Source organism: Schistocerca gregaria, chromosome X (assembly GCF_023897955.1).
Source record: "Schistocerca gregaria isolate iqSchGreg1 chromosome X, iqSchGreg1.2, whole genome shotgun sequence".
NCBI lineage: Eukaryota > Metazoa > Arthropoda > Insecta > Orthoptera > Acrididae > Schistocerca > Schistocerca gregaria.
Genome location: NC_064931.1, coordinates 428489956 through 428634134, shown reverse-complemented (window position 1 = coordinate 428634134; position 144179 = coordinate 428489956). Strand labels below are relative to the sequence as shown.

General features: G+C 41.5%; 1 protein-coding gene across 1 annotated transcript; it reads right to left on the bottom strand.

The window, feature by feature from the left end:
• Window positions 1-54587: 54587 nt before the first annotated feature.
• LOC126297441 (uncharacterized) lies at window positions 54588-112588 on the bottom strand. The gene is made up of 3 exons (XM_049988288.1): window positions 112510-112588; window positions 60018-60136; window positions 54588-56056 (listed from the first exon to the last, which is right to left on the bottom strand). Exons 1-3 carry the CDS (start codon window positions 112533-112535, stop codon window positions 55668-55670), a joined length of 534 nt encoding a protein of 177 aa, XP_049844245.1. The 5' UTR covers window positions 112536-112588; the 3' UTR covers window positions 54588-55667.
• Between the last annotated feature and the right edge of the window lie 31591 nt (window positions 112589-144179).

Genomic DNA, 144179 nt, shown 5'->3' with positions numbered 1-144179 from the left:
ACTGTCTCTACTGAGGAAACGCAGTTTCGTGATTGTGATCGTCGTGACACCTTCGTCGAACCATATATTGCGCGTTTTGGCGTTACGCCACTTGGAGCGCTAGTAGACAACGTCATTCACTTTGCATTCCTCATATGTTTAGTTTAACACAGCGCTAGTTATGATTTTTTGCATGATGGGCAAAAAGTGTTTCGAGAATTTATTCTTGTTGTCAAGTTCAGTATTGACATATGTATTTTTTGTGATGTTACACAAACAAAAAATGTGAGTATAGTATGTATGTGTGTGGTTTGCGACGTCAGGTAGGAGGCACTGTACCTGATAACCTCAAATAGACGACTACAACGCAAGAGATGCAGACTAACACGTATTCAAACCCACACGAAATAGTTATGTACATATGTGCACTTGACAATGAGAAAAAATTCTCGAAACGCATTGTGCTAAGCATGAAAAAATATGTCAATAGTGCAGTATTTTTATTATGTAAATAATAAGTGACAGCTACAGGCTTTCAAAAACAACGATCATGATGTATGTAATTGAGCCAAACGGTCCTACTTCCCAAACAATTGTCAGTTCCAGTTACATCAGCGGTTTTCATCAGATAATAAATCTTTATTAGATAATAAACAAGACACTGACAAGACTTTTGATGCTTGTTATGTACCTATATCATACAGCAAGTGCGAAAATGCAAAGGAGTAACCAATACGTAACTTTTATAGCTTAAAACGTTATTTCCCACATTTGTATTTTCCTGCGTTTTACACCATCTTTTTTGAAGTCCCATGAAAAGTGTAAAAGCGGGGTTTCACTAATTTAAGCACTCAACAAATTTTGTGCCTGGTAGTGGTATTTGTAAAACCTTTTCATATTTTTTAAGCAGTCACAGCTGGTGAACAGTCAATATGGCTTCAGATACTCAGTTGTAATATTGATCAACAATTTGAGATGGCTTGCAATGTTTCCATGTTTGAGAGACCTCCAGATTTTCAACATGCTGTGGTTTAGTCTCTTAGATTACTCTTTGGGGAGGATAGTAGAATGTAATTCAAGCAATCACAGCAGGATCAAATGTATTAGCAAGGAGCAAGGATACCAACAATAATTGATCTGTGATTCTATTTTGTTGCATAAATACATTTAACCCCTCATTACTCACGATTATTGTTGGGGATGAATTAAGTGAAGGTGCAGTGATATATGTAAATGACTCCCTGGAAGTAGTTTCAGCTGGCTCAAGGACAGCTTTGAAGATGATTGTAAGTACAGTCCTTGACTGAATGATGTAGCTGGGCGGGGGGGGGGGGGGGGGGGGGGGCGGCGGCGGCATCAGTAGCAGTGAACAAGATGCGACAGGTTGTGCTAAAAGGTACATTTTCCACTAAAAGAAACAAGAAACTGAGGTTGGGAGGCAATTCTATCTGCAGTTGGGTAGTGTGCAGATATGTGGGGTAAAGCTAGACAAAAAAAAAGTTGTGTCCCATCAGCACATGACCAATGCAGCCCCAAGAGTGTGTGACATGATGCGTGGTTAAAACAACAGGAGGTACAACCTACATACTGGCAGCGCTGGTTGTAATGTGGTAGACCATGAAATATGATAGTGAAGTGATTAGTGCCAGAAATGATGCAAATTTTGATACACAGGTTGTAACTAGAACAAATATTTCGTAAATTACTGATAACATTGTCATTCTCAACTTCAGTAATATGAGAGTTCACAATTGCCATTATGTTTGAAAAAGACATCAGAATCTGAATTTTACTGGATCATTGTATACACACATAAATCATTGATTGACAGGAGATATGTCAGTATCAACAAAATGACTTAGATACATATAATGTGAGAGCCATGTGTCCTAGCCACTAGACTATACCAGACACACAAAGCTGATCTTACAACCCAACCCAGCTATCACAGAGGTTTTTTGTTCTTAACTCTTGCCATGGCACTTTTTTTCTGCTGCCCTTCAAACTGCTACCCTTTGTTTAATTTTCAAACCAATCTACCTCAAGGTGAGCATGTAATATCGGTTTGGAAAGCTGGATGCTTACCAAGAAACGAAGAGAAAAACTGAATGTTTTTTAAAGAAAAGTGATCAGAAAAATTTGGGGACCTCTGTTGGAGAATGTCACATGGAGAGTTTGAAAGAACACAGAAATTTATCAATTAATGAAGCAACCCACTATCGTCCAGAATTTGAAAATGCAATGGGCAGGGCATGTGGCTAGAATGGAAACCAACAGAATTCCTAAGAAGGCATTTGAGGGCACTCGCCAAGCAACAAGACTACTGGGCTGACCTTGCGCACAGTGGCAAGATGACATAGAGAAAAACGTTACAGCATTAGGAGTCCCGGCAGGGTGGAGAGAGACAGAAGAAGATAGAAGCAGATCATTGATGCAGAGGATTGTCTACAGGGTCTGTGATCACTTAAAAGAATAATAAGAAGTAATGGTACATTCAAAAGCCTTCATAAGGTCAGAGAATATTCTTGTGACTTTTTGGGATTTGTCCAGAGATATGCAAATTTTCTCAACAAATTTTTTAATACCACGTATTGTACTCTTCCCTTTCTGGAAGCCAAACTGATTTCATGTGGTGATGTTAGGTTTTAATATGAAATTTTACATTTGGTTTGTAACAACTTTTTTTAAAAATCCTTTTGAGGATAATGGAAGAAGAAGAAGAAGAAGAATTATTAATAGCTGGTAGTTTCCTACATCTTCCTTTGAGCATTTCTTGAATAGTGGTTGTACTATTGCATACTTTAGAGCATCTGAGATGCATCTGTTTCAAACTGCTGGTTTTTCAGATAGGGGTCCTGATATTTTAACAGAAACTGTTTTTATTACAATAGTGGGCTCTTCATCCCATCCAGATCAATTTTTTTATTTTTGAGGTATAATATTACTTTTTTCTACATCTTTAGCTGTAACTTATTTAAATTTAGTTAGAACTTCCCCGGTATCCTGACTGAAAGTGAAGAGTTGGACATTATCTAGGTAACCACTTCCATCAACACCTGATTATGATATATTTACAAAAACTCACTGAGGTATTCTGATATTTCTGGAGGATTTACAATGGATTTGTCACCTATATTAATTCTGGAGATTTGTGGACTGCCAGCTATGACACCAAGTTTAGATTTTGCAACTGCATTTGGTTTATTTGTACAGTTCGGAAAGAATTTTTTGTTTGCCATTTCTTTTGCTGCCTTTACCACCCTTCAAAATATGGTTTTATACCTTTTCTGCTAAATTTACATTTATACCCTCTTATGTACCAGCAGTTCCTCATTTAAGTTTTCTTGTAACTTATTTATGACTGACTGTAAGGGGTAAAGATCAGAAAATCATTGCAAATTATTTTTTATCATCAAATGAATAATTTGTCAGTCTGTTTACCCTCTCTTGTGAATTCTATGAAGTTTAGCTTGAAACCAAGTGCTTGAATCAGAGCAATAAATTCTGTTGATTCACTAGATTCATGTATTATGTTTATGTTAATGTTACTGTTACTACTTAAGGCAACTTGTCACCCACATACTTCACATTTAGTTTTTCTTACTGTTTATAATCTTGCACATGCCAATAAACATCTTTCTGGTAAGCTTATTTCTAGGCATCAAATCATCATCATTTTTTGTACAACTAATCTCATAGAAAATTCTAGAATGTTGGACTAACATGTTCTTTTTATAGCATTCCCAAATTATTTATTTCAAAAACAACTCTTGTATAATGTCAGTTACCATACCATAATTATTTGAATAAGATAGTATAAAAACCTGTATTTTAATTAAAATAGAAATTAGAACTTCTGTGATTGTTTTAAATAGACATTTTACTAAATTTCTTATTAAAAATACATACCTGTCAAAATTTGGTTCACACAAATTATGCCAACACATTTTTAGGAACAGAATTGTGTAACTGGTTTCTTGCAAAGCTATAAAAGTTAATTTAACAATGAAAATAATCAATTATTGATAATATAATGTAAATCAAAAGATTAAAAAAAATCTACACACCAAGAAGTGGCAGGAGAACACACACACGAAAGGGCTTAACTTTTACTAGCTTTTGTAGCCAATGGCTCCTTCTTCTGGCAGAAGGGTTGAAGGGGAAGGAAGAGGGGTGAAGTAAAAGGACAGGAGAGGTTTAGGGAAAGGGGTACAGTTCAGAAAAGTCACCCAGAACCCTGGGTCAGGGGAGACTTACTTGTGGGATGAGAAGGAAAGAGTGATTGATGGGAACTTACCAAATGGGATCCCATCCAGTAAGTCTCACCTGACCTGGTATTCTGTACCTCTTTCCCTAAACCTCACCAGTCCTTTTCCTTCACCCCTGTTCTTTCCCCTTCAACTCTTCTGCCAGATGAAGGCGCCACTGGTTCTGAAAGCTTGTGAAAGTTAAGCCCTTTTGTGTGTTTGTTACTCTGCTGCCACTTGGTTAGTATATTTTTTATCTATCCATTTACATTATATAAAAGTTAATTGTTACTCTGTTCATCAATCTGGTTAATTCTGCCATATCAAAATTGTCTTTGTTACCTGTTATAAATAATCAGACATCTGAACCTTAGTTAGTAAGCTACTTAGTAAAATTGGGTTATTATGGGAGTTGACTAATGTCAGTTCACTTGAAAGTTAGAACAGCAAGCAGAACAAGTTTGTTTGTCAAAATTGGTGTATTTATGAATAAATATAATCCAGAGTGAAAACTGATCAGATATCAGTGTACATTTTTGAAATGGATTGCATATACAATATCCTGAATGCATGAAGAACCTGTGTTGTGTGTATTGAAGCAAAGCAAGCTTATTGCCCGTAATATGAAACAAGGGCTAAACCTAAGTAATTATCTGATACCAATTATGTCAGTATTTGTAAAAAAAACTCCTTGAACTAATTAGAAGCTAAACACAAAATTTAAATTTAATCATCAGTTTATCACACCATTCTGTAGTAGATTGTTACATGGCAACCAGTGCATAACACAATGCTACAGGGTGTTTCAAAAATGACCGGTATATTTGAAACGGCAATAAAAACTAAACGAGCAGCAATAGAAATACACCGTTTGTTGCAATATGCTTGGGACAACAGGACATTTTCAGGCGGACAAACTTTCGAAATTACAGTAGTTACAATTTTCAACAACAGATGGCGCTGCAAGTGATGTGAAAGATATAGAAGACAACGCAGTCTGTGGGTGCGCCATTCTGTACGTCGTCTTTCTGCTGTAAGCATGTGCTGTTCACAACGTGCAAGTGTGCTGTGGACAACATGGTTTATTCCTTAGAACAGAGGATTTTTCTGTTGTTGGAATTCCACCGCCTAGAACACAGTGTTGTTGCAATAAGACGAAGTTTTCAATGGAGGTTTAATGTAACCAAAGGACCGAAAAGCGATACAATAAAGGATCTGTTTGAAAAATTTCAACAGACTGGGAACGTGACGGATGAACATGCTGGAAAGGTAGGGCGACCGCGTACGGCAACCACAGAGGGCAACGCGCAGCTGGTGCAGCAGGTGATCCAACAGCGGCCTCGGGTTTCCATTTGCCGTGTTGCAGCTGCGGTCCAAATGATGCCAACGTCCATGTATCGTCTCATGCGCCAGAGTTTACACCTCTATCCATACAAAATTCAAACGCAGCAACCCCTCAGCGCCGCTACCATTGCTGCACGAGAGACATTCGCTAACGATATAGTGCACAGGATTGATGACGGCGATATGCATGTGGGCAGCATTTGGTTTACTGACGAAGCTTATTTTTACCTGGACGGCTTCGTCAATAAACAGAACTGGTGCATATGGGGAACCGAAAAGCCCCATGTTGCAGTCCCATCGTCCCTGCATCCTCGAAAAGTACTGGTCTGGGCCGCCATTTCTTCCAAAGGAATCATTGGCCAATTTTTCAAATCCGAAACGATTACTGCATCACGCTATCTGGACATTCTTCGTGAATTTGTGGTGGTACAAACTGCCTTAGACGACACTGCGAACACCTCGTGGTTTATGCAAGATGGTGCCCGGCCACATCGCACGGCCGACGTCTTTAATTTCCTGAATGAATATTTTGATGATCGTGTGATTGCTTTGGGCTATCCGAAACATACAGGAGACGGCGTGGATTGGCCTCCCTATTCGCCAGACATGAACCCCTGTGACTTCTTTCTGTGGGGACACTTGAAAGACCAGGTGTACCGCCAGAATCCAGAAACAGTTGAACAGCTGAAGCAGTACATCTCATTTGCATGTGAAGTCATTCCGCCAGACACGTTGTCAAAGGTTTTGGGTAATTTCATTCAGAGACTACGCCATATTATTGCTACGCATGGTGGATATGTGGAAAATATCGTACTATAGAGTTTCCCAGACCGCAGCGCCATCTGTTGTTGACAATTGTAACTACTGTAATTTCGAAAGTTTGTCTGCCTGAAAATGTACTGTTGTCCCAAGCATATTGCAACAAACGGTGTATTTCTATCGGTGCTCGTTTAGTTTGTATTGCCGTTTGAAATATACCGGTCATTTTTGAAACACCCTGTGTATTTATGGGCATCAGTAGCTTCATTGCCAGTGTGTTGGCGCACCAGCCTTGCTATGCTCGATATAGTGTTATCTTATTCAGGGCACAGAGAGTTGTGCTAATAAGGCTTACCAGAATACTTGGAACCACTCCAGTAGAGTCACTGCTTGTGATTTTAAGTATATTCCCAGTATATATTACTGACAGAGATGTGGCACACTCATACTGGATCAAGATAGGCAAGCTGGACAAGATCCATGTGCCAACCACTAATGAATTTGCAGTAACATCTACTGGTATTTGGGTATCTGACCAAATGACTCAGACTTATCTAGGGAATCTTCCAAAACATCTGACAAATGCTAAAACTATGCCCTATTCACCCAATCTAGTCATGGTTTGTCAGTTCACTGGATACAGCCTTTATTCACAGCATCTATCTAGAAGGAGATACCAGTAGGGAGGAGTATGTGCTTGCAGAATGGCTGATTCCCCAGAACACTTTGTGTTTGAGTGTTCATTACTCAAATTATAAAAACCAGAAATGATGCTACACAACCTATTAAAAGTATGTGTTAAAGATTTGAGTTGTGGGAAATTGTGAACAGCATGGTAAATGCCATTTCCTTATAACTGTACAATAAATACTTCTACAAGCATCAAAGAAACCCAAAAAAACAGGCTTAAAGCACACATAGTGTCTCTAAAAGTGCAATTAATGCAAGTGATGGAGGAATGTATGAAGTACTACGTGCAGCAGATTCAGTGGATTGGAGTAGACTGTCACCTTTGTCAACATCACACACATTATCATGAGCATTTCTTGTGTCCACTGTTGATATTAATAGTGAGAAGCAATTTTTATGTGTTACAGTTGCATCATTTATTTCGAAAACACAAGCAGCATAGATTACATGGCAATTAAAATTATGCATAGAAATAACGAACAATCAGTTGCATGAAAGAAATTCAATTTCCTTAATAGGTTTCAGGCACTTAGTGCCCTTCTTCAGAAGGTTATAACTATTGCATTCTTTGTTATTGTAGTTTGCTTTTGAAATCATTTCAGAATTCCATTGACATGGTGTAAATACCAATGGCAGTAAACATAGTTGTACTAACAATAGCTCTACATTTACAACTACATATGTACTCCACAGCCTCCTCTACAGTGCATGGTAGAGGATACCACATACCATTACTAATCATTTCCTTTCCTGTGCCATCTGCAAATAGAGTGAGATAAAAATGACCTTCTAAAAGCCTCTGTAAGAGCCCTAATTTCTCTTCTCACATCTTATCTTTATTGTTCCTATGCAAAATGTATGTTGAAGGCAGTAAAATCCTTCTTCATTTGGCCTCCATTGCTGTTTCCCTAAATTTCTGCAATAATGCTTTGTGAAAATACTGTTGTCACCACTCTATGGATTCACGTTTGAGTTCACAAAGTATCTGTAATGCTTGCATACTGATTGCACACTCCAGTAACATATCTAGCAGCATGCCACTGAATCTGGTAGGTATCTGAAACATTTGAATAGTACTCAAAAGTGGGTCATGCTAGCATCCGGTATTCAGTCACCTTTATAGACAAGCTACACTTTCACAAAACTTTGTGAATAAAATGAAACTGAGCATTAGCTTCCCTACTACTAACCTGATGTGCTTATTCCATTTCATATGCAATGTTATGTCTAGAAATGTAATTGGTATCTGTGTCAAGCAGTACACTACTAGTGGTGTATTCAGATATTTTAGGTTTGTTTTTCCTACTCATCTGCATTAACTCACATTTTTCTGATTTTAGAGCAAGAGGTCATTCATCGCCAACTATAAATTTTGTCTAAGCCATCTTGAATACCCCTGCAGTCACTCAACCATGAAACATTCCTGTACAGCACAGCATCATTACAAAACTGCTGTAAATCCCAGCTCACCTAGTCCATCAGTTCATTTATGCACATAGAAAATAAGAGCAGTCCTATCACAATTCCCTGGAGCACTCCCAATGAGACTCTTGCCCCTGATGAACACTCACTGTTGAGGACAACATTATGTTTTCTAATATTTGTGAAGTCTTTGAGCCACTCTCATATCTGGGAACATAAACTTTACACTTGGACCCTCGTCAGCAGTCTGCAGTGATGCACCATGTCAAATGCTTTCCAGAAATATAGGAGTATATAATGTGCCCATTTTGCTCCATCCATGGTGTGTAGGATATCATGTGAGAAAAGGGGGAGCTGTGTTTTGCATGTGTGATGTTTTCCAAACTTTGATCCATCTTTTTCATAAGTATAAATTGCTAAGCACTCAAAAACATGTACAACATTTTTGATGTAATGTTTTTGACTGTGAAAAAGAAACTAATATTCGAAACACCAATTTGTGGATAGAAGCTTTTCCATCTCAAGTAAATTTACTATATTTGAACTTGAACAAGAATTATGCACCAGACTACTGTTAAGGATACTGGTCTGTAATTCTGTGGGTCTGGTTTCTTACCTTTCTTATATACAGGAGCCACCTATGCTTTTTTTTCCATTTGCTTGCGACTTTGGGCTCAACAAGAGATTGTTGATAAATGCAAATTAAGTAAGGGACCAATGCTGCAGAGTACTCTTTGTAAAAATGAATAGGGATTCCATTTGGACCTCGTGACTTATTTTTTCAACTCTTTCAGTTGTTTTTCTATACTATGGATGCATTTTACTATGTCCTTCATACAGTACTCTGTATGACAGTCAAACATTGGTATGTCTGTATGAACATGTCACTGCTATGAACACAAGGAGAAGGCACCAGCTTGGGTGTTAGCAGTTCTGAAGTTTTTATCAAGATACTCACATAACCAGTAGGCTGATGGTGAAAATAAGATTAGCTTTTTCTTCTTTTGCCCTCTCTTCATAATCCAGTTAATTTTGTATTTTTTAGTATGATTTTTAGATCTTGGTTTCTGGTTATAAATTGTCAGTTCATAGTATTATAAGGTCTTTTCTTGTTTTTAAAAGTATTGTTGACTGTAAATTGATTAAACTAAGGTTATACATTTTTCAAAGATTACAACCTGTTGTAGACAAGAAGGGAACAGGTTCTATAAATATAGCAATAAACATAAAAATACATTCATGGTAATGGAAAATGTTACACCTTGAACCCCTTCACTGAATACTACCAAAGTGATACTCAAGTACGAGGTGTAATAAAAAAGTAATGGATTTTTTTAATCCCGTGGGCTTTACACATCCAGTTTCAAAACATTTTCTTTATCTTGTTGGTACACATGTTGCAGACGACTATTTACATTTTCAGCTGTTTCAAATATTAGTTTCTTTTTGACAATCAAAAACATTATATCAAAAATGTTGTACATGTTTTTGAGTGCTTAGCAATTTATACTTATGAAAAAGATGGATTAAAGTATTTGCATTACAATTTGCTTGAAAAATGGAATAAAGTGCAGCACTGTATTCAAAATGTTGATTGTGGCTTTTGGTGAATCTACTATGAATTAGAAAATAATTTATAAGTGGCATAAATGTTTCAAAGAGACCCAAGAAAACACTGAAGATAACTGTCCTGGATGCCCAGCACTTCAATTACTATGACAATGTGGAAAAGGTAAACAAAATGGTTCTGGAAAATTGACATATCATTATCTGATAGATTGCTGATTATATCAGCATATCCTTTGGTTCGTTCCAGGCAGTTTTTTTAAAATATATTTTTAGTTTTTTATTGGCATGAAACATGCCTGCTCCAAAATTGTTGAATTTCAACCAAAAACAACATTGTGTAGACATCATTCAGGAATTGCTGAATGAAGTCAACAATGATCCAGAACTTCCAAAGAAGGCTATAACAGGTGATAAAATAAGGGTATGATGTCAAAACCAAGACCCTGTCATCCCAGTGGTAACCATAAAAAAAAAGTGGCCAAGTTTGATCACACTTTCAGCGAAGAAAAAAAAAAAAACAACCTGTTCTTAAATATTAAGACTGGTGAGAGTGCATGATGTCTACTGTGTTTGTATAATATCACTGAAATTTTCAGGTGGAGATCGCAGCACAGTATGCCCAGATGATGTGAATATGGAGCGTATTGGCATCCTTCAGTCATTGAGAAAGGTCAGATAATTGACATCAGTGGTATGGGAGCATCATACCAACAGATTGTTCAGATAGCTAGCTGTCATGCAATGACTGGAAAATGAGTTCTGACAAGATGGAGTCAAGACAACGGTAAGGCACAAGGGGTTTGGATGGGTCCTGAAAGACCACACCATGTGAAGACTGTAGGATTGTTTGACTGACTGGTAAATAGATCAATGAGAACAGCTGAAATCTGGGCAGAAGTTACATGTAGAATGTCACCACAAACCTTCATGACAGATTGTTGAGAGCTCGGTTGAGATTTTGAGTTATGATATGATATTTACCAGTTATACTATATTTCAGTCAACAGAGACCTGCATGGTGCAGATCCAGAGTGAAATGGGACTTGATTGGTATTCTGTGGCGTTTAGTGAAGAGTTTCACTTCTGTTTATGGAAGCCAGATTGACACCAATGTGTCTGCAGACAACTTGGTGAAAAGCCACAGGTAGCAGCAGTTCTCAAGACCCATACCTCTCCAACAACTTGAATTATCCTGTGAGGAGCGTGTTGTATATGATAACTCTTACCTTGTACAGATAGCTAATTGTCGTGCAATGACTGTAAAATGAGACCTGACAAGATGGATTCAAGACAACAGTTGTTTAAGGAAGGCCAAATGCTCATCAATATATGGGAAGGATGGTAATTCCTGTTGTCATACACTTCATTACCAGGATAACAAATGGCATACTCATATTCCTGCAGGGTACTGTAAGACCCTATACTCCATTCACACTACAAACATCTTGAGGAATGTACAGAATCTTGATTGACTTTCCCAGTCCCTGATTTTTCATCCCTAGAATATGTCTGGATTGTGCTGAGACACGTATACTTTTGTATCAGTCTCCAGCTAGCTATATTAATGAATTGACACTGCATGTGTTTCAGGCATTGCGAGAAATTCTTTTATATTACATTGAGAGGATGTCTGATTCTATGCCACAATAAAGACTAGACTGTATTTATGCTCATGAGGGAAACATATCATACTGATATTCCTGATGGGCATTGGTTTCAAATGTAATTTAACAACCATCTCCACAAAGTTTGATAAGTAAGAGACATCATTGCCATCAGTGTATATCAGTAAATACACCTTTTTACACTGATTCCAACAATATTACTCAATTACTACACTGGTGCATGCATAATTAGTGAAACAATTACACTACATATATTACAGAGATACATACATGCACTGATAACAATAAAAATTGTGGGAAATTAAATAAATAATTGGAAAATATTACATTAAACTGACAGGGGAGAAATTAGTTTTAATGGTTGTCAGCTGAGATAGAGGACCTAATTTGATGCACCATTTTTATCAACTAAATATTTGTCTGTCTTTAAATTAGTTTCAGCTGTCAGCTTAGTGTGTTGCTCATCATTAGATATGTTCTGGTGGCTCTATCAAATGCTACATAGGGTTTTATTTATTAATTAAATATTTCAGAGTGCTGTGCAACCAAAAAAGAGGAAAAGGGAACTACTTTTACCTTCACCTTCAATTACACAGTGTAGTTTAATGATTATTAACTCTCAGTGAGAGTTTTACCTTTTGTGATGTAATGTAAAAATTATAAAAACAACAGTTCCACTCATTTTGTATCAGTCCTGAATTCTGCAAGAAGGAAGTATCCACATCTCTTCTCTCTCAGCAGTACTGTATGTGTGGGACAGAACTTCCTTCCTCAGCTCCTAGCACTCAAATATATATTTGTGTAAATAATTAAATACAGTAATGGCATCAGCAAGATGGTATAAAGATACTTTTCTTCTGTGTAGAACTAGGGTGTAGGAGAGAGCATGCTCGATGCATAAGGGTTGGTAGCTTTTTCCATGTTTTCAGAAATAAGTTTCTTATTGTGTATTTCTTTGGAGCCCAATAAGTCTCTCTTTGAGACTCTTGTAGTGTTCAAATAAATATGGCAGAAATTGTTCAGCTCTATTTCAATTATTATAAGTTTTTCAGCCAATATGACGTGTTATGAATCTTAGACAAACAAATAATATTTGAAGATATTTCAGTGAGAGTCTTGCAGTTTACTCCCTTTATAGAAGCTCTACATTTCTGCAGGATCTACCCTATGAATCCTTGGTAACTATCCTTCACTGGGAAGAGAAATTTAAATGTACTTAAGGAAAAACGCTGTAACCGAGAGCTAAAACACAACATTACAGTAAGTATTGCCAAATCCTTCGGTCCTATATCAAAAAAGAAAAAAAAAACCACATGTGGTATACACAAATATAAGTCACTCAGAGGGAATAATAAATCAATTTGCAGCATTATTAAGATGAAAACAGCAATGTAAACAAAACTGTATGCCTACAGAGTAGCAATGGCAGAAATGATGACACACTGAAGTTATTTGTTATCAGTTTCAGTGATTATTTCCTCACAGAGGCAGTAAACATTTTGCCTATTAACAAACTACCAGATATTAACTATTGTCATTAGTTTAATAAACACAGATCCTAAGGAGACAAGAAAACTATTTTGTCAGTAATAATAATGGCAAAACCTCGATGGAAAAATACGTAAAATAAGGGAAAGGCAACAATTTACCTCCAGAGGACTGGTGCATGGTGCACAGAAACATGTGATAGAGACAGTTAACTTTAACTTTGGGCTCTTGCTCTCTTTTTAATAGGAATACACGCACTTAAACACCAACACACACACACACGAAATGTACATGCTCATGGTAGCAGCGACACTGATTATTATTCAATATCGATTATTGAATGCTGTGGCATGGATAGGTGTAGCAGGGCAGTGTGAGGCAGGTCATTCACCAAATTGCTCAGAAGCTGCATAACAAGATGAAAGCAGTTTAGAGAGAGTGAGAGTGAGTGACTGTGTGTGTGTGTGTGTATGTGTGTGTGTGTGTGTGTGTGTGTGAGAGAGAGAGAGAGAGAGAGAGAGAGAGAGAGAGAGAGAGAGAGAGAGAGAGAGAGAGAGATGGGTAGGGGTGGACAGAAGAAAAAAGTAAGGTGAGGCTGTGGGAAAAAAGTTAGCAGTGAGGGATTGGTAAGAGTGCAGGAGATGCTGCAGAGACAACTGCCACCTGCATATTTAAGAGAAAATTGTGCTGCAAGAGGTGTCCAAATGGCCCATGTAGTGAGACAGCTGTTGAAGTCATTGTGCTGTGCAGCATGTTTGACAACTGGATGGTTAAGTTAACGGTTTGCCACTTTTGTCATACCCACATAGAAAGTTGTACAGTAATTACAGCATAGCTGACATATAACATGGTTGCTTTCACTTATGGCCTTACCTTTTGTTGGGTAGACAATGCCTGTGACTGTAATGCAGTAGGAGGTGGTTGTTGAAAGTGTAGGACAGATCTTTGACCTTTGCTGACCTCAGCAGAATGACCAATGGGGTGGAGGATTGAAGTATAGATGGACAAGGATATTTTGTAAGCTGTGTGGTGTCAGGACACAACTTTGTGGGATGTGGGTAGGTTTTTGGGTAGGATATCCCTCATCTCAGGGGACAATGAGAGCTTGTCAAAGTCCCAGTTAAGGATGTTTTTGAGCTTTTTAAGGATAGGGTGACAGTAGGTGATTAGAGGAGTGCTGGTCAGTGGCAGTTGAACAGGGTTACTGGTGTCAGAGGAGGAGATGGCATAGGAGATCTGACTATGAATGAGTTGGATATGATACTGTCTGCTGATAAAAGCTGTTTTACAGTTAGCAGTATACTTTGACAACTTCTGCTTTCCAATGCAGTTGCAGCATCCCTTGGTGGCCAAACTGCATGGAAGAGACTTTTTGGCATGGAATGGGTGACAACAGTCAAAGTGAAGCTACTGTTGGTGTTGATGTGCTTGACATGAATGGACATATTTATGGAGCCATCTGGAATGTGGAGATTGACATCTAGAAAGGGGCTCACTGAGCTGAGAAGGACCAGATGAAGCAGATTTGGAAATATGTGTTAAGGTTATGGAGGAAGGAGCACTAGTTTTCAATGCCTTGTGTCCAGATCATGAGAACATCATCAGTGAATCTGAACCAGACATCCTCCAGGTTGCTCATAACTAAGTTGCCATAGGAAGCTGCCATGCACCCATGGTAGTACCATGGATTTGTTTATAGATCTTGCAGTGAAATAATTATGGGTCAGAATGCAGTTTTCAAGGAGGATTAGAAAAGAGTTGACAAGATTGCTATCAGGAAGACGTTGGGAATGGTTGTGTATTCCATGGTTGCAAGTTCATGGGCATAGGGAATGTTGGTATATAATGTCATCACATCCAAAGTGACCAACAGGGAGTCTTGTGGTAACGGGACAGAAACTATGGAAAGATGGTGAAGGAAGTGAGCAGTGTTTTGAATGTAGGTTGAGTGATTACAGGCAATGATTTGGATGTGTTGGCCTACAAAGGCAGAGGTTCATTCAGTTGGAGAATATTACCCAAGCACAATGGTATGACCAGTGGGGAGACATGTGTGGATGGGTTTGTGTGGGAGTAGGTAATAGTTAGCATTCTGGGGGTTGCTAGTATGAGGAGATAAATAGATTCAGCAGTCAGATTTTGGGATAGACCTGAGGCCTTGAGAAGCTGCCAGAGATCTTAATGGATTTCTGGGATGGGATCATGGTCATAAGGTTTATATGCAGAAGTGTCAGAAAGTTTGCAGAGCCCCTCAGCCACATAGTCTCTCTGATTTATGAACACTGAGGTGGTGCTTTTGTCTGCAGGAAGGATGATAAAGTCTGAATTTGTTTTCAGATTATGGATAATTTTGTGTTCCATAGGAGTGATGAACTCACTGGGGAGAGATTTAGGAAAGAAAGATGATGCCAGGTTAGAAGTGTGGAATCCCTAAAAAATATCCAGAGGATGACTTGGTGAAAGGGAAGGAGGGTCACCATTGATGGGATGTTGGAACTAAGAATTTTTAACATGTTGCAGCCTTGTCAGCAACTGTGATAAATTAGTTGGAACTGTTTTAAACAAGGTTCTCTGTGGAGTTTTGGTTGATTGTCATCAGTGGGATGAGTGTCGAAGAAATATTTCCACTGCAGAGCATAGATAAAAAAATGTCCTTTACAAGTCCAGCACAATTGAATTAAGGTTTGGGGCTAAGGGTGAGGCTATTAGAAAGTACTGAGACTTCTGCAGGAGTCAGAGTTTTGGCGGAAAGTTTGACAACAGTATTAAGTGATGGATGTTTAGGAGTAATCTGTTTCACAGAGAGTGGACGAAGTTTTGGGGGATACGGAAGGCAGATTAAGTCAGCAAGTCATGACTGGGGAGCTAGGAAAGGTTTAAGAGGATCAGATTGGTGAGCTCTTTCTTAGTTGTAGGTAATTCCATGCTGGCAGGAGTAGCTGGGATAGGTTGCACAAACGATGCTGGAATTTTGTTCCAACTGAAGGCCATGAGTCTTTAAATCTCTAATTCAAATTGTGAATGGCTTGGCTAGTTGGCGCCATGTTATTCTTCCCATCAACATAAAGCAGTACTTTTGCCAATCTGGTTTACTAGTGTACTTCATCATGCTGGCTACTCTATGCTCTGTGCTCACTGGTGGTTTACCATGTCCTTGACTCTCCATTGCGGCAGTCAGGTCACGGTACAAAATGTAAATGTCGTGGTGTCATTCTATTCTTATTTATCCAGGACGACGATAGTTCAAATCCATCTCTGGCCATCTTGATTTAGGTTTTCTGTGATTTCCCTAAATCATTTCAGGCAAATGCCAGGATGGTTCCTTTGAAAGGGCATGGCCGATTTCCTACCCAATTCTTGCCTAATCTGAGCGTGTGCTCCATCTCCAATGACCTCGTTGTCGATGGGACATTAAACTCTCCTCCTCCTCCATTATCCATACAGTTTTCCTTTGTACCGTTTGGTGTCACTTTGGCATTGCTTTATGTTTTACTGTCTAGCCCAAATGCTGTTTTCTGAAAATTTTATATGGTACTTCTTTTTTGTTTTCTCGTGTGTGTGTAAAAACTGTTTTTAGCTTGAGTCTGTTTATTTTATGTTTCACACCTGATGATGAGCACGTAATAGCCCAAGACTGGCCATGGTCTAAGCTATGTTAAAACTGAAAATATATTTTCGACTTCTACTCTAATACTTGATTGTGTCTGTTCCCCTGTCAGGACTATCTGAAGTAACTAACTATCAACTCATATGAGTGGCCACCACCAAACCATGGCAAACCACAAACTTGACCATCCAGTTGCCGAATCTGCTGCACATCACAACTCTAATGATTTCAACTGCTACTTCACTACACAGGCCCTTTGGAAACTCCCTTCCAGGACAGGTTTCTCTGAACTGTGCAGGTGGGAGTTGTCTTTTCAGCATATACTGCCTCTTCCGACTCCCATGGCATAAAACTCCACTAATTTATTTCCCACTGCCTCACCTCATCTTTCCCCTTCTATCTTATGTCCATACAACTCCTTTACCATTGAATCATATACTGCTTTCTCCCACCACTCTTTCTCCACCCCCTCCCTCCCCAAATGCATACACATTTATCTCTCTCTCTCTCTCTCTCTCTCTCTCTCTCTCTCTCTCTCTCTCTCTCTCTCTCTCTCTCTCTCTCTCCCCCCCCCCTCTCCCCTCTCCCCTCTCCCCCTCCATCCCTCCCTCCCTTTTCCCCCCTCTCCACCTTTTTTTAACAGTCTTCTCCCTTACTCTCTCCTCTACCTGTCTCCCCTTTCACCACCACTTTCCTCTCCTTTCATTTCCTCTATAACCCTTCCTTTCTCTACCCCTTATAATATTCTGTACCCCCTGAACTCCTTTCATCCTGTTGTGCATCTGCTAAGTTATCTAGCAAAAAACCTGCCTAACACTTCCCTGGTACCCCTCCTTGCCTTGCGCAACCGTCTCTACATGCTTCCCACCTCCATCTACCCAGGCAAATACTTTCAATAATCAACATACAATAATCACTCCCACTGCTACCACATGAGAGAGAGAGAGAGAGAGAGAGAGAGAGAGAGAGAGAGAGATGCCTCTATAAAAACAGCAAGAACTCTAAAGTAAGTGTTAACTGTTTTCTGCCACATTTATCTGTACATGATGCACCAATCCGGCGCTATTGGTAAATGGTTGCCTTTTGCTTATTTTACATATTTTATCAGTAAGAATGACAATTCTTCTAGCTATGGTGGTGTTCCTTGTACAACTTTTAAATCTTGTGTTAACTTGATATGGCAATCCTTGCACTATTTTTCAATCTGCCAATCACACAAAGATGATTTCCTGGCAGACTTAAACTGATATAAACTACAATACTTTCACACTTGAGTTTTAAATGTAAAGTTATTAGTCATTAGTAGCTACAAAAGGAGCAGTTTCACAGCATATGGTATGCCACCAAATCAGTGCAACAAAAGGGAACATGTCACTAATGTAGACTAGGCTAGCGAAGAAATGTTCTGCAAAAACAATACTAGAAGCAAATCTGTAACTGTGTTTGGTGGTCTTTCTCAAGGAACCAGTTAAAGTGGGCCAAACCCTACCAGAATATACCTAGAAACAATGAAAACTTGCAGATAATGAACAAATACACACAAAGAACAGATTTTAAATTGAAGCTCAATGGCACTGTAATGATGACTCTGAATTCACAACTAGAACAGATAAATGCAGTGCACAGTCATTATAATTCTGAAATAGAATCATTAATACCAGCTTGTAATGTAAAACTGATGTACAACCCTTCAGCAAATAAACTTATGTAACTCTAATACTGCCCAGAAAAGTGAAACTGTAGTGTTCTTATGGTAGATGAAAACTAACGTATGGAGAATTAGAATTAAGTAGACAAATAACAATGAATTAGTAACAGATAACAGTAGAAAAAGTATGAAACATGGTGGTGTGTTTGTGTACATTAATAAAACTGAGTAAGTTATTAAATTATAGATGTAACTGAGCTCTGAACAGAATCTAACTTTGAAACTGCTGCTCTACTGTCTACAAAAGTGGAAAATTTAGCTGTCCCTGTATACTACCCTTGTTCAAAGGTGGTCTCAAGATACTAGTAGTCCTGCTTCTCAAGAATAAATATTGCAGAGTGATAATGTTTGTTGACATTAATATCATCAATATTACGTTTAAACTTAGAAATGTAAGCTATTTACTTAAAACATTAGAATTGAAAAATTTTTACTGTATAAATGATAAACCTAACAGGCTGTACACATGTCTGGATGATATTAACTACAAATTTCAGTTCAGCAGAATGGAGTCTACGTCTACATCTACATCCATACTCCGCAAGTCACCTGACGGTGTGTGGCGGAGGGTACCTTGAGTACCTCTATCGGTTCTCCCTTTTATTCCAATCTCGTATTGTTCATGGAAAGAAGGATTGTTGGTATGCCTCTGTGTGGGCTCTAATCTCTCTGATTTTATCCTCATCATCTCTTCGTGAGATATACATAGGAGGGAGCAATATACTGCCTGACTTCTCTGTGAAGGTATTTTCTCGAAACTTCAACAAAAGCCCGTACCGAGCTACTGAGCCTCTCTCTTGCAGAGCACTGTAGTTTACCTATCATCTCCGTAATGCTTTTGTGGTTACTAAATGATCCTGTAATGAAGCGCGCTGCTCTCCATCGGATCTTTTGTATCTCTTCTATCAACCCTATCTGGTACGGATCCCACACTGCTGAGCAGTATTCAAGGAGCAGGCGAACAAGCGTACTGTAACCTACTTCCTTTGTTTTCGGATTGCATTTCCTCAGGATTCTTCCAATGAATCTCAGTCTGGCATCTGCTTTACTGATGATCAACTTTATATGATCATTCCATTTTAAATCACTCCTAAAGCATACTCCAAGATAATTTATGGCATTAACTGCTTCCAGTTTCTGACCTGCTATATCGTAGCTAAATGATAAAGGATCTTTCTTTCTATGTATTCGCAGCACGTTACACTTGTCTACATTGAGATTCAATTGCTGTTCCCTGCACCATGCATCAATTCGCTGCAGATCCTCCTGCATTTCAGTACAATTTTCCATTGTTACAACCTCTCGATATACCACAGCATCATCCGCAAAAAGCCTCAGTGAACTTCCGATGTCATCCACAAGGTCATTTATGTATATTGTGAATAGCAACGGTCCTACGACACTCCCCTATGGCACACCTGAAATCACTCTTACTTCGGAAGACTTTTCTCCATTAAGAATGACATGCTGAGTTCTGTTATCTGGGAACTCTTCAATCTAATCACACAATTGGTCTGATAGTACATATGCTCTTGCTTTGTTCATTAAACGACTGTGGGGAACTGTATCGAACGCCTTGCGGAAGTCAAGAAACACGGCATCTACCTGTGAACCCATGTCTATGGCCCTCTGAGTCTTGTGGACAAATAGCATGAGCTGGGTTTCACACGACCATCTTTTTCGAAACCCATGCTGATTCCTACAGAGTAGATTTCTAGTCTCCAGAAAAGCCATTATACTCAAACATAATATGTGTTCCAAAATTCTACAACTGATCGACGTTAGAGATATAGGTCTATAGTTCAGCACATCTGTTCAACGTCCCTTCTTGAAAACAGGGATGATCTGTGCCCTTTTCCAATCCTTTGGAACGCTACGCTCTTCTAGAGACCTACGATACACCACTGCAAGAAGGGGGGCAAGTTCATTCGCGTACTCTGTGTAAAATCGAACTGGTATCCCACCAGGTCCAGCGGCCTTTCCTCTTTTGAGCGATTTTAATTGTTTCTCTATCCCTATGTTGTCTATTTCAATATCTACCATTTTGTCATCTGTGCGACAATCTAGAGAAGGAACTACAGTGCAGTCTTCCTCTGTGAAACAGCTTTGGAAAAAGACATTTAGTACTTCGGCCTTTAGTCTGTCATCCTCTGTTTCAGTACCATTTCGGTCACAGAGTGTCTGGACATTTTGTTTTGATCCACCTACCGCTTTGACATAAGACCAAAATGTCTTAGGATTTTCTGCCAAGTCATTACATAGAACTTTACTTTCGAATTCATTGACTGCCTCTCGCATAGCCCTCCTCACACTACATTTCGCTTCGTGTAATTTTTGTTTGTCTGCAAGGCTTTGGCTATGTTTATGTTTGCTGTGAAGTTCCCTTTGCTTCTGCAGCAGTTTTCTAATTCAGTTGTTGTACCACGGTAGCTCTTTTCCATCTCTTACGATCTTGCTTAGCACATACTCATCTAATGCATATTGTACGATGGTTTTGAACTTTATCCACTGATCCTCAACACTATGTGTACTTGAGACAAAACTTTTGTGTTGGGCCTTCAGGTACTCTGAAATCTGCTTTTTGTCACTTTTTCTAAACAGAAAAATCTTCCTACCTTTTTTTAATATTTCTATTTATGGCTGAAATCATTGATGCAGTAACCGCTTTATGATCGCTGATTCCCTGTTCTGCGTTAACCGTTTCAAATAGCTCGGGTCTGTTTGTCACCAGAAGGTCTAATATATTATCGCCACGAGTCGTTTCTCTGTTGAACTGCTCAAGGTAGTTTTCAGATAAAGCACTTAAAAAAATTTCACTGGATTCTTTGTCCCTGCCACCCATTATGAACGTTTGAGTCTCCCAGTCTATATCCGGCAAATTAAAATCTCCACCCAGAACTATAACATGGTGGGGAAATCTACTAAAAATATTGTCCAAATTATCCTTCAGGTGCTCAGCCACAACAGCTGCTGAGCCAGGGGGCCTATAGAGACATCCAATTACCATGTCTGAGCCTGCTTTAACCGTGACCTTCACCCAAATTATTTCTCATTTCGGATTTCCGTCAATTTCCTTCGATACTATTGCACTTCTTATCGCTATAAACACACCTCCCCCTTCACTGTCCAGCCTGTCTCTGCGGTATACATTCCAATGTGAGTTTAGTATTTCATTACTGTTTTCGTCTGGTGTCAGCCAACTTTCTGTCCTTACTACCATATGGGCATTGTGACAGTTTATTAATGAGAGCAGTTCTGGGACCTTTCTATAGACGCTCCTGCAGTTTACTATTAGCACATTGATATTGTTATTCCCTGTTGCATTTTGCCTACTTCTGCCTTGCCGCGTCTCAGGAGGCGTCTTGTCGGGCCTAGGGAGGGAATTCTGTAACCTAAAAAAACCCACATGTGCACTCCACATGTACTCTGCTACCCTTGTAGCTGCTTCCTGCGTGTAGTGCACACCTGACCTATTCAGGGAGACCCTACATTTCTCCACCCAATAGCGGAGGTCGAGAAATTTGCACTCCAGATCTCCACAGAATCGTCTGAGCCTCTGGTTTAAGACTTCTACTCGGCTCCAAACCAGAGGACCGCGATTGGTTCTGGGAACAATACTACAAATAGTTAGCTCAGATTCCACCCCGCAAATGAGGCTTTCCGCCTTCACCAACTCCGCCAACCACCTGTACAAACTGAGGATGACCTCAGAACCCAGACAGCAGGAGTCATTGGTGCCGACATGAGCAAAAATTTGCAGTCGGGTGTACCCAGTGCTCTCTATTGCCGCGAGCAGGGCCTCCTCCAAATCTCGGATGAGACCACCCGGCAAGCAGACAGAGTGAACACTGGCCTTCTTCCCCAACCTTTCCGCTATTTCTAGTACAATTAAACTAGGTATTTTTGACTATTAAGGGCTGCAGCTCAGAATTCCCCTAGATAACAAAGTAGATGCAAGTCAGACAAGAGTAATCAGATGCATTAAGCAACAGAATCTATACAAACTAAAAAGCTAGATACAGCTTAATGTACTGGAATGAACTAACTGCACGCAAGTGGAAGCTAATGAGTCAGTCAAAAATTTATAGATATACTGACTGAAATCTATGAAGAAAAATCCCATAAACATTATGTTGACTAACGGTACATGGCTTATTTATTAAGTACAATACCCTTATTTCACAAAAAACAAGTAATATACTCCAAATAAAGTCCAAAAATTGTCAACCATGAGCTGTAAGTGAGAATCTGGCTGACACAGTAAACCTCACAAAATCCAAGTCCATCACAGTGGTTATCATATAAATAACAGCCAGATCACAGGGCCTTAGCATTGATTGAGAACAACACACAGCTGAATTTATTCTGAGCTGGAAAAAGCTGAGTAGTACCATGTGATCCTACATGTAGGTAGGAGGCATGTTGCTAGCTTGTAGCGACATTCTTGTTGTAAAAGTGGTGATTTATGTGCTACGGACCCTACAATAGTGATCATAAGTATTAATATCTGAGCTACTGGATACAGCATCTCTCCCCCATGAGATGGCATGTAGGGACAGTCAGTACTGACCCAACTTACACTCGCTCCAAAGATGGAAAAGGGATGGAAGGGGGGGGGGGGGGGGTGCACTTCCTCCATCTCAATGTTTCTGTCCACTGATGCTGGCTACTGAAGGGCTGCTGCTGACTCTGTAATCCCACTAGCTAATGTTGTCACTGGGAGTAGCACCATATTAGTACTGTTTTTGCAATGAAAGGTCAATGGGTCCATCTTGTCAATGGAGACTTGTTTCTCGCTGTGGAGAGCGTACAGGAACCAATCCATGGAAACTTCAGAGAACTGGCACCTGCATGGTTCTTGCTGCTGCAACTATAGAGGATGCAGTGGAGGAGGTTGAGCCATCCAAAGCATAGGTTGTAGGTGGTATGATATAGAAAGTCCTGGAAGGTTGCCTAGACCAAAGCTGATGCTGGTGGCATGATATAGAAAGTCCTGGAAGGTTGCCTAGACCAAAGCTGATGCTGGTGGCAACACCACTGGCAGACATATGCTCATACTTCTACATCTAAATACGTACTCTGCAAACCACTGAAAGTACATGACAGATGGTAAGTCCCCATTGTACCAGTTATTAGGGCTTTTTATCATTCCGTTCATGTTTGGTGTACAGGAAGAATGACTGTTAAAATGCCTCTGTGCATGATATAATTAATCTAATTTTGTTCTTGAAGTCTGTATGGGAGCAATATGAAGGAGGTTGTATATTCCTAGAGGCATCATTTAAAGCCAGTTCTTGAATCTTTGTAAGAAGGCTTTCTTGGGATAGTTCACATCTGTCTTCAGCAGTTTGTCTGTTCAGTTCCTTCAGTGTCTCTGTGACACTCTCTCCTGGGCTCAACCCAAACAAAACTGTGATGATTTGTGGTGCCCTTCTCTGCATACATTCAATATCCTTTGTGAGTCCTATTTGGTATGGGTTCCTCATAAGTGGGCAATTTTCTATGATGGGTTGCATAAGTGATTTGTAAGCAATCTCCTTTGTAGGCTAAATAGATTTTCCTAGTATTCTACCAAAAAACGAAGACTCCTATCTGCTTTACCTACAAATGAACGTATGGGGTCATTCCATTTCATGTCCCTACAAAGTATTACACCCAGGTATTTGTATGAAATAAACGATTCCAACTGTGACTCACAGATATTATAGTCATAGGCTGTTGCATGTTATTTTGTTTTGTGAAGCACCAATTTTACATTTCTTAACACTGAAAGAAAGTCACCAATCTTTGCACTACTTTGAAATCTTACTGAGATCTGACTGAACATTTGTTCATTCCTTTGAAACTCTACTGTAGACTACTGCATCACCTGCAAAAAGGCTGAAGTTACTATTAATATTGTTCACAAGATCATTAACATACAACACAAACAGCAAGGGACCTAAAACACTTTCCTGGGGCCCATCCAGAGCTACATCTATTGAAGACACTCTTTTGAAAGAAACTTGTTGCATCCTTCATACCACATAATCATCAATTCACTCACAGTTTTCACTTGATACCTCCTACATTTATACTTTTGATAGTAATCATAGATGTGGTACTAAATCAAATGCTTTTCAGAAACTGAGAATTACTATGTCTACATTATAGAGACATCATTCATGGGTCCTGGGTGCTAGTTGTTGGTACCCATCCTGGCTGCTGGACAAGTATTTGCACCCACACTATGGTGGCCATGTGGAACCCCCAGAGGCATAGATAATTTTTTCTTCTGGGGTGGGGGGGGGGGGGGGTGGTTCAGTTCTGTTCATATACAAAATGTTCATTCCGGCCAGTACCCCAGAATAATTGCAACTGAACTGTCATAAACTGTTTCAACATTTAGAATTGGAACACAAGTTGTATCTGCTGAAAATTCTGATACAAATGAATGTAAGTGAAGGCACTGCAGTAGAAAAAAGAAGTGGTGCTTATTGATGCTGATGTAAATCACTCCATAAATCACTAGTACTTGGCACCTTTAGGCCACATGCTATGCCACAGTCCATTTCAAATGCTTTCTTTCTCAGCATAGTTGCCCATATATTGTTTACTATTTGAAGTTAGCCAGCATTGCTTAAGCTATTTCTGACAAATAGCAGAGCTCCTTTTTGAGCTGTTTGCTCCATGATGTTCCTAAAAAGAGGCAATGAACATGTGAAATATTCTGTGTTTAACTGTTTTGACAATGTACACCATAAATGTTGTGTGTTACGGGAAAATAATGAAAGTAGTCTAAGTAAGCTGATTTTCTAGATCATGTGTTTTCTAACATGTAATCAGAAACATGACAACTTACATAGAGTGAAATGTTTAAAAATTCCACAGACTGACTTTGGTAATCCTCTAGAACAGGAATTCCCAGACTTTTTGCCAATGCATACCACATGGTATTTTTAGAAATTGAGTGTACAACTATAGCCTGTTCACTTTATAGTGAATCCTGGTGTAGGGGAGGGGGCATTGTGGGTGTGAAAGGTTGAGCAATGACTGCTGCAGGGGTAAGGAACGGTACAGGAGGAACAGTTCTTGGCATATTGCTCAGTGCTGACAACATGTGTGGTTTTTGAACTATGCCAATCAACTTCTGTGCATGGTAGAAATGTGACACACACAAGTAATGATGTTTTGGGGAAGCACTTTTTTGCATAGTTGTTCGTGCTCATATGTGGTACTTGTTGTTGTTGTTGTGGTCTCCAGTCCTGAAACTGGTTTGATGCAGCTCTCCATGCTGCTCTATCCTGTGCAAGCTTCTTTATCTCCCAGTACCTACATCCTTCTGAATCTGCTTAGTGTAGTCATCTCTTGGTCTCCCTCTACGATTTTTACCCTCCACGCTGCCCTCCAATACTAAATTGGTGATCGCTTGATGCCTCAGAACATGTCCTACCAACCGATCCCTTCTTCTGGTCAAGTTGTGCCACAAACTTCTCTTCTCCCCAATCCGATTCAATACTTCCTCATTAGTTATGTGATCTACCCATCTAATCTTCAGCATTCTTCTGTAGCACCACATTTCGAAAGCTTCTATTCCCTACTTTTCCAAACTGTTTATCGTCCTTCCATTATCCTCGTTTTGCTTTTGTTGATTTTGTGCATTTCCCTAGGATTCTTCCAATGAATCTCATTCTGGCATCTGCTTTACTGACAATTAATTTTATATGGTCATTCCATTTTAAGTCACTCTTAATGCCTACTCCCAGATAATTTATGGAATTAACTGCTTCCAGTTTCTGACCTGCTCTATTGTAGCTAAGTGATAATGGATCTTTCTTTCTATATATTCACAGCACATTACACTTGTCTATATTGAGATTCAATTGCCATTCCCTGCACCATGTGTCAATTCATTGCAGATCCTCCTGCATTTCAGTACAATTTTCCATTGTTACAACTTCTCGATATACTACAGCATCATCCACAGAAAGCCTCAGTGAACTTTCAATGTTATCCATAAGGTCATTTATATATATTGTGAATAGGAATGGTCCCCTATGACACACCTGAAATCACTCTTACTTCAGAAGACTTCTCTCCATTGAGAATGACATGCTGAGTTCTGTTGTCTAGGAACTCTTCAATCCAATCACACAATTGGTCTGATAGTACATATGCTCTTACTTTGTTCATTAAACGACTGTGTCGAACTGTATGAAACGCCTTGTGGAAGTCAAGAAACACAGCATCTACCTGGGAATCCATGTCTATGACCCTCTGAGTCTCGTGGATGAATAGCGCGAGCTGGCTTTCACATGATCATCTTTTTTGAAATCCATGCTGATTCCTACAGAGTAGATTTCTAGTTTCCAGAAAAGTCATTATACTCAAACATAATACGTGTTCCAAAATTCTACAACTGATCTGCACATCTGTTCGATGTCCTTTCTTGAAAACGGGGATGACCTGTGCCCTTTTCCAATCTTTTGGAATGCTGTGCTCCTCAAAATGTGTAATTATCTCTTGAACTAAATCTTTCATGGGAGCTAGTTCATTGTCTTCCAAAAAGTTTTGTGGCTTTAAATGAAAGAGTGCGATTGCTTTGGCGCTGTTCACATGTAAGTCCCTGTATTTTCTTCATAAAATTGAAAGGTTTCTCTATTTAATGGGAAGTAGTGGACATACAACATACCATTCCCCTTTCTTTCACATTTGCTTCGAGCAATTGACCCACACCACACTTAAATGTTTGCGTCAAGTAACTTAGGAGCTTCTTACTTTGTACAATGTGTCCAAACCATAGAGCTTGTCCAACTTATCTTGAGGTAAAGCCCTCAATAAGGCTTAGAATTGATCAATAGAATTTGGAAATTTTTGTGACACTTGCAACTGTGCTTGCCAATCTACACCTGCTGGCAGTAATTGTAAGAGGCACTTCACTAGCCATTATGCAGTGAACTGCTCAACCTTGAGCTGTTTCAATAATTTAGCTTCATTTCATATTCATAGCTACAAGTAAGTACTAGATGTGAACATGAATATAGCCCTAAGATGCATTCATGAAACATTGTTACTTCCTTGCATCACTTCCATCACAGCAATGGCCGCATTGCAACGCGATCTGGAAATGTCAACATTGCGGTAGATTGCCTCCCATAAAATTCCACTGAACAAGCTATATTGCTATTAGCTTATGGCAAAAAAAAAAAAGTCCACCATGCTGGATTTATGTGATTTTGCCATATTCCACAGTTTTAGATTTCCTTAACCATTTTTTCAATTTGATATGGTCTGCAGCTGCAATTAATTTTTTGAAAGATTTCATGATGCCTTCAGCTGCCATTCTTTTTATTAATTACCACACTGAAAATTATAGAATCATTGTCCAACCAGGCAAAGGATACAATCATATTTCAAATAAAAAGAACCACAGATGAAGGCATCATGAAATCTTTCAAAAAAAATTCCTTCACCATGTTATCAGTGCTTTGCTGTTTTCTGGATGGATGCAACTGGAAAATACTCTCAAAATTTTGTCTTCTATTTTAAGGCATAATTGGTAGGTGTGGCATATCAGGGAGGGTCAGCAGCCCTTTAGGACTGTTACCAAAATGAAATATGAATCAAAAGCAAAATTGTATATTAGGTTTACCAGACTATAGCATCGCTTATCTGTGGCTTCCCCCTGCACCTTGTGGGCATGGTAATTACATCTCTGTAACTGAGTAATGAAATGCTTTTCATTTGGTTACAAACACTATTCTATACATTACAATATACTGCAACTCCCTTTTTGCTATCAGTGTGACAATTTTTTTTAAAAGTTCCACCAACTATAATCATATTTGTCGTTTAACTCTCATGTAAACAAACACAGCCTCAGTGACTGGTCAGTAACCATAGGACACAGCCCACTATGTATTGTTATGCCACTGGAAATAGGCCCAACTTATGTATTAGACAATGGGAACCTTAGGTAGGAATATCAACAGCATAGGAAAAGGTATATTGCTACTTACTGTAAAGAGGACATATTAAGTTGCTGACAGGCACAATTAAAAGACCCTTACACATAAGCTTTCAGCCTCACCCCTCATCATGGAAAGAGAGACATACACCATTCATTCATACAAGGAAGAACACCACATGCAAACATGTGGCAGCTTGGGCCCAAATTCAACTATGACATGGGATGGAAGCAGCAATCTGGAGGGGGTGGCGAAGGGGAAGGGATAGAAGCGTACAGGTGGGTGGATAAAGGGGCACTGTCTGGAAGAGTGTTCAGGGATTAGAATACCAAGAGGTGCAGCATGAGCAGGCTGGGGAGAAGGGAGATGAGAAAAACACAACAAAAAAGGGGAGGAGTTATCAATGGGGACAGTTGAAAATGTGTGCCTCAACTGGGCTTTGAGCCAGGGATCTCCTGCTTGCATGGCAGATGCTCTATCTGACTGAGCCATCGAGGGCATAGAGGATAGTGAAACTGCAGGGACTTATCTCTGGCATGCTCCCTGTGAGACTCATGTTTCCAACTTACTGTCCACATACTACATTTGTAGTGTCCCTGCTCACTATACTCATTACTCCTTACTAACTTTATCCTAACACACAACTACTTCTCCTTTTATGGGAAGGTATACAAACAAATCTGCAGCACAGCCACAGGCACCTGCATGGCATCCTCCTATGCCAACCTGTTCATGGGACATCTAGAGAAGACCTTCCTAGCCTCCCAGAATGCTAAACCCCTAGTCTGGTTCAGGTTCATTGATGATATCTTCATGATATGGACTCAGGGTCAAGCCACCCTATCTTCATTCTAGCCCAATGTCACACCTTCTCTCCCATCCACTTGACCTGGTCCTCCTCAACCCCACATGCCACCTTCCTAAACGTTTGTTGAATCCTGTGGATCAATGTGACAACAAGATGCAGCATAAGTGTCAAAGTCTGTATCAGGACCAATCAGAGGACATGAAAGTGCGTCCGCATTACCATGTTGAGCTGTCGGACAACACACAACCTTGTCCTGGTATTGAGACAACAATAAAGCCCATCTTTACAATTTTTGGGCAGTTCATACAGGAACTGGCTTGATCGGATGGAACAAGGATTGCAACGGCTTGTGATCCTTTACTAAGTAGAATTTTCTGCCATATAAATAGTGGTGGTATTTGGTGACATCATGCACAATAGCCAATGCCTCTTTCTCTATTTGTGAATAGTTACACTGAGCTTTGGACAACACTTTTGATGTGAAAGCAATAGGCCTGTCTTTACCACCAATTCTGTATAAAAGCACTATACCGATTCCATAAGAGGAAGTGTCAACTTGCAACACTTCTGGTTTATCAGGATTAAAGTGCAGCAAACATCGATCACTGAGCAATGCATCTTTAAGTTTCTGAAAAGCTTCTTGTCACTCATCTGTCCAAACAAAGGGAATGCTCTTGTGATGCAAGGGATGCAATGGAGCTGCAATTTGAGCAGCATTGGGAATGAACTGAATATAATAATTCATCTTCCCTAAAACTGACTGTAATTCTGTGACACAGAAAGGAACTGGCAGATCGCTTATGGCTAACAAATGTGACTGAAGAGGACATACACTTTGACTGTTCATGACGTGGCCAAGATACTGCAACTCAGGTTCAAAAAAATCACACTCATCCAGCCTACACTTTAGTCCCACATCAATAACACATGAAACAAAGCATGCAAATTTGCCACGTGTTCTTCAGTTGTATGATCTGCTATGACTATATCGTCCAAATAGTTTGAACAGTTTGGTATGTGAGCAATCAGCTGTTCCAAATATTGTTGGAAAATCGTGGGTGCAGGAGCACTGACAAAAGGCAAATGCAAATATTTAAATAAGCCCTAATGATTGTTCACAACACACCCTTTTTGCGATTCATCAGCTAGTGGTATTTGAAGATATGTGTCACACAAATCAATTTCTGGAAAGTAAAGACCAGGATCTAACCTGTCATAAGATCCTCTGGGTGTGCAATGGATAAGTATCAATTACAGTTTGTGGGTTGGCTGTAGACTCAAATTCAACACAGAGGTGAATGTGACCTGAAGGTTTGGGGAGCAAAACCAGTGGATTTGCCCATTGACTAGGTTGTATGGGTGCAATAGCTCCACCATCTTGCAATTCTTTAAGTTCAACAGCAAATTTGTCCCGTAATGCAATGGGAACAGTTATGGCCTGGCAAAATTTTGGCTGAGCATTGTCTTTCATAGTAATGTGTGCAACAAAATTGTTAGTCTTGCCTAAACCTCCAGAATTTTAAATCCAAACGAATCAAGGCCAAATATGTTCTCACAATTGTGTAATTGTTGTACAGTGAAAGTTACAGTACGCATATACGAGTGATACAGGGCAGGCAAAGTACATTTTCTGAGAACGGGCATTGTCCATTGTAAGCTGTCAGGTGTGTGCTAGTTTTAGACAAGGGTGAAAAGCCTAACGGTTCATATGTGTTAAGATTCTGCAGTGTAACAGAGGCACCCTGTCCAACTGAAATTTCACACATTTTCCACCAACATGCAAATGAACAAAAAGTTTGTTGGACTGGCGTAGCACTCAAGAAACTGTTGGCTTGATAGTTTTGCTAATGCCCATGAAGCAATTCCGCCGGTGATCATCCATCTCGTGGATATGAAGGATAGGAGGTGAGAAACAGTTGTAGTGTGAAGTTCGGCCATCTGCTGTGTGAAGGTTCTGACAAAAAGTCCTGCTTCGCCGTTTGACTGTGGATGGAATGGTGTACTAGTTAAATGCTGTATGCCATTTCATTTGCAGAATGTTTCAAATTCATTTGACATGAACTGAGAGCCATTGTCCAATACTATGACCTCAGGCAAACCTTCGAGACAAAAGATAGACCAGTACAAATTAGGTACGAGTCCTTTAATTGCAAGAAAGGGTCAGAATAAACTTATCGTGAGTGGGTAACAGATTTGCAGGGTACGAAGAGGAAATGGCAACACATATTAAGAAGAACCCAGTGCCTGATGGCCACAGATTTTCTTTTCTGTTTCGCTGGCACCTTAATTCTACATTTTATTTTCCATTTAAGGGGTGTTTACTTGCTTTAACAGTTTTTATAATATTGTTTTTGCTAATCGGTGTTTTCAGATAGGTGTTGCAGAAATTTTCTTTTCTTGTGTGCTTATTTTTATTGCTTGCCTTGTCTGTTTCTTGTGTTAGCCTCTCCCACCCTGTGCTTAGGTGCCACAGCTGCAATCGTTACATGCAATGCAGCTAACATAGATGTTTCAGTTTCAGGTACAGCAAACAGCTATACTGCTAAACACAGTACTGCAGCTACTGGCGAACCAATCTAATAATGCAGCGCAAACTACACCTACTGTAGCTCCTAGTGACATATTGCCTTTTTCCCCAGTTTAATGAACAACAAGAGGAATGGCTCAAGTGGTTGCAACAGTTTGAAGCCCACCTAATTGCTCACAACATACCAGGCACTGTGAACTCCATTATCTTTTGCCAACAGTAGGAAGTGCAGTGTTTCCCCTCATTCAGTAATTATTCCCTCATGCAACTCTGTGTGAAGTTTCCTACAACCAGGTTACAGATTCGCTAACTAACTATTATGACCAACAAGTGAATGTGGTAGAGGCTACGCAGGATACAACAACATTAACCTCCTCCTCTCTGATGGCTCCATCCACACCTCCATCTACATTAAACCCACCAACCACCAACAGTATCGGCATTTTTCGTAAAACTGACTGTAATTCTGTGCCATTGTGAGGAACTGGCAGATCATGCATGGCTAACAAATGTGACTGAAGAGGGCCCTTTCACACCAAAACATCCCTCTCCTACCAGCTGGCCACTTGGGTAGTGCATATCTGCAGTGACAAAAAAATCCCTGGCCCACTCCACTGAGGGTCTCACCAACGCCTTCACAGACAGGCACTATCCCCCAGACCTAATCCATGAACAGATCTCCCATGCTATTTCCCCTCACACCCCTAATCCTTCCACCACCCCCCAGAACCGGCCATAAAGGAGCACCCCTTTTGTCACCCATTACCACCCCGGACTAGAACAAGTGAATGACATCCTTCGCCAGGGATTTGATTAACTAGCATCTTGCCATGAAATGAGAGAGATCCTATCAGAGATCCTTCCAATCCCTCCTAAAGTGGTGTTCCATCACCCACCCAACCTCCACAACATCCTAGTCCATCCCCATACCACTTCCAATCCCAAGCCCGTGCCACAGGTACAATACCTGGCCAATCAACCCACGCAGCAGTTCCTACTCCAGTCCTGTCACAGGTTTATCTTACCCCTTCAGGGGCTGGGCCACCTGTGAAAGCAGCCATGTCATTTACTAGTTCTGACGCAATCATTGCACAGCTTTTCATATTGGTATGAATTCCAACAATCTACCCACCAGGATGAACAGCCACTGCCAAACTGTGGCCAAGGCCAAAGTGGACCACCCTGTGGTACAACGCACAACATGTAGCTGAATATTACATGCTTGACTTCAATGGCTGCTTCAGCGCTTGAGCCATCTAGATCCTCACCTCCACCACCAGCTTTTCTGAATTGTGCTAATGGGAGTTAACCTTACAACGCATTCTGTGCTCCTGTAATTTTACCCGGACTCAACCAACAGTAACATACTGTCTCTACACCCCCCATCCTACCAACTAACCTCTTTTTTTGGTTCATTTTCCCCACCTCCCTACTCCACAACCTACCGATGCTGCACATGTTGGTATTCTAGCCCCTGCACACTCCTCCAGTCAGTGCCCTTCTATCCACCCACCCATGCACTCCTATCCCTTCCCCTTTCCTGCCCCCACTTGAATTTGGGTTGAATGGCATCTCTCTCTCTCTCTCTCTCTCTCTCTCTCTCTCTCTCTCTCTCAGATCTATATGAGACAACAAGTGCCTGGTGCAATTGTTAATTTGGTTACTGCTGCTGCAGTGGCCGGTTATCAAGATTTAAGTGAGTCTGAACGTGGTGTTACAGCTGGTGCATGAGCAATGGGACACAACATCTCTGAGGTAGTGATGAAGTGGGGATATTCCCATAATACCATTTCATGAATGTACTTTGAATATCAGGAATCTGGTAAAACATCAAATCTCTGGCATCATTGCGGTCGGAAAAAGATCCATCGATAATGGGACCATTGATGACTGAAGAGAACTGTCCAACGTGACAGAAGTGCAACTCTTCCACAAATTGCTGCAGATTTCAATACTGGGCGATCAACAAGTGTCATCGTGTGAAACATTCAACAAAACATCATCGCATGGGCCAAAGGACTTCTTGTGTACTCTTCATGGCTGCACAACACAAAGCTTTACACCTCGGCTGGGCCCGTCAACACCAACACCAACACCCCCTCCCGTATTATCAATAGTCTTTCGTTTAGAGATGAATGAAAACAACTTTAAATTAACGATCCAATTTGAATTTCCACTGTACCCAGACACTTAATAGTGGATTTACTCCCTTTGTTGAACACACTATAGCCTGATTAAAACTACTTGGTAACTGACATTTCACACATTGGAGCTGCCTTCCTCCAAGAGCAATCAATGTCACGTCCAAACTGTTCGCTGTTGACAAGCTAGTGCTTCAGCTGTGAAGAAAAGAGGCAGACCCATGATTTGGGATACAAACACATCACGAAAGAAAAGAGGCCAAGGAATTGCCTTTAAAGGACTATTGTGACATCTGTTGTGCAATGTGTGGGAATACATTCACCCTGTTTACATGCATTTCCAAAACCAGATTTTGTAAGCCGATGTCCCAGTTCCGCTTTTGGTTGGTCACGTAAACACTTCAAAATTGATTCTGGAAATCTGCTTTTATAATGCTGTTTCCCAGTTCCACAATCGATTTTTGTGCCCATGTAAACAGCTCGGAAAGTCTAGTTATTTTTACACCTTTGCGTATCTACCGAACGGCAGCTGTCAGTCCATAGCTGGCAGCTAGCAGGCAGCATTGCAACAGTGTACTGTCAGTTGGTAGCTGGCATGGCAACAGTTTAGCCACAGCTGACAACTTCAACTACTATTTGGACACTATATCGTGGCAGTCAGCCTCGACTGTAAACAAATTAGGAAAACAAACAGACTCTTTTATTTCTATATAAGAAGGCAAAGCATTTCACAGAATGTAAGAATTTTTTTTTCTTAAAGGAAACAATTCTGGCAGAGGAGGTTTACCTTTTACAAGGTGGCACGTGAAAAGTCCTCATTTGTTTGCACTCGCAGCCAGTTGCCACAATATAGTGTCAGAGTAATAGAAAGTAATTGTAATTGAAGTATGGGCAGGCCATATTTTTAACTGAGAGGATGGAATATATTATACAGAAAAGAAATTAGCTTTGGAGATCATTTTGATTTTCGTAACAAAAACATCAATGCCAACAGAATTCAATTAATAATTATTTTGTAAATGATAGAAGACAGAAACAAAATTCCTATAGAGCTATAGTTCAGGTACATTCACTGAGCATCTATGAAGAAAAATGCTTTCTTCTTTACTATAGATGAGTTTGTAGGAATAATAATGGAATCCTAATGTGATGGTTGAGGGTGCTTCTGCTGACACAATTTTGAAAAGTTGGGTTCAGTTCTTGACAACTGGAGATGGATTTTTAATTCTGGATCTAGACAGCTTCGGTACTTAGTTTTGTGGGCAGCATAGATTGAAAATCCAGATTCACACATTTATGTTGTGGCAAACGGAAGTAGTACATGTTTTGCCTTTTCAACAAGGGGGTAGTATTTCTTGTTATCCAAAAGTGTGAGTAACCGTCAATGTCAAAACTTGATTTCAAGGTAGGGTCTGCGGCAATTTCTATCAACAACTCATATTCATTTGATGACAGAATGTTCGGCTTTTTGGATACAGTGAATGGGTTGACTACTCATTTGTATTTCTGCAGCTTCTCATCTTCAGCTGTAGGGAAATAATGCTCCAACAATGACATCAAGCTTCGGAGATGTTCCAGGATTTGGATAAACAAATTCTTTCCAAGCGCCAATGTTTTGTTTTTCAAAAACTCCTTGAGAAGAGGAAAACACTCAATCTCCCCCTCCTCAACACTCTCTGTCCAAAAATTGATTTTCCTCTTGAATGCTTGAACTTTGTCGATAGCAGTGACCTTTGTTTCACTTTACCCTTGGAGTGAAATATTCATTTCATTCATTTTGGAGAAAATATCAGACAAATAGGCAATTATACACTGCCAATTTTTGTCATTAATAAGGTCTGCTAATTTGGTGTTATGCTCCAAAAGGAAAGCTAAGACTTCCAATCTTAATTCGTACAACTGAGAGAGTGCATTCCCACATGAGAGCCCCCTCACTTCTGTGTATTGTGAAAAGTCTTGACTTCAACGGCCTTGATTTTATGTAGTTAATGATTTGAATGGATTCATCTAAAACTTTCTTGAATGAAAGAGGCATTTGTTTTGTGGCTAAAGCGTATGTGTGGAGAGCACAATGACTACTGCTGCAATTCTTGCCGTTTTCTTTTATTTTAGTTATTGCTCAGACTGTAGTGACCCATCATAGCTTTTGCACCATCTGTGCACACATCTATGCAATTAGACCATGAAACTTTGTTAGTCTTTAAAAAATAATCCAATAGATGGAATATTTCAGCACCTGTTGTGTTGGCAGGTAGTGGTCTGCACAATAAGAAGTCCTCCTCAAAACATCCAGAATATTCATAATGGACAAAAGCCAATAAAATCACTAATCCTGCAACATCACTGGATTCATCTACCTGCAGATAAAATTAACTGTGTTGGATGCAAGAAACAAGTGTCTTTCACATCATTTTACATGTCAGCAATGCACCTCGACAGTATTGTTTGATAATCGCACCAAAGATACAAGATTTACTACCTTTTTGTCTAGCATGCAAGAAACATTATCATTATCACACAGCTTTATGAGATTTTCTGCAATGGTATGAGCTTTGCCTATTTTTGTCACTCAATAACTAATCAAGAATGAAGCTTTTAATGAATTTTCATTAATTGTTTTTGCATTAGTTTCCATGCGATGCTGAGAAGGAGCTAGTTCAGCACTCTTCCTTTTGAAAAAATTGATGTCTTTAGCCTGGAAGTCCAGGTGAGTACCTTCAAAATGACGATGCAATTTAACTGGAACCATTGAACTGTTCAGGACTCATGCACAAATTACACACTGAGCTTTACCCTCCTTTCTCTCCATAAAGCCCATTTCTAAATAGCTTTCATTGTACTTACGCTTCTTGGTTATTCCACTTCCACAAGATATTGCAACCAATGGAGTACTTGCAGCATTTTCACATAATAAATCTGGCTGTGGAGCTTCTTGTGATTGTTCTTCCTTTGGTCGTCCTCCCTCCTCATTCATTTCAACTGGAAACTTCCCTTGTTGTGAAGGTGATGGAGAAACTGTACCCTTCTTCAATGATCCTGACTTGCGTGACTGATCCATGTTAGAAGTAATAAACTGGTCAAAAATTGACTTATGAAATAGGTACTGCACTGACAAAGCAAGGTTAACATTTAATGATGCCTGGGGCCACATACATGCCAGCGAGCACTGTGATTGGTCCACAAAGCTTGCTCCGTGCATGCGTAAAAGGTTTCAGCGCATCAAGCGCCATGAGCTGGCGCACAAACAACTCCCGTATTGTTGTGAAACAGTCGATCAGAGAAGCCACATTCTCTGGCACTAAATTGTGTATGCGTTCTGACTTAGGAACTGCAAAGGCTGCTTGGGAATACGACCTGAAGTAAAAGTACACATGTTTTTCACATGAAAAAAAGTGATGATTTTGACAATTTTGTTCAATAATTTTACTCATTATTTTACACAATTTGGTGAAAGGTGGCCACGGACCCCCTAGAAGGAGCCGGCGGACTCCTAAGGGGTCTGCAGATCACACGTTGGGAAGCCCTGATGTAGGTCATGTGCAGTTGGAGTGATATGGGACCCCTGATAAGTCTAGATACGACTCTGATGGGTGACATGTACGTAAGCATCCTGTCTGACCACCTGCATCCCTTCATGTCCATTGTGCGTTCTGATAGACTTGGGCAATCCAAGCAGGACAATGCGACACCCCACATTTTGAGAATTGTTACAGAGTGGCTCCAGGAACACTCTTCTGAGTTAAAACACTTCCACTGGCCACCAGATTCTCCAGACATGAACATTATTGAGCATATTTTGGATTACTTGAAACATGCTGTTCAGAAGAGATTTCCACCCCTTGTACTATTATGGATTTATGGACAGCCCTGCAGGATTCATGGTGTCAATCTCCCCCAGCATTTTATCAGACATTAGTCAAGTCCATGCCACACTGTGTTGTGGCACTTCTGCATGCTCGCAATGTTGGGCAGGTGTACTAGTTTCTTTGTCTCTTCAGTGTATTAGGCATATTCATGGTTGTTCACAGAATTTTTTTGAGGAAAAGGGATCAAACATTCAGAATTTTTTTATAACGCTAAGTTGGACAGTTTTGAGGCAAGCCAAGGCATAGAGGCTAAACTCAATACATGGCACAAAAACATATATCACATAGAACTGACATTTATCCACTTACTAAATGAATAAATAATCTGTACCTCTGCCCCCTATTGTCCCCCTTTGCAGATGCCTATGCAGATACTGTTATTACATCGCTACAAAAAAAAAAAAAAATAAAAAAAAAAAAAAAAAAAAAAAATTGTAGTGATTTCAGACGCCATAGTCTGCTCTGTAGAAAAGGAGGAGGGGGGGGGGGGTGTAACACCTCCATTTATTATGCCGACCTGATCTGATCGAATAGCAGCCCAATATTTATTATTAACATGACCATGAACCTAATGGAGCTGGTAATCGGAATTGACTGCTATGGAAGTTGTTACTTTCCAGTTCGTTCTGTTCAATACTATAATACTGAATGTCTGGTAATAAGGAACACCAACACAGTTTTACTAATTACGAACCTATATTCTTCTCAAAACACAAAAAAGGAGACAGCCACTGCCTTCGTGATACATATCTAATTACGGCTAATCCCAGCACAGGCTTTCTTCATTTTCCATTATCGTCACACGCTAATCCATCACTGCATCCAACAAACACACACACACACACACACACACACACACACACACACACACACACACACACACACACACACACACACACACACTCTCTCTCTCTCTCTCTCTCTCTCTCTCTCTCTCTCTCTCTCTCTCGTTCGCCCTGTCGACCTGTGCTGAGTGCAAAGTTATAGTAAGGGCCTGATGCCACTTCAGGCATGCATGTGCACTGATAATCAGCAGCTATTGTACTAATTACACATGGAAGTAACAAGGTTATGTGAAAGCATATAGTAGAGTTGTTCTTATTTAGACACACATGTTACACTGTTTATTTTTCAGTTGACACACACAACATGAGTTTGCTGTGCTACTACAATGCTACCACTGTTAAATCACTAGAGTTGGCAACAGTAAAAACTGAAAGACAGTTGTCACAAAGTTTACCAACAAATAGAGAGCCAAAGTGCAACTTGGCATTGCAATTTGATAGACATGGTGGCACTTCTTGCTGCAACCAAACTTTGCAATTTAACACTCATTGCAGTCATTGTAAGTGTACAACAGGCAAAATTTAGTCTCATAAGCTCTAGGTTTTCTTTCAAATTGTGGGCCATTTACTCAACCTCTTCATTGGACTGAGGGTGGGAAGGAGCAATACAGATGTGCTGAATTCCATTTTGGTCTCAAAAATTCATAAACTTGGATGTCCATGAGCATTGCATGGGAAGGCCCAAAATGGTGAAAATGTGTGTTAATACCTTGACTGTTGTTTCTGCTTTTGTTGTATACATTCACATTACACAGGGGAACTTAGAAATAGCATTTAGCACTAAAAGCTAGATAAGATTCTAAAAAGGTCCTGCGAATTCAACATTTACACTTTCCAAAAGATCAGATGATTGGGTCCACAGGAAATGGATCTTAGGAGGACCAGCCTGGTGAGGTGCACATTTTGAACATGCATGTATAAAGGCATTCAATTTCTTTGTGCACTGTTAGTGGCTGACGTCTCCATTCAAGTGATATTCTGGTGTACTGCATGAAGTAGTGAAATCACTTTGCTACATACTGTAGGTGGAACTACTATCCAGTGGAATTCATCTGCCATACCAAGGAGTAGCATGCCATCTCAGACTGTCAGACACTGCCTCATGAAAAAGAAGTTCCCAATATTGGGGTAGCCCATGCAGGCCAGTCTAATCTCATCCACTCTAGAACCTGCCAAAGGGGTGGATCCTTTTTTTGTTTTGCTGATTACTGATTGGTAATCAAGAAATCTTCCACAGAGTGGCATGTATCTGAACCAGCTTGGTGCCTATACAAGGCATTTGCATTGGCATGATCACTGGTAGGTTTGCGTAGAGTATGATAATTGTAAGCTGAAAGGAAGAGGGCCCAATGCTTACTGTTTTATCTTGTAGTGACATCTGATGACTGAAAAAAACACCAACACTGGCTTGTGGTTTGACACTAAATGAAAACTTACCTCATGTATATTTCTATGGAACTTTCAAACATCATAGATACAACCAATGCCTACTTTTTTGTCTGACTGTAGTTTTGCTGAGCTGAGTTCAGAGTACTTGACACAAATGCACTGGGATATTTACACCCATCTCATTCACAGTGATAATAAAACTGTACTGATATCATACTAAGACACATCTGCAGCTAGAGTTAATGGTTTTCCTGGAATCCTGAATAGTGTGGGACTAAGTAAGGTGTTCTCTAGAGTACCTATTTAAGGGTGCAGAATGCCTTACCACACTCTGAAACCATATAAATTTAGCTCCCTTGTCTCTCAGATCAGTTAGTAACTGATCATTCCCAAGAATAACTGCAGTTCTTTGAGACTGTGAAGAGGAGGCATGCTGCCAAGGGCTCGTAAGTGCTGATAAGTAGGTGGAATACCTTTCTTACTGACTAAAAACCAAGATAGTCCACCAACTGTTGAAAGAACTAACCATCTTAAGATTATATGGATGTGTGGTGTCCGTTCTTTCATGCACGTGGTTTCAATGGGCAAAAAACCCACCACTTTCAGTGTGGATGCAAAATTACATCTGACCTCTTGCAGAAATCTCAAAGCAGCAAGTGTGGAGGACATGGATAGGGACTGGATGAGTGGTGGTAGGTAGGAATGGGGGTTGGCCTAAAGTTGTGCCAAGATAGTCCACGCATTGTGATAAACACTGTGTCTGGATGGTGTGGTGGTTAACACAACTGCCTAGTAAGCAGGAGATCCCACATTCAAATCACAGCCCAGCACACATTTTCACTCATTGCCCCTGATTCCACATAATGTTCCATTGCAGATGACATCAGTAGTCCCTTTCCTTTCCATTCCTTCCCTTTCCTTTCTTCCCCTTCCACCTTCAATTTACATAACATTAAGATTGTTTTTTGGGCCCTCCTGTAATGCTGTAAGTTGATTGTGAAGATTCTGTAAACATTCATGTGTATTCACTCCCATAACAATTATGTCATCCAGATAACTGCAACAAGCCAGAACTTTGCACATTAGCTATTCTAAACAGCATTGAAAAGTAGTGAAATTCAAAACTGTTCAAATGTGTGTGAAATCTTATGGGACTTAACTGCTAATGTCATCAGTCCCTAAGCTTACACACTACTTAACCTAAATTATCCTAACGACAAACACACACACACACCCATGCCCGAGGGAGGACTTGAACCTCCACTGGGACCAGTTGCACAGTCCATGACTGCAGTAGCACCTTAGACCGCTCAGCTAATCCCGCGCAGCTAAAAGTAGTGAAATCACTGGAAATTACAAAAGGTAGACTCAAGTATTGGTACAAACTGAATGGTGTGTTCTAAGCTAGAAGCTGTCTGGGCTGTGGTTGCAGGGTGAGTTGCAGATGATCATCAGACAAATTAGTTGTAGTGAAGCATTCATCTTCTAATCAAGGAATGTGAAATGTATCCACACAACTTGGGCATTTACTGCTTTGAAGTCCCCATACACATTAAGTAGGCCATTGCCTTTCTAAAAACAGCTAATGGAGATGTTTGGAACCTGGACAAAATGGCTGTGATGACATTTAGTTCCTTTAGGTGGTCAATTTCTGTCTTGGCCACATCACACAAAAAGTAAGGTATTGGCCAGGCTTGGGAATGATGGTTTCCCAGTGTGCATGTGATGGTTCATGTTCTTTTCATAGGCTAGTACTGTAGAAAAGGGATTGGAAAGCTTAATATACAGTTTATCAACATATTAAATGGAATCTCAATGCAAACTACATGAATTTTTCCATTAACTGATAAACTGAGTTGGTTGAAAGTATCTGTATTGTCAGCATATGGTGAACTGATAACCAATAAAGAAATTCATTTCACTACAAACTTATACAAAACTTCAGCCTGGAAAGTTCCTTTCATTTGTAGTTCATGAGCATTATACATATACAGGGCCATCCATTGAGAGTGACCAGGCCAAATATCTCACAAAATAAGCATCAAACGAAAAAACTACAAAGTACGAAACTCGTCTAGCTTGAAGGGGGAAACAGATGGCACTTCCATAGGTCAAATGGATATCAACTACATTTTTAAAAAATAGGAACCCCCATTTTTTATTACATATTCATGTAGTACGTAAAGAAATATGAATGTTTTAGTTGGACCACTTTTTTTGCTTTGTGATAGATGGCGCTGTAATAGTCACAAACATATAAGTATGTGGTATCACATAACATTCCACCAGTGCGGATGGTATTTGCTTCGTGATACATTACCCGTAATAAAATGGATCATTTACCAATTGCAGAAAAGTTCGATATTGTGTTGATGTATGGCTATTGTGATCAAAATGCCCAACGGTTGTGTGCTATGTATGCTGCTCAGTATCCTGGATGACATCATCCAAGTGTCTGGGCCGTTCGCCACATAGTTACATTATTTAAGGAAACAGGAAGTGTTCAGCCACATATGAAATGTCAGCCATGACCTGCAACAAATGATGATGCCCAAGTAGGTGTTTTAGCTGCTGTCACAGTTAATACACACATCAGTAGCAGACAAATTGCACGAGAACCGGGAGTCTCAAAAACGTTGGTGTTGAGAATGCTACATCAACATCGATTGCATCCGTACCATATTTCTATGCACCAGGAATTTCTTGGCGATGACTTTGAACATTGTGTACAGTTCTGCCAGTGGGTACAAGAGAAATTACAGGACGATGACAGATTTTTTGCACGCTTTCTATTTAGTAATGAAGCGACATTCACCAACAGTGGTAACGTAAACTGGCATAATATGCACTATTGGGCAACAGAAAATCCACGATGGCTGTGACAAGTGGAACATCAGTGACCTTGGCAGGTTAATGTATAGTGCGGCATTATGGGAGGAAGGATAATTGGCCCCAATTTTATCGATGGCAATCTAAATGGTGCAGTGTATGCTGATTTCCTATGTAATTTTCTACCGATGTTACTACAATATGTTTCACTTCATGACAGAATGGCAATGTACTTTCAACATGATGGATGTCTGGCACATAGCTCGCATGCGGTTGAAGTGGTACTGAATAGCATATTTCATGACAGGTGGATTGGTTGCTGAAGCATCATACCATGGTCCGCACGTTCACCGGATCTGATGTCCCTGGATTTCTTTCTGTGGGGAAAGTTGAAGGATTGTCAATACATGTGCGAACTTTATGGAAGGTGAACTACTCGCTGTTGAGAGGAATGTCGTTACACATATTTCCAAATGCATTGAGGTTGACAGACATCATTTTGAGCATTTATTGCATTAATGTGGTATGCACAGGTAATCACACTGTAACAGCATGCATTCTCAGAAATGATAAGTTCACAAACGTACGGGTATCACATTGGAACAACCAAAATAAAATTTTCAAATGTCCAACGTTCCGCATTTAATTTAAAAAACCTACCTGTTACCAACTGTTCATCTAGAATTGTGAGCCATATGTTTGTGACTATTACAGTACCATCTATCGCAAAGTGAAAAAGTGGTCCAACCAAAACATTCATATTTCTTTACATACTACATGAATATGTAATAAAAATGGGGGTTCCTATTTTTAAAAATGCAGTTGATATCCATTTGACCTATGGCAGTGCCATCTAGTGGGTCAACCGTAGCGCCATCTGGTTTCCCCCTTCAAGCTAGACAAGTTTCGTTCTTTGTAGTTTTTTCGTTTGGTGCTTATTTTGCAATCAATGGACCACCCTGTATATTGGCACTATGAAAGATTACCTACCTGCGTAAAGTAGTCTTGTACCTCATTAGAGAAAATTTATTGGATTGTCATAGAACTGGCTTTATGGGAAATATTCTAATATGGTATACCACACAGTTTTTAATTAATGTGACTTGTTCCACATTTATTGTCACTATTAGCAATATGATGGCCAGTTTTAGTTCTCGCATTACATGTTTTTCACAGGCAGATACTTTCAACATCGTGTTAATCAGTGTGACAGCTGCAGATTATCTACTGTACACTTTCATGTATGAAGTCCCACAGTTGACTATCAGAGTTGCCTTTCAATTACACTGTCATTGAAAATGATAAACTTTATAGAAATAAATACATGTCCATGTTGTTGATACAAAAATAGCGAGACACAGCTGGCATGCAACTTACTCCCAGACTGACTCAAAGAACTTGATAACAAGTAGTACAAGATACTACAAAGTTGATGATTGTGTGAATGTGGGGAGCAAAATATCATCGAGGTATTAATTGTGTACAAGCTTGCTCATGACTTTCACATAGATGTTGCTTGTGTGCTTTTGGAACACAGACAAGAGTTTTGGGCTGGTGGGGATATTTATATATTTTTAGATTTAGGAAACTATATATTTGTCCACAAAATTACTTCGTTGAAATTTAATTAAGTAGAGGAGCTATATGTTCAGACAATAATTTGTTTTACAAGATAGGTAGTTACCTAATAAATTTAAAAGGTTTACAGAACTACTTTGTATTACTATGTTGTGAATTATCTGTTTATGAGTACAACTGCCATATTTGAAATTGTGATTAATTATGCATTTTCTTAACTAGTGTTTTAATTCATTGATTAAGGGTGTTGTATGGTCCAGAAAATTTAGGGCAACAAAAGTGTAGTGTCAAACTTGGGAATTAAACAGATATAATGATCCAAAAGTCAACAGCAATTGTAGGTAGATGCAGACGTCAATAATAATTATCCGATAAGTTCATTAATTTAGAAACTTAAAACATGTTACTGTAAGATTCAAGTCATAGATCCCAGGTGCAATATATATATCCATACATTCAACATGACTGACTGTATCAGACAAAATTCCCCATTCTGCCCTGTAATAAAATGATCAGTCATTAATATCTTTTCATGATAATGGTTTTTAGAAAAACTAAATGCACTGTTTAATCAGCATACGCTGAGGTGACAAAAGTCATGGGTTATCTCCTAATAATGTGCTGAACCTCCTGTGCCCAATGTAGTGCAGCAACTCAATGTTGGGTGAACCTGACAAATCATTGCAAGCCCCCTGCAGAAATACTGAGCCATGCTGTCTCCATAATTATGAAAGTGTTGCTAGTGCAGGATACTGTGCATAAACTGCCCCCTCAATATGTCTCATAAGTGTTCAATGGGAATCATATTGAGTGATCTGGGTGGCAAATAGATTTGCTCAAATTGTCCAGAATGTTCTTCAAACCTCCTAGTGGCCCGCTGGAAATTCAAACATTGTTTGGGGCTATGAAGTCCATGAATGGCTGCAAGTGGACTCTAAGTAGCCAAACATAACCATTTCCAGTCAATGATACATATGAATACAGCCCCAACATTATGGAGCCACTACCAGCTTGGAAAGTGCCCTGCTGACAACTTGTCTCCATGGCTTCATGGAGCCTGTGCCACATTTGAACCCTATCATCAGCTCTTAGCAAGTGAAATTGGGACTCATCTGGCTAGGCCAGAGTTTTCTAATCATTTAGGATCCAGTCACCTAGGGTCATCTATGGTCAAAAGCCCAGGACAGGCACTGCAGGCAATGTCATGCTGTTAGAAAAGGCTCTTGCATCGACCATCTGCTGCTAAAGCCCATTAATGCCAGATTTTGCCACACTGTCCTGACGGATATGTTCGTTGTACATGCCACATCGATTTCTGGGGTTATTTCACCCAGAGTTGCTTGTATGTCAGCACTGACAACTCGATCAAACACTGTTGCTCTCGGTCGCTAAGGAAGGCCATCGGCCACTGCCTTGTCCTTGGTGAGAGGGTAATGCATAAAATCTGGTATATTTGGCACACTCTTTACACTGTGGATCTCAGAATATTCAATTCCCTAACAATCTGTAAAATGGAATGTCCCATATGTCTAGCTACAATTACCATTCCATATTCAAAGTCTGGTAATTCCTGTCATGCGTCCATAATCATGTCGCCAACCATTTTACACGAACCACCTGAGCACAAGTGACAGCTCTTTTATACCTTGTCTACATGATACTACCCCTCATTGCACATTATCATAGCTTTCTTAGAAAAGAAACAGAGATCCATGTACTTGTGCAAAGCACTGAAAGAAATAATCCTTATAGGTACTGAAAGCTGACTAAAGTTGTAGATAAATTCTGCTGAAGTTTTTACCAAGGACCAGTGGCAGTTTGTTGAGTTTTTCCATGGGTGTTCACTGAAAGATGGTTTACAAAGTTCCTAATAACTAACATAAAAAGCTAATAATATATAAAAATACGCTTAATGTATGATGAATGTTTGTATGAAAAATTCAATTCTCCACTGATTAAGAGCAGAGACTCTGTTACTGAAGCATTCATTGAAGTCTATGGCACTGTGTATGAAACCTTTCTCATTGGAGAGCACTATTACTGCTATTAGCCACTCCTGAGACACAGTATTTTGCAGAACAGCTTTTATTCTCTAAGATCACTGTGCCTTAGATGATGTCACCAACATGGTAACTATCACTTTGAGGAGTTTGATCATTTCACTGAAAGGCCTCTGCCAATTATTTTTGAACAAGAAGTGGAAAAGCACCTGTGAGAGTTCCAAACTCATTCCTCATGTATAGTATCTGAAATTCTGTTCTCAGCTTATTACAGTCAAGGAAGTAATATATTTTGCAAGACCTCTGCAGCAACATTTGTGGAAATTGACTTGAATACAAGACAAACTTTTCAGAATTAAATAAATTTGCAGCAAAAAGGTGCCCTGTAAAGTGAAAGTGTTCAGCAACCTGAGTGATAATTTTATCTCTACTTTTTTTGCAACAACAATTTTTGGAATTAATTTCTCAGTCACTTCGCAGGATGCAGCAGCTTTCTGGATGTGGAAATCCTGTCAATGATGCTACCTTGGAATCAGTTTCGAAACGTCTGACCCCTTGTTGTACAGTCAATGGGTCAACTACTCATTTTTCATAATCGACTGTAAAATATAGCAATGTGTGCCACATTATGATTTAATACGGACAAGCAAAACTGAAATTCTGGGTGCCTTAATTTCATACAGTGCCCTGCAGCTTGAGTAATTCTAGTGGTTTGTCAAGATGTATGCTCAGTTTTCTCCAGGAATTCTACAAGTGACTGACTTTTCATACGTAACTTGCACAGTTCTGGGTTGAAAATTCCATGTTGTGTTGGAAATATGAGTTACTCCCTTGCTCACTATGTCAATTCACACAGGATTTTGCACATGCGTTGATCTGAGCTCATGAAGCTGACTGCCAGTTTCAGTCATGACTGTAGATGTGGATGGGGAGCAATAATTATCCTCCAGATAGGCAGGCAAATGGGAGATTTTAAATTTAAAATCTTCATGCGTTGTAACGATCTCTCAGATGCGAATATTTTGATGGGGATGAACCACCACTGCTAATGGTCTAAGAGAGACAGACTAAATTCAGTTAAACAGACTAAATTCAATTGGTAGTGTTGGTAGTGGTATATTTGTTGCAGTTAAAAGTAGTTGATCTTGTGGTGAGACTGACGTAGGTAGCTGCTAAGAGTTAGTAGGCATACATGTTGCACTCAATAACATGAATTAAATTAATTATTGGTTCCTTTTACCATCGCCCACACTGACAGCTTGCAGATTCTTAAAAGTGTATGGAAATTTACATCTCATTTTGAACAGGTATGCAACTAATACATTTCTAGATGGTTGGTTGGTTGGTTTGTTTGTTTGTTTGATTTGTTTTAGGGTGCAAAAAACAACTGGGTAATATGCACCCAAGTCAGAACTATAGAACACAATCCCAATGGGCAGAATATGAGACAGCTAAAAAAGGCACGTGAAAAAAGGGCTAAAAAATGGCATACAAAAACGGAGGTCCAAAATTAAAAATTAAATGGCCTTCATCATATTGCTTTGGTGGATAAAACATAAAACGTGGTCAACAGCCCACACGTCATTTGCTAAAATGGCTGATAAATCAGATGGCAAACCCAAACTGGAATGTAAATTGGTAAAAAAAAGGGGGATTCCAGCAGGAAGTGGCGCACAGTTCAAATTTGGGCGCAATGCATACAACGTGATGGGGCAGCGCCACTGAGCAAATAACAATGGCTGAAAAGAGAGTGCCCAATATGCAGCCAAGTTAAAATTATCTCCTCCTGGTGGGAGGGCTGAGAGGAGGTCGTTCAAGGCACAGGGACAGGCTTAATAAGTCGAAGCTTATTCCTGTGAAGGGAGGACCATTGGCGATGCCAAAGGGGCATCACCTCCTGACAGACGGCAACGCAGAGATCATCAGAGGGAATATAGGTACTCACAGGCTGAGGTACGAGGACTGCAGCCTTGACAGCAGCATCAGCAGCCTTGTTTCCTGGCAGACCGACATGACCAGGAACTCACAGAAACATGAGACTGGCTCCACTAAGAGTGAGCAAGTGACCATTTTCCTGGACCTGCTGCACCAAGGGATGGGCAGTGTACAGTGCACATAGACTTTCAAGGGCAATGAGTGAGTCTGAGCAGAGAACAAATTGTAAAGGCTGTGTCGCCGGATGTATTCCGTGGATTAATACAGGGTGAAGAGCTCAGCTGTAAATACTGAGCAGTGTGCCGGAAGCCGATATCGAGAGACACAACTGCCAATGACGAAGGCACACCCGACCCCATGGTCAGTCAAAGAGCCATCGGTGTATACAAAGGTACCATCACTAAGTTCCATGCAAAGGTTGTGAAACTGAAGGTGTTAGACCGAGGCTGGAGTAGTGTCCTTAGGAAGTGAATGAAGGCCAAGGTTAACATAGGCCACTTCACACCCACTTGGAAAGTTGCAGGTAGCGTGGAGTTAAGCCGCTGTAGCAAATGGCGAAAGAGGACTCCAGGAGGTAACAGAGAAGAGGGGCAAGCCCCATACTGATTATCAAAGGAGGAGGCATAGGAGGGGTGGCCATGCATGGCAGACAAATGGCATCCATACTTGCTGAGGAGAAAGTCACGGCAGCAGGACAGTGGTAACTCAGCAGCTTCGGCATACCGACTCTCAACTGGGCTGGTGTGAAAGGTGCCTGTGGCCAAATGGATGCCATGATTATGGATAGTGTTGAGACAGTGTATAAGGGATGGGTGTGCAGATGCATAAAAAAGCACCCATAGTCGAGTTTTGAGTGGACAAGGGACCAGCACAAATGGAGGAGGGTGGTTCAATAGACACTTCAAGAAATACCATAGAGGGCACATAGGAGATTGAAGGACTGTATACAGAAGGCTGCCAGGTAAGAGACATGGGAGGACCAAGAGACCTTCCTATCAAGCATGAGCCACAGTAATTTCATAGTGTCAATGACCAGAAAGGCAACAGGCGCAAGATGTAGAGATGGTGAGAGGAATCATTTGCACCATCAGAAATTCATTCAGACGGTTTTGTCAGTGGAAAAGCGAAAGCCATTGGCGATGCTCCAGGAGTGAAGATGATCAAGACAGTGCTGCAGATGTTGCTCAGTGAGACATGTCTTTGGAGAACTGCAATTGACGGCAAAATCATTGACAAAAAGGGAGCCAGAGACACATGGCGGGAGACAGGCCATCGTAAAGTTAATGGCGATAGCAAAGAGGATGACATTCAGGACAGAACCCTGAGGCACACCATTTTCCTGAATAAAGGTATCCGACAAGGCAGAACCTTCACGCACCTTGAAGACTTGGTATTGTAAAAATGCCTGAAGAAAACAAGGTAGGCGCCCACGGAAGCCCCACGTGTAAAGAATACCAAGGTTACCAGTTCTCCAGCAGGTGTCATAAGCCTTCTCCAAATCTAAAACCATGACCACAGTCTGGGATATTCACAGAAAACCATTCACGGCATGGGTGGACAAAGTAACGAGATGGTCAACTGCGGAACGCCGCACTCTAAATCCACACTGTGCATTTGTGAGTAAATTGCAAGACTCTAGCATCCACACCAGCCAGGCATGAATCGTACATTCCATCATCTTGCAAACGTAGCTGGTAAGAGATGGAGCAGTAGCTAGAAGGAAGGTTTTTGTCCTTACCAGGTTTGGGTATGGGTATGGGTATGATGGTGGCTTCACGCCAATGTCCAGGAAATGAGTCCTCAGCCCAGGTGCAGTTGTATGTGTTAAGCAGAAAGTGCATGCTCGCAAGAGAGAGGTGCTGCAACATCTGAATGTGGATAGCATCTGGCTCTGGGATGGAGGACCGGGATGAACTGAGAGCATGGCACTGTAGCACTCACCATTCAGAGAAGAGAAGGGTATTGCCTGAGCCTCCTCCACTCATTTCCGATGGATGAAGGCAGGGTGATTGTGGGAAGAGCTTGAAACTTCCTCAAAATGACGGCCCAAGGTGGTGGAGATAGCAACAGGATCTACAATGACTTCAGTACCTACTGTCAGGCTGGAAATGGGGGAATGGATCTTGGTTCCAGAGAGCCATCAGAGGTTGGCCCACATGACAGAGGAAGGTGAAGAACTGTTAAAAGAACTAGTGAATGAAATCCAACCAGCTCTTTTGCTATCCCGAAGAACTCAACGACACTTTGCACGCATCTGTTTATAATGAATGCAGTTTTCTAGCGTAGAATGGTGGTTAAAAACATGGAGAGCACATCTCCATGTGCGAATTGTGCCGTGGCATGCCTCAGTCAACCAAGGGACTGGGGCACAACTTGGTAAAGAGGAAGTGCGAGGAATGGAACATTCTACAGCAGCAATGATAACGTCAGTGAGATAGTCCAACTGGGGAAATCTTGTTCTGCAAAGGTCACCAGGGAGAAGTAAAGCTGCCTGTCAGCCTTAGTAAGCTGTCATTTGGGCATGTATGTGGATGGGGTAGGAGTCAGCAGCTGGAGAGCACACAGGAAATGGTCGCTCGAGTTGGTGTCTGAAAGAACAGACCAGTCAAGATGATGGGCAAGCTGGAGTGTGAGGAGTCAGAAAGGAAAAGTGGGTGCTCCAGTGTTAAGGCAGAAGAGGTTGAGTTGGTTAAGAAGGTCATCCAAAAGGGCACCTCTCTGGCAGGTCCTGGGAGAATCCCAAAGGGGATTATGCGCATTAAAGTCACAGAGTAGCAAAAATGAGAGAGGTGGCTTCCCAATAAGCTGAAGGAAGTCTGCCCTGGTGACCTCAAAGGACGGAGGTACATAAATGGTACAGAGGGAGAAAGTCAGGTGGGGAAGGAAAAGTCGAATGGCAACAGCTTGAAGACGGGTAGTCAGGGAGATGGGTCGGCTATGAAGGTCATCCTGTATGAGCAGCACGACAACCCCATGAGATGGAATGCCGACATCAGGGGGGAAGGTGAAAACCAATCGGTAAGTAACGTGAAAGCTCAAAGCTGTCTTGAGGGCACAATTTTGTTTCCTGAAGGCAGAGTACAAGGAGATGCTGCGATGCTAGAAGAAGCCATAAATCCTCTTTGTGGGCCCAAAGACTGAACATTACATTGGAGGACAGTCATGAGGAGGAAGAGATGTAGGGGTGTCAACTCGGAGGCTGCTAAGGGACATACGGTGTAGCGTCGCTACTACAGGGCACAGAAGGGGATTCTGCTCGATGGGATCCTCAGAAGCATTGGCGTGCTTGTGTGGTCAGCCTGTGGAGTTGAATGCTGAAAAATGGTTGGTGGTACACACCAGTGAGATAGACGCCGGCTGGGCTAAGTGACCACGTGGAGACACCGTTCAGCTAGATCTTAGAGTTGGTGAAGGAGAAGACCGTTTGTCTTTAGCAGACTTCTTCGAGCCCTTCTGGTTAGAGGAAGACTTGTGTGTTGTTTGGCTGGAGGGATGGAGGAAGTCTTCTCGGGAGTACTCCTTCTGTCCTTTAATGCCTGCCAGTTGTGTAGTGGGTTGTTTCGCCCCTTTAGGCGAGAGTTTGACGGATTGTTGCACAGCGGGATGGGGGGGGGGGGGGGGGACACAGTGATGCTGCCTTGACACTGGGTGACTTCACAACCTCAGAGCCAAATTTGAGGTTGCATGTCTGCGTGGCCATGTCCTTTGTGAGGTGAGGGGTAACAAGAACAGTACTGTAGGTACCAGCTGGGAGAACACATGGTTTGCAACTAGCCAGTAACTTGTGAGCTACTGGGTTATGAAATTTTTCCTTTGCCCAAATCTCTTGAACAGCCTGCTCATCTAGATATGTGGAACAATCCTGGGAGGAGGCAGCATGGTCCCCATTGCAGTTGATACAATGGGGAGAAGGAGCCAAATATTCGCCCTCGTGTGCATCCCTGCCACATGTTACACATTTGGCTGGGTGTCGACAAGATGTTCAAGTGTGGTTGAAATGATTACATCAGGTTTGGAATGTATGGCCAGACTGTGGTGATTTTATAGCCTGCTTTGATCTTTAAGAGAAGCATCACTATCAAAGGTGAGAAAAACCGTTGAACAGTCAGGTGTAAATTACACCACGGGAAGAATTCAATGATCTATGGGCCTCGACACAAACAGGGTAACTGTGGAGAAGCAAGGCAGCAAACAGTTGTGCTCGAGAATCAGAAGTGGTCTCCAAAAGCAAAGTGCCATTCCATAAATGAGAGCAGGATTTCACAGGGGGGGGTGTGTGTGTGTGTGTGTGTGTGTGTGTGTGTGTGTGTGTGTGTGTGGGGGGGGGGGGGGGGTGGTTTGTTCATTGTGCCTGTCTGCCGGCGCTTTCCCGCTTGGTAAGTCTTGGAATCTTTGTTTTTAATATATTTTTCCCATGTGGAAGTTTCTTTCTATTTTATTTATATATACTTCAAAAATTGTTGCCATATGTGGGCATGCACACCAATTCTCTTCCCATGTTTCAAATATTGTTAATATCTGTGTGTGAATTAGTACCATCTTTTAAGGGAAACATTATGTAATCACATCATGCATGAAATTCTGAGGCTTCTGCTAATATCTTACACGATGCTGTTAGTACGTAACATGAAGAATAGCGTGAATGTGATGTTTCCCTGATGCCACCAAGACCATGTCACCACTTTCGAGAACCAAAAGGTGAGGTTATGTTGAAGCACTCTGTAATAGGCTCTGGAAAATATTTGTTTGCGGGGCTCAAGGCTACAATGTTTGTACCAACTTGTGTATAGTTGCACTTCTCTATACAGGCTCTGTAAGCTGGTACTCCAGTCAATCATATCATTTCTCCCTTAGCCACTAAATTATTAGTATCAGCCGACTTCACAATAAAAGGGAGCTAGAAATTCCCATTACATTTTATCGCAATGGCAGAATGACAATAGTTTAAGTACCAGTAGCACTTTGGAGCTAATTGTCCATATTATTCCAAAATGTTCATATGATTCTTAGTATTTCTGGTACTAACTTAGTCTCAATGATGCACTGCTTCTTGACTTGGACTAAACACCCACACATGCACTGGAGAGAGTGCTGCTGCAGTGTGGAGTTTAATGAAGGGAGAACAGTGTGTCATGCCATCAGATACAGGGAGAGGGAGCAGCCCTTTACCTTTCTCCATTTGCAATTCACTATGGTTGGATAGAATGATATAAAGTAAGTATGAATTTTATTAGTCGGTACCACACACACTGGTGAAGGAGTAGTTACACACTGTACTTTACTATGTGAATACAAGCTGGAGATATTCAAAAGTGGCTCAGATATTTTGGAAAGAAAACAATTTTCTTCATAATTAATGACATATTAACATAACTTGTAAATTGCTAGAGTCAATGTGAAGGTGAGTAAAAACAATGATACCTGTGATCTAGCTTTTGCAAGCTGTGGTGTTTCTTTGATGAAGAGGTAACCTAAGGAAGATCAGAAGATAACGAAGAAACTGCAGGTAGCATCCTGACTGTAAAAGAGACTGATATCAATCAGTGTTCAGTTATTCCATTTTAGATTTTGTGCCATTTCTACAGCACACCACAAGAATGCAATCATGTCCATCAGCTTAAGACAATCCCTTGTCAAATCTGACAAAGTGTCCTGCTTTATTATAATACTGGTTTTCATTGACAGCCACAGACTCAGAGAAATAAGGAAATAGCTTGTGTTCTTATGTGCAAAATGGAAGTACTGCTATGTATATTTTCTAGGCTTTCTTCAACTCATTCTCTACAGCCAGTAAATAGTAATTGTTTAATTGAATATCAGTTGTAGTTGAATTACACAATCTAAATGTGACAACATGATCACACACTATCTCAGCATCAAATAACCACAACACACTATGGAACAGTTTTACTAATTCATCACATGTTATACCTGATGTTGCCATATATGTTTGACTAATTGATGTACATTATTGTCTCCTGCCAAGATGGTAACCAGTACAAAAACTCTTAGAGAATAAAATAATTACAGCTGTTGAAGATTTTTTACATATTTGGTTCTTTTATATTGCTAAAGGCTAATACGGTAATAGTTGAAGAATGAAGACTGGATAGTGAGATATCTGTACTGACAGATAATCAGAAGAACAATTTAAGAACGGACTATAGAAGAGTACACACCAAACAGGTGGACTGATACACTAAAAGTTATCATGGAAATGGATGGCGTGGAAATGGAGAGAGTAGGAAGAAGGGAATGCTGCTCATTAAACTTATTTGACACTATTCCAAGTGTTCCAACAATCGTCATTTAATGAAAAACCATCACATAAAATTTTATGTACAAATTTTCCATGCAAGTACAAAGTAAAAGTTCTCAGGAAATTAAATAAGTGAAGGCATTTATCATGCAGTGAAGTGCTACATAATTTAGTACTTTCTTCATACTTCACTTTGGCACAGTTATACAGGTCGTCAAATAAAATATTTTATGAATCACAGTACTAACTAAATTATATCGCTGACATCATAATTCCTCAGCAATAGCCTGTATTGCACATGTTCTTTGACACTTTCAAATGAAAATGTTTACAAACCTTTTTTCACCTCAAATACTTTTATTTGTGATCTATATTAACAGCTTTTTCACTGCATACAGTAAATAAATTTCTCAGACCAATTACCAAGTACAGAGTTTGTTGTATCAACTACAGTACAATTTAGTAGAATGTGAGACAAGTACTGACAGTGATCAATATACACATGATATTTTAATGGCAAGATTTTGAAATATTTTACCAGTAATGCTGGATACACAGACAATATTCTGTACATGTCAGATAATTAAGTACTATTGCAGAGGTATGAGAAAATAGCAACTATGATAATTCAGTCTTAATAGGGGAATTTCGGCACTCGTACCAAGTGCATCATCATTTGCTTCACAATTAACAATAAACAAACCTGCTACACACAAATCAGCATATTTTATGAAAAAAAAGGACACACACACATATATATGCACAGAAACACTTATTTTATATTAAGGCACTTTGGGCACCTCATTTGTAGTATTCTAACCTAATCACTTTTTAAGTGCCGGTATTTAAAATTATGAAGTCACCATTTTTGCAACAGTCTAGTTTCTTCAGGGAAATTCCTGGAGCTATCACGTCAACACAGTCAAATATATGCAAGACATTATGATTTAGGTATTACTCATTTCTAGAATGAGAACACACTCAATATACAAACAGCTATACATTTTTCACTAATTACTCTCACTGATATGTAATTTATGATGTATTTATTTGTTCTATACACATGACAATTCATACAGAATTAAAGCATTTGCTTATTTGCACATCAATGTGTTTTCAATTTCCTGTGCCTTATTCTCACAACTTTTGTCTGCAAACAGATCTGGTAACCTATTACAGCTATGAAAATAATGCAACACAGCAAGAAAATTAATCCAGGTGGCTTGCTGCCCAGAACAAGACCCATACAACACCCAATAACTTGACCCAGTAAGACAATCAGGGCACCACATAACGATACTGAAATTCCATACTTCTTGTAAAGCACAGAAAGCTGTTGTGTATAGCCCTGAATAAATGTAAGTGCAGTGCTAAGGAACAAAAGCACATTGGGGAAAGCATCACAGCTTCTTGTGCACAAGTATGCAGGAAACTGCTTCAGGCGGACGAAAGAACTACTGCGGGTGAAAGTATCTCTTTTTCCACTCTGAAGTCCTGGAGAAGAAAATTAGAAGTCCGTCAGTCAAATGATAAATATGGGGTAACCAAATCTCTATCAGATAAAAGTAATAAATATACACTGATTTGATTCATTATAAATGGTTCTGAAAGCCTGCAACGCTGAAATCATCATGTTTGTTTATAAATAACTGATCTGCTACCAGACACTATTTTCTTTATTTTATTTTTTCCACACTGCACATGAAAATGGGAATCATTTCCTGAAATGTGTAATGCAAAAAATAAAATAAAGAACATCTTGACTGGTAGCAGGCGAGTTATTAATGAACAAACCTATTAATAAATATATTAAATACACATACATACATAAAAAATTTGTGTAATGAAAAATTTCAGACACCACAATGATATGTACTGAGGTTTGTTCAAGTACTAGTTTTCAGAATCTTAACTATATTTTCATAATATGATGGGATATAACAATTTTGAAATTTTAGAAGGTGTATACAGAGTCAACAATAAAGCTTCCGGGCACCACCTCCTGTTGGTATCAGGGACTCCAGCCACATGTTTATCTCCTCTTGCTTCTTTTACAGTATATTATCTTCAGGGAAGAATTTCCCTTTTAAGTTTGATGCAAAGGATGTGGAATTTGCTTCCCTTCTTCCCACAGCTTTTCCAGTACTTGTTGCCAAATTGTTGGGAAAATGTATCTAACACACAAGAGTTGCTCTATTTGATGTAAGAGATGTCTGACAGCCGTAATCAAGGCATCAATGAGGTCAGTCTAGAAATTTCATGGTGCAGTGGGACATATTTTGTGGACAGCAACATTGATTTGCTGATTCAAGGAAGGCTTGTCTTCAAGCTGTTGCCCTTTACAAGAAGGGTGCTACTGTCAAATGTGTTTTTGCATCATTTCTATTCATTCTGCCATAGGTTAAACATAATGGCCCAATCCTCCACAAGAAATGAGCACCATACCATAACACCAAACCTTATCCTGTGATTTGTTTATAAATATACTTTCTTCCACTGCACCACAAACCAATGCTGCTGTTCTTTGTATCACTATGTGACATTGTATTTAGTCTTTCTCTCAATAGCTTTTTGGTGGCATTATAATACTCTACTAACAGTCATGACCATTCTGCCACTAATGACTGCACTTTCAAAGCAATGAAAAAGAGTGTATGACAACTGATTTGAACAGTATACTTTACAGAGTGGTTGTCCCTACCAGGGAATTTCCTAGGGCTAACAGACCGATTTGATTAACTTGACTTCACTATACATCATTTCCTCAGTTTAATTAATATCCATAGATCACAAGAATTACCTACAGACATTATTGTAGAATCTTAACACACAATATCTGCCACCTCTTAGGGCTTAAAAAAGGCAGTCAGAGCACACCTGTTTAATGCTACTACAAAAATTAGAGAACTCTGAGCACGGGTTATTTAAAAAAGTGACAACTGAAACACCTCTCTCTTATTATAACACCACACAGTAACTATGTAATGGTACACAGATTCTTGTGCAGCAGTGAACTAACATTGCAGTGAGTGCAGGGAGAACCACAGCAGAAATGACCAGGAAAAAGTTCTCGGGAGTTGGTGCGAGACACGTACATGTAATCTCTGGCCCCATTGTTGCACTACAGCAATAGAGGGTGAAGTTCAAACAATGACGCCAACTTGTGCTAGTGAAACATCAGGGAAATTGTCACACAAACATTGGCCAAAGAACCGGAGACAGAAGCCAACAGGCAGTAAGTCAACAAGTGGCCTCCAAAGCCACAATAATTTTGTATAACATTACCATGCCTAATACAATGTACAAAAACCATTTCCATTCAAAACAGTTTCCAGCCATCTCAGAATGGATAAACTGAAGTCCAGTATGGTTGTCAGGGGCATCATCTTCCTCCTAAATTGTGGCATGTTCACATAACTATGATCGATGGATAGCTATCATGCGGCCTTACCTCCAAAGCAGACCACAAAGGTTCAACAGTATTGAAATCTTGGGACTGTAGGTGCAGAGGAGATGTGTATCCACCTTCACACTGACAAAACTAGTCTTGGAGTGTGCAAGCTGTGTGAATAGGTGCTCAGTCACCTCGGAACACATCTTCACCATTGAGGACCAAACATTGTACCATGAGATGGACATGATCAGCCAAAATTGTCACATAAAGCTTGCCAAGTAACAATTAGACCCTTGGAATACAATGATATGTGTACCGAAATCATAGCCAAACACTTTACATGTTTGAGTCTTGGGACGTAGCCTCTGTAAGAAGCTGGAAACTGTATGAAACAAGACTCATCTGGCCAAATGACTTTCCTTCATAGCTCCATAGACCAAGTTTTATGTCTCTGTCACCACTTTTTCCTGTTACGAGCTTTTGCATCATTTGTAAATGGTTTTGAAATTCCACATTTCCCTGATTATGGAGTTCATTTTATGCTGTTTTGGTAGTTAGAGGGTTTGGGAGGGCGGAATTTGATTTTGCAGCTGTGATCTCCTTCGAAACCCTGAGGACATTGCATAGTTGCTGTTCATAGTCTAAGACAACAGAGAAACCTGCAGACTTCACTGGCATCTGCATTTTTGTTCAAGCACGCATTTCTGTTGGTGTTTCCACAATTTTGCCTTACCCCTATAACATGCATCTGATTTGACTGCAATACAGGGTCTTTAATAGTGATAGGAACAAAATTTATGAGCATTATGAATCTGCAGCTACACGATTACTCTGTAATTCACGATTAAGTGTGTGCCACTCTCACACAGCACATGGGAAAAACAAGCACTTACATCTTTCAGTGCCACCTCTGATCTTTCTCAGTTTATAATGATGATACTTTTTCCCCATGTAGGTGAGCGTAAAAAAAAGTTCTCTGAATTGGAGGAGAAAGTGTGAGACTGAAATTTCACGAGATCATTCTGCAATGAAAAATGCCTTTGTTTTAATTATTGCCATCCCAATTCATGTATTATGTCAGTGGCACACTCTCCCCTATTTCACAGTAATGCAAAATGAGCTACCCTTCTTTGAACTTTCTCAATGTCTTCCATCCATCCCATCTGATGTGAATCCCACACCACACACCAACAGTCCAGAACAGGGCAGACAAGCTTAGTGTAAGCTGTAAGGATTTGCTCCTGCTTATTAGAACAGCAGCGCCATTCCATGGTATTTATTTCTACATCAACAATAAAAACTGGCATATAAACCAAAAGAGTGAGTTCTGAAACACTGAATAACTTGTCTTCTAACCTCTTGAAGAAATTCAGAAGCTTCATCACTTCATAGCCATTCCACTTGGGTGGGGTTACCGATGAAGCTGCTAGTAATGAGTTACTAAGTGAGGATGAGTTAGCATAGTTACTAGAGGATGCGATTTACTTTGATTTCTATCAAAAACATTGTAGTGTAGTAGGTGTGTTGCTTGGACACCCGACTGTCAAGCTAAGAGAATGGTGAGGAAATTACTCTGCAATGTTCCTAAAGAAGAATGGCTATGTACTCCAATTCAAATAAAATAATTTCTTCATCTTTTACTAGGCAGAGAGTAGTGAAAACATGATTTTTATGGAATGGTCAAGTGCCATTACATCAACAGGCGTTGCCGAAAAACCAAAGAAGTGATGTTATATTTCACTTGTGTCACACTTCAAGCCTATCTAGTTTCTACCAGAATTTTTTTTGTGATTGGTAACATTCTGCCACACTACCTATTGCCGACTGGATCAAGTATTCCTTTATTCTGGATATATGACACTAACAGAGGATTGTTCAGTACATTTTAGGAAAAGAAGTGGTAGGTATGGGACTTTAACTGTTGTTACCAAGCACTTACTCAACTGTCAAATCTGTATGGAAATGCAGTATTTTGTCTTCTAAAATACAATTTCTGCACTTTAACTTAGAAATTTTTGGAATTTAACAATTTTAAATTAATAAGTGGTCTTGATTTTTTACCAGGTCGTTTAGAAGGTGGTGATGAAGTTGCCATTGTCTTCAGCAATTGATCCGACTGCTTGCTTAGCACCTGCACCTGGTCTACCAGCACTTGCTGAATAGAAAATGATCCCACCATCCTGAAAGTGAAGAAAATGTTTTTAATATAGGAGCTATACATTTTTTAAATACATGAACTGCAACTTGAGAGTTCACACAGGACATGCTGGGAATGAAGGAATAGATGAACCCTTACTTTTTCTCCAAACAGTCCCTTCATGAAGAACTAAGTTACAGAGTACATATAATAAATGCAGAACTATAAAACATTTATTTACATATTTCGATTTGTTGTACTTAACCCATTCAGTAAGATGTTATAAGAAAGAGGCTTTGTTAGTTTGTCAGGTAAAGAGGAAACTGTATGTGCAAGGAATCAAGAAGCCACCTCAAAGGAATGGCACAATGCCTTTCTTAGAAATCTAAGTATATAGAATAACAGAGCACACATTATGACACAGAGTAGATCAGAAGTCTACACATAGACAGGTATCCACACGCAAAATCCAACTACTACCCAGAGCAGAACAACTCATTTCTCCAAACTTTGGCTATCCACACACAGTGCCAAAGTGATGCTCACGAGCTCAAAAGGCTGTGTACAACATTCTTGGCCAATGGTTACAACCATAAACTGATCCACATAGCCATGCAAGGAACAAACAACAGCATGATGGGCAATAAATTGACGAACTGTAGACGGAAGCATGTTACCCAATGTGAAGCTTGTCCCTGAATGGATTGGTAAACACCTTTGCTGGGTTCAGCCTGTCTTCTGCAACAGCCACGAGATCCAGAAAGTGCTAGGCTCCACCAAGACAATGTAGACACTATAAACTGTAGGTGTGTAAAAGTTAGAATGCCAGTGCGAAGAAGTACACACTGGTGAAATTCGGAGACCAATAGTAATGCACATATTGTAACATGAGTGCTACATTTATCAAGGGCAACACAGCAAATCTGCATTGGCTAACTACCAACAAGACTGTGGCAAGGAAATACAATTTAACAAAGCCAGTGTACTTGTCAAGCAAACTGGTTTTGGTAAAATGCTATATGAGGGAAGCCATCGAAACACTGAAACACCCCAACACGAATAGAGGATGGACTCAGAGTTGCACTAGTTTCACTGCCAGCCCTCGGAATCCATCAGGCCACACCAGCAACATGAGATGGGAGCACTACCAGCAAGTAAGTGCCACCTCACTGCCTGTGTCCAGGAGGAGGAAAACAGGAGTCCACATCACCAATCATGGCAGACAAAGAAGAAATAAGTAACAGCAGTTCCCCACTTCTTCCTCCACCATAGTAACTTATTACAATGAAGTTCTCACTCCTACCTTAGTAGATAAATTGTTACAACAATATTTTAAAATTGTGATGTACAAATAATGTCATGTTCAGTGAGCAGTATTAACAAAATGTAAGTGACTGCACAGCTAAAACATGCCAGTAGATGCAGAAGGAGGCTAATGTAACCACAGCCAAAACAATGGTTTGCTTACAATATGATGTGAAACTATACTAGGAAAAGTCATGACAACCACCTCAAAAGGGTTTGCAAATTTTATCAACTTAAAGCAGTGCAGGTGAACAGTGACCCAATATCCATTCAAAGGAGTAAACAGTGAATTGCAGAATTATACTTCTGACACTGGAATGTGCTAAATTAACTGAAGCTAGCCAAACTATATTGATGTTATTCTGGACAGTGAACTCAATTATTAGTGGAAAGAACCTTCACTTGGTAAAGGTGGTGCATGGAAGGGGTGAATATACATGCACTCTGGGCTGTTGCTAAGCTAACACTCATTTGCTGTTTATTCATGCTGACATCAATTTCAATTAAATGCCAGTAATAAAGTACCCAGTAAATGTTAGCACTTTCTGTATTTTAGAATAAATACATTAAATCAGCGTAAAGCAAACTATGTTAGAATGTTTAAATACAATCAGCATAACTGTATTTCACTTACACATATGACGAAAAATGAAACAGTGATGATAGCACATAACGATCAAGACAATACTAAAATTGTGTCAGACTTCTTTAAATTATTAAACTGAAGACCTAACAAAACATGTAAGTCTGATCCTAGTCTAAAAAACTAAAAACTACTAGGAAAGATTACACCACAAAGCTACAATAAATTTACCATGCAATTAGTTAACCAAAAAACTACGATACAAAGTAGCAGTACAAGTATGGAAGCATGCCAATGTTCAAAACCTACATAAATCCATTTTTGACATTTGGATTATTAAAGAAAGATGATGATAAAATAAAAGTGAGCAAAGAGTGGAATAATGATAATCCACCCACTTCACCAAATGGCTGGTAAGTCATATCGAAACAATTATGGGGGAAGTGGCTAACTCTACTTGACATTATACATCATTTTACCCAAAATTGTTCACACTAGAAATTATGAACAAGAACTGCAAGAATATCAACAAGGATTTGAATACTGAGTGTGGAATGAATGAATGAATGAATGAATGAATGAATGCTTCAGTGTCTCCATGCCTGCTGGATTTGTCTTGTCTTTGTGGTCCTACAAGAGTGATACATACCAAGCTATGTTACATTCTTAGATTCCTCCTTAATACTGGTTCTTGTAATTTCTGAATTAGATATTTGTGGGGGTTGTTGACATCTATCTTTAAGTATCTGCCAATTCAGGTTTTGTATTATACTCTGCTGCGGGTGAAACAAATCTGTGCCAATATCAGCTTGCCTTCTTTGTTCACTCCTTTTTTTGTGGTTTTAGGGCGCACAACTACAATGGTCATTAGCGCCCTCACTAATTTAAGAATGTACCGCGAGGCACAAGGTTAAAACAGCAACTAAAAGGGACAACACTATAAAAGACGTATTAACAGGCATAGGATTAAAAAACTACAGCATAATCAAACGTCCTTAGACAGGTGTGTCAAGTTGATAAAACGAAGAACGCGAGCAGCAACTCCTGGGTCGTCCGCTAAAATGGCATCCAGAGTACATGGCAGGCCAAGATCAAGACGCAGCGTAGTAAAATCCGGATAGGGCGTTAAAATGTGGCGGACCGTCAGCAATTGCCCACATGGACAGAACGGCGCCGGCGCTGCCGTCGTCAGATGGCGATGGCTGAACTGGCAGTGTCCAATTCGTAGCCGGGCCAAAACGACCTCCTCCCGCCAAGGACGTGAGGAGGACGTCCAAGCTGCGGGAAGAGGTTTCAAGGCCTGAAGCTGCTTGTCCCTAAGTGCAGCCCAATCGCCATGCCACAGCGATACAATGCGCCGAAAAATGACCGTGCTACAATCTGATGAAGGGACACAACAAGAAGCCGTCCGAGGCTGGAGGACCGCAGCCTTGGCCGCGGCATCTGCAGCTTCGTTCCCAGGGATACCGACATGGCCAGGAACCCACATAAAGCTAACTGGAGACCCGTCGTCCACCAGCTGCTGAAGAGAGCGTTGGATCCGGTGCACGAAAGGGTGAACCGGATACGGATCACTGAGGCTCTTGATGGCGCTCAGAGAATCGGAGCAGATGACATAAGCAGAACGTCGGTGGCGGAAGACGTAAAGAACAGCCTGGTAGAGGGCAAAGAGCTCAGCTGTGAAGACCGAACAATGGCCATGTAGCCGGTATTTGAAACTTTGTGCCCCGACAATAAAAGAACACCCGACCCCGTCATTGGTCTTAGAGCCAGCTGTATAAATGAAGGTCATATTAATGAACTTCGAACGAAGTTCGACAAAACGGGAGTGGTATACTGAACCGGGGGTAACCTCCTTTGGGAGCGAGCGGAGGTCAAGGTGAACGCGAACCTGAGCCTGGAGCCAAGGTGGCGTGTGGCTCTCGCCCACTCTAAAGGTTGCAGGGAGTGAAAAATCAAGGTGTTGAAGGAGGCGACCAAAGCGAACTCCAGGGAGTAGCAGGACAGAGACATACAACCCGTATTGACGGTCGAGAGAGTCGTCAAAAAAGGAACGATACGATGGGTGGTCGGGCATTGACAGTAGCCGACAGGCGTAACGACAAAGCAGTATATCGCGCCGGTAGGTGAGTGGCAATTCGCCGGCTTCAGCATGAAGACTCTCGACGGGACTAGTATAAAACGCTCCGATCGCAAGCCGTAAACCCCGATGTTGTATGGAGTTGAGGCGGCGTAAGATGGACGGCCGTGCAGAGGAGTATACAAAGCACCCATAATCCAGCTTGGAGCGGACGATCGACCGATATAGGCGAAGTAGGACGGTTCGATCCGCTCCCCACGACGTGCCACTGAGAACACGGAGGACATTTAGAGAACGGGTGCAACGGGCAGCCAAATATGACATGTGGAGACCAACTAAGTTTCCTGTCAAATGTAAGACCTAAAAATTTTGTTGTCTCCACGAATGCGAGAGCAACGGGGCCGAGTCGTAAGGACGGTGGGAGAAACTCTTTGTAGCGCCAGAAGTTAATACAGACCGTCTTCTCAGCAGAAAAACGGAAGCCATTGGCGACACTCCAGGAGTAAAGACGGTCAAGAGTACGCTGAAGACAGCGCTCCAGGAAACATGTACGCTGCGCGCTGCAATAGATGGTAAAATCGTCCACGAAAAGGGAGCCTGATACATCTGAGAGGCAATCCATTATTGGATTGATCGCTATGGCGAAGAGAGCGACGCTCAAAACGGAGCCCTGTGACACCCCATTCTCCAGGCGAAAGGTGTGACAGGACAGAACCCACACATACCCTGAACTGTCGATCCATTAAAAAGGAACGAATAAAAAGAGGGAGTCGACCACGAAAGCCCCATGTATGCATGGTGCGGAGAACGCCCGCCCTCCAACAGGTGTCGTAAGCCTTCTCCAAATCAAAGAACACAGCCGCGGTCGGGCGCTTCCGCAAGAAGTTATTCATAATGAAGGTCGACAAAGTAACCAGATGGTCAACAGCAGAGCGGCGCCTACGAAATCCACATTGTACATTGGTAAGTAGGCGTCGAGATTCGAGCAGCCAAACCAAACGAGAGTTAACCATTCGCTCCATCACCTTACAGAGACAGCTGGTAAGCGAGATGGGTCGATAACTGGAAGGCAAGTGCTTGTCCTTTCCCGGCTTAGGAATCGGTACAACAATAGACTCGCGCCAGCATGCGGGAACATGTCCCTCAATCCAGATGCGATTGTAAGTACGAAGAAGGAAACCTTTACCAGCAGGACAAAGGTTTTTCAGCATCTGAATATGAATAGAATCAGGCCCCGGAGCGGAGGACCGTGACCGGGCAAGTGCATTTTCGAGTTCCCGCATGGTGAATGGGGCATTGTAGTTTTCACATTTCGAGGAGTGAAAGTTAGGTGGCCGAGTCTCCTCTGCCCGTTTTCAGGGGAGGAAGGCAGGGGGGGAGGGTAATGAGTGGAGCTCGAAACCTCTGCGAAAAAGCGGCCGAAGGCATTGGAGACATCCTCAGGGGCCATAAGGACGTCATTCGCGACCGTCAAGCCAGAGACTGGTGAGTGGACCTTAGTGCCAGATAGCCGGCGCAGGCTACCCCAGACAACAGAAGGAAGAGTAAAACTGTTGAAGGTGCTTGTGAAAGCAGCCCAGATGGCTTTCTTGCTTGCTTGCTTTAAAAATACGACGACACTGCGCACGTAATCGTTTATAATTGATACAATTCGCCACTGTAGGGTGGCGTTCAAAGGTGCGGAAAGCACGTCGACGAGCACGTAAGGCGTCTCTACATGCTGCGGTCCACCAGGGGACCGGTACGCGGCGTGGAGAAGAAGTAGTGTGAAGGATGGAATATTCAGCAGCAGTGAGAATGACTTCCGTGAGGTGTGCGGCCTGACTATCGCAGCTTGTGAAGGTTTGATCCTGGAAGGTCGCCCTGGAAGAGAAGAGCCCCCAGTCTGCTTTGGAGATGTTCCAACTAGTTGAGCACGGAGAGGGGGTATGTTGCAGGAGATGGATAACACACGGGAAGTGGTCGCTCGAATATGTATCAGAAAGTGCATACTACTCAAACCGGCGTGCAAGTTGGGTAGTACATACAGAGAGGTCTAAATGGGAATAGGTGTGAGAGGTGTCTGAAAGGAAAGTAGGGGCGCCAGTATTGAGGCAGACAAGATTGAGCTGGTTGAAAACGTCTGCTAACAGGGAGCCCCTCGGACAGGATGCTGGAGAGCCCCAAAGAGGATGGTGAGCATTTAAGTCTCCAGTTAACAAAAATGGTGCAGGGAGCTGAGCAATAATTTGCAGCATGTCTGCCCTGGTAACGGCAGACGACGATGGAGTGTAAACGGTACAGATGGAAAATGTAAAAGTGGGGAGAGTAATGCGGACGGCAACTGCCTGCAGGCCGGTGTGCAATGTGATGGGCTAATAGTAGATATCATCCCGGACCAGCAACATAACCCCTCCATGAGCCGGAATACCTGCCACAGGGGGTAATTCAAAACGCACAGACGTGTAGTGTGCCAAGGCAATTTGATCGCATGGCTTTCCTGGAAGGCTACGACGAGCGGACGGTGCAAGCGGAGCAGCAATTTCAAGTCCTCTCGGTTGGAGCGAATGCTGCGAATATTCCAGTGAATAAGTGCCATCGTGAGAAGAAGAAGATGCAAGAAGGGGTCATCTCGAAGGCCGCTGAGGGCCCGGCTTCGAGCGAGCACTGCCGCCGCTAGCAGGAGGCGGACAGTCATCGTCCATTTGTTCTATAGGTTCATCGGCCATCTTGTGAAGATGGCAGGGAGGGGGAGCTTCCTCCGCTGGTGAACGGCCAGATGTTCGGCTACCAGCGGTGCGGCCAGGCGAAACGGATGACGGCCTGGGGCAGCAACCGCTGGGTGGCGCAGGAGGAGAAATGCGCCGTGGCGGGAAGGAGAACTGTGCTTCCTATGAGCCTTCTTGGAAGGTCGTGGCGGGGAAGGATTGATCGATGGCTGAGGGTTCGAGGTACGTAGAAGGTCTGCACGAGACGGTTCCTTTTTGAAGGCCCGTGCTTCTGACTTCTGGGTCTTCGTCCTGGCAGAAGCTGATAAAGGTGCTTGTGTCGGAGGGGCGACGGGAGGAAGTGGAGACTTAGACTGGGCGATCTTAGCACTGGCCGAACGGACGACCGTAGTGCTGAAGGTCAGATCGCATGTCTGCGTCGCCACCTCCCTGGTAGTCCGAGGAGAGGCGAGGACAGTACTGTACTTCCCCACTGGGAGCAACGTGGGCTTCCTACTAGCGAATAGCTTGCGAGCAGACGAGGTGGAGACACTCTCTTTGACCCGAATTTCTTGGATACAGCGTTCTTCCTTGTAGATGGGACAGTCGCGGGAGGACGCTGCATGGTCACCGTGACAGTTCACACAACGAGGAGACGGAGGTGGACAGTCACCCTCATGGGCATCCCTGCCACAAGTCACATGTAGCCGCATTGGAACAAGACTGGCGAGTGGGAGGACGCTGCATGGTCACCGTGACAGTTCACACAACGAGGAGACGGAGGTGGACAGTCACCCTCATGGGCATCCCTGCCACAAGTCACATGTAGCCGCATTGGAACAAGACTGGCGAGTGTGATTAAAACGCTGACACTGGTAGCAGCGCGTAGGTGTCGGGACATAGGGGCGAACAGAAATAACCTCGTAGCCCACTTTGATGCGTGACGGCAGCTGAACACTATCAAAGGTCAAGAAAAGTGTCTGGGTCGGTATAAGGTCATTGTTGACCTTTTTCATGACCCTATGGACAGCCGTCATGCCGTGCTCGGCAAGGAAAGACAATCTCCTCGTCAGTCAATCCGTCGAGTGATCTAGTATATACCACACTACGAGACGAATTCGAAGTGCGGTGCGTCTCCACCCGGACAGGGAACGTGTACAGGAGTGTGGCCCAAAGCAGTTTTTGTGCCTGAAAGGCGCTCTCAGTTTCTAGTAACAAGGTACCATTACGCAACCTGGTACAAGACTTGACAGATCCGGCTATGGCATCTACGCCCTTCTGGTTGACGGAGGAAAAATCCTTTCCGTCCTCAGATCGAGAAACTACGAGGAACTGTGGGGCAGGCGGTAGTACTTTTGTCACTGGTGGCTGGTCAAGTTTCCGTTTGTGGGCAGAAGTCGAGAGAGAAGAAGAGAAATCCATTGCGGAGGAATCCCCCATGATTGGCAGCGTCTCCGATGGCGTTTGTGGGGACCCTCTCAGAGGGCACTCCCGCCTTAGGTGATTGTTCACACCTCAGGTCACACCACCTAAGAAACGGACGGAGGGACCAATCGGCATGGTCGGAAGGTGTCAGCTCAGGCAATCACCCCTCCCTGGGCCTGGCCTTTACCAGGGGGTTCATGCGTGCCTTACTTGTCTACCCAGGGCGGGGAATTACGCGTTACCCCGTCACCGGCTACGCATGCGAACGCGTGGGTCGGCCTTCAGGCACGCACGGGGAGGAAGGAAAAAGAAAGGAGAGATGGAAAGAAAGGACAGACTGTCTCAAACGCCGAAACGGAGACCAGAGAAGGAGGAGGCAAGGAGAAGAGTAAGTAAGACAGTGAGATGGAGAAGAACATAAAAAGGAACCAACCAAAGGATGGAAGAAACCAGAAGTGAAAAACCAAAATGAACGCAAATATAGGTCGTGAATCCGTCCGTCTCCGGACGCAGGCGCTAACTACCCCCTTGAGGGGGAGGGACTTCTTTTAGTCGCCTCTTACGACAGGCAGGAATACCGCGGGCCTATTCTTACCCCCGAACCCGCAGGGGGGGGGGGGGGGGTTCACTCCCTTGTTAGCCTTGTTAGATATGGGACCCACACACTTCAGCAGTATTTTAGCAAGGGACAGGAGTGTTTTTAAGGAATCTCCTTTGTAGACAGACTGCATTTTTCCATTATCCTACCTATGGAACTGTCACCTGCTGTAGCTACAGCTGGAACCACGTCGTCATATCTGCACAAATTTCTACACCCCGATATTTCTGTGAATTGAAAGATTCCTACCATAACTTCCTGATATCATAGCCAGAGTACTGTGTTTTTGAATTTCATGTAAGGAGTAGTTTTGCATTTCATCATCTGTAAAAAATCTGAGTTTCCTATTAACAGTGGCTGCTATGTCATAACATGAATTTCAAAGATCCAAACCTACCTCCATGAGGGCACACCTTAAGTTAAATCTACAGCTGTTAATTACAGCATACTGCAGCCCCCTCCTATTCAGGAATCTTCAGTTCAGTCACAAATTTTGTTTGATGCCCAACATGATCGCATTTTTAACAAGAATATTGGTATGGTAGAATATTAAAAAGTTTTCGTAAGTCAATAAGAGCTGTACCCACTCTTATGTTGATCTTTGATTTTGAGTATGTGAAATGAAAAAGTGTGTGTCAGGTGTAACATTTCACGTGACATTTATGTAACACATGCTGGTTGGCATGGAAGAAATCATTCTGAGTGAGATACTCACTTATGTTTGAGTTTAGAATACATTCCAAAATATGGACATCATTATGTTGGAAATTTGATTTTGCCTACCACTTGATACTCTCCTCTTCGATGGGTGTGACCTGCGAGTTATTCCAACCACACTGTTTCAATGCTACCTACATTTTACGCTGGAAGGAAATACTCTACACTGAATTGCACAAAACTACGTGAAAGGAATAATTCTGAAGGGCAGATTTCAATTTAAATACTTCGTTTTTTTTTCAGGTTTCACTTCCACAAACAACATTACAGCTCTATATGTAACAAGCATATATTACAGTGCATATAATAGGAATTCAATGGCACACTTTTCAATGAAGTCGGCGTTGGCACAAAAGCAATGCGATGCGATGCTTCCACATTGTCATTATGCTTCGTTGAGACCCATGATCGTAGCAGGACCAGTCCGAAAACATTTCTGTACACAAGCTACTTGTCATTTGGGCGTCGCTTTTCTAAAGTTGCCCCTCGTACAGTTTACATCTGTGTCAGTTTTCGCTACTGTGATTGGCCTTCGTACTGTATACAAAACTTGCAGTCATGGCGGCTCAAGCAAACCCTACATTATGATATGTCCCGTATAGAAATTTTACAGTTGTGGCTCCCAAGCGTCGGCTCTGTTACTTGGGACTAAATCGGCACCTAAGTTATTTACCTAATCCATTATACTTTCTGTATGTGAACATATAACTTCAGTACATGCATCAGTTCACACTGGTATCCTTATTGCCTGAAATGTCTATAGCATGACATGTGACGCAGTAGCAAGCCATTATTAGAGCAGAAAGTGTTGCTCTGTGTATCATGTAATGTTCATTGAATTACGTTTTGGGGTTTTGTGCTATGTATTTTCTGGGATGCAAGTAGGTAAACGTATTTGGGTTAACCCAAATTCACGACAAAAGTATTGTATAAATGAATGATTTATCGACAAATGAAATCAAGGGAAATTTATTTCGTTTAAGGCAGCTTTGAATGTTTATCGATAATGAATGGCAAGTTTCGCCGTACTAGCTATCATTAGATGGACTGAACTATCATTTTATTTTGGGTTATCCATTACTGGACATAGCCGTTTTCGAGTACAGTGACAGATGTTATGCATATTGTACTGGTGTGTTATGTCACAGATGTTCAAACAATCTGTCTTGAGTCAGATTTTTGAAGTCCGGCCAACCCTCTACACTCTAATGAAGTGACTTATTAACTGCAATCCAAGTCCGTTCCTTTGATGGGTTATACCTACGACACATTCATTCGACAATGGTCAAAAGCCCTAAACTGAACAGGAGAAAATACAAATTAAAAAGTTTCTGTATTTAGATTTCATTAACGGTGGCCAGTGTGGCAAATTAATGTTGTTCAAGCAAACTGTTTTGGCTGTGGACACCGATGCAATAAAAATATTAAATATTTTATTGCTTAATTTCTAATAATGATGTTCTAGATCTTATTTTTGTAACAAAATTTAGAAAAGGATTTCGTGTTACTACGAAATGTATTATCCCAGACTTAAGCTCTTACGTTTGTATGTAAGCTAAAAATTTTATCCTTGCTTTGAAGAATTAAAGTTAATTATGTGAGCAATTCCAATAGACATTCTACTTCGAAAAACTTATGGGCCATATAATACGTAGTATACAGAGAAGTTGCAGCATTAGAAAATTGCAGCGAAATGCAAGATGATCTGTAACGGATAGGCACTTGTTGCAGGGAGTGGCAACTGACCCTTAACATAGACAAATGAAATGTATTGCGAGTACATAGGAAGAAGGATCCTTTATTGTATGATTATATGATAGCGGAACAAACACTGGTAGCGGTTACTTCTGTAAAATATCAGAGTATGCGTGCGGAACTATTTGAAGTGGAACGATCATAAAATTGTCGGTAAGGCGGGTGCCAGGTTGAGATTCACTGGGAGAGTCCTTAGAAAATTTATTCCAACAAAGGAGGTGGCTTTCAAAACACTCGTTCGACCTATACTTTAATATTGCTCATCAGTGTGGGATCCGTACCAGGTCGGGTTGACAGAGGAGATACAGAAGATCCAAAGAAGAGCGGTGCATTTCGTCACAGGGTTATTTGGTAAGCGTGATAGCGTTACGGAGATGTTTAGCAAACTCAAGTGGCAGACTCTGCAAGAGAGGCGCTCTGCATCGCTGTGTAGTTTGCTGTCCAGGTTTCGAGAGGGTGCGTTTCTAGATGAGGTATCGAATAGATTGCTTCCCCCTACTTATACCTCCCGAGGAGATCACGAATGTAAAATTAGAGAAATTCGAGAAATTCGAGCGCTCTCTGAGGCTTTCCGGCAGTCGCTCTTCCCACGAACCATACGCGACTGAAATAGGAAAGAGGTAATGACAGTGGCACGTAAAGTGCCCTTCGCCACACACCATTGGGTGGATTGCGGAGTATAAATGTAGATGAAGATGTAGATACGTTACCGAACCCCTGAAGACAGTGCGCAATATGTGAAAATATAACTGTGTGCAGCACCGGCTATCTGCAGTCGTTGGGGGCTGCCCATACGTTGTGGCCTATGGAAACCACTTTTATATTGCAGGTTGTCGTCTGGGTTCACGTGTCATCGAACACTGGACCGGACCACTGCATTCGTGGACACACAATATTTATTATATCCGTGATTAGCATACGTGCAGCTGTATGTGTTGACAGTCAGGATGAATGTTTTATAGACACGAAAAGTACTCTGATATGCATACGAGAAAATCTCAAAAGAGAAGAACCTTTTGAGGTTACTGGCCGACAGTAGAAACATTGAAAGAGTCCCACAATTTATCTGTAAACCAGCTCTCCAGCTGGCTGAAATATCACAGCGATAGCAATGAGATTTCAGTAAGTTTAAATATAATTTTTCTTTTGATAGGCTTGTGAATGTGATTCATTTGTTACACTGGCTAAGAACTTTTATCGCACCGAGGGATGAATTTTTTCTGTACACTTGGGAGAGTGGATGCCTAAGGAAGCCTAAAACTGTTACCCGGTTCCTCTGTACACATAAATGAATAACTCTAGCTCACCATTGCACACATTCCACCTATGCCAGAGTAGCTTGATATTTTTGACCTCTTACACCGACATGTACTTAGCAAAAGAATGCCTGAACTACATTTGTGTAAATGGCGGCCGAAAATGTATTTTTGGAAAAATCTCTCTTCCTGGAGACTGTCGAAACTGTATTGTTTCTAAGCAGATGTGGCCGTTCGTCCAACGTGACGGCTGTGCGTAAAGTGACAAAGGATGGCTGTCTTTCTCCATACGCTGGAAGGACATTATCGCTCAGCCGTGACATTAAGAAGTTTTCCAACAGAAACGAGACTACCAAGGGAGTTCAAACCTCTTCAGTTTCTTCGTCATTACATGGCAAGTGCTGAAACAGTGAGTACGAACATGTGAGAAAGCGATTTTCGAAGTAAAGAATTGGCTAAGGGCTAAATCAGCCCTTAACCTGACCTGTGCCAAACTGTACGAACAGTTGGGGCACCTAAACAACATATATTAGAAATTCAAATATCCTCCAGATTTAAAGTTCAACGTTACGTCAACGTCGAGGTCATTTGAGACAAGGCACAAGCACTGAATAGGGGAGAAAGAGGATGGCAATCGGCCTTGTGTTTGTCGAAAGAACCGTCCTGACATTTGCCTGAAGATATTTATGGAAACCACGGAGAACCTAAATCGGGGGCATTCGAAGCGTTATCCTTTAGAATGCAAGTCCAGCGTCTTACCACTGCCCCATCCCGCCTGGACATTTAACGGAAGTACATTACTGCACACTAATATCTTGACGTGTACGCCAAATGACGTTTTGATCAACAATTTTCAGTGTCGTAACCCAAACATACTGAGGCAGATGTAGTACTGAATGAGATCCAACAGTGTGTAAGCAGCATCTTAGCTACTGACACTGTCAAAGTAATGTTTTTTCCCCTAATATCAGTACTTTTTTTTTTTTAGGGGTGGGGTGGGGAGAGCACTCCCACCAGTAGGTTAACAGTGGGACAAGGACAGTAAAGGAGTTGTCCTCATGTTCTTCCAAGATAGTACTGCGGTACTCGTGAAGCAGTTGAATTTATAGCCAACAGGATGCATAGTGATACAAAAAATATAACAATACAATCAGCAGTGAAATTAGGTGTTTGTAATGGATGAGACAGAAGGCATGGATTAATGAGGAAAGGACGACAAATATTTCAAATCCTAAGAAAAATCTAAGTCTCTAGAGGTTTCTTTGGCGAAATGCGTAGTAGACTTAACGAAACAGAGGTGAATGTTGATGTATCTAAAGACCAGCTACGGTATACTTTGATTTGGAAGGAAGAAGACTTCAGGAAGCGAACTTGTCCGGAAAAGAAATTTGCTGAATCTCTGGTTCGATGGACACATGACGCCCGTCTGTCCTCCTGAAGAAGATGGGTTTAGATCCGTCGAAATCGTGGTCAAGGTGATTTGAAAACCATTTTTTGCAACTGGTTGGCCGTCCTTTATTCCTGCTGTCTGTAACCGTTGCTGCAGTGCAGCCATGTTCAGAATATCGAATATAATCAACAAATTAAAGTATCTGGATTGTTGATGGCAGCGAAAGGTTCCTTATCAGGTAGTCAACTAGGATACAATATGAAGGAAGGTTCCATAGTGTATTATCAAGGCGAAAGACCGAACTAAAATAGCTACTTTCACAATGATGGAAGTCCATATAATGTGAAATTGTGCAGCCGGAATACCTCGCACATTTCGTTTTTGCAACCCAGCGTTGAAACTTTCGCTTGCGCAAAGGTACGTGTCGTCGTCAATGCGAAGGGCTTCAGTCCAGTTGCAAATGATGCGTTTAATTCGCAGAGGGAGCCGTCGGGCTTTTTTGAAGCAACAACACATGAAACGCTCTTGCAGCAGCTGTCATCTTCATGTTACTGAAGAGCTTTTAACGACTAACCAGGCGCTGAATGATGTGCACCGAACAAGGCAGGTAGTGGATCTAGAGCCTCAATTAGGGAACAAAAAGAATGGGCCAGATGGTCGGTGTTGGCTCTCGCCCTCGCACGCAGAGCCATCGCGGTCCAAACGAAGAAAACACGTCTGCCAAACAGAAGAAACCTCTCTTTTTAAAGAAGCTTTATTTGTTTGCAAACATAGATAACTTTGTTAATCGTCTAGACCTGGAAGAATGCATATGCATCGTAACGACTTTTCGTGTTGAGCTTTCCTTTGGGAAGTATTTCGTTTACGAGCATGAAGAGTTATGCAGTAAACACACACTAGATAAAGCACGTTACGCTGGTTGATGAGACCTTTTTTGGTCTAATGGAATGAGAATAAGCCTCTGAAAACTTTGAAGAATAGTATGTGTTGCAGTCTTACTGACGACGCTCATCACCTTTAAGAAATAAATGTGACAGTCTCCCCTGAAGTGAGTATTAGACTATGTTACGCACTTCCACTATCAAGAACAGACCATATACAACATTCGATTCTTCTAAAGATTTCTTTGAAGACTACACTTTTGAGCAGTATATGAATGAGAAGATAATTTTACTTTATTCGGGACATCTTGCTGTTAGGGTTTCATGTGCAAACGTTAGCTACCTGTTTTTACAGAGATAGAGGAATTGATCACAGCTAATCTTAAGGAGCACACAGCTGATAAGGATGATTCGAGCAAACCGCGGAAAATGCGAGTGAGGATGGCCTCCTTCGACAACAGAACCTTCATGCTCCCAGACACGAGATCAGAACTGCAGCCAGACAGAACACTATAGGTAGAAGAATGATGCAACGTAGCAACCTATAGAATGTTAATCAGCTCGACAATGACATTTAAGCTTGTCGAGTTTTTAAACACGATGTCCATCAGGCTACTGCATCACGCAGATTGTGTCCCTTCTAACACAGAGAGAAGCTTAACATCACTGAACGTAACGGGAGGAGAAATGACACTGCACAAGTAATTCTCCGCACGTCAAGAGTAAAGCGAGGAGGGAGATGAATAGGAATTGTCTTGGTAGAAAATCAGATGTACAGTAACGTGTAGTAGCTACTAGGAATGAAATCAATGTGACTATCCGAGCATGGAAAATACCTTGCAGATTTTCATTATGTGCCAACAGGTTCGGCAGCGTTTGTCGATAGTCTTATTTCATCATACGAAACTTAACAAGAAGATTCAAATTTTGAAAGATATCTGTGTGTATTTTGCGGAATATTACCAAAATCCTGCGAATGTGAATAAAATAAAAGGGACACACTGAGGGACGATACGAATGTTGGAATACAGGATTTGTTCGAAAAGCTCGGGGTCGAAATCTCTACATAGCCACGCTAAATTTTGCATCTCCGACTTCCCCAAATATCTGAAACAGACCGCAAATGTGTTGCGCTTACCGATATTGTCAAAATTCGCCGGAAACTGAGCAACTACAGCATGGCTACTGAAGAAACATTATGGAACGAGTACGTATATATCCTACCCCCATAATTTTCGCACTACAAAATAAATGAAGAAAAAATTCATTGCGAGATGTTTAATTCCAATGCTAAATTACTCTTTGCTTCATTAACTGTGCAAAAACAGACATAAAAGAAATGCGGATGCAAGTACGTAGAATTTTTACGAAATAAGGTATCAACCAACCTTACCGAACTGTTGAAAAACTGACGTGAAGAAGGGGTCACGGAACAAACTCTCACTGAGGAGCACGAAAACCAATTTTTTAATCTGAAGCCGTATTTTCGGAAGAGCAACATCACTCCAGTTGCAGATATTACACACCAATAAATCTGGAAGATTTGTTAAGATTTCGGACGCAGTCGATAACTACCTGTTGTTGCACAGGTGAAGTTTTAAAGTCTAAGGCAGAAATGATTTTAAAAAAAGACCACAGGTTGAATTCGAAGTGAATTGCACAGCAAACACGTGATTGACTTCAGACAGAATCCTGTCGATATGCAAGCATCGATTTGCACGCAGAAACTGAAGGATACAATCAAGTCAGATGATTGTTATGAGAAAATACTAGTTGTATTTATTGAAAGAGCAAGAAATAGATAACAGGTGCAGAAAGTATGGGGATTAGGAGACCATATCTCAACCATAGGTTAAAGTAAAACGATTCGCCAGAAACGCGGACAGCTGTTTGAATACGCCAGGTGCAGTGCAATATATGGTGGCTTGCGGAGTATGTACAGTGTATGAAGATTTACTCTGAACATTCCCTCCATACTTCACTCTTTTAGAAAACGAAAGAGTATTGTCGCTGCAACGTAACAACTTAATAACTGGTACAGTACCAAATGCAACAAACCTGACTTAACAGTGATCAATGAAACAGACTCGTCTTCCTCAGACATTGCTGTGCCTAATACTTATAATTTGCAAACAAACTATGAAAAGGCACCCAACTGCAAGGATCTGGAAGTTGAGATAAAAGCAATGCGGAAACAAAAATCCATACACATCGTTCCTGTGGTAATACCGAAAGCCGGTGTTATTCCAAACTGGACTGTGGAAAGCCTACACCTGCAGAAAATTTAACCAAGTTCTTCGGCAACCCGATGTCCTTCGTAATATTTGCAGAGTACACAAATAGAAAATTCCACAGAAAAAGAAATATTCTAAAATTACTGACCACATATCTGTCGCTGCCAATATGAGGGACACCAGCGGAGCTGACTCAACTGAAGAGGTGGAGGTATGAAGTAACAAAACGAGACTGGTAGTAATACAACTAAAATTAAATATTATCACATATATTGAGATTTTCACACTGCAGCGGAGTGTGCGCTGATATGAAACCGATATATTGTTTTCTTAAGCTAACCACATAGCTGATAATTTCGGACGATTGTAAAGGCGATAATCAGAACACGGGCAATAATCTCTAAAGTTATGAATCATTCTGCAACATGAAGAAATTACACTACTTACATGCAGTCGCAACGGACGCGAAAAGAACGAAGGATACCTACAGGCGCTCGGACGCCTTCTGCGGAGCTACTGGCGTCAGTGCAGAGGGGTACGTCGCCGCTTGGACACACACACACACACACACACACACACACACACACACACACACACAGTCTGCGCCACTCGGACGTCAGGCTTTCCGGGGACAAGGTCTAACGCCCGTTCGTTTACGCTTTTGCGTCAGAAGGGAGATTCGGGTGGGTTTCTACGTCCATCCCTGATATATCTCCACCTCTACGTGACGTCTAACCACAAAAACTGCCAGCAAACTACTTCCCTGAATCCAGTCTCGTCGACAGTTTCTGGTAAGTCTGGCGAACAAGAGACACCACCGTTAAGTTTATACGGCGCCACTCTCATTACGGCACGCTCACTTCTAATGCTGCCTTTTAGCCCGTATCCTGTTGTGTGGTGTGATGTGATGGTTACACACTGTCTCCTGCAACTATTCCACCCTTATGTTAACCATCGAGTAAACACTGCTCCATGTGTGTGCCTAATTATGACAGCTCGAAACCTTACCATCATGACATGTAGTAGATCGTCACTGAGGCATGTGTTGATTTAATTAAATGGAACAATCTGATTTATTTGTTAAAATTTTCTCTTACTATAAAAAGTAGTCTCGTGTTAACGAATGAACCAATTTATGTTGTTTAAGATGGCAATCATAGCTACTGAGTTTTATGTAGACGCACGAGAAACCCGTAAAAATTTTAACGATTTCTCCCTGTGTGCATTCTTAAAATATCTACCATAAAAAAATCAACCCACAGTAGCGATGAGAAATTTTATCTGAAGCATGTTACGTTCTATATCGTCAAAAAAGCCATCATGCTTATCAGATCCCCATCTACTGCGCTCGGTGGCATCACAGTTCAAATGATAAAACTTATTGACCCACCAGCGCCCACTGTAATGTGTCTTCAACCACAGCTTAACCAGAAATGTTTTCCGTGATATCTGAGAAAAGGGACTAGTTAAACCACTAGTTAAAAAGGAGTTTGCCACAGCACCCTCTGATTACCAACCTATTTGCATTCTTCCTACACTATCCGAGACCTTACAATATATAGTTCACGACTAGCTAACTAATTACCTAACCACGAACAACCTAATAACGAATACCAATCAGATTTCCGTTAAAGGTAACAGACGATATGAAACTTGCCGTGAATGCGCAAAATTCGACTATCATGTGTTTCTTTCACTTCAGCGAAGTCTGACACTGTCGACTTCGACATCTTGCTTGTCAAACTTCGCAGCCTAAATTTTCCGCCAAGTGCAGTGCGATGTTTACGCTTCTACCTAATGTTTCACCAGCAACGCTTCATGTGCGGAACCATAAAGTTACAGTGGAGGCAGATAGTATTAGGTGTCCCACAGGGTTCGGAGTATGGTCCTATATTTTTCTCAGTGTGTATCAATCATGTGTATCAGTTTTGTCTTATTGTAGGTATCACATGTACGCTGACGACCTCCAGTTTTATCTAAGTGTAACACCAATAAACCTGAAACAGCTATTGAGAATCTCAATACTGACCTGTGTGTACTATCAAAATGGGCGCAGGATATAGATTTAAAGCTGAAGCGGTATTGATTGGTCGTTGTAGGCTCATTAGCCCGAATTATCGGGAAACCCCAACCACCTGTAACCCTAAATGGGACAAATATCAACTTCTATCCTTCAGCAAAGAGTCTAGAAGTAATAATAGACGAAAATCTAAATCGTATTGAGCACGTACGTGCAATGTGCAAGAAGGCATCTCCATCTCTCAATGCCATACAAAAATGTAAGAAGCTCTTCCCTCTTGACTCGAGAAGGAACTTGTAAAAACACGTACTTCCAATAATTTATTACAGCTATACTATCCTGCAAGGCCTTTCAAGAAAACACACGGCGCCTGGAATTGGTTACGAATACCAGTTTCGTTATATCTGTGATGCTGGAATCTTCCATCACACTTCATCATCAAATGCACAGCTAGCCTCGCACCCTGCCGACAGAACAAAGGATTTCTAAGCCCTCTGCCGTATGTATTCTGATACCAACGTACACTATCCCTCGCATCTCTCTTTGACCTTAACACTCTAATCTGAATAACATCGTAGAAACACTCGTTCCCATAAGAACAAAATCCTGTGTCCCGCTCCACCGTTCAGCCACTTTCTCAAGGTCCTTCAATATGTAGGCGAATATAAATTGTAATGGATAGATGTTTATGGGGCTTCATTAAATAATTAACATTTATTGTGGAACTAAATTTGTTCTCAATTTAGCACATGATATAGGAAATCACAAATGATCATGTACATAACAGTAAACAGTTGCTTAGAAAACAAGGTATAGAAGTTCATAAAGAAAAACAAAAATAACTAGAGTCGCAATCATTTTTTAATAAATTCATTCAACTGCATCTTGGCCAGAGTGCACTAGTTTTACCTGCTGTAATATTGTGGACGGTGTAAAGAAAGAAAGAAAGAAAGAAACGCTCTTAGTTTGTTAATTGACCCACAGAACATTTATCATCATCACTCACGAACACACCCCCTCCTCCCCCTTCTCTCTCTCTCTCTCTCTCTCTCTCTCTCTCTCTCTCTCTCTCTCTCTCTCTCTCTCTCTCTCGTCTGTTTGAGAAACTGAGCCAATATCTTCCCATAATGAAAATGTTTAGCTCAGACAGATAAAAGGTGTGAAGATTTTCCATTGCCTATCTTGGAATTACTAATTTACAATTACACGCCTTACAATCTAAACAATTTATACAATGACGTGTTCAGTTTTTATTGAACTGAATTATTTTATTCAATTCGAGTTTTGTGTTTAAGCATACAGCTTAAACAATGAAGTATTACTTAAGATGTATCCTCTGCCGTTTTGAACGTATTTTGTTACCTGTTCCATTTCCTGAGGCTATTTGTTATTGTGTTTGATTCTTTAGTAGAAAGTACCGGTTAGAGTTTTTGTTTAACTTTTTTCTGTACATGTAAGTTCGATATTGCTCTTGCTTCATGATCAATAAAGTTGTCAGTGTAATAACTGCTTACCGTTTTCTTAATGTATTTAATCGATTGGTAGCTATACTCAGATACTGTAGTCACAGTCCTCCAAGTATTCAGATTTTTACTATTAGCCCACTTACTGGTTTTAGTTATTCGTATGGACTTTCACTGCAACTTAAATATTGTGACCATATTTTATGTTCTTTATTTACAAAAAGTGATACAATAGGTAAGAACTGACTATATATAAATAACATGTAACTTAAAGGCTTGTCTTCAGTAACAGCTTTGGGTGGTCATTTCAATTTGACTGACAGTCTACATTCATTTCCAAAAATTAAGTCAGTCTGTTAAAACAATTACAGAATTATCGCCTACATTTAATCTGAATTATTTTCATCCCTTCACACTAAAATTCATGCCAGTTGCTTCCCTTATTTTCAGCGTTTGTTTACTGTCTTACTGTAATCATTTCTAAGTGTTTCATGTACTTTACTTACCTGGCGTGTTTGGTGTTTTATCTGTAATTACAATGTTGCTATGATTCAGAAGAAAGGTTTCTTCTCCTGACTAACATTGTCTCTGAAGTCATTTGTGTATATAAAGGACAATATTAATTGTAAGATATTACTCTAACTGCCTCAAATGTACAATGGGTGGACAAAAACATACAAACACTAAAAAAAATTACCGTGCCTAGAACGGTAAAAGAAACCAGCTGTCGTTCAAAACGGCTTCTAGTCGTCTCGGAACGTACAAGTACACAGGTCCTGTATGGGAATCTTGTACCACCTTGCCTGCAAAATAGTGGCAAGTTCAGGTAATAATGATGGAGGTGGGGAGCTATCACGCACTTTTCTCTCCAAAGAAAATCACAAAGGCTCAATAATATCGAAACCTGGTGGCTCGTGGCCATGGGCGATGCGAGACTTAATCCTCGCGCTCACGAAGGCAATCTTACATGATGCGGACTGTGTGAACAAACATTTTACCATTGAACGGACCTCATCAGCCAAACTGGTCACAAAATCCTAGGCAGTAAAGCGACCTTGCAGAGAGGGCCCAAGGAATACCACGATATGGCTGCCCACAACGCCCCGAACCCCAGCCATGTTTCAATCTTGGGGGCGTAAACTGTCAGAAATCGGAAACAGTGTGAAACAAGACTCACCCGATTTAACGACTTTTTTTATAGCTAAACAGTGCAGGTTTTATGAATTCTGCACCACGTTTTCCTGTTATGATGTGTGGTCTTGGAACTCCAGCCTGCCCCGTAATTCCTTTCTTATGGAGTTCCTTAGTGGTGTTTTGTTAAGAGTTCGCGAGTGCGACATACTGTTCTGCAGTGACATCTGCAGCGGTCGTCCTATTTTTTTCGTCCTGATCCTGTTCAGTGACGCTCCGCCACAATCATTTAAAACATTTTCGTCTGCGTTGTTACTAAAATGATGTTTTATCCGCTTTGCTTATGTGCGGTATAAATCTTCGATACGGTTCGTGGTGAAACAACATACTTCGGCTCCCTCGGTTACGGAAGCTCTAACCATACGAGCACAAAATTTTCCCACGTTCAGATTCACTTAGCTCGCACATAAAGCACTCAACACAACTATACAGAACACTGTTCTGACCACGAGTGACACTTGCAACGTATTGAAGACATTGCAGAGGCGCCTTTCGTGGTCAAAAAATGCAGCGCAACCTGCAAACTTGGCCAGCACCTACCTTTTGTTCAAGTATGCATTTCTCGGTGTATTTCCACAATTTTGTTGAATCCCTTTATTTTGGATAAGATGTATATTTTATTAAAAGTTTCGCTTCTTTTGTGAGGTGTGACTCACGTCTATACCATGTTTTCCAGATACGGTAAGACTCATTTGCTATTCGTCTTTTCCAAACGATTAGAGCTTTTTAGATCGTGAACAACGTCGAAAGTCTTGGATGTAAGAAAAGATGTTTAGTAATCATCATTCTGTGGTTCATGACGTACACATTTTGTAAGCACTATGTCTGTAGTTTATTTCTATGTCTTCTGCACTACATTTCTTTAGCGGAAGTGCGATTTTGCATGTTTTTGATACTCTGGAAAGTTACCAGAGATGCAAACGCCGGAATCTGTTAGGAATCATTTACAAAACCGCGTTTCATCTCGTCTTACTGAATCCACTGCGAGTTGGATTGCTAGAAAATGCTACGCCCAGGAAGTGCGGCACATCAAAGCAGCCTCTAATGAAGGTAACACGTCGTGTCCACTTTGCTATAATATGGAGGAAGAGAGAAGATAACCACCTACTGTGTGTTTCGTAATAGGGGACACTGTACTGTAGTTTTTTTTATTCTTGTTGGAAGACAGGTGCATCTATACATGCCTGAAACCTATGTCACTCCAGTAGGGATGGACAGATGGGGTGGAGGCGGATTTCAATTCCACTCCTCTTTAAGGTGAGTGCAGTATCTTGACCACTGAACCACGCCCGTCAGTAATAGAGTTCGTTACGTCTTTATGTAGACTGATAAGCCAAAACATTATGCTCACCTGCTTAATAGCTTATTTGTCAGTCTTCGGGACCAAATACATAACTGATTCTGCGTATCAGGGACGCGACAGTTTCTTGGTGGGTTTGTGGAGGTACGTGGCATTAGGTATATATGTATACCTCATTATTCTGAGTAAATAACGGGCCACTGATTAAGAGTACGCGATGTGACGCCCGGTAGCGATTCAAATGGATGCCGTAAGATTTACTTCAGGCGCATTTGGTCGCCAAGACAGCAACGTGAGTTTACTGTAATGCCATACAAACCACTGTAGCATGGTTATGGCTCCGAGACACGGACAGTCAGCTGAAAGATGACACGGCCGTCTGTGAAGACATCAAGCACGAAGGTGGCCGCACGGTTTGAGGCACCGTTTCACGGATTGCGTGGCCTCTCCCTTCGGAGGTTCCTAGACTGACACGCACACACGCACGCGCCCCCGAAGGATGACTAACCTCCGGCGGGAGAGGCCGCGCGGTCCGGGACATGGCGCCTCAAACTGTAAATAGTCGAAAAAAATGTTACTGATGACAAATTTCTGCTATGTATGTATGTTGTGGTTATTAAACCAAACTTAGTGCACCATGTTCTAGTCCTCCAAGCAAGAGAAAATCTTTGACAGTGTCGAGAATCAAACCGGAGACGACGTGGTAGTCACGCAAGCCGATAACTCTTATGAGGGCGGACTTATACTTGCACAAGATAAAAATTTTAATAAAGGAAGAATGTAGTCATTGTCATTTGTCACAGTGTCGGCTAGCTGGGCGCCTGTAGTCTATTTGGTCGAAACGTGGTGAGTGGGAATGGGACGGGGGTTACGGAAGATGATTCAGAAGGCATTCTCCTGCCTCGCAACGGACGTGCGGCCAGCGGCGTGGAGCCTGCCAGCCTCCATCCAAATCACGCCGGAGCCGCCTGTCCCCGGCGTGCCGCGCGACCTTTGTCCGCGATGGATCACGGACGCCCCCTGGCGCTTTCAAACCTCTGCGTCCTCGTTTCCACGCCACTCGGAACACACACACACACACACACACACACACACACACACACACACACACACACACACACACGAGAGATATTACCAAGAGCATGCACGCAAAAACAGCTTGCTAAATATTGACAGTTCCATAAATGAACTAATCGTACGCCATTCATAATAGTAAGTCTCTTATCGACGTGATACTACGAACAGCCAAAAGCAACTGGTAACACAAGATCTCTCGATAGGACGTTAAGACGTTCGGTGTAATGCACACTAGTCCACAAAATTTTTTAGCAACTTTGTATAAGAAACTAACTGCGAAGAAAATACCAGAGGATCGAGAGTGCAAATGATCACAGGCTTCTTCGCTGGCGAGTTTTGATAAATCGTAACTGCCACACACATTAAGGACATCACGCATCTCGCGAGAAACAGCTTACAAAACTGTCTTTCAGGGCAGGAACTAAATGAATTCACATCCGCCTACGTATAAAGCCCCCTAGAGATCATGCACATTCTCTCGGGCAAGTGATTGTTTACTTCAGTGCTATATCTATGAGCAGAACGAAAAGAAACGTACATATACGAGGTGTAAAAATAAGCAAAGCCTGACTACCGTTACTGGAAGTAAAAGAGTTGTGAAAAACCATTCTGAGTCAGTGCCCTACCGGTATCCCTTAACTTTCCGCACACGAGACGTGATGACTTGAGAAGTGCTATTTAAAAACTTAACATTTACATAAACACGGGAATTAACCCAAACTTATTACCTGCAGTGCTATTATAATTTAACACTTGTATAAAAGTAATTTAAATTCCATACGAGATGACATCAAAAACTAAGTTACATACTTCAATGCGAAGCCAAGCAACTTATTGAATGCTGCGCTGACCTACAAAGTGATACAGATACATAGCACTTGTTACCAACAGTTACCAAGTATCAAACACCGTTGGAACGTTGCACAATCGTTCAATTCCTCGACAATAGAAATTCGCTCCTTAGGCCTGGATTCATTCGATAACCATTGTGTAAACGTCTTTATCGTCGGAAAATCTATTCCTGCCAGTCAGTTCCTACATTGCCTGGACGCTGTCGCTTGTGGTCGACGTCGATGGCCTTCTTTCCCGATCGAAAAAACCCACGTCTGTCTTGGTAAAATTGTTGGCACCATTCTATTACGCCTGGAAGCGACACTGCATTTGGTTCGTACACAGCCAGAATTTTAAAGCGAATCTGTGTGCAAATTTAGACATTTTGCCCCCAAGAACTGTACTGTCACACGTGCTTCAACTTAGTACCTTTCCACATCCACACTGATGCACTTGTTATACGTACCGTAACAGAACTGTGTGTGCATGACAGAACATTTACTTCCTCTGACGATGAGCCGCTCTTGTTGCACTACGATCTTAGCGTGGGGGCTACATGGGTAATTTTCTTTTTGAAATCCACTCGTATTTCTGTTTCTGCATATGTTCCACGACTCTCAAAGTTGATTCTGGAGGGAACTTTTCGTGATGCAGTATATGCACACCACACACGAAATAGGTTAGGCGGTCTCGGGGAAAGTCTCGAAGGGTACAGGTCGAACACAGGAAGAACGTAGATCTAGGAATCAGTTGTAAATTGTCGTAGCTGTGTTGGGAAAGTACCAGAGCTCCAAACGCTAATAGAAAGCACTGACGCTGAAATAGTTTTAGATATTGAAAGCTGGCCAAAGCCGCATATAAGTACAGTCGAAATTTTTGCGAAGGATCCAACGATATTCAGAAAGGATAGGCCAAATACAGTTGGCGGTGGTTCGTTTGTTGTTCAAAAAATGGCTCTAAGCACTATGGGACTTTACATCTGAGGTCATCAATCCCCTAGAACTTAGAACTACTAACACCTAACTAACCTAAGGTCATCACACACATTCATGCCCGAGGCAGGATTCGAACCTGCGACCGTAGCAGCAGCGCGGTTCCGTACTGAAGCGCCTAGAATTGCTCGGTCACAGCGGCCGGCTGTTGTTGTTGTTGTTGTTGTTGTTGTTGGTAGAGGTTTGTATTTCAGCGAAATTCAAGCAGATAGTCCTTGTGAGTTACTGTGGGTAGATGTCATACTTGGCAACCGGAATAAATTAGTAACTTGGTCCTTTGACCGACCTCTCATCTCAAATGGTATAATTGATGAAAGGTTCGAAGAAAACTTTAATGTAATTTCAAACAAATACCGAACTCTTACAATTACAGTTGGTGGCGACTTCAATTTACGCTCGGTATGTTGGTGAAAACACACGTCTGAATCGGGAAGTACGCATTAAACATGGTGGTGGATGCAAATGGGGGGTGGGGTGGAGGCCAAATTTAAACGAATGCGAAATCCCAGAGCTTTGCACTCTTTTCCAGAAGCTCGAAATTTGGAGTGGACTTAAATGCGAGATGGTTAGGATAGTTTCCACAACGAAACTCTATCTCGAAACCTGTCAGAAAATCCAAAGACATTCTGGTCGTATGTAAAGCGTGCTAGCGGCAAGACAATCAGTGCCTTCTCTGCGCGATAGGAATGGAAATACTATCTATTACAGTGATGCTAGAACAGAGTTACTAAACACAGCCTTCTGACATTCCTGCATCAAAGATGAATTAAATATTCCAGGACTCTAATCAAGATCAGCTACCAACATGAGAAACTTGGAAGTAGGTATCCTCGGAGTAGTGAATCAACGTAAATCACTTAAAGAAGACTAGTGTTCCTGTCCAGACTGTGTACCAGGTTCCTTTTAAAGTATGCTGAGGCAATAGCTCTGTGTTTCACAATCGTGTACAACTGCTGGCTCAATCGAAGGTCTGCACTCTAAGACTGGAAAGTTCCACAGGTCTCACCAGTATTCAAAGGAAGACAAGAGTAATTCACTAAATTACAGGTCCATATCATTAACGTCGATATGTAGCAGGATTTTAGACCATATATTGTGATTGAACGGTATGATTTACCTCTAAGAGAACTGTCTATTGACAGTCAACACGGATTTAAAAATCATCATTCTTGTGATAAACAACTATCTCTTCTCACATTAAGTGTTGAGTGCTATTGACAAGGATTTCGAATTTATTCCGTATTTTTAGATTTCCAGAAGGCTTTTGAGACTGTGCCTCACAAGTGGCTTGTAATCAGACTTCTTGCTTACGGAATATCGTCTCAATTATGCGACTGGATTCGTGCTTTTTGTGAGTGGTCAGTTCGTAGTGAGAGATGGAAAGACAGAGTAAAACAGAAATTATTTCTAGCGTTACCAAGATAGTGCTATTGGCCCTCTGCTGTTTTATAGCTATATAAATGATTTAGGAGACAATCTGAGCGGCCGTATTAGGTTGTTTTGCAGATACTGTTTTTTATCATCTAGTAACGTCATCAGAAGATCGAAATAAAATGCAAAACCATTTAGAAAAGCTATTTGCATGGTGCGAAAATTGACAATTGACCATAAATAATGGAAAGTGAGAGGTCATCCACACGAGTGCTTAACGAAATCCGTTAAACTTCTGTTACACGATAAATCAATCAAATCTAAATGCTGTAAATTTATCTAAATACTTAGAAATTAGACTTACGAACAATTGAAATTTGGAAGAACACAAAATGTTGCGGGGAAGGCGAACTAAAGACTGCGTTTTACTGGCAGAACGCTTAGAAGATTTAACAAATCTACTAAAGAGACTGCCTACACTCAGGTTGTCCGTCCCTTTTTGGAGTACTGCAGCGCGGTGTGGGATCCTTACCAGGTATGTCTAACTGAGTATATCGAGGAAGTTCGAGGAAGAGGAGCACGTTTTGTATTATCGAGAAAGAGGGGAAGAGTGTGTCACTGACATGATAAAGGATTTGGGGTGGATATCATTAAAACAAAGGCGTTTTTCTCTGCAGTGGAATCTTCTCACAAAATTTCAGTCACAAACATAGCCCTCCAAATGTGAAAATATTTTGTTGGCGCTGATCTACATAAGGAGAAACGATCATCATAATAAACTAAAAGAAATCAGAGCTCGCACGGAAAGATATAGGCGTTCTTTTTCTCGCGCGCTGTTCGAGATGGGAATAATAGAGAATTATTGCGAGGGTGGTCCGATGAACCCCGTTAGGCACTTAAGTGTGATTTGCATAGTATGCATGTTGATGTAGATGATCCTCGATAGCACTTTGTATTTGCGGTTTAATGGGCGGGCTTGGGTTCATGATACAGGTGGCAATGTTCCTGTTGGACAACCTATAAATGTTCACCACATTCCATGATAACGTTCGTGACGTTTGACATAACTTCGCAAGCAGTCCCATAGATTTTGCATGTTAACTGATACTCCATGGATGAACAAGTAGCTACATTTGGATAATTACAATGGAAATATGTTAAGGATTCTATATCAAAGTCAGGAACTGACATCCTCAGATCAACTAACGTACTATTGTTTCGCAAAATTGTCCTAGGTGACGGCTGGAGGATTAAATTATTTATCGCCGTTGATCGCTGATTAATGATTAATTAAGTACTTTGACAGCGCGAAAATTATATCATAACCGAAAACTGGTAATGTGCACGAGCCTTTCAATGTATTTATGCCTAATGAAGAGGAATACAGCAGTAAATATATCCTTAATAATAATCCTTTAAAGTTATTAGTACTCATGGAACGGAGCTGTGAAATGATGAATCGTGCGCCTTACGTGCGAGCTGAAAATCTTGACTACCTCTTAGCGAGTTGTGACTCATGTTTGTTTCCTTATTAAAATTACCATGTAGACCATTTTGCATGGAAAGTACGGTATGCGCATTAAGGTGTGAGAAAGACCTACAGCAAACACACTGGATCATCATAGTCATGAAAAAGTAAAATATCTCATTCGCTAGAGAAAATTAACAGGTACCGGCTAAAGGTCGTCAGTAGTTTTAAAAACAGAGCTGGTTTAACAGTATCTTGAGGAGTGTACTCATACAAATGGGACGAACTATTTTATGGCGTAATTCAACGCGAACCAGGCGACTTGACACTTAGTAGTCTTGAGAAAAAATATCGTTGCTTCCTTGCTCAACTCTAAACCTGGTTTCTAGAGGCTGTGCGAAACACGTTCCAGATTGGTTAATCTCAGAAACATGGCGAGGGTCAAACCAAACCTGGTTTCTTCACGACACACAGATGAAGTTTGAAGGGGAAACTCGAGTATGCTGTGCCCTGATACGAAAAAAAATGGCCCAAATGGCTCTGAGCACTATGGGACTTAACACCTGAGGTCATTTGTCCCCTAGAACTTAGAACTACTTAAACCTAACTAACCTACGGACATCACACACATCCATGCCCGAGGCAGGATTCGAACCTGCAACCGTAGCGGTCGCGCGGTTCCAGACTGAAGAGCCTAGAACCGCTCGGCCACTCCGGCCGGCCCTGACGCGAAATGTGGGTAACAGTGTAATGCCGTAGGCGACCGATTTACTACTGTGGAAAAAGGGCGATGTCTTGACGGGTACAGCAACGGTAGAATTTAATGTCTGCCGACTGCCAACGAATGAGCCCGTTCTATGCTGTGTGCCATTTCATGCTTCAATGAACGATTAAAACTTTGTTAATAAAAATGATCATATTTCATATGTGAAATGATGTATGACTAATGCCGGACACTATGTGTCAATTCCTACAGCCAAAAGAATTGGGCTTAATAGAAACATACGTCAACCATTTACACCGAAGCGCCAAAGAAACTGGTATAGGCACGCGCATTCAAATAGAGGGGTATGTAAATAGACATAATATGGTGCTGCTGTCGGCAACGCCTATATAAGACAAGGGCATAGCGTGGTAGTTAGATCGGTTAGTGCTGCTGCAATAGCAAGTTATCACGACTTAATTGAGTCTGAGCGTAGTGCTACAGTCGGCGCACGAGTGATGGGACACAGCATCTCCGACGTAGCGATGAAGTGAGGATTTTCCTGTACGACCATTTGACGAGTGTGTCGTGAATGAGGAATCCATGATACATCTAGATATGACTGACAGGTGAGATGTTCGTAAGCATCCTGTCTTACCACCTGCATCCATTCATGTCCACTGCGCATTCCATCTGACTTGTGCAATTCCAGCAGGACAATGCGATATCACACACGTCCAAAAATTTTACAGAGCAGCTCCAGAAACACTCTCCTGTGTTTAAACACTTCCGCTAGCCACCAAACTCCCCGGACATAAACATTACTAAGCATATCTGAGGTGCAATTGCAACGTGCTGTTCAGGACATAACTACACCCTCTCGTACCCTTCCGGATTTATGGACATCCGTGCAGGATTCATGGTGTCAATGCCCTCCAGCACTGCTTCAGCCGTTGGTCGAATCCATGCCACGTCGTGCTACGGCACTTCTGCGTGCACGCGCCCTACACGATATTAGGCAGGTGTACCAGTTTCATTGGCTATTCAGTGAAGAAACCTATTTAATAATATCCAGTTCTGTTTGTGGAAAGTAGCTATTAAACAACAGAAAAAAACAATTTGTTATCGTTGCTATGAATCTACAACTTAAATTCTGTGCTCACCATCGTTGGAGAGACGAACTGATGACTGCTGTGCCTTGATCTTTAGAGGGCCTTTCTTTTTCTTTGTATCATTTACGCATGTTTAAGGTACTTCGTAGCAATTTACCACTAATTCGGCCCTTGCTGATCTCTGAAATGAATTCCTTGTGGCCGGTGATCCACGACCTTCTCCAACGAAATAGGTGGGGATCAATATACTAGAAACATTGCCAGTACCTGCAGAAATACCTACATTGTGACAGAATTTAGGCAACTCACATCTACATTTTTTTCGCTTCTGTTGCTTTACCGTTTTTTGCACGCAAGTTCGACTGGAAGTAAAATACAATCACACTTACCTAGGTAATGTTAAGCATTAAGGGAATGTAAATCTTAGTCAAAAGCAGTGGTTCTTCCTCACGGAACTTATACCTAATTTTTATTTCTCTTATTTTTCAGGCACGCTGCTGTTCATGATTGGCGTAGCACGCTATTACGCCAACAAAGGTTCAAATGTGTGTGAATTCCTAAGGCACCGAACTGCTGAGGTCATCGGTCCCTACACTTACACACTATTTAAACTAAATTATAAGAACAACACACACACACCCATGCCCAAGGGAGGACTAACCTCCGACGGGAGGGGCCGCACCAATAGTGATATGGCGCCTCTAACGGCACGGCTACTCCGCGCAGCTAATACGCCAACACGTACGTATCAAATCAGTCATCTGTTGCCAGTCGGTGGGAATTCCGCTGAGGCGAAATACTGCATTTTTATTTGGTTTAAGAGATTTCGATGCGACTGGTGAAAACTTGTCTGTCATTAATACACTCTTCAAAAATGATAGATGCGTCATCGTGTGACCGGTCTCGGTTAAGACATGCATCGCTAATTGAACGAGGGGAGTACGGAATAACTAGATATCTCCTGGGCTTCTTGGCTAACACAAGGGAGATTTTCCATGTGTGAATTTCGTGGGAATTGTTCACAGTGTTTTCATTGAGTGATTGTGTATGATGAAGTCTGATTTCAATCCTGATTTTTCTATGAGGATGTAGTTAATTGAAGACACATTCAGCACCTCAGAGACGAAAAAACGCACTAATTTCCTGGTCACGTAACAAATTTGATTGAGACATTCTTTTCGCATCGCTGGGAGATTCGTAGGCTTCCTCGGGCATGGACGTATCATTGCTGATTAACAACACATGATACCTTATAAACAATAAAGTCATAATTGCACCCACGGGCATCGTGTGGCACGAAGATAAAGCGAGAACCATTTGTCAACTGAGGGGGTCTGTAGTGCTACAACCTCCATACAGTTACGATGCAGCCTCATTTCATTTTTATGTTTCTGGGCCAACCAAGGCACATCTTTAGAACGTACGCCATTTCCAAAAAGTGGATGTAACGATCAACATGTGTTCGTGAACGTGCATTCGCGATGGTAAATAACGGAGCCTACTATATAATGAGTAAACTATCAAACGTTTACTGACTTCATACAGGACCAAGGCTTTTGCCTACGGCGTCTCATTTCATTAACGCTTGCAATTATAAGCCTACAATGTACTGTATATTATTTTTTGACCGTCATGGAAAGACGTCTGAATTCGATCACTTCGATGTCCAGGCTGCGTTAGAGATAGTAATCTCTCATGCGTAAGAATTCGGAAGCAATGAACTCAACAGTCGCAGGTGATCTAAGAAAAACGTAAATTAAGGTAGACTGACATTTCATTCTAGTTCCTGCCGAACATAAATGATCTGAACGACTGCGTAACTTAGCTCGTTGTGGTAAAGTACAGTTCTCAGCTGTCGTAATGTTTGCTAACACAGCTACGTCGTATTCCCAAGGTAATTAAGAACATTCTTCTTACTCGCGCGTGCGTGAAGCATAGCTGGGGGAGCCTGCCGGAGCAGCAGCGGCCTGCAGGGTCCCCCCGGACATTGGAATTCACGTGACGATGCAGAACGCGCCACCCATGCCGACAAGCCTACGGTGGCGCATCGGCCAATGCTCTTCCTCTGCGCTTGTTTCCGCTCCCCGCTCCCCTCGTCAGAACTTCCGTGGGTCACCGATTGTATGCTACAACTGAACAGATAATACGCCTCAGTCACAGTTGATGCTTCTATGTAGCAGCTGTAGGAGGTCGGTAACGATAACCAGTGCAGTGGTGTTGGATTCCACGTTAAAATAGGCTAAGAAAATTCCATTATGGAATAATGAGAATGTTATGAAAAGCATGGATTTCTACTCTATATGGCGGAGATGTTGAGTCTCCGACTGGCATAACAAAATTGACTACTAAACACTTCAGTTTTCGGCCAGGAGGCCTCCGTCTGAAATGAACACCCCCACCCCACCCTCCCAAAACACACACACACACACACACACACACACACACACACACACACACACACACACACACACAGTCTGTGGCTGCCGAGGCCAGACTTATTACCCGTATTTCACATACCAGCTCTGGCACAATATGGAGTACAGACCACTTTTTGTTTTATTTCTTTTGTTTTTAAGTGTAGCTCTTTGATACATGATAGTATAAACGAATTCTTTCACTGACAGGCTTCACTAACCTAGGTACGAACAGTTCCTTTATTTACAGGAAACTCATTTACAGTCTTCAAAGATCAGCATTTGGTGTCACTTTGGTAGCAAATTTATAATGATGCACGTGAAGAAATTGAAGTCTCTACAACAATTGAAACGTAGTGTCTCTGGCAGATGATTGGTCACTGTAGTCGTCTGAGTAAGTTTACGGCGCAGTTCAGGCATAAATAGAGAGAGACTGTAATGTGAAATTTACAGCAGAAGGGAGCAAACACCAGACGGCGACTAGTGGGAGGGTGCAAGAAGAGACCATTTTTGAAGGAAGGAACATTAAATTATTAGAGCCGGAGCACTAACTCTGGTGCCGTGTCCTTTTCAAGAGCATTTGCGTAATGCGATTCAGGGGAACCAAGGAATTTTCATCAGGGTGGTTTTACGGGGATTTTAACATCGCCCTGATCGAAAGCGAATCCTGTATGCTAACCACTGCACCACCTAGCCCGGAGCTATTTTTGAAAGGAAGTTTCTTCAAGAAACGTTCACGTCACCCTAAGATACTTTTCATTCACATGTGACCCATATCATATTTAAGAAATTTAAGTTCAATAATAGCAACGAGTTTCTGGTGACTATACTTGGTTGGTAACGGTGTTACATGCCTGTACAGTGCACTTCAATGGGACACCGCACAGTATTAACATTTTGGGAACTCTTGTCTCCACAACACTTTCCAATAAGGGAAAGGTCCAATCTGTCACGACGAAGTATGCCCTGGAGATTTTTATACAGGACGAATATACCGAAAAGAAAATTTTAGCTGCTAAGACACGCTGCAAGTATTTATGTAAAACACACACACACACACACACACACACACACACACACACACACACACCGGATCTGTAGCGTTCTGTGCATACGCAACTCGTCAAGCGCCTATCCTTTTGGTTGATGGCGCATGGGTACACAGGTAACACGACTTGGCGCGATCGTAGTTTGTAAAACATATTTCATCCTTTGCTGCTACTTTCTCTTAAACAATTGTCCGTAGTTACTGTAAACTGAAATTTACTACTAATTTAACATTCAATCATAATTACCAGTTGATTTTGCCGGAGCGTAAGTGTTAACAGTGGCGTCAAAACTGAATTGATATTCAGTGTTTTTAACGTCTAATATTGAGCAGTGTTGAAACCCGACTTTCCTTCCTAAAATCTGACCGCGAACAGGATAAACGGAGGAAAGACTTACAAGAAGTAATAAATACGCGCCAAAATGAAACTCTTTAGTGGTAACGAAAAACTATCAAAGATTTTACAGTACAGGGTGGCCACAAAGTCCCGTTAACCCCAACTACCAATAATAACCACCATAAATCTCTAAACGTAAGAAAATAACATGAACAACAGTTATTTAGCGGCATTTTCTCGAGATATGAACCCTGTAGAGTTGCTCGTGAGAGGCGATGCTCAGTTACCGATGAAGTAGTAAAAGACTGGGTTCTCCAACTATCAATGGAGATGATCATTGTTGTTTTCAAAGCTTCTTAAATCTGGTGGAAGATATTACAGAAGTCATACAATATAGGTAGTCGCAAAATAACGATCTTTACTTCAGGTAAAGGTGTGGAGGAGATGCACCTAATTCGTAGCTGACGTGATGATGAAACTTGCTCTTATCCCCCACATCTGCTGTGACTCATGCCTATCATTCAGGTTTCGAGAAAGAAGTGCGAACAAACCGCACTTTATCTCTTCGGGGCGAAAAAATGTGTTGTGCAATCGACTAATCCTATGACTTTCTCATACAATAATGGCAGTGATGAGTACATTACAGTTTTCGCAGCTTTATATCTGGATTCAGGGACCTCCAGGCACATTAGGACCAAATATACAGACTAGTGACAAAAATATTATAATTGACCTATAAAAACGTAAAAGTATAAAATAATAATTTTTAATATTTCATTTTAAACAGTTTGTAGCCCGTTGCAGAAATTAATTTATTGATTTTGTTGAAATCTTGGCATGGACGTAGCGACAGCTCTGTCTCTTAGGAGGACAACTAAATGACCTGATATAATTCAGATTCCACTCCGAACAACCAATGTAACTCTTGATAAAGAATTCTTTTCGATTTTGGAAAGTCTTTCTTAAGGAAATTGTCTGACACTATAATTTCCGATAGCTCCGTGTCATTTGAGGTTGCTCAGGAGAACAGCATTCTCAAATTTCAGTCACGGCACGTTTTACCAATTGCTTTACATATGTCTGGTGTGCAGCGTAACAAGAACAGCAGCCAGTACCATTTCTTACCCCACCGCAATTCTGTCTAAATAGAATTAGCAATTATTGTGAAGTGCCTGAAACCATTAATTTTTCTTTCGTTAGGTATGTCTAGTGTAAGGAAAATGTGTTTTCGTCAGTCAAATGACACTTTGCTTTATTGTGTCAATTATGGGGAATAAACAACCAACTGTTTCATTGTACGTAAAATCATGTAATTTTTGAATCATCAGAAGAACTCTGCTACAGAAATTAGATATTCGCACTAGGTGGCGCTACGCTTTTGTCACGGCCGATCGTGCGCTAGGCTGGAAGGTCTGTTCAAGTGGTTCTTCGTGTGACGAAAACGAGTAACTTCAAAAATTTTTAATAATACTTGCAGTGCGTCTTAGCAGCTAGACTTCTGAAAGTCCATTACTTTCGTTGTATTCCCCTTGCAGAAAAAGTTCGGGGTGGGCTTCGATATGTCTGATTGGACCACTTCCTTTTAAGACGTGTTATTTACAAAAGATCCGTCCAATGACTTAAGACCTTTTACATGCCTTGCAGCGAAATTGCTGTGTTCAGCATTGAACTACTTAAACATTATAGTAGTCTCTTAATGCAATCGCATGAAGAATTAACTGATAAACCTAAATTCGTTTAGAATATTCGATTTAACTTTTGTATCGAATAGAGGTGCTAGCGACAAAATGAATGTGTTTAGTGCATTCAAGGAAGCTTACAGGCAATGTTTCGTCCAGAGCAGCATTCGCGGATGAAATGGGGTAAGGGACTGATACTGTAACAATGTATTACGTTCCATAAGCATGTATGGAGTGTCTGCAATATTTTTCCAAGGCGCCCGGGGTGGGATTCTGCCTGGAGAGGATGGGCTGTATTTCCCCTGATCCTTCTACACGGCTGGTTATATACATAGAGAGAAATTTCCCCATTAAGGCTGTTGCAGAAATGGTTCTGTAAGTCGTGTCAGTTGTCGGCACACTTCACATGGCCAGTGACAATGCCTACGTTTTTTTTGTTTTGTGATAAGACGAAGGGCATATATTTTGAACAATTTTGTGGAGCAAAGGGGAGCTCAAGAAATCTAGAAGTTGGTCGTCAGCCCTTGTGGAGGGTGAGGTGGCAAGTCATGGCATCTCTGGGACGTAGTTTCTGCTTTAACGCAGTTGTCATTTCGGAGCTCTGGAGTGAAGGATCTTTCGCGATCAACTGAGTTAGGTTCCCAGTACGGAAAGCCGACAGGTTATTCGAAAGTGTGTTCCTGTGCGCGGGCGTCAATTACCGCTCAGGCATTTTTCTGTTCTCTGTGAGAGCTACGGAGAAATGAGTGTGGACTTTTTCGGCGAGTTAAGAACTCGGAGAAAGCATGGAGCGAGAAGTTAGCTGAGTGGTACGGTTTAGTGAACTAGACGAACTTGGCTGAGCTAATTCTAGTCAATGAATGTCACTGTTTTCTGTGCAAATATTAAAAACATTTTCAGTGCCCTTTTCCCTGTAGACATTTGACAGTGTTCCCGTCTGCATGTTTGGGTAATTACCAAAAGTAGTTGGTAATTGTCAATTGAAGGTGATTTGTTAAAGTATTAGCTGTGAAGCTTTCCAGTCCAGTGGTAGGACCTAAGGATCTTGCCTGAAAGTAGTCGGGGCTTTTGACTGTGGAGCTGAGAGAACTGTATCCCTATATCGCGGGTCAAAGCTACGGTGGCAACCCTTATTTAAGCTGACTTGATGGTGTGACAAAGCAGACAGTTAATCCAAAAATGTTTCAGACCAAATCCGCCAAGTAGTATGTCGCGTCCACTGGTTTCGCGTGCCGCATATCGCTAAGAGGACACTGGCATCTGGCCGTGACGGTGAGTGTGACTTCGCGTCAGGCCTCAATAACTTTGAAGACGGGCGGAAGCAATGTTTCAATACGGCAGACGCAATAATCATATGGAAGGGAATGCGACGCCATGTCTTGTTTTTTTCGAAAATGATTTGACGGTATTTATGCGGAAACCAGGAACATATTTTGCTGTCTCCGAGAGTATCGAATAATGAGGCCACGTAACACGAAGCTGTTTATCTGTTTTCACATGAAGGGATGAGATGCGTGTGGTGGGGAGGGGAGGAGGGGAGGGGAGATGGGACGAGAGCAATAGCCGAAAAAGGGGGCATTGCACCAGAGTCTCGGCTGCGAGGACCCCGCGGAGAGAGCGTAAGCACTCACCTTGAAGTTGACAGCCAGAGCGCAACTATTGACTCAGCTTATCAGCAGGGGTCCTCTCGCTAGCCGGATATAACCAGATAGAGGCTGGGTGGAGAACGAGCCGACCCATCTGTGCGGCGGACAATTAGCTGAATCACAGCTACTCTGGGCAGGTGTTACGTGACGGCAGCGACGACGCCCGGCCGAGTGTGATGAATTATTTTGTTTAGGCGCTGTAGTCTGAGAGAATTCTTGTTTTAAGTCTCCATCCGCTCATTCCGACCAGGGACTTCTTGGCTTTTCCTGAATCACTTTAAGTAATTGTAACGATGTTCATTCAGATAAGGCTACGAACTGTAAATGTTTAACTTTTATCATCCATTTATCAGTACCCAAACTGTCCTCTTTTACCTGTGACTGCTGCTGTTTGCCATTCGTTACGGTCAGGTGAAGAACAAAGAACATAATCTCTGTTCCAAATGGAATGGCTGACAAAACGCTAACACGCATGGTACGGTCTGTATAAAGTTGCGTGCGTTCGAAGAATTTTTCAGTTATACAATTTACCATACTGTACGTTCGTCTCCTGAGAAGAATTGTAATGAATTAAAGAAAGGCGGGGGGGGAGGGGAGAGGGGGGGGGGAAGAGATAAAAAACCCTAGTGTCAAGTAGGTGAAGATGTCGCAGGAATGTTAACACAACTAAAGTCCGTTTTTAGTCAAATTATACAAATTGACCTTTGTCTCTGTGAGAGACATTGCCTCTAGTGTAACTATGCGGCGTGAAACCACACGAGCAAGAAATTCTGACAAAACGCACACGCACACGCACACGCACACGCACACGCACACGCACACGCACACGCACACGCACACGCACACGCACACGCACACGCACACGCCGGGCGCCGTGGTCTCGCGATTCTAGGCGCGCAGTCCGGAACCGTGCGACTGCTACGGTCGCAGGTTCGAATCCTGCCTCGGGCATGGATGTGTGTGATGTCCTTAGGTTAGTTAGGTTTAAGTCGTTCTAAGTTCTAGGGGACTGATGACCACAGCAGTTGAGTCCCATAGTGCTCAGAGCCATTTTTGAAAAAACACACACACACACACACACACACACACACACACACACACAGACCCCACACAGAGAGAAGAGTAGCGTCAAAACACTAAGATTTCTCAGTTACGGCCAGTGGTCAGTCTAACGTTACGACTTGTCAGAACACAATACACGATGGAGCAACGCACTGACAAAGTTGTCTTACAAGCTGCGAGTAACTGCGACAGCGACGCATGTGTTACTGAGGGAAGTATACTGAAAAGATGCCATAAAGATAAAATGCGTTTAAAAAACAAACCTCTTACGGGACGGACAGAATTCAGTTTGTTTGCTATGTTCGGGTTGACTACCAAGAAACGAAATAACAAACAACTTCGAACTAGTACGACAGATGTCGGCATAGAACTCGCGTCTGTTTTTAAGATTCATACAAGGGATCTCAGGGATTAGCAAGGACAATGTCAGCGCCATCGTACATAAACGTTTTTGGAAGAGGAAGATCCACATTAGTGAAACCAATTTTCTGAGGAGCTGATGATTTCCTTAATGCGTGTGTTCATAATTTTTTGGGCAACAAGCTCTCATCTTATACGTACACAACCAGAACTGTACAGGGATCGAAACGGATGTCTCAGCACGCTGTGATCCCCGAGCTTTCCTCCAACATTCATCCCATTCCTCCGTTCGGAGAGTTCCTCGCAGCTTGATAAGTGCTGTCAGTTGTGTTACTAGCCTATGGGGATTACTTTGAAGGAGAGTGAAAGTACGTTTATTGTGTGGTATGTTTCCAATATTTAATGGCACTTTCGTCTAAGGTTTTAAACTCCCCTTGTCCCAGCCGCTGAAAAATAATTCTGCATTACGTTAAACATTTTCACAGCTATTCCTTTTATGTGCTAGAATACTGAAATACAGAAACTATTAGTAAATTTATCACTACCGTTGGTAGAAAGTTAGTTCGTGACAGTATAGCTTAGAAAATATGTCGCCTTGCCTCTAATCTGGTTTCCATGTTAACACCTCTTATTTGATCGTAGATCTTAGTTTGTGAACGTTTAACTGGACCATTTTTCTACTTTAAGTTCTAGATCTTACGAACAGAGAGTTATGACACTATTATTTAACTGAAAACACGATGTCGTAAGTGCATGTGTTGTTCACGTTCAAAGTTCGTGCGGCAACATCCGGTTGCGGCGGCCTTTGCCCGGGACATTTATCTACATTTTATAAACCGTAAACTGTTAGGCACCCATAAGACCAGAAAATTCACTGTTTACGGGGTATTTTGCAAATGTTACTTTCCAAATGCCTGTAGCCACCAACATTGTGTCACTAGAGAGGCTGCAGCGAACCATTTGTTGAGTAACAGTTTGATACATTCAGGAGCTTATGGGTGCTCGTCTGATTTTGATAGATTTAGGACATTTATTTTTGAGTGTCAAGAGTTTTATTAGTACATTATAAGGAGAAAGTGCGCGATTAGACTGCATAACACGATATTATCACAGGTTATCGTAAGCAAAACTTTTGTATAAAGACCAGCACATCTGACTACATCAAGGAAATATCTAAATTAAGTAATGAGGAAATAAATGAAAAATAAATAATGGACAGTGTTAAATTTTAAGTTAACGTTGACATTGCTGACAGACTTCTTAGCTGTAAGATGTTACTGCTGTGCTTCCTTACGAACGGAAGAGGTGGACTTTTGGCCCTTTATCTTACAGATGGCAAACCGCTAGACTCCAAATCTGCCGCAGATACACTGAAGCGCCAAAGAAACTGATATAGTCGTGCGTATTCAAATACAGAGTTATGTAAACAGGTAGAATACGGCGCTGTGGTCGCCAACACCTACATAAGACAAGTGTCTGGCGCAGTTGTTAGATCGGTTACTGTTCCTACAATGGCAGGTTAAGATTTAAGTGAGTTTGAACGCGGCGTTATAGTCGGCGCACGAGCGTTGGTTTACAGCATTTCTGAGAGCGATGAAGTGGGATTTTCCCGTACAACCATTTCACGAGTGCCCCGTGAGTATCAGGAATCCGCCGAAACAACAAATCTCCGACATCGCTGCGGCCGGAAAGATATCCTGCAAGAACGAGACCAATGACGACTGAACAGAATCGTTCAGCATGAGAAATGCAACCCTTGCGCAAATTGCGGCAGATATCGATGCTGGGCCATCAAGAACTGTCAGCGTGCGAACCATTCTACGAAACATCATCGATAAGGGCTTTCGGAACCAAAGGCCCACTCGGGTACCGTTGACTGCATCACACGAATCTTTGCGCCTCGCCTGGGCCCGTCAACACCTACATTGGACTGTATGACTGGAAACATGTTGCCTGGTCGGAGGAGTCTCGTTACAAATTGTTTCGAGCGGATGGACGTGTACGGGTAGGAAGACATTCTCATGAATCTATGGACTCCGCATGTCAGCAGGGGACAGGCTCTGTAATGGTGTGGGGCGAGTGCACTTCCAGCAATATGCGACCTCTGATACGTCTAGATACGACTCTGATAGGTGACACGTACATAAGCATCTTGTCTGAACACCTCCATGTATGCAAGTCCATTGTGTACTCCGACTGACTTGGGCAATTGCAGCAGGACAATGCGACATCCCACACGTCCAAAATTACTACAGAGCGGCTCCAGGAACACTCTTCTGAGCTTAAACACTTCCGCTGGTCAGCAAACTCCCCAGACATCATCACTGACCACATCTGGGATGCATTGCAACGCGCTGTTCAGAAGAGATCTCCACCCCTCGTACTCTTATGGATTTATGGACATCCGTGCATGATTCATGGTGTTAATTCAGCCATTAGCCGAGTCCATGCCACGTCGTGTTATAGCTCTTCTGCGTGCTCGCGGGGGCCCTACACGATATTAGGTAGGTGTACCAGTTGCTTTGATTCTTGGGTGTATATAATCTTGTAGCGTGCCTTTCTAAAATCTTCCTGTAACTCACCTAAAGGATGTGGTGTCAAGCTGTAATGAACAGCATAAAAATAAAGATTCGTTAGTTCTAACGGACTGTAAACGTAAGTTAAGTTTGTATGTTACGCAAACTCGGCAAAGACTTACCAGCGACGCGTTGCAAGCGCACAGAGCTTGAAGTCATTTTGGATTCTACAATGGTAAACGTATTGGAAAGACATTAGACTTGAGCGGATTAATGTCTCCAACAGTGCGCCAACACACCCTTTCTTGCACGTCCGAATGAGGCATGTGTTATTAGTTTATTTTGTTAATTTGTGGCTTGATGATCTTAACTGTTCAGTATTCATTTCGACAAAAATTATGAACACATTTATTTACCAGTATTGTATGTATCTGTCATTGCATTGAGGTGACGAGTCTTGGGACAGTGATATGCACTTACATAGACGGCAGTAGTACGGCGTACATAAGGTATAAAAAGGCAATGCATTGGTGGAGCTATCATTTGTAATCAGGTGATTCATGTCGAAAGGTTTCCGACCTCATTATGGCCGCAACAGGAATTAACAGACTGTAAACGCGCTATGGTACCTGGAGCTAAATGCATGGGACATTCCATCTCGGAAAGCATTACGGAATTCAATATTCCGATATAGGTTGACTCTCATATAGAAGATAATAGCAACCAGCCACTTTTTACAATGCTATTCATTTAAATATCGCGCTTGCTGGTTTCGAACTGACAGGTTCATCTTCAGACGCCTAGTTCACATTTTGCATTAGCTTTCGCCTTTTGTTTTCAAAAGTGCTGCAACTTCCTTGGGTTGGTGGTACCGATGAAAAATCCACACTATTATATTCCAGTGCGGACTGCTTATGATCTTGCAGCAGCGAAAACTGTATGATATTTTTATTTTATGTGTATGTATGCACATAATATAAGCACCTCTCACTCACTAAGAAGCTTCATCACATTGAGGTATGCTTACAGAGATGGCGATATTACAACCATAAAAATGCTAAAGACTTCCATGTTCAGAGATATGTCGTTATACTCATGTATGTGACAGACATAATATTTATATAATATATTCCTAGTTGTAATATTTATGTACACTGGTCCTTATTTACTTTTGTTTCACTGTATTCTATAATATTTACGTAATATCACTGCAGTAACAATTACAAAATGCAGCTTTATTTGTTTATCTTAATTTTAATCAGTTCTCTTTCAGTGTAAATATTAAGTAATGTAACATTGACAAATTAGTAATTTCTACTGTCCCATACATGTATAACGAAATTTCTCATGTGTGGAAGTTTTTGGCTTTGTTATGGTATAATATCGCCATCTTTGTACAGATACATCTATGTGGTGAAACTACTTCGTATGTGAGTGGTGCTTTACATTAAGTACATACATATAATGCAAACGGCATCATACAGTTTTCGCTGCTGCAAGATCATAAGCAGTCTGCAGTGGAACACAATGGCGCGGATTTTTCATCGGCACACCATCCCAAGGAAGTTTCACCAGTTGGGAAAACAGAAGGCGAAAGCTATGTAAAAAGTGAACTAGTCGCCTGAAGATGAACCTATCTGTTCGAAACCGGTAACGATATTTAAATAAACAAACAGCATTGTAACAAAGTGCTGATAGCTGTTATCTTCTATGTAAGAGTCAACCTATATTTTGTACAGTGTCACGGGCTCAGTATGTCAGTTTTTAACAAAATAGCATCAATATTCCGAAATCTGCAGTGTGGAGAGTGCGCCGAGAACACCAAATATCAGGCATTACCTCTCACCAAGGACAACGCAGGGGCCGACAGCCTTCACTTAACGCCCGAAGCGCGTTTGCACAGAGTTGTCAATGCTAACAGATGAGCAACATTGCGAGAAATAACCTTAGAAATCCATGTGGGACGTACGACGATCGTATCTGTTAGGGCAGTGCGGCGAAATTTAGTGTTAATGAACTATGGCAGCAGACGACCGATGCGAGTCGTGCCTTTGCTAACAGCACATCACGTGCAGCGCCTGTTCTGGGCTCGTAAAAATATCGGTTGGACTCTAGAGGATTGGAAAACCGTGACATGGTCGGATGACTCCCGATTTCAGTTGGCAAGAGCTGAAGGTAGGGTTAGAGTGTGGCGCAGCCCTACGAAGTCATGGAGCCATGTTGTCAACAAGGCATTGTGCAAGCTGGAGGAGGCTCCACAATGGTGAGGGTTGTGTCTACATGGAACGGACTGGTTCCTGGCTATGTTCGGCTACTTTTAGACCATTTGCACAAAGTCGTGGACCTCATGATCCCAAACCACGATGACATTTTTATGGATGACAATGCTCCGTGTCACCGGGCGACAGTTGTTCGCCACTGATTTGAGGAACTTTCTGGACAACTCGAACGAATGATTTGGCCACCCAGAGCGCCCGACATGAATCCCATCTAACACCTGTGGGACATGATAGATATGTCAGCTGTTGCACAAAGTCCTGATCAAGCAACATAGTCGCATTTATGGACGTCTATGAAGTCTCAATATTTCAGCAGGGGATTTCCAGTGACTTGTTGAGTCCATACCACGTCTAATTTCTGCACTACCCCGGGCAGAAGGCGGTCCGACACGATATTAGGAGGTATCCCATGACTGGACACATCATTGCAGTGTGATTCGTTAGTGGGGTCATGTCTACTGAAGCCCTGCTGTGTCCAACAAATACTTCACGTTGATAGAAGCTTTACAGTAACATGTAATATAAAATACTGCGTAGGGAACTCCGAAGCTGGTTACGTAATAAAACTGTTGATAAGCAATTTTGAAATTGCTTCATGGCATACTGACAGTGGGAATAAAACAATGACTTTCAGGTCCCTTTTAGCATTTAAACGAAGAAGTGTGTCAATGCTTAGCTGAAATCCGTGTCATTGTTATACAAATAGACCTCTCTCCACAAAAATATCTAATTCGCACTCCAACTTCACAGCTACCTGGAAGCAATAGCACGAGAACACGATGTCGACAGCATCCAGCTTTGTGTAGCTAACTCAGCACGTAGCTTGAGTCTAGAGACACAAACAGCTTTTCCTGTGTCCCTAGCGAGGGGGCACTTTAGCTACCATTACTCAATTACGCACCCACCCAGTCTCCCCTCGAGTTGTGTGCAACCTACCCGTCAGCTGTAATTGGCCTTTAGTTGCGGCTTCCGCAGCACCCGTGTTTAGGGCCAGACTCCTCTGGAGCGCGACCCAGCTGAATGCGTACGTCCCGACCTGCGCAAGCGCCATTTGGCAAACACGGTATGAGCCAAGGTCTCCCAAACCCTGTGGAAATCTCAAAAAGCCATTTATCAGGAAGGAAGATAAGGGTTTAACGTGCCGTCGACGACGAAGTCTTAAGTGATTGAGCACAACGTGCAAATAGGGTAAGATGTGGAGGGAATTCGGCCGTGTTCTTTTTGCAGGAACCATTCTGGCATTCGCCGCAATTGGCTTCGAGAAATCACAAAAAACTTCAGTCTTTATGCCGGATGGGGATATGAACGGCTGTCTCTAATACGAGTAGTGTTTCACCACTGCGCTACAACACTATCATTACGTCTGTTTTAATTCTAACTTATTTGAGTATCACTCGACAAATCTAAGAAGGGGACCACACGGCAATCGATTTTTTGTAATTTTTTATATTTATAGTACGTGAAGTTCAGAACTATAATATTATTTACCTGAAATAGTCCGATAAAGCTCTCAAAAATTTCAAGGAAAGACTAAGTTTTCCGGCAATCTTCAATATGCTAAAGCAACATCGGTTTTTCTAGACAGGCTGTGTGGTAGAATGCTCGTCTACAACGTAGTGGTTTCAGGTTAGATTACCGGCTGATGCTACTTTTTAAACAGAGGTGTATAGCAATTTCGTGAAGTTTCAAATACCTAAAGATTAAAAAAAAACAGTTGCGCTCGACACTGCGATGGTTCGAGACTTTTTTCGGTCATTACATTTTTGTTTTCGTTCAGTTCGAATACCTACCTTGAATGTGAAATTCATCAAATATATGCTACGTAACTTATCTAACAGTAATTTTAACAAAAACTGCTCGTCTTCATGTTCTAGTTACGTATCTCACACAAAAATCCAGTGTTTATTGCCGATATACATTCTTAATTACTGATCTTTTATAAAAAAAAGAGCCTCAAACGAAAAAAAAACATTACGCTTCATGCGAATGTTCGTGGAACATGTACCTTTGTTTAAAATTTTGGCCAGGGCTGGGAATCGAACCTGTGCCACACACCGAATAGCCACACGACCGTTCGAGAAACGTTTACCATGCTTTAACACACTTCAGACTGTCGGAAAACTTCAAAGCCGATTCTCTCGACAATTTTTGCGAGTTTTATCTAACTGCTTTTGCTGATTCATGATTGAGTTCTGAACTTCACCTACAATAAATATAAGAAAAACACAAACACAAAAAAGTGGTTGCTATGTGGTCCCCCTGTAAGCGATCTTCCTACCGTTCGAAGAACCTGGATAGGTCATTAGACGAGGAACAGCCTCGCTGACTACTATACTTCAGCGTATTGATATATTTTCCCGTATGTGCGCGATGGTCTATTGTTCATGTTCACTGATTATCAAAAGAACGTATTTATGAGGAGCTTCAAATGTTTATTGTGGATCTGCATAAAGGTGCTATGTGAGCGCTGTTTTTCCCGTACCGAGGATACTAATTATCTATAGAATAAAGTTCGGCTCTCACAGAACTCTGCTTTCAGGACATCAGCATTTCAGTGCTATTATTCCGTTTGGGAGATATCGTTTGTACAAAGGTGCAAAGAGGTCACAGCAGTGTAACGGTGTAGATTTTTTTGGGAAAAAATCTAATCTGCATAATCTAACAGCTTTCAATAGATTTAAAGATTACTGCATACAGTCCACGCTGAACGAGTGATGGAAAAATTGTTTAACAAGTGTAAGTATCTTTGTCAATTCTCCATATAATCTAATTTTTATCGTTTTTATAAATAGTTTAATTCACGTTGATAACACATCTGTTTTGCGCTATAAATAACGAAAAACAAAATCATTGCGTTGTAATGGCGTCGTATGACTGGGTAAAGACACCGCACTAAGTTAAGGGAAGTTTGCGTCACTGGAGGTGAGACCTCAGCGCAGTTGGACAAAGATGCAGTGCAATGTGTCACCTACTGAAGGAACCATCTCAAACGTCACTGAAACGATCTAGTGAAGTAGCGTATGAATCTAAATCTGGAAGACTGGGTCAACTGTGTACCACTAAGCTATCTTGCTTGGTTCCTTCTTGAGTGATTGTGAGGAATGAAAAATGTATTGGCCATATAATTTCACTATGGCTTTTTTTTCAAGCGATATCTATATGAAGTGTTAATATCACTCCTTTAGTACATATTGTGGTCGTCATAACAGCTATAGGCGGAAAACTGGGAACTCATTTCATAAGTGTGGTATGTTCACGTGGAGTTTTCATTACAATGAACTATTGTTTGATAGAAATTTTACACTAATTGCTTTAGCTTTACAATTTGCTCTTACTAACAACAGTTTTGATGCTGCAGTGGGCAGGTCTGTTGTCTTTCTTTGCACTAGTATGAAATACATTTGATGTGCGTCACTTGAGATACACCAGATTTGGTTCAGCATGGTTTATCTAAAGTTTAAAGGTCATGAGACTCGTTTAGCTAACCAAATTACTGATGCACACAAATAACTTTCCGGTTATTCGGTTAGAAACATTCCATGTAATGACAGAATTATTACTCCTAGTAGACATATCACATCAATGTTCATAGTTTGGTAGAGGAATTTGACGTGCGTTTCATATGCAGGTTCGTGAAAGCAGAAAGGAACTGGTATCTAGTGCCGGAATATTTTCTGGTATATAGCCACTATTCTTCGTTAAAACAGTTTCAGGATGTGATTAAAATTTCCGCATTACATACATACTACAATATCGATAGAACAGACAGAACTCAGAACATCTCAGTACAGTTTTGAAGCCCGAACCATCGTTTTCAACTCTATGCATTTGTCGTATGGCCAAAATTACTGCCTTCATTTATCCTGAGAAGTTTTTCAACAGTTTCAGCGAACATCTAGTGTTCCTCCTTTCAATACACGAAAATTTAGCCCCGTAGTGGCAACTGATGCCTTATGTACCTTTTTTCTCTGCCGGGAGATTGTCTTGTCAGCCTCAATACGCACTCTTTTACGAGAAAATTAGTACTAGAAGTCAATATAAGTAAAAACTTTCTTAAACAGGTATTACTGAAAAAATGTTTACACCCCTTAGATGGTCTGTCGCATGTTTTTTACTTACTTGAACTTAAGTGAGACGCCAGGTGCTTGCTGAGTTATTAGTATATCTATGAGGCGGATTCACTTCGACAGTATTCATTATAAACCCACACTATTTTCAGCTCCATTAAGCACCTATATGAGTACAAAATTACACACAATTATTGCATCGTCCCAGTTCCCCGAAACTCTGGAAGATAGACGTTGATTGTGGATATTTTATGACAGATAGTCCCTTTGACTGTTCAGAGATGTCACTAAACCCGTCCAAAGATGTAAGTAACCATCCATGAGGAGCGACTATTAGACGGAGTGGGTCTGACAGTCGATCAGTTCCAGTCATTCCACCAGGAAGGAGGTACACGGCTCGTGTTGTCTGTAGTTGAACCATGCCTTGACGGTCAACACCGCGGTTCGATCGCATCCGCATTGTGACTGTGCCAGCAAGGGCTTTCAAAAAGGGAAATGTCTAGGCGTCTCTACGTGAAGAAAAGCAATGTTGTTCAGGCATGGAGGAGATACAGAGAGACAGGAACTGTCGATGACATGCCTCGCTCAGGACGCCCACTACTGCAGTGGATGACCGCTACTACGGATTATGGCTTAGAGGAAAGCTGACAGCAACGCCACCATGTCAATGCTCTTCGTGCAGGCAAAGGACGTCGTGTTACGACTCAAACTGTGCGCAGTAGGCTGCATGATGCGCAACTTCATTCCCGACGTCCATAGCGAGGTCCATCTTTGCTAGCACGACACCATGCAGCTCGGTACAGATGGGCCCAACAACATTCCGAATTGACCGCTCAGGATTGGCATCACGTTCTCTTCACTGATGAGTGTCGCCCACGCCTTCAAGCAGACAATCGTCGGAAACGTGTTTGGAGGCAAACAGGTCAGACTGAACGCCTTAGGCTCATTGTCCAGCGAGTGCAGCAAGGTGGAGGTTCCCTGCTGTTTTGGGGTGGTATTATGTGGGGCCGACGTACGCCGCTGGTGGTGGTCATAGAAGGCGGCTTAACGGCTGTGCAGTACGTGAATGCAATCCTCCGACAGATAGTGCAACCATATCGGCAGCACATTGGCGTGGCAGTCGCCTTCATGGAAGACAATTCGCAACTCCCCATCGTGCACATCTTGTGAATGACTTCCTTCCGGATAACGACATGGCTCGACTAGAGTGGTCAGCATGTTGTCCAGACATGGAACCCTTTCGAACATGTCTGGGATAAATTGAAATTATGGACGACGTGACCCACCAACCACTCTGGGGGGTCAACGCCGAATCGCCGTTGAGGAGTAAGAATCTGGAGCAACAGTGCCTTGATGAGTTTGTGGATAGTATGCCACGACGATTACAGGCATGCATCAGTGCTGTAAGAGGACGTGCTACTGCGTATTAGAGGTACCGGTGTGTGCAGCAATCTGGACCACGACCACTGAAGGTCTCATTGTATGGTGGAATAACATGCAATGTGTGGTTATCATGAGCAATAAAGGGTGGAAATGATGTTTATGTGGATCTCAACTCGAATTTTCTGTACAGGTTCCGCAACTCTCTGAACTGAGGTGATGCAGAACTTTTTTGATGTTAATATTTTTCAGCTGAAAAGAAGTAGTTGGCAAAGGCGGGCCTACTTAAGATGGACAGAGGAGAGGAGCTAAGACGGTCCGCGCACGCGCAGAAAATGTTCGCAAAGCTAACTCGCATCCTACTCCGCCTGTCAGATTGATTTATAAATTCAGCATCTGTTTGAAAAAAGACGACGAAAGTCGAGTAGCAGCAAGTGTGCCCGGAGTAGTCACGTACCACGAAATTAGCTTGTGTTCGGATCCTGCTCACAGTATCTTAAACAGCTTACTGTTACCAGTATTAATTCAGCATTGAAAGAACGCTTTTCACAACTTGGTCAATTTTCCTGGGGACACAGTGTCACACTCGTGACCAAACATATCTCATAACGTAAATCGAATTACATTGACTGAGCGCAGCTAAAGTTTCCAAATTAAGGACTTCAGGAGCTAAAAAACTTTTATACGCTAGTTGCGAGTTCAGAGAGATGTCGCATACTGAGTCATGCTGGAATGGAGGTACAGTCTTGCACATAGAATGCTAGTGAAACTATTTACCGACTAGTCAGCGTTGTTACTATGACTTTTATAAAAGACGGCAGATTAGGAGGAAGAGTTGTATCTTAGAGAATTTGTTTAGACGCATGCGAAGTTCTGAACGCTTATCTAGGAACAACAATATATATATTGGGGACGAATAAAAATATCTTAGTTTTATAATCTGAAAGCCAGTCACCAATGAGTTTTCACAATAAAATAAATATGGAAACGAGTTAAAAACGTTCAATAGTTCTCGTACTCAGCATTAGTGAATGGATAGCGAACCCTTTCAAACTGATTACGCGGGACTCTTAGGAAAAAAACCTGTAAGAATAGCGAGAAATACAGTTACTATTTCTTGCTTAAATATAGAGAGCGAACATGCCGTAACTGATGTAAGGTAATCTGAAGATATGCCAAACTTTGTCTGCCTTTCACGTAAAAACATTTTATTAGCAATTATTATAACTTATAGATTAAACAATGTTAAAGGTTCGGGGATAGGCATAGAAGCTGTCAGAAATGCATAAAAATGGGACCTGAAAATGTAGAAATTCTGTCTACTACTGAAATTTTCTTTTGAGGCTTTGTTTGATACTACGAAAGCGAAATACTCAAACCACGCCTGGACTCTGTATAATTTCCGGCTGTGGATGAGAAATTCTAAGCTGTACGTGCAGTAAAACAATACATCAAACTACGGAAGGTTGGAACTATGTGTATGACGCTTCCGTCTGCAGTGATGTAACAAATTCGTTTGCAGGTAACTTACCACGCGCGTTTCGCTTTGCTGTTTCGTCCGATAGTGGATCGTGTTATTTCGTGATTCTGTGCTATTTGACCTGAAACTGTCAGTGATCACATATACTAACAGAACGCTAATAGCCTCCATTAACGTCCAGAATAGGTATGTCAGCAGACGAACTGCTTATAGTCAACAATATACTACCGCGAGTTCAGAATTGACAGGAAAACAAGGTGAATTATTCAACAGTCATTAACAGATAGAACCTCCAAAGTTAAATTCATGGAAGAAACATCAGAAGAGTTTCATATCCATAATGGTGATGGGATGTGCCCCCTTCTGTTTAACATGGTTCTGGAAAAAATGTGAGGACATGGGAAAAGTAAATAAAAGGAATTCAGCTTGAAATTAAAAAAAGAGCAGAGAATCAGGGTGAAGTGTAACTTTCACGGACGATCTTGCTATTCTAAATAACAAGAGAGGAAACCAAACTTGCAGTGGAAAAACTACAAGAAATCTCTCAGAAAACTGGGCTACAAATCTCCTGCGAGAAAACACAATATATGGAAAACAAACCTGTAGATAAGCTCCCATTACTACTCAATATGGGGAAGTGGCACAAGTTGCCCACTTCAGATATCTGGAAGAGGTAATCCAACCATCAGGATTGAACTCAATTGGCAATAAAGATAGGATCTCCCGATTACAAAAAGCATGTAAGTTCACTTAGAATCACTATAATAAGATTCTTTCAATGTGAAACTGAGGCATTACAACACAGTAGTCCTACCCGAAGCACTTTATGCTACAGAACCTACACTGATTCATGGTCATATGAAGATCAGAGATTGAAAAGCAGGAAAGAAAAATTCTGAGGAAAATATATGGACCAGTGTTTCGGGAAGGAATTTTGATGAAGAGGCCAACTAGAGAGATTTAAAAAGACATTGAAACATTAACAGACACCATTAGAAAGAGAATGATGAAATTTTATGGACATATCAGCAGGATGAATGAAAGGAGGCTCACAAGACAAATCTTTGAAATAGTAAACAAGACCAAAAACAAGAAAAAGTTTATAAACATCATACAGAAACACACACTTAAACAAGAACATACGGAGAACAGAACGGGAAAAAGATGGTCGGAAGAACGCAAGAGAGAACAGTGAACGTATGATAAGAATTCGGGAAGAACGAAGAAGAAATCCTGACTACTCAAGTTCAATCGCTCTGTCAATAGGGAATAATAATAATAATAATAATAATAATAATAATAATAATAATAAATAATAATAATAATACCACCGCGACAACATAATGCATATTTTAAACTATCTACATACCCGATGATGCTTTGGTGCAACAAAGCCTAATTCGTCTGATGATAAATGAGAAGACCCAACAATAAAAATTAACTAAGAAGATTATTACATATACTTAGAGTTTGGTAGGTTTCTATGCTGTTCTCTTTCTGCAATGCACTAAAGTAAATTATTTGTTACCCGTATAAAACTGTTACCTGACCAATATCTTCTCACTGTTCCCAAAAAAAAAAATTCTGAACAGCGCGTGCTCGAAATGCGAAGTATCGTAAAGCCGCGACAAAACAATATTAATGGCCTATGCCCAACTGTCGAGCCTGTGGCGTGCATTCGTCAGGGAGCTGGAACGCCGGTACGGTACCTGGTGAGCAACGGCGCTTGCGACATGGCTAGCGTGTGGTCCCCGTGCTGCTGTCCACCCAGCTGCCATGCACTCACTGAGCCACTGTCGCTAACGAATTTACCTGCCTTGTGCGGCTTCCATCCCCTCCCGCAGACCCGAGCGTCGCTATTATTGAACGATTGTGTGGTCACCGTAACGGGAAGTGTGTGTACTTAAGTCATCTGTAAATCCCCACGACTCTCTTTCGCTTATCTCTCAGGACTAGTCTTAACGACTCAGTCGGCCGAAGATGGGGGTCTTGCCTCGTTGAAGCCATTACAATAATCAAATGACTTTAAAGATGTCCTTCCGCGTTCCACTAGGACGAAAGTAACAAATAACCATTATATCGTAACAATCAGATTCACACAAATTCAGAAATCATCCGGCAACCCACGGTTATCTTCATTTGCGTAATCGCGATTATGTCAGCCTCAAAAACAAATTTTGCAGGAGCATCTTTTATGGTTTCTGCTGTGAAATTATATTCGTTGGATCCAAAGACCAGAGCAAACTAAAGTACGACATTTTAATGAAGAGTTATTTCCTGTTACGTGCTAAAACTACTATTTTCCCGACTATAAGCTTATTTCAGTGTCGTTGCTGTTTTCTACTAAGTTAAGCTGTTCATAACGTATGTACACACTCCATTTGTGTCTGGTTGCTAGTTTCTTGCTGTTAGATCATGAGTGAGTATGTATTCCCCATAAGCTTAAGTACGAAAAAATAAAATTTAAGCCGCTAACAAGAAATAACTATTCATTAAAATGTTGTACTTCTATCTATATTACGCTGCAGGTCATACAATGGGCAAAATAAGACTAGAGTTTAACGACTCCTCAGTGACGAGAACATTAGGGATATCATAAGCTCTGACTGGGAAAAGGAATTAGCCTTTTATTTTTGAAGGAGAAAAATCTAAATGGCTACCCGAGGATTTTAGACCCTCTCTAATGAGTGCAATGTGCAAACTACCGCGGTAACTATATCTGTAACAAATACAGGGTGTTTCTAAAATCATCTTATAAATGCTACTTTATCCACGTTGGATTCACCAGCTTCTTATAAATATTTAGGAAATACAGGGCGCTTGGTGGATAACAGGTCGAATAGAAAACTGACACGTTCCGTTTTCCAGCCTCAGGAAATCTCCTGGTATTTATTACATTTGTAATCAACTAATTCGATATAAAAATGACCAATGCTGTGGCTATTTTAGTAGTGTAACAAGATGCTGAGATTGGAACAATCGGTTAAAGAAAAAGACATCTAATATGTAACGCGGCAGTGAAGATTGCACGTTTTGTGTGTACACAATTACTGTAAGTAAGGAACAAATTTAGCAGTTCCAAGACTCTCAGTAAATTGCTATCGCCCATCAGTCTCGGGATAGTAGAGAACATGTAAAACATGTTTGCTCCTGAAAGATGGGAATGGTTCGTCTCTGAACATTGGCTTCAGATCAGATCATTGTCTATCTGGTGTCGTTTAGACGTCAAAAACTTTCAAGGGAGTTTAGAAGTAACATCAAAGGCAATTAAAATGTCATTTGTCGATCTTATGACTTTCCGTCTGGAGTTTAATTTTTCGCATACCAAATGGCTCTTATGTTCACAAACTTCTTGAAGGCGGTAGTGAACTACCGACACACGTGGTTCAATTTACTTCATGCCATATAAAACCACTCACACTTTTTTTTAAATCACGACCGATCAAGTTCGCCGCCAAGTGTTTTTTTCTGAAGTTTGAGAAACATGTAAATTAAAACTCATTTCAAGACGTGTTTAAGATTATCTGGGAGTAAAGATCATTCCGCGTTTCTTATGTTACTGTCTTAGTCTTCACATCCCGGTTTTACTTTGACTTTGGAGACAAGATGAAGTCATTCCGTGCGAAATCTCGACGGTATAAGAAAGGGAGATTATAATATGACGTACCGTAGACGACGTACTGAACAGAGGCGGAGCGCAAGCTCACCAATTGGAGAAGATGGTTAACGAAGTCGGTTATGTCCTATCCGAAGAAACCATCCTGGCTGGTTGGCTGATTCGGGGGAGGGGACCAAACAGCGTGGTCATCAGTCCGATTGGATTAGGGAAGGATGGGAAAGGAAGTCTGCAGTGTCCTTTGCCAGAAGTGATTTAGGGAAATCACGGAAAACATAGATCAGGATGGCCGGAGGCGGGTTTGAACAGTCTTACTCCCGAAAGCGAGTCCAGCGTGCTAACCACTGCGCCACCTCGCTCGGTGAACCATCCTGGATTCTTTCCATGAGCTATTTAGTAAAAATACGAAAAACTTAAATCCAGATGGCCGAACGGTGATTTGTAGCGCCGTTCGCCCAAAAGGGAGTCCAGCGGCTTACCACTGCGCCGACTCACAGAGTTGAGAAGACGGAAGTGGATTAATCTACCACGTCTTTCATCGTCGTACCCGTCACGACAGAATATTAGTTTAACCTCCACCGATCGTGAGGCCATCAGGTTCCCTAAGTTACCATCACAGCATTCACCTTCATTTAAGAAAACCTCAATCAGGAAGAACAGCTGGGGATCTGAACCGTTGTCTATCCCAACGCGAGTCCACTATGTTAACCGCTGCGCTGTATCCCTCGATGGACTTAAAGCTGCGTACAATAACGGTTTCTGAAATAGCCGATTTTCGGTTTATTCCTATTATTTCCTGTAAGAAACTTAGAAATCTAAAGGAGATTGAGAAATTTTGACTCTCAGTTTCGAGAAAAACAGGATAAAAAACATGCAAATAAAAGAAAACTTGGTCCATCCACCGTTCGCTGCTCTTCTTGAAAAGTGATAGGTGGTTGACTCTACAAAATTCATCAGAATTCTCCTACTGATACTAATTTTTGAAACTCTACGCAAAAATCTTGTTGTAATAGGGGATCATACCACTATTTGGACATTACGAGTAGTGAGTGCTTAAGCGTGAAAGCTGAGGTTGAACTGTTTTCCGTGCTGTCCGTTTTTCATGGGCTACAAGCAAAAAGGCACGTTATGTAGACATGCAACAGATCAGCTACTTTCTATTTTTATTGTAATTATAATTAATTCTTACGTTTTTCCCTATATTATGTCAAGTTTATTTTGGCTTCTCCAGTTTTTAACCTTTTTAAGCGAATGGAGAATTTTACTTAATTGATACCCTATGTAAAATACACTTGTGTCCAAAACTTAAGCAACAAACCGCTATTTCGCTCTCCTGTATATAATTCATGATATAATCATACAAACTGTCAACAGATGTCCCTACGGTCGTGTTCTGCACGGAAGACGGTATTTTAGTCAAGCGAAAACCACGCCGAAGATGATGCCATGACACCTATAAAAATGGGATGTTTGCTCGATAGTCCCACTTCCACGATCGCTGTATGCACAGTCACAGATGCTGCAGTATGGCACAGAGAATATGGAGGGCCATAAGAAGAATGGAAGCAGAACAGTCGCAGATTTATGTGGCCTGATGGTTTAATGTGAATCGTTCTGTTTCTCAAATGTGGCGACGATATTGAGGAGCCGAAACTGTATCCTGAACACCAGGGTAGGGCCGAGCACGTCTGACATCAGAAGAGAGAACCATGTTCTGGCTGTAAGGCCACAACGGTACCACCTTAGAACTGCGCGGCTGCTGGCGTATCACCTCGCAGCATCCAATGGATGTGTTACCGAGACAAGCTGTGTGCAGAAGGCTTCGGCATAGTGGCCTTTACTGTCTGCTGTATGTGTACCTCTGACGCGTCTTCACAGAAGGGAACTTTTAGAGTGGAGTCAACAACATGCCACCTGGACTGTCGAGCAGGGCGCCAATCTGCTTTCACAGATGAGTCCCAATTTGATCTGGAGAGTCATTCTCGACGAATTCGCATCTGGAGGGAACGCGGAACAAGAATTCAGGACCCAGACACTGTGGAAAGAGGCCGAGCTCGAGGACGACTCCTAATGGTGTGGGCAAGGATTGCGTTGACCATTCAAACATCTTCAGGTAACCTTACGGGTGAATCGGCACGGCTTAACTGCTGTCAGGTATTGTGAAGAGATCTTTAGCCCTCATGAGCGGTTGCTATTGGCTCAGAATTCGTAACGATAGACGATAATGCTTGACTTCAGAGCACGGGTTGTTGACGTTTCGTGGGAAACTGAAGATAACGCACACATGGCGTTCCCTGCTCGGTCTCCCAATTTGAGTTCCACACAGTATGTCTGGGATGCACTAGGGAGATTGGTTGCATCACGTTAGCGTCCACCAACCACTCTCTAAGACTAGTGAGCAGCTCTTCAGGAAGAATGGGCATTATTGCCTCAACATGAGATTGATAACATTCACAGCATGACCCGTCGTTGACAGGCCTGTATCGCTGCCATATGTGGTCACATCCCACACTGAGCGCATTAACCATTTGTTTGAATGTGCGTCGTGCAAATCCGCAAGTTGGGGGCAAACGAAGAACCTTTTTGTCTACTCTTATGCGTTTTGCAGTAGTTTTAAGTTCTGTATTCTTTACAGTGTTTTTACCTTGTCACCTGTTTATACTGCTTTGTGGTAAAATACACGCTATCTTGCAATATTTCCGCTTGTCACTTTAATTTTAGACACTAGTGTGCTTCCAGACTAGAGATGGTACCGTTCTATAATACAGCTGATGTTCGACAGTGACAATCTACCATACAATCCGGAAGGAGCAGGTCTTGCACATTGCATGTACACGCTTACCATCTAATACGCCACGCCACATTGTTGCTCCTTTCGGTCGGAATTGTTATTTAAGTAGCACTGATCGGTTTTCCCATTCTCTATAATAACGCAATATTTTAAAGAAATGTAAACGTTACGAATAAAACTCACTCGTTCTTTCAAAATATTTATTTAACAACGTGCCGGCCGGTGTGGCCGTGCGGTTCTAGACGCTACAGTCTGGAACCGCGTGACCGCTACGGTCGCAGGTTCGAATCCTGCCTCGGGCATGGTTGTGTGTGCTGTCCTTGGGTTAGTTAGGTTTAAGCAGTTTTAAGTTATAGGGGACTGATGACCACAGATGTTAAGTCCCATAGTGCTCCGAGCCATTTGAAGCAATTTAACAACGAAAAATTTTAGCACTGCTGCTAGGGCTAATCAATATTTTGACTTTTTACCCTATTACTAATAAAAAGTAAGAATACCTGTTACAACAGTGACCAAACAAATATCGAAGAATACCGTTTATTCATATGTACAATACAGGTATCGGTTTTAGCAGGTCGGTTTTCCCCAACTATCTTCAGACCACGAGGAAGATTCAGCACTGCGAGGAACTGAAGTTCGTTCTGGGTGCGAGTGCTGATGTCGGTGGGCACTGCACACGGCATTTAAGACGAAAACATATTGAAGTTGATCTTACTGTGGTCTACGTGTGGCTTAAAATAAGCTGTGACAATGTAGCTACATCTGCACGAACTTCGCTTCTAATGTCAGTCTTTCATTCACATGAATGTAAAGGGTTCGTTACGGATCGAAGAAAAATGTCAGCGTTTAACCTCCCATCGACACCAAGATCATTAGTGAAAGCACTGTATCAGATGTACGTTGACGCTGGAAGAAAAGTGGTCTGTCTATAAGAAGAATGCGTCCCTGAATTCACCACAAGTGATTTATTGAAATCACTGGAAGACCTGAATTAGGGTAGGTCAGCAGGCATCGTAACAGATCTCTTTCTATTACACGCAACGCATGAACATTTGTAATGGAATTTCTCCATGGAGTGTTCGTAACACTGAATGATGTAGATTGGCTTTTCCCTTCAGATTTCTTTGTTATACTCATGTTACTCCCTTCTCTTAAGGATAAAGACGGGCTCCTTCAGTGCTTTCTAGTTACTTCTATTCAGCTAAATGTTAACTTGCGTTTTATCTATTTATTTACAGTTTCCGAACTTACAAGTTACTACAGTAATGATACTGGATTTCATTTTTCTTATAATAAGACACCTTGCCGATAAAATGGTTTACAATAATAATAATAACAATAATAATAATAATAATAATAATAATAACAATAACAATAACAATAACAATAACAATAACAATAACAATAATAATTGCTTTTCAATCGTGGGTGTTTTAGATCTAGACGGACAAATAGTGTTAATAAATCTAATGTTACTTTTTACTTTTACACGCTACTCCCTTCCTGCCAGTGCAGTACTAGGAAATCTTTAATTCAAAGACTGTATAAGTTTTTTTGTTTTTAATATTATTTAAATTTAATTAATCGTATCTGGGAGGCCAATGCTTTAGTGCTGGCTGTCACACACACTTAGATAAGGGTGACAGGGTCGTCTCGTTTTGCATTATTTGTCATGGTTAATGCGAGTTCAGGACATTCTTTGGTAAGATTTTGTGCTACTGCACGCGCCTTTTACATGTATTTATAATTCAGTCGTGTAGTTAATCTAAGATCGTGGGAAGTGTGCCAATGACTGGTCTATTGAGTATGATGGGATTTTCCTATCTTGCTATCAGTTTTCTAAGTCTGTATAGAGGTGAGACTGTTCTTACGCTATGTAAGTTACATCTTTTCTTGGCGTTAGACATGGTTGGTTGCCTACGCTGCGCAGTATTCGTCGTGCTGAGGTAAGAAAACTATCTGCCACTGGTTTAGTCGTACTTTCTAGAGGGGCAGCAGCGTATTCATAAATCAGTCTTATGAAGTTATGTATTGCCGTTCTGTCAAATTAGCCGCATAATCTTCTCTGTATCTGCCGATGGAGTTTTGACGTTTCCTAGCTTGTTGAGTGGGTACTGTAGGTGCGTCTGTATGTTTAAGTGCTTGTTTCAGGTCAGTCAGTTCAGGGTAATGGTGACTAGTCGAGTAACTATTTAACCTAAAGATAACGTTGGGCTGGTAAGTTCCTCGGCAGGTTGTGTTCACTTTACATAATAAATAAAATATTACCCCTAACTGACTTCGAATAATTTAGATTCAGCGTAAGGGTCCTTTGTGAGTTCCTCTTTTCGTATGTTCATCATTACATTATATTTTCACGTAACATTTGTCACACCAATACGTCCAGTTCTGATGGGGTTTTTTTAGATGTGGAAGTGAAAGCTGTGCATTTTATTTAAGTGAAATGCAACGAAAGAACATTACCGAAGATTATTGTACTACAGCACTATTGGTAATTATAAAATATCAAGATAATTTTATAGTTTCTGTAAAAATACTGCTCAAAGAATTAGAAAGTTACCCAACAAAGTTTCTTAATTCACTTAAACTCTGCCATATTACCTACAATATTTGTAATATGCTCTGGCAGGTTGTTGAAAACATGTATAGCCATTTATTTGACTTCATTCTGTCCTGCTGCTGTAATGTAGCACTGACAAGGCGAAATGACAGATTTTCGAGATCACATAACCTTTAACGAAGCTGTTTTGTGAGACTGGGAAGGTGTAAGACGGAAATTAATTGATGCGAAGTACACAATTGCATGTATGTTCTATTATAGGAGATGCGATATCTATAACAAATTTCACGATGTAGTTCATTCTTCAGACGAAAAACATACAAATTTCGTCCAATGCAAACAAAATGGTTTTATTCTTGTTCACTCCTACTCCACAATGAGGAAACACACGAGCTGCGTCAAGCGAAAACTGGATACAGAGAAACGTTACTGTTTTATCACTGTAAAGAGAAAAGCGCGCTGTTTCTGTATTCACTTTGTCATAGCAACTTGCGGTAATAGGCTAATAGTTAGTTGTATAGTTTATCATTAACTTGTGTAACTTATTTTAATAATTAATCATCATTTACAGAGTGCACTTTATCCTCATACGAAAGCAACGTTGTCAAAATTTTGGAAGCAATCAGTGAAGACCTTTCAGAAATTTAGGATTCTGAACAAACGAAAATTTACATTTTTATTTATATAGATATTAGTGCTGCTAGTTCCAGGAACTCTTGTTGCAAGGAGTCTACAGGAGTTATGTGAAGTGAAAAGGAACTCCCAGTTCTAGAATACATGTGCTCTCAAAAATCAAAATTAAATGGCTGAGCACTATGGGACTTAACATCTGCGGTCATCAGTCCCCTAGAACTTAGAACTACCTAAACCTAACTAACCTAAGGACATCACACACATCCATGCCCGAGCAGGATTCGAACCTGCGACCGAAACGGTCGCGCGGTTCCAGACTGTAGCGCCTAGAACCGCTCGGCCACACCGGCCGGACGTAAGGCGAACAGCTGGGTGGCTCGTTTGAATACGACACGAGCGATTTCAATTCCCCACTCCTCTGCGACACAAATTTGCATTTTGTCTGTCTGATGTCGTCGCTAAGAAGGTGAAACCAAACAGTCAGCTTTAATTATGCGAGAATTTCCCGGAAACCTTAATTTTGGAGATGACTACGTAGGACTTAAGTTTAGAATTTTATATGTCGCCAACATTTAGGTTACTACACAGTATCGGTAATCACGGACTGGATAAGATGGGGGCAGAAAATGACTGCAGCCTTTTAAGGGACAATCCTGGTGTTCGGACCATCAGTTGAAAGATTCTACACAAGACATGGCTCTTCCAGTATATTATAGCAACTATCAATTTTTTTATAGATATTCGCCAATTTCAATTACACATTCCTGATACATACTCTTTCGCTGTGCATAGTTGCAGAAGCGAGTCTCCGAGGATATAAAAAGCTATTGATATGAATGGATATAAAAAGTCCGTGATCTTCATTTGACTTTCACCCCGATAACTGCGTAGAGTTGCGACACGCTGACACTGATACACCAAGCGAGACGATAATATTCACGGCCTCGCGTAATCCTGCTCTCGCAACTAACTTACACGTCTGCTGTTTGCTACACTTGGTCTAGCGCGTCCGTAACTCGCTTTGCGATAGCACCAATATAGAAGACTGTCGCGAACATTCCAGCGCATGGCCTTCTAGGAACAGAAAATATTATCTTCGACAATTAGATCAACTAAGTTAGCTATTTGACTTGGGCTGCTTAGAGTACATGGATATTTAACATAGTTTCCTATTTTATTACTTGTGGCAAAAATTCGCAGGGATGAGTATTGTTATCTGTACAAATATTTAGATCAATCCTAGCATAACAAACCTTTTTTGATGAAAAATCATTTATTAATAAAGAACAAAGAAATTATAATGGCTCCTTTCTGCTTTGTCTTAAATTCTGAGACAACAACTAATGAAGAGGACAGGTGAGAATGGAAAACCAAGTACCCCAACAGGGTACGAAGTAAGTAAGGTAAAAATGGGACATGAGCTGAGAATCTTGTTTGTGGTGAGGAATTCTCCTACAAATTGAGATATCCAGCAACGTCTCATGTCCCAGTTCATAGCCTCAGTATTTCAATCTCTTCTATTTTATCTCCGAAACCTAGTAGACGAACTGTGACGTAGGTCGCAAGTCGTGCCTGCATAGCTGAAATCGCAGAACTAAAAAAAAAAAAAATGGTTCAAATGGCTCTGAGCACTATGGGACTCAACTGCTGTGGTCATTAGTCCCCTAGAACCTAGAACTACTTAAACCTAACTAACCTAAGGACATCACACACATCCATGTCCGAGGCAGGATTCGAACCTGCGACAGTAGCAGTCGCACGGTTCCGGACTGCGCGCCTAGAACCGCGAGACCACCGCGGTCGGCCTTCGCAGAACTGAAGGCCAAGTGAACGATACGTGGGCTAGTTAATGCAGTGTTGTTAAAACATGCTGCAAGAAGAACACTTCTTTTGGGTGGTTTTTTTAAGGATTGTCTCCATTGGTGGGTTGTCACAAATACTTTCGTTTTGAAGGTGTGATAAAATCAGTCTAATTATTCGTCGTTTAATCTTACGACAATGAACGTTTTCCTAAGTAATATCGTAAGATATCTGCCCTGACTAAGTGATGAAACTAAAGTTTTCAACTTGGCTTATAGGAATGAAGGGAAATTTAGACCGGGTGGGTGGATGGATGATTACGATTTAACGTCCCGTCGCAAACGATGTCACTAGAGACTGATTGAGAGGGGAAAGTGTGGGAAATCGATCGTATCCTTTTCGAAGAAATCATCCAGGAATTTGTCTTAAACGATTTACAGAAACGACGTAAAACCTGAATCTTGATTGCGACAAACTTTATATGAATCGCCATCCTCCAGAACACGAATCCAGTGTGTACCTCAGCGCCAATTTACTCGAGTGCCAAGTTTGTTAAATTTGTGATCCATCATCACATAAAAGATAAGACTTGTCGCATTACTATCTGTTTCTGCTTATTGGTGTGCGATTGTTTTCTGATTTTTTATTGTGGTTTTACGTTACCATTTACGTGGTTGCAACGTACGAGCAGTTTTCTCCACAAGTGTTGACAAGCTCCAGCAGAAAATGTTTACGAGGTAGCTTGCAAAAGAAGCTACATTGATGATTCAAATCTGTGTACTTATACGTTCAAGTGGGCGGTGGTCTCTTTCAAAATGGGATCTTTGAGGCCAAGCACGTCTTTCCTTCCACAGCTCAAGCTCTAAAGATTTCTGCGTGTCCTTTTTCCGTTATTCTACATTTTTGGCTACCGTCGGAGCATAAGACCAAGTCTGTAGTAGACTGCTCATATACTGCCGGAGTTGTTCGATTTAGATAAAACGTACCTCAGCTTAAGGAGACTGTTCCAGTTGAAAGACAGTCATGCACTAACACACTACGAGAAATAGTTTCTCAGTAATGCTAGCAGTCTGAATTCTTTTCTGCAGATGTGGCATATTCAGCCTATCAACTCCTTCAACTCCTCCTCCCCCCCCCCCCCCCCCCCACACACACACATGATGATTGCGAACCATTACGAGATAGACTGATCATTACCGACACTTTCAAGCTCAGTCACCTGCGATCGACACCTAAATAGGACATTTATCAGCATTAATAATTTTGCGATAGGATAAAGGACAAAAAAATTTAATTGTGGTGAGGGACTGGAATTGTATAGTATGAAATGGACGCGAAGTAAGATATAGTAGGAAAATATGGACCTGGGGTCAGGAATGAAAATCGAAACAGACTGGTAGTATTTTGATCAGAGCAGAATTTAAACATTGCTAAAATGTTGTATACGTGGAAGACACCTGGAGACACTGGAAGATTTCAGATTAATTACATAAAGGTAAGAGAGTTCAGAACCAGATTTTAACTGTAAAGAATTTTCAGCAGCAGATGTGGACTCTACCACACTTTATTGGTAGATTTATGAACTGTAGATTAAAATTGAAGAAACAAAGGAAAAGGTACGTAGTTAAGGCGACAGGCTTTGGATAAATAGGAGAAACCAGATGTTTCTAAGGGTCTCTAAGGGAAAATTTGGTAACGATTGACAACCGTAGGAAAGGAATGCAATACAAGAAGAATTGGTAGCTTTCAGAGATTAAATAAGGAGGACAGCAGGTGATCAAATAGCTAAAAAAAGACAAGGCTAGTATAAATCCTTGGATAACTCTGATATTGAATTTAACTAAGGAAAGGAGAAATTATAAAAACGCAGCAAGTGAAGTAGGAGAAAGGGAATAGATAACTCTAAAAAATGAGAGACAGGAAGTGCAAAATGAATACTGGACAAAATAGATCCATGTGTAACTAGGGGAAAATGTCCATACCATCTATAGGAAAATTAAGGTGGTATTTGGAGGAAAGAGGAGCAGTTGCATGAATATTTAGTATCCAGATGGTAACCCAATGGTAAGCAACGACAGGAAAGGCGGAAGGAATATATAGTAGAGTTATACAAGAAAATTTAACATGAAGGCAATGTTACAGGAAGGGAAGTAGATGCAGATGAGATGGGAGATACGATATTGCGAGCAAAAATTGACAGCACTGGAAGACAAAAGCCGAAACAAAGCCCCAGGTGTAGACCACATACCCTCAGAACTACTCTTATCCTTCGAAGAGCTAGCCATAACAAAACTTTTCCACCTGGTGTGCTAGATTTAGGATACCGGGGAAATACCGTCAGATTTTAAGAAGAATGTAGTAATTCCAATTCTAGAGGAGTTACTGAGGGGTGTGACTGTTATCCAACTGTGAGTCACGAAATACTGACGAGTTACTTACAGAAGAATGGAAAACTGGTAGAAACCGACCTCCGAAAGATCACTTTTCGGTTGCAGAGAAATGTAGGAACACGCGAGGCAATTTTGGCCCTACGACTTCTCCAAGAAGATCGGTCGAGGAAAGGCCGATCTACCTGTACATATATCATTTGTAGACAGAAACCTTTTGACAATGTTTACTTTAACACTGTCTTTGAAATTCTGAAAGTAGTAGTGGTAAAATACAGGGACTGAAAGGTTGTTTATAACTTGTACAGAAAATAGATGGCATTTAAAAGAGGCGAAGGGCATGAGAAGGAAGTTTGACACGTTTGCAGCCATCCCCAATTTTATTCAATCTGTACATTGAGCAACCAGTAAAGGAAACCAAAGGAAAATTTGGAGAACGAATTAAAGTTCAGGGAGAAGAAATAAGAACTTTGATGTTTGTCCATGACACTGTAATTCTGCCAGGGGCAGCAAAAGACTTGGAGGAACAGCTGGAGCGGAATGGACAATGTCTTGAAAGGAGGCTGTAACACGAACATTAACTAAAGCAGAACAAGGTTACTAGAATGTAGCAGAATTAAATCAGACGATACTGAGAGAATTAGATTAGGAAATGAGACACTACGACAAGTAGGCTACGTTTTACTATTTGGACAGTGAATAACTAATGACCCTGAAGTCTAGAGAATACAAAATGTAGACTGACAATGACAAAAGATGTGTTTCTAAAAATTAGAAATAAGTGTTAAGATGTCTTTTCTAAAGGTGTATGTAGTATACCCTTATACGGTAGTGAAAGGTGGTCGGTAAGCAGTTGAGACGATAAGAAAATAGATGGCTTTGAAATTCGATGCTACAGAAGAATGCTGAAAATTAAATGGGTATCTCCGAACTAATGAGGGGGTACCGAATAGAAGGGACAAAAATTTGCGGCACTTATTGACTGTAAGAAAGGATAGGTTAATAGAACACAGTGTGGGACATCAAAAGATTACACATTTAGTATTTGAGGGAAATTGGGGGAGGGGAAAGATAAAAATAGTATAGGTAGCTCAAGAGACGAATACAATGAACAAGTTCCAATTGATGTAGGTTGCAGTAATATTCGGCTATGAAGAGAAATGCACAGGACGGAGTAGCCTGGAGAGCTGTATCAAACTCTTCTTCGGAATGAAGACGACAAACAAGACGGGATGACGACAAATTAGATTATCCATCTTGTCTTCGTCTTACTTATCTTATTCTACTCAGAAGTGTAAGAAACACTCATTACTCTGTTGCAAATAACCATAATTTTAGCGAACTTCGGAAGCTCGTTGATTTTGTTTTACTTCTTTAGCCGTTTTCGCGATCCCTCTTATTCACTTTGGGAGCGTGATACCAGATGGACCCACTTACGCCCCACCGCTTCCCTTCTCCAAGGCGTTATCCCATTTTAACATGGTCAACAACTAAAATTTCTCTACTATTCACGAATAACGTCACGCATGTCCGATGCCTCAGTGTTTAAAATCTGTATTTTTATTTAAACAGTTAAGTTTTGTGTTTCTGAGGTGGAGACGGGAATCAGGCCGACTTTCGAGATTCAGGGAGGGGGAGGGGGGAGAGAGAGAGAGAGAGAGAGAGAGAGAGAGAGAGAAACCAACTAAGCGGTACTCTGCAATGCTTTTAGAAATAATATTTTTCGTCTGAAGGTGGTAATTATGGAGCGAAATCTATAGCCTGACGACACTGCGATCAGTCGCTGGAATTACTGAAATTTCCTTAAGTTGTTTCTTAAGTGTGTTATGAGCGGTTACATGGGCAGAAAAATAACCAAGAGTAATCACGGCCTACAGTTATTTTGGTGAACTAAAATGGGTTTTGAAAATAAAGGTTCCGATGTGTATGAAATAGAAAGTTTACAATGAGTGAATGCGAAAAGCATTTATTCGCAAACTTATCGACTGCAGATGGACCAAGGAAGTTCTTTGCTGCATGTTGTTGTTGTCTTCAGTCCTGAGACTGGTTTGATGCAGCTCTCCACGCTACTCTATCCTGTGCAAGCTGCTTCATCTCCCAGTACCTACTGCAACCTACATCCTTTTGAATCTGCTTAGTGTACTCATCTCTCTGTCTCCCTCTACGATTTTTACCCTCCACGCTGCCCTCCAACGCTAAATTTGTGATCCCTTAATGCCTCAAAACATGTCCTACCAACCGATCCCTTCTTCTAGTCAAGTTGTGCCACAAACTTCTCTTCTCCCCAATCCTATTCAATACCTCCTCATTAGTTACGTGATCTATCGACCTTATCTTCAGTATTCTTCTGTAGCACCACATTTCGAAACCTTCTATTCTCTTCTTGTCCAAACTAGTAATCGTCCATGTTTCACTTCCATACATGGCTACACTCCAAACAAATACTTTCAGAAACGACTTCCTGATACATAAATCTATATTAGATGTTAACAAATTTCTCTTCTTCAGAAACGCTTTCCTTGCCATTGCCAGTCTACATTTTATATCCTCTCTACTTCGACCATCAGTTATTTTACTTCCTAAATAGCAAAACTCCTTTACTACTTTAAGTGTGTCATTTCCTAATCTAATTCCCTCAGCATCACCTGATTTAATTTGACTACATTCCATTATCCTCGTTTTGCTTTTGTTGATGTTCATCTTATATCCTCCTCTCAAGACACTGGCCATTCCGTTCAACTGCTCTTCCAAGTCCTTTGCCGTCTCTGACAGAATTACAATGTCATCGGCGAACCTCAAAGCTTTACTTCGTCTCCATGAATTTTAATACCTACTCCAAATTTTTCTTTTGTTTCCTTTACTGCTTGCTCAATATACAGATTGAATAACATCGGGGAGAGGCCACAACCCTGTCTCACTCCTTTCCCAACCAATGCTTCCCTTTCATGCCCCTCGACTCTTATGACTGCCATCTGGTTTCTGTACAAATTGTAAATAGCCTTTCGCTCCCTGTATTTTACCCCTGCCACCTTTAGAATTTGAAAAAGAGTATTCCAGTCAACATTGTCAAAAGCTTTCTCTAAGTCTACAAATGCTAGAAACGTAGGTTTGCCTTTTCTTAATCTTTCTTCTAAGATAAGTCGTAAGGTCAGTATTGCCTCGCGTGTTCCAACATTTCGACGGAATCCACACTGATCCTCCCCGAGGTCTGCATCTACCAGTTTTTCCATTCGTCTGTAAAGAATTCGCGTTAGTATTTTGCAGCCGTGGCTTATTAAACTGATAGTTCGGTAATTTTCACATCTGTCAGCACCTGCTTTCTTTGGGATTGGAATTATATTCTTCTTGAAGTCTGAGGGTATTTCGCCTGTCTCATACATCTTGCACACCAGCTGGTAGAGTTTTGTCATGACTGGCTCTCCCAAGGCCGTCAGTAGTTCTAATGGAATGTTGTCTACTCCGGGGGCTTTGTTTCGACTCAGGTCTTTCAGTGCTCTGTCAAACTCTTCACGCAGTATCGTATCTCCCATTTCGTCTTCATCTACATCCTCTTCCATTTCCATAATATTGTCCTTAAGTACATCACCCTTGTATAAACCTTCTATATACTCCTTCCACCTTTCTGCCTTCCCTTCTTTGCTTAGAACTGGGTTGCCATCTGAGCTCTTGATATTCATACACGTGGTTCTCTTGTCTCCAAAGGTCTCTTTAATTTTCCTGTAGGCAGTATCTATCTTACCCCTAGTGAGATAAGCTTCTACATCCTTACATTTGTCCTCTAGCCATCCCTGCTTAGCCATTTTGCACTTCCTGTCGATCTCATTTTTGAGACGTCTGTATTCCTTTTTGCCTGCTTCATTTACTGCATTTTTATATTTTCTCCTTTCATCAATTAAATTCAATATTTCTTCTGTTACCCAAGGATTTCTAGCAGCCCTCGTCTTTTTACCTACTTTATCCTCTGCTGCCTTCACTACTTCATCCCTCAGAGCTACCCATTCTTCTTCTACTGTATTTCTTTCCCCTATTCCTGTCAATTGTTCCCTTATGCTCTCCCTGAAACTCTGTACAACCTCTGGTTCTTTCAGTTTATCCAGGTCCCATCTCCTTAATTTCCCACATTTTTGCAGTTTCTTCAGTTTTAATCTACAGGTCATAACCAATAGATTGTGGTCAGAGTCCACATCTGCCCCTGGAAATGTCTTACAACTTAAAACCTGGTTCCTAAATCTCTGTCTTACCATTATATAATCTATCTGATACCTTTTAGTATCTCCAGGGTTCTTCCACGTATACAACCTTCTTTCATGATTCTTAAACCAAGTGTTAGCTATGATTAAGTTGTGCTCCGTGCAAAATTCTACTAGGCGGCTTCCTCTTTAATTTCTTAGCCCCAATCCATATTCACCTACTATGTTTCCTTCTCTCCCTTTTCCTACACTCGAATTCCAGTCACCCATTACTATTAAATTTTCGTCTCCCATTACTATCTGAATAATTTCTTTTATTTCATCATACATTTCTTCAATTTCTTCATCATCTGCAGAGCTAGTTGGCATATAAACTTGTACTACTGTAGTAGGTGTGGGCTTCGTATCTATCTTGTCCACAATAATGCTTTCACTATGCTGTTTGTAGTAGCTTACCCGCATTCCTATTTTCCTATTCATTATTAAACCTACTCCTGCATTACCCCTATTTGATTTTGTGTTTATAACCGTGTAGTCACCTGACCAGAAGTCTTGTTCCTCCTGCCACCGAACTTCACTAATTCCCACTATATCTAACTTTAACCTATCCATTTCCCTTTTTAAATTTTCTAACCTACCTGCCCGATTAAGGGATCTGACATTCCACGCTCCGATCCGTAGAACGCCAGTTTTCTTTCTCCTGATAACGACATCCTCCTGAGTAGTCCCAGCCCGGAGATCCGAATGTGGGACTATTTTACCTCCGGAATATTTTACCCAAGAGGATGCCATCATCATTTAATCATACAGTAAAGCTGCATGTCCTCGGGAAAAATTACGGCTGTAGTTTCCCCTTGCTTTCAGCCGTTCGCAGTACCAGCACAGCAAGGCCGTTTTGGTTAATGTTGCAAGGCCAGATCAGTCAATCATCCAGACTGTTGCCCCTGCAACCACTGAAAAGGCTGCTGCCCCTCTTCAGGAACCACACATTTGTCTGGCCTCTCAACAGATGCCTCTCCGTTGTGGTTGCACCTACGGTACGGCCATCTGTATCGCTGAGGCACGCAAGCGTCCCCACCAACGGCAAGGTCCATGGTTCATGGGGGGAGCTTTGCTGCATATCAATAGAGAAAGATCAAGACCGCGTAATGGGCGATGGACAGATGACAGAACACTGAAGAGCAACGTAAACGCATTCAGCTGAAGATTAATTCGAGAAAAATTCTAGGAAAGGTATTGTTATCCATCAGAGGATGTCATGACGATGAGCCAGTGGTGAAATTCGTCGTATTTCCGAATATGGGAGTTAAAGCCGGAAGAGTGCCATTGTGAATTACGTCCCTGGTCCTTAATGTGGGTGAAATGCAAGATGTTCAGTGCCACTGTCAATTCCTCTGCCACTGGAGACAAAATCTGCGGACGGATCCATCGTGAGCTTTGCGTCTCCTTGCTGACCTGATGTGTAATAACGAAGATTCTTCGAGTTTATACATAAACTGAAGTCTAGAACACACACTTTTATTGTTGTGACCTGTTAAGCCGAGACATGTTATCAGAAGCCATCATTTTGGATCTTAAGTGATCTAATTCAGCTGAAACCACTCGCTACAATGAATACAAGTTCCGTGCTGTTTTTTTTAATAAAATTATATAAAAAAGTAGTTCTTGGTACCACACCTTTGTATTAAGATATTCGGGTTCAATTCAACATTAAAATTCCAAACTAGCAAATTGTCAATTCTACCACCCTGCTAAGAAATCAATCCAGTTGTACCTAATGGAAGTAATTTTCTTCGCCAGTACGTATCTTGCGAACGGATAAGATGTAGTGCGTGAAGCTATTTTTCGTTTTTAGAACGTTATCTGAGAACTGCCATACAGTCACTTATCAGTTTTACGCATTAATTTTACAGGTTCTTGTTTTGACAAACGGACACACACGCTTACTCGCTTTTTTGCGAAAAAATATGCTAAAATGGCGCATTCGAAATACGAAGATCTACACCCAAGATGAGATTCGAACACACGACCTCCACTGTAAGACGCTGCCATGCTTCGTAGAGTATTCGGATGTAGGTGGCTAAGATAATCAGAGTGCGCACAAAAATCCTGGTCCGAATTCCCAAGTACACACACACACACACACACACACACACACACACACACACACACACACACACCACTGTTGCATAAGAAGTATGAGATCGGAGACAACTACCAGATACTAACAGTATCTTGCACATGGGGAAGCCACGACCTTGTCTGGCTTTCGACGCAATCCTTGCGATCCGCGCAGTATCACTCACAGATGACAACTTTATTCACTTGTTACATGGTGTCATTTGAAAATAATTTTGTTCTTTATTCCTCTTTATTCTACACAAAGCTACTTTCAGAACCCTTTCTCCCTTTCAACATAATTTACACGGTTTCAAAACTTTTGCATCCGCTTACTTGAAATTTATAAATTATTTGAGTCTGTATCTGCTGACGTATAACCGAAGGAGCATCTCTCATTTGAACTACAACAGCGTCATATGTACGAGGTAGTGTTTGCTGTATGACGAATGGTTATGCACCTCGCTCGTTCTAAAAAATGAATGAGATACAGACCCATGTGTGTCGGTAAAATGTTAAGCATTCGCTTACGCGTAAGGTTTCAATTCAATGCATTGTAATATAGGTTAAAGAGCTCTTTTTCTGGTCTAATGATCCATCAAGTGGCAACTATTTATCCTGTTACGTATTTCTGGAAGACACCGAGAACATTATATGATAATCCGGTAACTTATCGAGAAGAGTAAGAAGAGCCTTACTTTAGTGGTTTGTGTAGCTTTGTAACACTATGCTGCGATGGTTTCTAACAAATTCGTACAAACTGTATGGATAATCCCCTACATATACCTCACACAGTCTACCCAAGTATGTACTCTGTTTCTAATGAGGTTCTAAACACACAAAAGCGTATCGTCGTTACCAGACAGGACCTTTTTCTCGCTATCGTGATGCATTAAAACGCTGCTTTACACTTGCTATAGTTTCTTGCTCTTGTGTCAGCACAGACAAATTAGTCCAGAGATCCGTAAAGGAATGCGGAAACTGATCGGAATGTTTTGTAAAATCATTGTATTGAGTGAATTGACAACGCTAGATTCTACATTTTGAATGTTAGTGGGGACAAAAGACAGCACACACGACAACTAAGTTCTTGAATTGTTAGGTAAATTCTTTTAAATTAACTATTTCATTTACTTCTTCTACGAGGTCAATTATTTCGGCAGGATAATTAACACACATTTCACCCAACCTGATGACAAACCAGAATTTTGACTGACATTCGAAGCTCACAATCTTGCAGTATTGATGAGAGTGCTACTGAATTTCGCGGAACTTTCAATTCGTACTTCAGCGTTAGTTTCTGCAAGCAAAGTAATATTCCTATTAGCTTAAGATTCTCTCATCTCATCCTCTGAGTTTTATTCGGAACAGCCAGTATTTTCCAGCAAGAAAGATAACTTACAGGATATCAGAGGAAGTTGCTCAATGACTTTAATGATGACAGTGTTTGCTGTTTCGTGTGGCAGTGTTGACATGTCTAAAGGATTTACATTTTTTCTGCCAGTTTATTCCTCCCAGGTTTCGGACTTCCTGATCAAATATGTAATGCTTTCCCTCAGAAGCCCAGTGCAGCTCCTACTTTAGAAATAGACATAAGTATTTGTCGTATTCAGAAGCATTTCCACAGGTTGTTTGTAGATAGACGTGTTGAAGTTCCTCTTTATAAAAGACCAAGTTAACTTTTTTGGTGAACGATTTTCTCTGAAACTAAATATTTCACTACTTGTTCTTAATCAGGACCGTTCCATGCATTATCTCGTATCATTAGAACTCTGATTTCATACTGTTAATTATGATATAGAGTATTTACATGATTCTCACGGAATTCATGGCATGGGATAGCACAGTAATCTTTTTTTTCTCTTAGGTTTGTTACTTTAGCGTTTCAGTATAAAACTGAGGATGGGTCGTGAATTGGGTTGCCTTTTTTTTTTTTTTTTTTTTACCGAAGTGTTCGGTAGTGAAGTATGAGTGGTTCGGTATTCTACGAATTTCATTTATATTTCTAATTTATTTAGCGATCAGCAAAATCAACATACATGCCTAACATATAAAAAATTATCAAACGATACTGGCGGCTTCATGCAGAAACACATATGTGGAAAGAATGTCATTATTGATGGTCTGGCGCTAGAAATATACTAAGTACCTAAATGATAAACGCAGAATCATATATTCGCTGTAATTTTAAGTTTACAACATGTAACGACTTTTACCAAAAATTTAAAGGTAACAATTTGTTTAAATCTGTAGCTACCAATAATAAATACAGTTCTTAATGTTTATTGTGCTCACACTCTGCTCGGTAAATCCTTACGGCAGACAATGTTCGGTAATTCTGTCAACTTGATCTGGAAACCCAAGTCATGATTAGTGTCTTGAGCGCTCAGTCAGTAAGAGCTTTTGACAACTTGTTTGTTGTTCTACACGACAAAAAACATACGAGATGTTTCGGCACAAGATGAAGACAGATCATTTTCGTACACATATTAAACAACTGAACTAAGATACGAAATTGTGCGCGCAACGTCCTGTACCGGCTTATTTCATTTGCGACGTTCACTAATTGTTAGCTTTCCGACCACGTTAGCAACATGGAACCGTTAACAACGAAGACCTGATAACAGTCAGAATAAATTGATTATATTGTTAAATACAGTTATGTCACCTTATCTTTTCCTATTCATTGAAGCTTGTCGAGCAGTCTGAATGAATTCCTTGACATCACATACTACGCGACACAGGAACAGAACCATCGTAGCGTATTAGTATCTATGTTTCTGTAGCCATCAACAACGGCTCATAGAAATTACGAAATAATTTTTTTCAGTATTCTGGATTATGTGGAGTACCATCTCACATAAAATACGATACGGTGAGGTTAATATACAGTAACTATTTCGAGCGTGCGAGTCACGCCGTATCAGTTAGCTATAGTGCTCTAAATTTCAATACGAACAACAGTTTACTGGCAACAGCTATGTGCTTCAAGCTAAAAATTTAAACAATAAGCCAGTATTAGCAGCGCATAAGACATTATTCGGCACCATTACGGCAGGAGGCAAATTTGAGCCTTGTTGGAGAGGATGCAACCCTCCTCGCTGACAGTGATTCTTCTACTGAAACAGAACCGAATATCTTGCTGCTTTTAAACAAAAGAAATCGCACCGTATTGTCAGTTTCCAATTGACAGCGATTCCGACGTATGTGAAGTTGTAATAACAATCCTGATTCCTGTGGCCTTCCCTGACGTTGTAACAGCCAGTTTTAAAAATAATTGCTGATTAGGTGAACTGTGTCGATGCTTCTGTTTAACAATCTATTTTTATTAATTTTTACCGGCGGCACGACTACCAACAGGTTTTAGTCACATTGTATTAAATATTGGAAATATGCTGTTACGGCCTAGGGTATGACGAAACACTTATGGATAAGAAATTGAAAGACGGAAAAAATAATGAATATTCGCAAATTGGCCACGACGCTTGCTCACTGATAATGCGATTGATAATTTGCTTATTCAGAATTTATAAGAAGTCGTTGCACATACATTTTAGCGCCATATAAAATTAACATCGCAATCGACGACACCGTCAAAATCACAACTGTGCGAAGCAAGTCACGAAGCAAACATTAAAATCTTCAAATTTGCCTCTTTCCACCACATTCCGTACAATGCTAACTGTACTATCAACAGGATGTAACTCGAATGTTTGACATAAAATCTAGCGACGACAGACGACGTTTAACTGTAGCTTGTATACCGGAGCAATGCCGGTGGCGATGTTGCAAGAACACGCACGAGGCCCGCCGACTTGTGCGTCGCCTATCCCGTAAACATCGCTCGGTTGCGTGACTCGCAGCTGTATTAAAGTTTGGGCAGCGACACGCTTGCTCCGATACACAAACTTCAGCAGTCTGGTAACTGAAGACACTAACGGGAAGCACGTACCTGAAGAAACTATGGAAACAGATCCGGTGAGCAGCGCTGTTGCAGGCGCAGGGCCATGAGGCAGGGCAGAACTGAGCACTGTGTGCGCGGCGCGGCGGTCTTAGCACTGCGGCGTGCGCAGCCCCACCGCCCCTTAACGCAGCAGCCGTGTCACGTGGTCAGCCAGCTGCCGCCACGCACGTGCTTCCCCTGCGCCGCCGACCTGCCAGCTGAAGCAGCCAGATACATCAGTTTCGCCTCTCTTTCAAGAGTGTGCTCGGGTTCTGAGCTTTGGAGGGAGGGGGGCACTCAAATTAGTTTCGCCTTAAATAACAAAACATTTTCCAGATTTCACGAGAAACGGTTCTGGGTACATTTGCTGCTTGTCTGTATCCATTACGTTATACATAATCTGATCAGAAGTATTCCAATACCTATTAGAGCAAATTACTGTGGGGTGGATCTACGCTTCGCCTTTAAGGCGTGTTCGACTCTGATGGAGACATTTTCAGTGAGGTGCCTGATTGTCGATTGAGTAACTGCAGCCCGTTCTCCCTCAAGAGCCGAAACCAAAGAACGTAGTGATGTTGTAAGATGGGCTCTGGAGAGAAGTCGACGCTCTAACTCATGCCAAAGGCGTTCCATTGGGCTCAGGTCGGGACTAAGATCGCCTAGTACATTCAGGTATGTTATTGTCTACACACTATTGCCTCACAGATGCTGCTTTGAGAGGCTGCATTGTCATGGTGATACAAACGTTCATCGTCTGCGAACTATTTCTCTACAGAATGAGATTTTCACTCTGCAGCGGAGTGTGCGCTGATATGAAACTTCTGGCAGGAGTAAAGCTGTGAGGACGGGTCGTGATTCGTTCTTGGGTAGCTCATTTGGTAGAGCACTTACCGGCGAAAGGCAAAGGTCCCGAGTTCGATTCTCGACCCGGCACACAGTCTTAATCTGCCAGGAAGTTTTATTTCTCTGCAGTACGCAGTAGACCATCGAGTGTCGTCCGGGGTGGCCGAGAGGTTCTAGGCGCTACTGTCTGGAATCGCGCGAGCGCTACGGTCGCAGGTTCGAATCCTGCCTCGGGCATGGATGTGTGTGATGTCCTAAGGTTAGTTAGATTTAAGTAGTTCCAAGTTCTAGGGGACTGATGACCTCAGAGGTTAAGTCCCATAGTGCTCAGAACAATTTGAACCAGTCCATCGAGTAAAATGCGTTCATGTCTTTCTGAATTTAGCGTTTTCTTAAGGGCAATAAGGGAACCACATCCTAAACCACGAATCGCAGTCTCATACTGTAACACAAACTCCTCTATTGGCACTGCACATGTTGCCAGGTAACATTCTTCAGGCATCCGCCAAAGTTGCCACAGGGTATAGCGTGATTTATCACTCGTTTCTAGTCATCCATCGACCAGTGGCATTGCTCTTTACAATATCTCGAGCGTCGCTTAGCACCGACTACAGAAAAGTGGCGGCTTATGAGTAGCTGCTCGACTATTGTACGTCATTCCCTTTAGCTCCCTACGCACCGTAACTGTGCTAGCTCGACTGCTGGTCGCACTTTGGAACTCTGCTGATTTCATGTGATTTTATGAAACCACCTTCCACAATGCTCAACAGTCCCTGTGCTTCAGTGCATGAGGTGGCTCCGCCTCGGTATCTGCGGGGTCGGCATGGCTGGATGCCGATCGAAGGGACCCGCTTCACAGTCCCGTCCCGGTCGACGATTTTTCGGGGGCTAGGTGTTGAGTTGTCTTCATCATTACTTCATAATTAAAGGCATACAAGTCGCCTAAATGGTACGAACTAAAAAGACTTGCTCGCGGCGGCGAGTCGCCACACGACAGAAAGAGAGAGAGAGAGTGAGAGAGAGAGAGAGGAAAGGAGGGAGACGCAGAGTGTACATGAAAGACATGAGGTCTGCCAGGTCTTGTTTTGGCTGTGTTTGTTTCTTCGCGTTTCCACTTCACAATCAAATCATTAACTGTCGACGTTGGTAGCTTTAGGAAGGCTGAAAGTTCCATAATGGATTTGTTACTAAGGTTACATTCAATGACTGTCCACCTTCGAAGTCATTTAGGTCTCATGACCGACCTATTTTGCTGTTACTACTTCTCTCCTGACAACCTACACTCCCCACCTCCTTTTGTAACGTCGTGGATCCGCCTCTCGTGTCATCAAGTGGTCAATTCAGCATTACATATGGATGTCCGTATGCTTTTGACCAGATAGTGTCAGTGATACTGAACTGCCACATCGGTCTCTGTGGCAAGACAGGACGTGTATTCTGTTTGTGAAGATGGATTTTTTTCTAGAAGGGGACAGCGACCGCCTCACATCCCTTTCCTGATCCCGTGAGCCGTTGTCTTAACTAAAAAGCTACCTGAGTGTCAGTATACTGATATTTCATGTCATTGTATCCATATTGATTTCAACTCCGTTAATTCCATTCATTACTCAAATTAATTGGACTCATATTTATTTTTACTTGCATATCTGGATGAACAAACGTTAATAACGGTTGACAGCCGTCAGAAATTAATTCGAAATAAATTCGCTGACTGCGAATATCTTGACATCAGCTGTGTCAGGTGTAGATATATTACCTGTTACTGGCATTGGATCGGGACTCGAACTTGAATTTTCCACTTATCGCGAGCGGTTGCCTTAACAACATTGGCTAGTAGTGTACACTTCTCGGACCGTCCCAAACTTCCATAAGTCACACTGTCTATATCCTTGTACCACAGTCCTCAACATTCATCACTTGATGCCGACAGCTTTACACTGCATTTTGGCACCAGTGAGAACAAGATTTCGTGGAATAGAGATCCATGATACTACCCGATTCCTCCACAATGAGAGGTAAATTGGGCTGGTAGTGAACGATAATAAAATTAAATATCTCGTTGTATCACACCGTCAGGCTCTCCTTCCTTCTTTTGTTGTTGACGAGCATAGCTCTGAACGAGTACAAGAATTCAGATACCTGGGTTCCATACAGACCAATAAAAGCGAAGTGACGAAAGAAGTGCATCAACGAATAATAAACGCTAATCGCATGTTCTTTAGTTTGAACAATTTATACAAGTCACGACTGATACCGCAGAAGAGTAAGATCGCGCTGCACATGACACTAGTACGGCCAGTACTTTCACGTGGTTTTGAAACCTGGGCGATATTAGCAACAACTGGAGAAGCAATCTGCGTCTTCGAGAGAAAGATACTTCGTAAGATTAGGGACCCATCTACAGTACCATGGAAGGTAATGGGAAGACGATGTGTACCGGCGGTATGGAAAGCCACACATTGGCCGAGTATTGGGGTATAAGAGGCTACAGTGGTTTGGCGAATCCTTCGAGTTGGTAGGTCCCTCCCATACTGAGTCCTCCTTCTCAACGTGCTAGAAAACGCCCAAGGGAACGTTTAAGGACAAGATGGAAGGATCGAGTATTAACAATTCTTGACGAAGTGGAGCCGACACCGCTAGAACGCAACGATGGACTACCATCTGCAGTAGATATCTCCTCTGTTATGACTGACTGAGATCCTTTTCTATTGTGCTCTTTGTAATGTGTTCATTTATAATTTTCTTTGTTTTTATGCTGTACCCCTTAAATATCTGTTAATGCAAAAAATTATGATTAATTTCGGACGGCTATCAATAGTCATTGACATCTGTTCATCCAGAAATGCAAGTAAATATCACATACCGAGACGAGCACGAGACGACAGCATAAAGGGTCGCCATTCCTCACAATGTCATTCCCATTAGTGTGGGAAAACAGATTAATTCTGCAGGCGTTAAGTGCTAAAGAATAGCCGAAGTGGTTAAGGCGACCTCTCCCTATAAGCGGTAAACCCGAGTTCGAGTTCCGGTACGGCATAAATTTTCGTATATCAGTAACAGGTAGAGATAGCATAGGGTAGTTATAACTAAACTTTCACTACTTGAGAGGGCCCCCATGAAAAACGAGCAATGTCAAAGCAATGAAACTTTGTGGAAACATTCGTGAGGACATGCGGAAGAGAAATAACGAATAAACCATTAAAAGCTACACGTTTTCATTTCCACATGAGGCTGTAACAGATGTTAACTGAGTATCGTGTTTACTTTCCAGGTTACATCCGTCGCTCAGTGTGATGACCATGTGCTCCCACGACTGCCTTGAATTGCACTACAAATTGCTCTACTGCTGCTCGAAGCATCTCAGGTGGGATGTTGGCCACCTCTGTAATGACACAGTTCGTGTACTGCTTGAAGATCGTACATTGCGTCCAGTATTCACAGCCAAGTGAACAGTAATTTCTTCAACCATTTGTGGCGCAACAGGCCGTCGGACTCTCCCAGGAGCAATTCCAAAATTTCCAGTTAAATCAAACTTCCGATCATGTTCTTCAACCCTGTTACGAAAAGAGGATCTTCTCGCATCTCTTTAATGCGTTTATACTCGCGAAGAGCAGCAGAACTATTTCCATTGTTTTGATGGAACAGATTTACGACTAAAGTCCTGCTTATCTTGTCCAGACCCATGTTAACTAAACGCAACTCTGAGGCGTACTGAAGCTTGTGTTTCAACCCTACATCACCATACCAGTACTGTCACCTAACGGAAATCATGATGCTAAAACTACTAACAATACAGTTCCTGCAGTGCACAGTCTGAACATCATGCCTACGAAGTTGGGTACCTATACGGTTAACAGTTTTCCGTCTACAGTGGAACAAGTAGTGAATGTTTAATTATAACCGTCCTGTACATCTGTACCTAACACAGATGATGCCAAGGCATTCACAGTCAGCGAAGTTATATCGAAATGACATTCATTTATTTACCATAGTTATGTGGCAAGAACTATGTAAATCCAAATATTTTCATCAGCGCCACAGTCAGAGAGACTAGCTGTACACAGCACAAAATATGAAGTCCCTGTAAGTGATCACCATTTAATGATAACTTGAGTTAGCTCCGAAGATAACTAACAGATAAATAAAAAAATTAAAGACGTTGTCCACTGACTGATCGCAGTTTCCATACGAATCATAAAATTGTATTTTAACTGGAGTAGAAGTGTCCAGTCTCCATTCGCTTAATGCAGTTGTTAAAGGAATGCTCTTAACTTTATCTCCTTCACGAAATATTTGTGTAGAATTTTTTGAACTGATTCAGTCATTCCTGCAATACGTAGAAGTGAAGCTAAGTTTTGTAATGTGGGAAGATACATAACACTAATAAGTTAGTGCTAATTTCATCTTCCTAATATTTTCTTATATAGAGATGTTGCACGAAAGAAAATGCCGATAACTAATTGTCTGTAGAAGAAAACAAATAATTATCCTATTAAGAGTCGCCGCCGATAAGAAATACGATAGATTTGCAGATGACATTTCTCAAGCTGTACTAACTCCTGCCTCAGTTGTAAATATTGGAACTGAAGTTCTCAAAAGAAAAATATTCAATTGAAGCTTTATATAAGTTGTTGTGTTCTGATCTTGAACCTGAACACGTGTCTGATGCAGCTCACCACGCCAATCTATGCTTTGCAAGCCTCTTCACCTCTCCATTACTACCGTAACATACATCGTTTTGAACCTGTGTACCATAATTAAGCCTTGGTCTCCTTGTACAAATTTTACCACCCACGTTTCCCTCCATTACCAAACCGACATTCGTTGATGCCTCAGGATGTGTCCAATCAACCGATCCCATCTTTTAATGATGTACTGCGATAAATTTCTTTCCTCCACAATGAGGAGGCGAACATGCACTAGTTCTTACGAAACATGTTAGCTGAAATGATGGGAGAAAAATATACAACAAATAAACGTTTCAATTAGTAGTTAGATGGGGCACATCGTAACCTTTGAAACAGAATGGAAGAAATATTTGAGAATCTCCAAATGGCCATACGGGAGAAGATAACCTATGAAATAGGTAAGGCGCTAGGTGTGGTGAAGCAGCGGCTCGGTGAGGTGGGAAACAAACAGCTGCGGCTGAGCAGAACAAATGAGGATCAGGAGAGGACAATGGGAGAGAGATTCCAGGTTTTGGCAGCAGCCTCCGCGGGAACGGGCTGAACTATTGTCCAACGTCCAGGTAGCGGCTGAGTGGCGTCTGGAGGCCATTAAGGGGCAGGTGGACAACAGTGCCGCTATATGGACTCTTGAACAAGAGCTCGCCGCTAACAAGCAGCAAATTGCAGCCGAAACACAGAAATTGGGAAATGAACTAATGAGGGTAACGGACGTGATAACCAACATTTCGGCTACGGGCAGCTGCGACAAGTTGCCGTCTGAGGTATGTGCTCCAGAAGAAGAGTAGTCTGGGTTGAAAATCCGGCAAAGACGGTACGGAAACGGTAGGAGGTACATGCGAATAGAGCGTGAACTTAGTGAACGCGTGGCTTGTCTCGAAGCTCATGAAAGAAGTGGGCGAGACGAAGTGGCGAAAGATAAGGGACGCAGGGACGCAAGTGAAGAAAGAGAGTCTGGCCACTAAAATGAATGGGATCACAGTGATGACGACATTACTGAGAACAAGTGGGGCGGAGAAGATACTCCCACGAACGCTCCCCACGGAGGGAAACTGAAGAGTTTGATTTAAAACATTTTCTATCTTTGAGAAAATCTGGCGTGTTGCGTGATTCGGGTGGGGGAATTCACCCCGTTGCATGGACGGAGCAAATCGAATTTGCACTCCTTCCGAAGTGGCCTAGCACGAACAAGATCGAATTCATGTGCGGATTCTTGGCGGGAAAGCCCGTGTCGTGAATGAAAACGATAGGGCGGCGTTGTGCGTCAGTGAGAGAATTCAGGCGGGCATTACTATCGGCTTAGTGGTCAGAGGCTATACAAGAGCAAATAAAACGCGGTATATACATGATACCGGTCCTGAAACTTTTCAGGTTCACGAGCGCGGTGAGCTTATTTGAGCACGTGGTGCAAGCAAATCAGTACCCTTACGACCCATATGGACCGGCGGAGCTATTCCAAATATGTTTACGAACCTTGCACGTGGTAACAGAAAGGCAGTAAACTTACATCTGTGTAGCTGCAGGCCGGCCGCAGTAGCCATGCGGTTCTAGGCGCTAGTCTGGAACCGCGCTACCGCTACGGTCGCAGGTTCAAATCCTGCCTCGGGCATGGATGTGTGTGATGTCCTTAGGTTAGCTAGGTTTAAGTAGTTCCAAGTTCTAGGGGACTGATGATCAAAGAAGTTAAGTCCCATAGTGCTCAGAGCCATTTGAACCATTTGTAGCTGCAGTCCCACATCAAGCCCCCCACATACAGCTGCGAAAGCACGGAAGTCGTAACGGATACATAACAGATTTGGAAACATTATTTTCAATGAAGAATCGTCACCACACTATCTTGGAATCTTGTAACGAAGTGACGTGTAGCCAAAGCCGATAACTTTGAAACAGACTGGCAAGTAGGATCAGGGTCCCAATTGCAAAAGTTAGATTTCGTCCTTAAAATAAAATGTTGTTCCACTAGTAATATTGCCTTAGACCGACTGTACTATCACAAATTCCCGCAACAGTACGAACATATAAATGTCGTATTTGCTCTAAGTCACTGCCTACAATTTCTCTGTTAATTTGTAAAATAGTGCTTATATATTTTCCCATTCATTCAGTGTATTAGCCATTCTACAGATTCTAATTCCTTGCGTAATAAATAATTTACATTGTGGACAGATTTGCATGCCGCCATTATACGGAATGCCCACGAATACCACAATTTTATTTTGTTCTGACTGGTCCAGAACAGTACCAGGCCTTGCCCTCAAATCTGACAGCTGGTGTACATGTGTTCGGTGCTGGTTTGTCTACAGCATTACTCAAGTTGAATGGGTTGAGCGCGTCATTTCATTTCTTGGTGCATGCATACTTATTATTCAGAATGGCGGGAACTATATTTAATGTCAACATGGTTGAGTAAAGCTAGAGGGCGACTGTATGAGTACAGCGTTATTGATTTTGACTTGGACTGTAAATTTAATTTCACTCTTGCTAACCAAAGAATACCACACATGGAATTAAGCTCTCTTGACTAACGCTCTTAGTTCAGTCGTTGCAGCGTAAGAAGATTAGTTCACCAGTTGATTACAGTCACTAAAAGTATTTACATTTAGGTCGAGCATTCCGTCATGTTACATTATGTGAATGATTTGTATTGGAGAACTTAAAATTTCCTGACAGATTAAAATCAGCGCACACTCAGCTGCTGAGTGAAAATTTCATGCTTTGAAAAAGAGACGTTGCAAGATCGAATTTTGGTAAAAAAAATCACGCATTTTTGTAGTCGGAACTACAGAACAGAAATACCCTCAAGTATCTTAAAGGCGTTCGTGACTAACATCAGCCGGCCGCGGTGGTCTCGCGGTTCTAGGCGCGCAGTCCGGAACCGTGCGACTGCTACGGTCACAGGTTCGAATCCTGCCTCGGGCATTGATGTGTGTGATGTCCTTAGGTTAGTTAGGTTTAAGTAGTTCTAGGTTCTAGGGGACTAATGACCACAGCAGTTGAGTCCCATAGTGCTCAGAGCCATTTTTTTTTTTACTAACATCAGGCCACCATGTCCAGTCTCAAAGGTAAGTATCGCTCGTGACCGCCACAGTGTGTATTCAAAGCAATCCTGATTTGCATCTTCATAGTGGTGCTACTAGTGCCACGGCTGACGCTGAATTTGAACGGACATCATGTTTCAGAGGTAGAAACACGCCTACCAGTGCTTCGATTTTTCCGTCAGTGTATTTCAGTAAGGATGTTATACGACATTTAGAAATTAAAAAGTACAGTGTGGCAGATAAAAAAGACTCTCTCTCTCTCTCTCTCTCTCTCTCTCTCTCTCTCTCTCTCTCTCTCTCTCTCTCTCTCACACACACACACACACATACCAGCGCGCGTGCACACACGCAGAGTTTAAATTCGTACATTGGAAGTATAGCAATAGTTAGAAATTACAGTAAGGTGGGTTTTTCGTTATGCGTACTAGCAACAGTGGACATCAGAGACGGGGGCGGTGGAGTAACAGAAACAGGAACGTGATAGCACACAGTCAAAGAATGTAAAGGAAAAGAAGATGGCGTTACTCATAGAGAAAGAGAAAGAGAACGCAGCATAAGGGTTAGACAAGAGAAACTGATTTCCCTGTTTGACAAAGGGAAGGTATTTCTTTTACGTTAGTTCTTGAGGGTGACAGAAGGAAGTGCTTCAACTACTTCATCAAAGCAGCAGGACATTGAATTGTGCGGAGAGTAGGGTCAGCTTGTTCCAAAGGCAACTGCGCAGGAATTTGCTGATATGTTTGTTTTGTGAGTGGGCGCAGCTAGGACACTAGGT

Coding starts and splice junctions, on each gene's coding strand:
- LOC126297441 (XM_049988288.1), bottom strand. CDS start 112,535: ATGTCGCAAGCGCCGTTGCTCACCAG. Junction 60,137..112,509: donor CAAGCGCCGTTGCTCACCAG/GTACCGTACCGG, acceptor CTTCACTTTCAG/GATGGTGGGATCATTTTCTA. Junction 56,057..60,017: donor ACCACCTTCTAAACGACCTG/GTAAAAAATCAA, acceptor TTTCTTCTCCAG/GACTTCAGAGTGGAAAAAGA.